The 144179-nt window shown below is 40.0% G+C and overlaps 1 protein-coding gene and 1 non-coding gene across 2 annotated transcripts; both read right to left on the minus strand.

Annotated features, from left to right (window-relative positions):
- Positions 1 to 4928: 4928 nt before the first annotated feature.
- Positions 4929 to 88577, minus strand: LOC100676088 (sodium/nucleoside cotransporter 2-like). Its single transcript, XM_003420542.2, is given in 20 exon segments — positions 4929 to 5221; positions 7386 to 7491; positions 7702 to 7800; positions 9119 to 9200; positions 10314 to 10511; positions 10704 to 10788; positions 10790 to 10885; positions 10959 to 10963; positions 11756 to 11827; positions 11829 to 11882; positions 11968 to 12093; positions 14210 to 14290; positions 14735 to 14815; positions 15264 to 15341; positions 15708 to 15821; positions 25706 to 25847; positions 37916 to 38099; positions 39065 to 39156; positions 88276 to 88364; positions 88497 to 88577. Coding segments are annotated over 20 exon segments (1983 nt in total). The 3' UTR covers positions 4929 to 5103.
- Positions 88578 to 136783: 48206 nt separating this feature from the next.
- On the minus strand, positions 136784 to 136889 carry LOC111747824 (U6 spliceosomal RNA). Its single transcript, XR_002783771.2, has one exon. It is a non-coding gene; the product is annotated as a U6 spliceosomal RNA (small nuclear RNA).
- Between the last annotated feature and the right edge of the window lie 7290 nt (positions 136890 to 144179).

Here is a 144179-nt window from a genome sequence, read left to right on the forward strand (position 1 = left end):
TACACATGGAGTAGCCACAAAGGAAAATGACTCAAATGACTACACTTGCTTTACCACTTCTTAACTATGTATCGAGAGCTGTTTTCAATTCTCTTGGATTTCAGATTTCTGGGGTCCATGGAGTTGGGGTGACTAACCCAGGACATTGCCCTGCAATCTTCTTTTGAACCTTGAGCCTTGAGAAAACGGGTTTCCTAAAGTCACCTTTAAGTCACACAACAGCCTAGGAAGCAGCTTAGTGATGACTGCTTTTGGAAGAATTATCGAAGTGCAGTCAGTTTTGACAAGCAGAAACTCAGGGGTTGGACTGGAAGCTGTGTTAGGGCAAATCATTATTATGAAAACACTGTTCTGGCCCCGTTTCCATGGCAATGTCGATAAGATGGGGTATAAGAATCTTTGGAAGTTCCCTCATCTCTGGAATACTTTGACTCTCTACTGAGAAGTGTTGCCTGCAAATTGTACATTAAATAAACTTTAAATTAATTTATATTATTGGCTTAATATGATTTTTGTTTTAATAGTATTGATAAATAAATAATAACAGCTATTTATTATGTGCTTGTTTTGTGTGTGAGGTACTACATAAGCACTAACACTTTATATGCTCACAACAATTTTATGAGACAAGTATAATTACTATGTCCTTTTTTACAGAGGAGGAAATTGAGCCTTAGAGAGATTAAGTGATTTGCTTAAGGTCACGAGTTGGTGACTTTACCATTAGGCTGTACGGCACCCTCTCCACTCCTCACCTTTGTTTGCTCCCAAGAAGCCACCAGCTCTTTCTAGAGTCCCTCCTCACCTAGCCAAAATCTTTGCTTTCTTATTTTTTAGGAATCCAGGAATCCAGTGCTTTTTCTCCTCATGTCATTTATCTCAAAAGATATACATCAGTGGAGATCACACAAAGTTTTCTGGCTATTTTCCTTCCAGTAAATGTTGCCCACAAAAAGGTCAGACTATATCGGAGACAGAGAGAGAGAGAGAGGGCAGGAAGAAGCTGCAAGCAAGAGAAGGAGCACACAAGATTTGCTGATAGATGGAACTGAAAAAATGGGAGTGTGCTACAAATTACTGTTTCTGCAGGGTGTTGTATTTGAGGTGTGTGCATTTTTTGTAGGAAAACAGAAATTTTGAAAAAAATTTTTGGGTCACATATGTCCCAGTGGACTCAGAAGAGGCTCTGGGGTAGAATTAGTGGGACACAGTGTGTCCCTATGGACTCTAAGGGTAGGCTTGTGGGAGGGGCAAGAAAAAAATCCATACTACCTACCAAAAATTCAACACTCAAAGATTCAGCATGCTTCCATTAATGAAAACACATGGTAGCAACAAAAAATTCAAGTCCATGTTCACACTATCCAAACTCATCAAGATTTTATTAAATTCAACATTGTCCCCTCTGAGTCTTCTGCAGCGCTAATGTTATAATTCATATTTGAGATGAGCTTTGAAAGCTGAATAGGATTTTTGTAGGTGGGAAATGACTAAGAGTTCTTCCATACTTAGGAAACAGCATGGACAAGAATGGAAAAATGAAGGCATTTATTGGGGCATAGCATTAACCAGCAGTCTCAGGAGGACAGACGGATGTGGTGGGAGACTGGAAACCAGTAAATGTGGAGCCTCAAATGCTTCACTGATGGAGATGTAGGGAGTCAAAAGAGTGTTTGTGTTCTGGCTGTAACACATCCTAGCTGGACAATCTTAAATAAACATCTTAACCTCCATGAGCATTGTTTTCTTCATTTTTAAAATGAGAATGCTGTGAAGACTTTAGAAAGGATAGAAAAGATCTAATTCAAATGTGCTTACTGAACTCTAGTGGGGAGAAGGCTGACAGAAGGGAAGAGGAAGAGCTGCCTGTAGTCTGAAACGATACCCCTCCCAAGCATGGAAGATGAAAGGAGAGTTGGAACTGACTCCCTAGTCAGATTGTAGTATCAAAAAATGCCCCGGGGGATGCACTGGACCAAAGCTTGGCTCTTGCTCAAACAGGTTAACTTCCTGGGAGTGGTTTCCCATGTGGACTGAGAAATACAAAATAAGGAGGACTTTTCAAGGTGTGAATTGGGATGGGGAAGACAACTCAGTGGTTCTGACCTCTTACTTGCCACAGAGATGCTTGCCTGCGAGTTGACAGCACATGTAGAGAAGCAATGTCAACAGAAAGAGCATTCACACCCATGGTGAGAACAACACATTCCATCTCAGTGAGTAACAACATAGGGCACTGAAGCACAGGAATTCCTAAGCAACTGCGTGGCTTAGTGCCCCAAGATAAATGAGGAGCCCCTTCGGCAACACAATGACATCCGAAAAACAAGAAGTTCCTGAAAAGAAGGCCGTTAATGGTCAATACTTATGTACAAGCTTTGTGTTTCTAAGCAGAGAGACTTCAGCTACAAAGAGGATCCTGGCCTCTTTCTGCTCCCTCCCTCACTCCTCCTTGGATATTTGTATTTGAGGTATCCTGTGAGGAGAGGCAGACTTTTGGGAGTGGTAAGTTTGGGAGAAAGAACAAAGATATTTAAGGCTCAGTCTCTAACTTCCTCCTCTTTGAGACCCAGCCTAATCACAGGATATGTCTTTTAGTCTGTGCAGTAAAGACACTATTCCTGCAGGGGGAGGCATTTCACATAAATGCAATCATTGAATGCGTGACAGTTTGTGCCTGGCTTTTTTCATTTAGCGTAAAATTTTGGAGATTCATGCATGCATGCATCAGTACTTCATTCCTTTTTGTGACTGAATAATATTTCATCGTATACACATACCACAGTTTCTTTATCCACTCATCCACTAGTGGACATTTGCACTCTTTCTTGTATTTATCTGGCAACTGTGAATAGTACTATTCCAACAGAATGTGGAAATTATCAAACAATATCATTAATATCACCCACAAGTAAAATTTTTCTGAAGATCATTCGAAAGCAGTTGCAGCAGTACATCGACAGGGAACTACCAGAAGTTAAAGCCAGGTTCAAAAGAAGACTTGGAACGAGGGATATCATTGCTGATGTCAGTTAGATCTTGGTTGAAAGCAGAGAATACCAGAAGGATGTTTACCTGTGTTTTATTGACTATGCAAAGGCATTTGACTGTGTGGATTAGAACAAATTATGGATAACATTGCAAAGAAAGGGAATTCCAGAACACTTAATTGTGCTCACGAGGAACCTGTACGGAGACCAAGAGGCAGCCATTCGAACAGAACAAGGGGGTATTATGTGGTTTAAAATCAGTAAAGGTGTGCATCAGGGTTGTATCCTTTCACCAAACTTATCTAATCTGACGCTGAGCAAGTAATCCGAGAAGCTGGGCTGTATGAAAAAGAATTCAGCATCAGGATTGGAGGAAGACTCATAAACAACCTGTGATATGCAGATGACACAACCTTGCTTGCTGAAAGTGAAGAGGAAGCACTTACTGATGCAGATCAAAGACTACAGCCTTCAGTATGAATTACGCCTCAACATAAAGAAAACAAAAATTCTCGAGACTGGACCAGTAAACAACATCATGATGAACAGAGAAAAGACTGAAGTTGTCAAGGATTTCATTTTACTTGGATCCGCAATCAATGTCCATGGAAGCAGCCGTCGAAAAATCAAAGGCACGTTGCATTGTGCAAATCTGCTGCAAAAGACCTCTTTAAAGTGTTAAAAAGCAGGGATGCCACTTTAAGGACTAAGGTGTGCCTGACCCAAGCCATGGTATTTTCGATCACCTCATATGCATGTGAAAGCTGGACAATGAATAAGGAAGCCCAAGGAAGGATTAATGTCTTTATGGCATTAAAAAAAAAAAAAAAATTTTTTTTTTTTTTTAGTGAAGAATATTGAATATGTCATGGACATGATATATCCCTGAAGAAGGACCAAATCTGTATTAGAAGAAGTACATCCAGAATGCTCCTTAGAAGCAAGGATGGCAAGACTTTGCCTCATGTACTTTGGACATGTTATCAAGAGGGACCAGTCCCTGGAGAAGGACATCATGTTTGGTAAAGCAGAGTCAGCGAAAAAGAGGAAGACCTTTGAGGAGACGGATTGACACAGTGGCTGCAACGACGGGCTCAAGCTTAACAACAATTGTGAGGATGGCATAGGACTGGGTAGTATTTCGTTCTTTTGTACATAGGGTCACTGTGAATCAGAACCAACTTGATGACACCTAACAATAATATAGTAAAATGATAATTCTATTTTTTACTTTTTGAGGCACCCCATATCATTTTGACACCCTTCCTTAAAACTTTGTGAATAATATTATAAATAAAACTAAACATGTAAATATTTTAATTTGGAGTTTGTCAACCTTAGCAACGTTGGCATTTTGGGCCAGGTAATTTTTTGTTGTGGGTACTGACTTGTGCATTGTAAGATACTGAGTAGCATCCCTGATCTCTGCCCACTTAATGCTAGTTGCAACAACCAATGTCTCCAGACATAGTTGCATGTGTTTTGGGAGGTGAAATTACCCCTCTTCCTGTTGAAAATCACTGTCGTAACAGATTACCTGTAAACTTAAAGCAAATATGGCACTAAAGCATTAGGAAATGAACATTCCTTAGACGTTCGTATACAAAAGTATTATCTTCTGTTTACTGTGTAATGATGCCAAGGAGTATGCAGTTTTATAAATGTGTGACAGGCAAAAAATCTACTCATTAAATAGTCACGTACCTTTCCTATGTAACTTACTAAACAAATCTCAGCTCACCCACAGATCTCTAAGAAATACAACTTTTCTCCCCTTCAGTACACATTATAGGCTAAATCACATTTATAGCGCACTGCATTACATAATTTTTAAGATGGCAATTAGGAGCAAGATTTTCAAGATTTTTTTTTGACATGGTAATATTTATCATTTCAAACCTGAGCTCAGGCAGGGCCCATGAGAAATTTCCTATTCAGTTCAAATAATGAAAAGACAAGTGCTAATTATCATTATTGAGATACCAAAAATGAAAATTTTATATTTACTGTTAAAGATATTGATGAATCAATTGTAGAGCAGGTATTCTGAGTATAAACACTTTCGTCATCAAAAAGTTGTCAGGGTCAATACTATTGTGGAAATAGACCAGCCTTAGACACACGTAGAATGGTTGTAGATTCCACAGCAGTTAGCGAGGACCATAACATTGAACTCATTGCCTTCCCAGGGACCAGAAAAAGAAGGAGCATGGGTGCCGTTCTGAGAAGTACTGAAATGAAAAGCCAGAGAGATACATAGTGGGTCAGATAAATGTAATGCAACAATACTGTATCAGTAAGTTGTACCAAAACCCAAAAACCTGTTGCCATTGAGTCGATTCCGATTCATAGTGTCCTTATAGGACAGCGAAGAACTGCCCCACAGGGTCTCCAATGAGTGGGTGGTGAATTTGAACTGCTGGCCTTTTGATTAGCACTTGTCTTAATCACTACGCCACTAGGGCTCCAAGTTGTACTAACCAGCTGAAAAAACAAAACAACCCCTATAAGTGGATCCATCAGCAATGACCAAATAAATAGGACTCAATGAAGTTTATTTTCTCTTTCATGCCCAAGATAATAATGGTAAGAAACCCTATATAATGTGTTCTGTTCCTTTGCCCAATTCCTAACCATAATCCTATTGGGAATTTCTTTTCCAGACATTGCTGAGGTGAAGTTAATGCTTTGCAAAATGATTTAGAATTGAACCTATTCAAAAAAGTGAGGTGGCATCCCAAGGCCATTTCCTTTTGAGAAAGAAAAACATCCCAAGCTTATTTAATATAAATTAATTGGACAAAAACATTTCAGATTCTGGATGCTGAAGATCTTCAGTATGGGGCTTTAGACAAAAAGGTAGTTGGAGCTTTGAAGGCATAAATGAGCAAGAAAGGGTATTTCACTAATATTTGAGTAAAGTTCAGTGATGTAAGGAGAACTCTATTAAACAAACGTTAGCCATTTTCACTTCAGTCTTTATTATAGATTATACTTACAAAGACATCCACTGAGCTGCCACAAGAACTGCCACAAGAATCAAAACTGCCAGATCAACAATCTAACCAGTTTATAATTTATTTCTAGTAGTACACCAAAAGGATTATTTTGGGGGGGGACAGTGGTTACCTTTTTTTGATGATAACTTCCAAACACAGGAAGGTAACATGTGTTAACTTGGCCTAGTAACCCATTAAGCAGCTAGCCACTGAACTATATTGTCAACAGATTGCCTACTTAATAACTTCCAGTTCCATCTCCAGCTCTGATTTCTGGTCTGAACCCCAGACTCCAGTTGGCTTATGAATCGCTTCACATGATTGTCCCACAAGTACCTCCAAGTCATCGTATCCAAAAATGAATTAAGCTATAATCTCCATCCTCACTCCCATTTTGGAACTAGTCCTCTTCCTCTCAGTGATTGAATGGCACCACTTAGACCCATTTCCCCAGGCCAGAAAGGAGACAGTCATTTAAGACTCATTTCTCTCTCTCACCCCACGCCTCCCTCATATCTAGCCAACAACCAATCCTGTTGATTCTGCTTGGTCTGATGTATCTCCATCCTCACAACCACAATCATCTCTCACTTGGGCTATTACAGAAGTGCTTTTATTCTCTTGGCATCTAAATGGCTACCAAAAATGGTTTTTTGAAAAAGCATATCTGATCATGCCAGTGTTCAGAATTCTACAGGTCAAAACCTAAATTCCTTAGCATTTTATACAAGGCTTTTTATGATCTTCCAGCCTCATCTCCCAGAACTCTCTCCACTCACCTGTACATCACCACCAATACATACAGATTTTACTTTGGCAGCACCAAACATTCTAGTGTCTGAAATCCTCCTTTTTGTGTGTTTCGTGTGTCCTAAAACTAATCTTGTAGCTTCATAATATATTCTCTTCTTCTAATATTCCATAATTTGGTAAACAAATTCACTTCCACACTATCTGAACTTATCATGATTCTTCTGTCAATTCAACTTTGTTCTCTGTCAGTCTTCTCCTTTTCTGCCTGAAGAACCCTTAACTTTCTAACCGTTTAGAACCATTGCTGAGTCTGCCTATACCCATCTATAGTTTAACCACAATAAATACAGTTCTTATCAAGGAAACCGCCCTTCCTACTTCTTTCCCTGCCCTTCTACTTCTCAGTACCCCACTGATGAGGATAAAATCTGTCAACCATCCATACTAGAGCTCATAATAGTGAGGATCACTCTACTAAGAGAAAGGAACACAGGCCTAGGCCATCACAAAGACCTATCTCCCTTCTCATGCACTCTAGTCAGCATCCACATGATTATGCTCAATATCTTATTTCTTTCCCTCCAGAAGATTCTGGAGTGGAGTCTAGAGTGTAAGAGGAGGCAGAAGGGGTCCTGGTGCTCACCTCTGAAAGAGCTCTTTGCAGCACACGTAGGTTTCATAGCTGCTGTTGGTGAAATTTGTGCTTAGGAAGGAGACACAGTCAGCTCCCCTGGGGATGTAGAGGATTCCTGGAAAATGAGACAGAGATACTAAGAGGGAGATTTTGCACATTCTCCTTAAGGTTCTTTATTTTTTCTTTGGGTGTGAATGAAATACACTATAGATTAGGTGCCTTTTCTATGCATCTGTGGAATGGATGGTTAAATCAATATTTTGGGAGAGATTCTGTCATGACCTAGGTAAATGATTTCTGCCAAGAGACAAGCTGAGGCACCTACCTGCCACACAGGCACTAATGAGGGATGTGCAGGCCCCCATAAGGAGGGCACTGATCACAATCTTGGACAAGTCACTCTTCCGGTGGGGTGCCACTGATGCTGCAGACAACAAAACAAAATAACTTGATCTCCCCCCCACCAGGCAATCAGGCAATCTCATAGTCCCCATTTAGAAGAATGCAGAGGAAGAAAACATAGCAGATGAATAGCAACCTTTACCACCAAGCCTCAAAGGCTTGCCAGTGGTACTCTCAGGAATGTATATATACATTAGTCCTGAGGGATTACTAACTCAGACATTCCCCAGGTCGAGGATTGTGTGTCTGACCCTAAGGAGGTCAGGCAACTTCAGTGGTTCTGTGAATATTCTCAAGCTGTATCTGGATCAAGCAAAGCTCTGGGTGGTTCCAGATAGGTGCAAACGTCTGAAGGTTCATCAGCTGATATCTGCACTCTTAATTCTGGACTAGAATTAGGTGGACTATTTTGCAGCAGAAGAAAAAGGAGGGCAGCATTCATCTAAGACTTAGCCACACAATCAATATCCCACTTCAGGATAAAAACCTCATAATCAGGCAATAATTGGGCAACAGAATTAGAAAGATATAGACAAGTGTTTAGCAGAAAAAGATAGGCTGAAAGGAAATAATTTCATCTTTAAATTGTTCAATCGGCTACCAAATATGGCAATATGACTGCCATAAAAAATGGGTCACTGAGCTGTATTTCTTCTTATACTCCATTCCTTCCAAGATCTAGTTCTAACTTGGATCTTGCAAACACTTAGAATCTGCTAGTCATTTTCCCGTGTCCCTGCCCTCAAGGACAATTCCTCCTTCCACAAATTATTTCTCTGACCATCGCCTACATTCGGCAACATCTCCAGTAGCCTAGATATATCTATGTATGCTTCAGATGCTCCTTCTACACCTGGTGGCTTGCAGCTTTTAATCCAAAACTTTACACCACTTAATCTTACTATCTGCCGTATGTGTCTGCTGCTTCCTTGTGCAACTCTTGTTTCTGTGAAGACAACTAGCATGCAAGTGAATTTCAAAAAGTATCTCAATACTGAATAAAAACCAAAATGTCTTTACTTACAATTTAATAGCAAAACAGAAGCAGTATCATTATATTGTCTCACATGTAGGGAAAATAAAAACAAAATTAAAAATTGGTCTTTTGGGCCTCCAATCCAAAGGAAAAAAGTAGCTGTTGAGATTGTAAACCCAGCCTGGGCTCCACGCATAGCAAGGTAGCATGATTGTCTTGGCTCCTAATTAACTGCGGTCTGAGAGGGTCCGTTTCACATCAGTTTCTCTATCTGGTCTCAGCTTGTACTGAAGCACCAGGACTATACACTATAGAAGCTGGGGTCTGGCAGGCTTTGGGGAGCTGGGGAGATGCATTAACTCACAAAAGCCTCCCAGTGTGATTCCCACGGAAATAAGATTGGAAAATCCACAGAGTGAAAACGTTGTAATGACTTCAGCTCTCTCCTAGAAAAAAAAAATTTTTAGAAAACAAAAATAAAGAAATAAGCTCAGTCCTGTGTGAGCAGCATTTTAATCACGATAGAAGTTTCAGAGCCCCTGATCTTTTCTGTAGTAAGGAATGTGTAAGTGACACTCAGGAAATAGCTACTCCTGGGTGATGGCCGGGATAATGATATGGAAACCACCATAGCCTCTTTGTCCCATACTGCTCTTGTTGAAGTCGAAGAATAAGGAAAAGACCTAGGAATGAGGATTGGGATAGAGGGAGGAACTAGAGAGACAGAGGAAGGGAGAAGGAGAGACAAGCTTATAGCAAATTAAATTTATAAGTGAAGAAAAACAAACAAATCATTTGCTGTCGAGTCAATCTCGACTCATGGAGACCCCATGTGTTGCAGAGTAGAATCGTGCTCCATAGAATTTTCAAGGCTATGACCTTTCAGAAGCAGACTGCCAAGTCTTTCTTCCAATGTGCCTCTGATTAGGTTCAAACTGGTAACCTTCCAGTTTGTAGTGGCGTGCTTAACTGTTTTTGACACCCAATGACTCCTTAAGTGAAGAAGGGGACCTTAAACCATCAAAAATAGTGTCCTTCCTGAACTGCCCCAATGGCAAAGACCCAATAATTATGTTACAGAGAGATGTTGGGTCAGCGGGTGGGGGAGAAATAGCACACAGACCTCAGGGTAGTTCAGATATGGGATATAGAGGCTGCTAAGCGTGCTTTGGAGTCCTGGTGACACAGTGCTTAAGAGCTCAGGTGCTAACCAAAAGGTCGGCAGTTTAAATCTTTGGAGTCCTGGTGACACAGTGCTTAAGAGCTCAGGTGCTAACCAAAAGGTCGGCAGTTTAAATCCACCAGCTTCTCCTTGGAAACCCTATGGGGCAGCTCTACTCTGTTCTACAGGGTCGCTATGGGTCAGAATTGACTCGATGGCAACAGGTTTGGTTTGGTGGTTTGGATGCATACTTTTATTCCTGCTTCATGGTTAGGTCTGGGGCATTGGAAAGGGACCTGTGGGTCTGCAACAGACTTTTGTCTGCAACAAACACTTTATGTCTGCCTGCATGTAGCCACAGCTGAGACTATGTATAGTTTTCTGGATTGCTACCCACCAAAATCCACTGTTTCTCATCTGCAATCCACTGTTCCACTCCAGAGAGATGTTTGTGCTTATATTGAGACAGTTGCTGATAGGCCACAAACTCTTTTATGAAGAGCTTGATCTCTACCATCTCAGCCACTATGGGACAGTCTGCCCACTCTATACCCATCATGAAGACTGTGGGCCTTAGAACGTAGGAGCAGATGACCTAAGGGAAAGAAAGAGAGGCCCCAGGAAAAGAAAGAACAAATAACAACAGTCAGGAGCCAAGGATTTTCTTGAACCTTGACTTAATCCCCTCCACCCTTCTCCAATTTATGCTTTCTCTTTGCTTCCTGTGTGTCAGAATGACATGCACAGCTCAAGGACTGTTTATCTACATCCCAGGGGACACCCCAACAATTGTGATCCTTCCCTGGAAACTGAACCCCTGTATCTCCACCAATTCCTCTATTCAGGTGAGGACAGCATTGATGAAGGCCAACAGCCAAAAAGGCAATCAGGTTGGCTGTTACCTTAGTAACAAGGCCTGTGGCATCTGTGGCTCCCCTGCTGGCAGCTTCCAAGATATTCTTCTCTTTCCTGTGGTTATCAGGCACGAGGGGAAGATTTTTGTGTCTAGAGTAGTCTCAGCCCTCAGAGAAGATAAACCCACTGTCTCTACAATATGAGGAAGGCACAAGGCCGGTCTGAGCCGCGATGGGCCTCCTCAATAACCATATTAGTGGACTTTACTTTGAAGCAGTATCTCATATAATCGCCATGAAATTGCACTGCGACCAGGGACAGAGGGTACAGGCATGCAAAAAAAAGAAAATTAACGTGATCAGCTAGAGGCAGATAGGCAAGAGAGGATGTGGAATCATATTCCCCTCGGGGAGACATGAGGCCTCTGCCACTACAGTGCCACTTGATCTGTACCTGACCTCGCCATCTCATTACATACTGGCAGTTCCCAGCTGTGAACTGATTTGCGGGCAACTCGTACTTAAGAATGGACTACCATAAAGCCATCGTATCAAAATTTTGAGTTAAATACAATGGTTCATAATAATGAATGCAAGCACTACTTTGTGACGCTGGGCTTCAGTGGTTCGTCTAAACTGCTTTAAGAACTGTTTCTTTAATATTTTGTTATAGTACTGTATACCTACACACACACACAGATTCTCTCTTCAGTATAGTACTGTATGTAGTTACTTTTACTATGACAGTATTATTGTTATTATTATGTACCGTATTATTATGTTTAAGATGGTTTAGTGGATTTGGAAGTGTTTTATACTCATAGAAAAGTAAACTATATACTATCTACTAAGACAAACATTTGAATAACTGATGCTAAATAAGAACTGTATGTGCCTGTTCCGACTTACCTACAAATTCGACTTAAAGACAGACTTAGGAATGGATTTTGTTCATAACCCGGGGACCACCTGTACCTCATTGGACAGGCAGTTTTACCCCTTCCTCATTCTTGAACTTAGACTCTTCCACTTCTGGGTATACCAGCTTTGACAAGGCAAACAGCACAAGGCGCAGCCAGCACAGAGGCAGAAATCAAGGATACTGAGGTGATCTGTAAGGCCAGACATAGAGGTCAGTGCCGCTGCAGCACACAGAACTCAGGCTCACTCAGGAGTGATCAAGCACACTATATCTACCCCAAAGAATACATAGGCTCCCAACACAGTGCTTGAAATGGTGGCAAACCCTCCAGTCATCCCTGCATGGATTTCAGAGAGTGTCATGTCTCCAAGGTATGGACAGATGAGCAGAGGTGCCTCTGACTATAAGCCAGGAGAAGCCAGTCAAATTCCAAGACAGTATGCCTCCCGCCCCAGAGTGCCCACTCCAGCTTCTGGGACTGGGTGCATTGGACACACACTCCTCTAGTGTGAGCACTGTTCTAGTGAGATTAAAGCCCCACCTAATGAGCACTGAGCTCAGTTCTCAGGCCCTCCCAGCTTCTGTCTCACTCCCTCTGGCACCTAACTATATTCTAATTGGCATTGTTCTCACCTGTTATATGTGTTTGTCTTATTTAAATTTTAAAATATTACATAATAGCTCACTGCTCGTCTGGAGCAAAAGAGAAAGAAGTAAACCTAAGACTCAGAGAAGGGACTGTTCTACAGGACTAATTGTCTGCATGAACCATGGCCTCTTCTACCCTGAAACCAGAAGAACTAGATGGTGCCTGGCTACCACTTCCATATGTTCTGATGAGGACCACAATAGATGGATCCTGATAGAAAGGGAGAAAAATGTGGAACAGAACTTCAAATTCTCAAAAAATCTAGACCCACTAGACTCACTAAGAAGGAGAAAGCCCCAAGACTACTACTCTGAGATATTCTTTGAACTTTGAACAGAAACTATCCTTTCAAGTCACTTTTTAGTTAAATAGCATGTTAGCTCATTAAGTATTGAATATCACCCATGAGTATTGCACTCTTATAAAAAATAACCTATATAAGACCAAGGAAAACCTGGTGGTGTAGTGGTTAAGTGCTACAGCTGCTAACCAAAGGGATGGCAGTTCGAATCTGCCAGGCGCTCCTTGGAAACTCTATGGGGCAGTTCTACTGTGTCTCATATGGTCGCTTTGAGTTGGAATCGACTCGACGGCACTGGGTTTGTTTTTTTTTTTGATATAAGACCAAATGGTTAATGCTTTTAACTCTAAAGCATAGATGAGAAGGATGGGGCAATGTGAGACTAGGGTAAGTGGAATAGAACAACTAAAACAGAAATGATGAGAATGTTGATACAATGTGAAGAATGTAACCAATGTCACTGAACAATATGTGCAGAAATTGTTAAAAAGGAGCCCGTTTTGCTGTGTACACTTCCACTGAAAATACAATAAAATACTGTCACAAATATTATAGAAGAGAAATGGTGAGTTTCTTTTGTATGCTCTCAAGATCTAAAACCATGTACTTTCTGAATGGACTTATGGAGTACAGTGCATTTGCTGAGTACATATAAGATGCTTAACAAGTACTCATTAAGTGAATTGCAAATAGGTGATCTAACTGCACTTTTGATGAAAGAATCAAAAGAAATAATGTTTGTGAAAATGTTATGAAATTATGAAGGTCCAATTATGTAACCTATATCTAGCATTGACCTAAGATAATGTTATTTACCATTTAACAAGTGCCAGCTATTTGCCTAGTACTGAACTAGATGCTAAGGATATTAATATAAATAAGGCAAAGTTCCTACTCTTAGGAGCTTAGAACCTAGAAGAGGAAAACTATTTTGCAAAATGTGGTAAGGTAAGTGCTAAGGTACAAGTATCCAGAAGTACTCTGAGAACATTTCAGAAGGAGGTTGTGGGCCTTGGAAGAGAAAGATCTCAATACTAACTCCTGGTTAATTTGACAAGCCATAGTTCTTAACACTGAGGTGATGGGTCAATAGCATATACTGAACACTTATTCCATACAGAAAAAGGTACCAAACAAGTATATGTGGAAGAACCTTGGTGTTAGCCATGAGCAAGGCAAGATGTTGCCTCCTTATAGACTCTAGAAAAAGAGGGCCACAGGAAGTCACAGGGAGAAACCAGAATATAAATCAAACACACTTCCTAGGCCTGAAGGGGGTAAGATATAGGCTGGGATATTCCCTTAAATCCCCGTGTAAAAAGTTGGATCTGTGGCTAAAGATGTCCAGATTAAGAATGCCCAGATAAGTATTATCAGGCATGAATGGTGAAAGCAATGAGCTGAACCCCTTTGAGCTTCTGAGGTTTTTCCCCATCAGCCATTGGCTGGCCACACAGTCTTCATTTATTTGACTTTTCTGAAGGAAAACACACTTTTCTCAACCTGTTTTCTGACAAGCTCCCAGTTTCACAGAGAAAAGAAAACCAGAAGGCCTCTGGGTACTTACCATACCCACAAAGATGTTTCCTGCCACAGCCAGGGTCTCAGTGGCAGTGGTGTCCATGGTGACTTGCAAACACCAGGCAATCTAAAGGGATACAGTGACCTAAGCCATTAGTATTAGCAGGAATCTTAGAAAATGTCCAGCAAAACCCCTCCCTTTCCATTTTATTGATAAGAAAAATGAGGCCTACAGAAGTACAGTGACAAGCCCAAAACCGCAAACCAGGTTATAAACAGAGCCTGGACCAGAACTCAGGACTCTTGGCTTTTAGAACAAATAAACTGAAACTCAGTATGAAAGACTAGTCCAGCCCATTTTTTCTTCCTGCTTTCCTCTCCACCTATATAGGCCCTGGGGCTAACCATTTGATATCAGGTGTGGTTGGAAGAATTTACCTTTTTACATTGGTTCTAACTTCCTCCAGATCTTACATATGAGCATTTTCCAAAGGAACCATCATCTTCGTGCCTCTTGACAGATCACAAAATGAAGGCCCATCTCCTGACTAGTATAGGAGAAGGGACTCACCTTCTGAACCACCCACTGCACAAGGCCCAGATAGTAGAGCATGGACATCACACATCCAAAGAAAAGGATGATGAGTAAGTCCTCTAGGGAGAATCATGGAGCAGCTGGTAGGACACTACACCGCATGTGCTCGTGTATACTTTAAGTGGACTCTGGGTCAGGCCTCCAAATTAAGCTCTCGACCTACCAAGAGTATCTGAATGGTGGAGACACTCAATGGATATTTAAGTGCAAACTAGCGTAGGAATAAATTAAAACTGTATTGGGAATCTATTATCCCATTAGTACTAAGCCACAAAGAGGTCTTACCTGAGACTTCCTAGCCTGACCCATATTTCACCCAGTTTCAGGATGGTAATGATCAAAGGGCAAGAGATTGATGTTGTTTCCTCTATTGATGGGATTAAATCCTCTCTTTATGTTCAAATTGGTATACAGGATGGCTGATCTCTTGAACACACATATTCATCATCTGCTTTACCACCCAGTGATCCTCATTCCTTTTCATAAAGCAGATAAAAAAAACAACCTGAAAAGCAAAGACATTTGTGACAAGCATATCCCCAAAGACAAAACTGGATCCAGCCACAGTGTAGTTCAGGAAAATCTGAAGGAAAGAAAGAGAACAAGAGTGAATCCGGGAAGGACATAGGAGAAAATTGGATCAGCCTCGCTCATGATTAGGTCCCAGTACTGCTCCTGAGGTTGGCCTCCCTTTGACGGTATGGAGGCAGGCTAGATCCCCATGAACTGCTCATTGAACAACAGAAGGACTTAGCAGCTCTGTTCTCTTTACTCATATTCTTAGTTATACCCCAGTATACTCTCCTTTCCCAACAGATCTCCCACAACCATCATTAACAAGACAGCTCAATCTCCTAATAAACCCAGTGCTGTCAAGTCAATGCTTCCCCACAAACTCCTTTCCCTAGTGTTCTAAAAGAGCAGAATCCTCACATTCAGTTTCTCATACCTAAATCTGGTCTCCCAGCCACTGGAATGCAATAAATCCAGGATCAGTTCTGATGACCAAGATCCCAAAGACAAATTGAAGACCCAGACCCCAAAGCACTGCCCTCCAGGATACCTGGGATCAATAAGAAATTTATTCCAATGTAAGTTTTAAATCCTACTTACCTATTACCTGCTTGTGGTTTTATATATGGGTGCCTGACATGTATATCTGGTTAGAATCAGTGTAAAACGTTAACAGTAAATCTGGGATAAAATGTAGTAAGGAGTAGTCAGTGTAGTAAAAAGGAATAGGGCAGCAATATGTAAAGAGCCAAATATGTCCATACGATTTTTTAAAAATGTGTCTAGAGTTTAGATGACACTTATACAAACACACATACATACAAATAAAAGTTTCATAAACCAATACTTTAGCATCCTATGTACAATACAAGCTTATTTATCTATTGTATTCTACTTCCTTTATTTATTTTTTTTCCATTCTGAGGGAAATTTTAATTTTAATTACACGACATTTTGTTTCCTTTTTTATGGTTATAAAAGTAATATATATTCTGTGTAAAATAACTGAAATAATGAAAGGTAGAAAATGAAAGTGAACCAACCAAAACCAAACCTGTTGCCCTGGAGTTTATTCTGACTCATAGTGACCCTATAGGACACAGTAGAACTGTCCCATATGGTTTCCAAGGAGTGGCGAGTGGGTTTGATCTGCCAATGTTTTGGTTAGCAGGTGAGCTCTTAACCACTGTGCTCCATCAGGGCTCCAGAGAAAGTGAAAGTGTGCCAAAGTCCCACCCGCCTAAGAACAGTAACATTTTTGTGCTTATTGTTCTATACTTTTTCTATACATAAACACATATGTGTATATCACAAAAACTCAATAGAATCATAGTCTATATATGGAAACTTCCTCTTTTCACTAAATAATGTATTGTAGACTTTTTCACATGCCAATTCTGTTCCATCTACCTCAGTATTTTACTTTTTTATTGTACTTTAGATGGTTTACAGAACAAACTAATTTCTCATTAAACAATTAGTACACATACTGTTTTATGACATTGGTCAATAATCCTATGACATGTCAACACTCTCCCTTCTCAACCTTGGACTCCCCATTACCAGCTTTCCTGTCCCCTCCTGCCTTCTAGTCCTTGCCCCTGGGTTGCTGTGCCCCTTTAGTCTCATTTTGTTTTATGGGCCTGTCCAATCTTTACCTGAAGGGTGAACCTCAAGATCAGTATTTTCTTCATTTTTTTTTTAATCGTACTTTAGGTGAAGGTTTACAGAACAAACTAGCTTCTCATTAAACAATTAGTACACATACTGTTTTATGACATTGGTCAATAATCCTATGACATGTCAACACTCTCCCTTCTCAACCTTGGACTCCCCATTACCAGCTTTCCTGTCCCCTCCTGCCTTCTAGTCCTTGCCCCTGGGCTGGTGTGCCCCTTTAGTCTCATTTTGTTTTATGGGCCTGTCTAATCTTTGGCTGAAGTGTGAACCTCAGGAATGACTTCATTACTGAGCTAAAAGGGTGTCCAGGGGCCATACTCTTGTGGTTTCTCCAGTCTCTGTCAGGCCAGTAAATCTGGGTTTTTTTTTTGTAAGTTAGAATTTTGTTCTACATTTTTCTCTAGCTCTGTCCGGGACCCTCTGTTGTGATGTCTGTCAGAGCAGTTGGTGGTGGAAGCCAGGCACCATCTAGTTGTACTAGACTGTTTGGTGGAGGACATGGTAGTTGTGGCCCATTAGTCCTTTGGACTAATCTTTTCCTTTTGTCTTTAGATGTCTTCATTCTCCCTTGCTCCTGAAGGGGTGAGACCAGTGAAGTATCTTAGATGGTTGCTCACAGGCTTTTAAAACCCCAGACACTACTCACCAAAGTAGAATGTCAAACATTTTCTTAATAAACTATGTTATGCCAATGGAGCTCGGTGTTCCCCAAGGCCATGGTCCCCACAATCCTCAGCCAATTAATTCAGTCCCTCAGGGAGTTTGGGTGTGTCTATGGAGCTTCCATGACCTTGCCTTGTACAAGTTGTGCTGGCTTCCTAAGTATTGTGTACTGTCTTACCCATCACCAAAGTTATCACTTACCTGTTGTCTATTTACTGTTTTTCCATCCCCACCACTCCACTCTCATAACCATCAAAGATTTGTTTCTTTTTGTGCGTGAATGTTTTCATGAGTTTTTATAGTAGTGGTCTCATACAATATTTGTACTTTCGCGATTGACTTATTTCACTGAGCATAATGCCCTCCAGATTCATCCATGTTGTGAGGTGCTTCACAGATTCATCATTGTTCTTTATTGTTGTGTAGCACTCCATTGTATGAATTACCATAGTTTGTTTATCCATTCACCTGTTGATGGGCATCTAGGTTGTTTCAACCTTTTTGCTATTGTGAACAATGCTGTAATGAACATGGGTGTACATATGTCTATTTGTGTGATGGCTGTTATTTCTCAAGATGTATTCCTAGGAGTGGGATTGCTGGATCATATTGCTTTTTTATTTCTAGCTTTCTAAGGAAGTGCCATATCATTTTGCATTCCCACCCACAGTGCATAAGAATTCCAATCTCCCTGCAGCCTCTCCAACATTGGTTATTTTCTGCTTTTTTTTTTGTGTGTGTGTCAGTAATGCCAGGGTGCCAGTAAAACCATTGTAGTTTTGATCTGCATTTCTCTAATGGCTAGTGATCGCGAGCATCTCCTCATGTGTCTGTTAGCCTTGAATGCCTTCTTTAGTGAAGTGTCTGTTCATTTCCTTTGCCCATTTTTTTAATTGGATTATTTGTCTTTTTGATGTAGAGGTGCTGGATTTCCGCATAGATTTTAGAGATTAGAGCTTTGTCGGATTTTGTAATTGCCAAAAAAATTTTTCCCAGTCTGTAGGTTCTCTTTTTACTCTGTTGGTGAAGTCTTTTTATGAGCATAAGTGTTTAATTTTTGGGAGATTCCAGTTATCCACCTTATCTTATAGAGTTTGTGTGTTGTTAGTTATGGTTTGTATTAGGCCTCGAGTGTTGATCCTATCTTTTCTTCTATGATCCTTATAGTTTTTGGTTTTATAGTTAGGTCTTTGATTCATTTTAAATTAGTTTATGTGTATGGTGTGAGATATGGGTCCTGTTTGATTTTTTTTTACAGATGCACATCCAGTTTTGCCAGCACCGTTTGTTAAAAAGACTGTCTTTTCCCATTTGATGGACCTTGGCCCTTTGTTGAAGATCAGGTGATCATAGTTAGATGATTTACACCTGCATTCTCCATTCTGTTCCATTGGTCAATGTAGCTGTCATTGTACCAGTACTAGGCTGTTTTGACTACCGTAGCTGTATAGTAGGTTCTGGGGTCAGGTGGCGCAAGTCCTCCTACTTTATTCTTCAATACTTATCCAGAGCTTCTTCCCTTTCCATATACAGTTAATGATTAGTTTTTCCATCTTGTTAGAGACTATTGTTTGTATTTGGATCAGGATTGCATTGTATTTGTAGATTGCCTTGGGTAGAATTGTTATTTTCACAATGTTTAGTCTACCTATTCATGAGCATGGTATGTTTTTCCATTTATATAGATCTCTTTTGATATCTTGCACTAGCGTTTTATAGCTTTCTTTATATAGGTCTTTTACATCCCTGGTGAGATTTATTCCTACGTATTTTGTTTTTTTAGGGGCTATTATAAATTGTATTTTTTTTTCCCGATTTCCTTTTCGCCATTCTCTTTATCGGTGTATAGGAATCCAACTGATTTTTGTTGTTTATCTTGTATCCTACTACTTTGTTGAACATTTCTGTTACTTCTAGTAGTTTTCTCATGGAGTCTTCTGGGTTTTTATGTATAGTATCATATCATCTGCAAATAGGGACAGTTTTACTTCTTCATTACTGATTTGAATGCCCCTTATTTCTTTTTCTTGTCTTGTTGCTCTAGCTAGTTCTTCCACCATGACGTTAAATAGTAGGGGTGATAAAGGGCATCCTTGTCTTATTCCTGCTCTCAAGGGGAATGTTTTCAGCCTCTCTCCTTAAGAATGATGTTGGCTGTTGATTTTCTATGGATGCCTTTTATTATGTTGAGGAATTTTTCTTCTATATATTATTGAGAGTTTTTATCAGGAACGGGTGTCGGACTTTGTCAAATGCTTTTTCTGCATTTATTGAGATGATCATGTGATTCTTTCATGTATGTGGTGGATAACATTGATTGGTTTTGGCCAATGTTGAATCATCCTTGCATACTTGATATGATTCCTACTTGGTCGTGGTGTATTATTTTTTTGATATGATGTTTAATTCTATCGGCTAGAATTTTGTTGAGAATTTTCGCATCTATATTCATGAGAGATATTGTTCTGTAATTTTATTTTTTTGTGGTGTGTTTAACTAGTTTTGGTATCAGGGTTATGCTGGCTTCATAGAATGAATTTGGAAGTATCGCTTCCTTTTCTATGTTCATGAGAGATATTGGTCTGTAATTATCTTTTCTTGTCGTGTCTTTGCCTGGTTTTGTTATCAGGGTTATGCTGGCTTTGTAGAATGAATTCAGCAGTATTGCTTCCTTTCTATGTTCTGAAATAGTTTGAGTAGTACTGGCATAAGCTCTTCTCTGAATATTTGGTAGAATTCTCCAGTGAAGCCATCTGGACCAGGGCTTTTTTTCTGTTAGGAGTTTTTTTTTTTTTTTTTTTTTTTTTACCTTTTCAATCTCTTGTTATGGGTCAGTTCAGATTTTCAGCATCATCATGTGTTAGTTTGCGTAGGTAGTGTGTTTCTAGAAATTTGTCCATTTCCTCTAGGTTTTCAAATTTGTTGGAGTATAGTTTTTCAGACTACTCTGTTACGATCCTTTTTATTTCATTTGGATCTGTTGTAACGTCCCCCATTTCATTTTCTATTTGTGTTATTTTTATCCTCCCCTGTTTTTCTTTTGTGAGTTTGGCCAGTGGTTTGTCAATTTTGTTGATCCTTTCAAGGAACCAACTTTTGCTTTTGTTGATTCTTTCTATTGTTTTTCTATTCTCTACTTCATTTATTTCTGCTCCTGTCTTTATTATTTCCTTTTTTCTGGAGGCTATGGGCTTCTTTTGCTGTTCTCTTTCTATTTATTTGAGCTGTGTAACTACTGTTTTTATTTTTTCCATTTCTTCTTTTTCGATGTGTGCATCTATTGCTATAAATCCACCTCCGAGCACTGCCTTTGCTGTGCACCATAGGTTTTGGTGTGATGTGTTTTCAGTCTCGTTTGATACTAGGAATTTTTTGATTCCATCTCTGATTTCTTCTATTAACCAGTCGTTTTTAAGCAGGTTATTATTCAGTTTCCATGATTTTTTTTCCCTTGCTCTTCCTGTTGTTAGTTTCTACTTTGATGGTGCTGTGATTAGAGAGGATACTTTGTATTATCTCAATGTTTTGGACTTTTTGAGGGTTGCTTTGTGGCCTAAGATGTGGTCTATTCTGGAGAATATTCCATGTGCACTGGAAAAGAATGCATGCTTTGCTGTTGTTGGGTGGAGTGTTCTAGATATGTCTATGAGTTCAAGTTGGCTGATTGTGGTCTTTAGATCTTCTGTATCTTTGCTGAGTTTTTTTCTAGATGTTCTGTCTTTTACCAAGAGTGATGTGTTGAAGTCTCCCACTATTATTGTGGAACTGTGAATTTCTCTTTTCTGTACTGTTAGAATTTGTTTTATGTATTTTGGAGTCCTGTCATTGGATGCACAGATATTTATTATGGTTATGTCTTCATGGCGGATCATCCCTTTAATCATTATATAATGCCCTTTTTTGTCTTTTATGGTGGATTTTGTTTTAAAGTCTATTTTATCTGATATTAGTATTGGCACTCCTGCTCTTTTTTGGTAGCTGTTTGCTTGATATATTTTTTCCATCCTTTGATTTTTTACTAAATTTACATCTGTTTCTAAGGTGTGTCTCTTGTAGACAGCATATTGATGGATCCTATTATCCATTCTGTCACTCTCTGTAACTTTATGGCTGCATTTAGGCCATTTACATTCAGTGCAATTATTGGTAAGTGTGAGTTTATTGTTCTCATTTGGTAGTGCTTTTTTTTTTTTTTTTTTTGTGGTGCTGATGTTTTCTTTGTTCCCCTTACTCTCCTGCGTGCCCTCTTTTTTTGTGTGTGTGTGGATTTTTTTCCATTTCTTCTGTTTTTGTAGACTTTGTTTTTACTGAGACTTTATGTTTTTCTTATTTATTTTGATAAGTAGGTTTGTTAATTTTCTTTGTGGTTACCTTGAAATTTACCCTTGTCTTCCTAGGTTTGAACCAGTCTTTTATTACTTGGTATCATCTTGCCTTCCTCTTCTTTAGAATGTTCTATACCTACACCATTTATTCCCTCTTTTATTGTTCTGAAGTTGTTGTCTTTTACAGATTAACCTCTCTGGTTTCCTCTTGTAAATCTTTTAGTTCTGAATAGTCTTTGAGAGTTCATTTCCTAGGTCGCTATCTGGTTGATGTAATCTTGCATCCTAGATTCAGGCTGTTGTCTGTTCTCAAACCAAAGGACTCCCTTTAATTATTCTTATAAGTTTGATTTGGTTTTTACATATTCCTTTAAATTCTGTTTATCTTGAAAGTCCTAATTTCACCATCATATTTGAACAAGATTTTTGCAGGATGTATTATTCTTGGTAGGCAATTTTTTTCTGTCAAGGTTTTATGTGTCATCCCATTGCCTTCTTTCCTGTATGGTTTCTGCCAAATCAGAGCTTAGTCTTATTGTTTCCCCTCTGTATGTGACTTTTTGTTTTTCTCGAGCTCCTCTAAGGAGTCTTTCTTTGTCTTTGGTTTTAGCAAGTGTGATTATGATATGCCTTGGTGATTTTCTTCTGATGTTTATCCTATATGGGACTTGTTGAGCTTCTCTCATGATATTAGGGAAGTTTTCTGTCAGCAATTCTTCAATGATCCTCTCTGTGTTTTCCTTTTTCTCCCCCTGTTCTGGAGCTCCTATCACTTGCAAATTTTTTGCTTTTGGTTATATTCCACATCATTTTCAGGGTTTCTTCATTCTTTTTTTTTTTTTTCCTTAAAATTGTATCCAGGTATTTGTCTTCAATTTCACTGATCCTGTCTTCCATTGTTTCAAACCTGCTCTTTGGACCTTCTATGACACTGTCCATTTCTGAAATTTCATTGTTTATCTTTTGGATTTCTAATTATTGCTTTTGTATGATTTCTAGTTGTGAATTTATTTTGGTGTTTTGTTCCAGTATTATTTTCCTGTATTCTTCCATTGGTTTGTATGTTTTTTCCATGAATTTATCTGCTTTTTCCTTGAATTTGTCTGCCTTTTCCATGAATTTGTCTTTTTTTTTTTCATTTTTGTCTGCTTTTTGCTTCAATTCTGGGGTAGTTCTGAATATTAGAGATTTGAATTCACTATCAGGTAGTTCTACTGTTTTTTCTTTTACTGGAAAGTCATCTGGTATTTCATTTTGGATGGCTACTGGAACCATCCTGTCCTGTTTTTTAATGTTTTGATATTGACTGCTGTCTTTGGGACATTCAGTAGTTATTTTCTTCATTTACTGATTGAAGATTTGTTTGTTTCATACTGTTTTTCTGTTTTATTTGGTTATGTCTGAGCAGTCACGCTGTCCATTCTTTGTTGTTTCCTTGTATGTGGGCACGATACTTTTCACCTCCTTGTCCAATAGGTAGAGTCAGTCTTTCAGCTATGGTGTAGCAGGGCAGGTCCAGCTGAAGGGGAGGGGCTAGGATGGGTTGTTTGTGGCATGTACTGGGACCAACAGGGCAGGCCACGGATAAGTGCAGGGCAGGTTCTGGTAGGCCATGCCTGTTCTGCTTGGGGTGCAATGTTCAGCACACAGTGCAGATAGGCAGGAGGGTGGAGGAGAGGTTGTGATGTGTGGATTGAAGTGGGTATGAGAAAGAAGAGAGAGATGAAAGAGAAACTGAAACTAAAAAAAATAAATAAACAAAAGCAAAAAGTGCTGAGGGAGCCTGCTGTTGGAGTGGAGAGAGGAGAAAATGAGAAATGAAGAAAAACAAAAAGGAAAAAAGAAAAAAAGAAATGCCCCCAAGGATCCCACCAGTGACCAGGGAAATGGCTTCCAGGCCTCAGGGCGTAGTCCATCTAGAAGGGGTGGAGTTGTCACACAGGGCCAGGTATTCTGGAGATAGGAAAAGATGGAAAGTGGAGAGAGATCAGAAACTGAGAAATGAAGAGAAACAAAAAGGAAAAAAAAGTAAATTAATTTTTAAAAAAAGAGAAAAGAAATGCCCCCAGGGGTCCCACCACTGACTACAGAAGTGGCTCCCAGGCCTCAAGGCACAGTCCATCTAGAAGGGGTGGAGATGGCACACAGCATGAGGTATTCAGAAGACAGGAAAAGGAGGAAAGTAAAGACAGATTAGAAACTGAGAAATGAAGAAAAACAAAAAGGAAGAAAAAAAGAGAAAAATAACAACAAAAAACATTGCCCCTAGGGATTCCACCGATGTGGCTGTGCAGAAAGGGGAAGTGGCTCCCAAGTTGCTTTGTGCAGCCTGGCCAGAGGGGGCAGAGATGGCACACAGCACCAGGTATTCAGGAGACAGGAAAAGTAGATAAATAGAGAGAGAGGAGAATCTGAGAAATGAAGAAAAACAAAAAACAAAAGCACCAGTGATTCCACCAGCATGGCTGCATGGGCTGGGGATGCCTGCTCAAGAAGCAAAGAAGATGGCACACGGAGTCAGGTGTTTGAGAAAAAGAAAGGCAAGGAGGTGAGAGAAAGGGAAGAAACAAAAAAAAGCCAAAAAAAGCAACATCGATAACAACGAAATGGCAGTGAAGGAGCCAGCTGGTGTGGGTGGGGCAAATCCAAGTGGAATGGAGCCAGCACCTCCCAGCCAAATAACTTTGGCCTGCTAGGAAGTGGTGAATACTGAACAGGGTGAAGAAGGGTGGGGGGTGGAAAGTGTGTATTGCTGGTTACTGGGTGCTCTGTCTCATGCTGGGAGCTCTGTGAAGCTGCTTTCCTGTACTCTCTGCTGATCTCTGACAGCAGTCCAAGATGGTGAATCAGTGCTGCGTTAGCTGATAAGGAAACTCTTCTCCATCGTATCTCTCCTTGCTCTCTGTTCTGTGTCAGTTTCTTATTCTAGTCTGTGCTTGGTTGAATTCTTTATCTCTTCATTTGATGCTTAGGGTTCCAGGATTGACATTTGTCTCTGTTTTACTTAGTTCTTCGAGTCTTTGGTTTGGAGGGACAATGTAGTGCTTCTGTCTATAGCTCCAGGTTGGCTCCACCCTACTTTCTTTACTTTTTGTTTCACTCTTTCTGTAATGCTGGATTCACAAAATTGATATCAAGACTTGTGAATGGATCAGAATCTACAGTTTGAAAATAACTGGTCTAGGTCCTTTAAAATTTCTCTTAGAAGCAAACATTTTCAAAGGAGTTAAATACCAGAAGTTGTTAAGAATTTAGTTGTAAGCCTTTGTGTTATGGATTAAATTGTGTTCCCTAAAATCATATATTGGAATTCTAATCTCTGTACTTGTGAATGTGACTCTGTTTAGAAATGGGGCTTTTCTTTTGTTATTTTGGTGAGGCCATACCAGAGCAAGATGGGTCCTAAATCTAATCCTTTCTGAGCAGTGTCTTATAAAAAGAGCAGAACACACACAGAGAAATATTCAGGGGGAATAGATCATGTGAAGATCCATCCACCTATCAAAGAACACCAAGGAATGCTCAGGGCTACCAACAAGGAAGAAACCTCCTCTATAGCCAATGCCCTGATTTGGACTTTTACCCTCCTAACCTGTGAGAAAACAAAACCCTCGTTTTTTAAAATTTCCCAATTTGTGGTATTTTGGTATGGCAGGCCTAGAAAACTAAGACACTTTGTAATTAATACTTGGCATATGTACGTTGCAATTAGTACCTGGCCCTTGGATATGTGTTACTATGCCCAAATTGCATACCTAAAACTCACTGCACTGTGGTGTTTGGAGCAGGCAAAGAGGATGATGACAAATATGCAGATTCCTGTGAAAGACATCAGCTGCTCTGGCCTTTGAGCTGTGTCTACAACCAGCCACAGGATAAGACCAATCAAGTAGAGTCCTCCAAACACCCTGAAAAGGGAATGCCAAAGGCTGTCATTGACTCAGTGACTGAAGGACAAATAATTAACTTTATCTCAAAAAAATAGAAGTTCACCCCAAAGATAACTGAAATAACTCAATAGTTTATTGTAGACTAAACACAGAAACATAGCTTGAGAATTGTGCATCTGGTAACTACCTAGCTACCATTCTCTCCCCCAACTTTTTTACTCAGAGAACAAAGTTGAAAGATTCCAGTCTGAGGACACAAATCACATGATTTCTGAACCTCCAGTTTCTGTATCAGTAATATGTGATATAAAGGCCAATTACTTAAGATTATTCCAATGAATATCCAAAATATTAAAAGCAAAAGGAGGAAAAGTATGTATCAGACTCCCATGGATCTCTTCCATTCAATTTTTTAACCACATCCCCAAGGGTAAGAGTAAAGACCAAACTGCAAATCAGCTACTTATGTATCTTATGTACACTTAACTACTTGTTGTTGTTAGGTGCTGTCAAGTTGATTCTGACTCATAGTGACCCTATGTACAACAGAATGAAACAGTGCCCAGTCTCGCACCATCCTGATGATCATTGTTATGCTTGAGCGCATTGATGCAGCCACTGTGTCAATCCATCTCCCCAAGGGTGTTTCTCTTTTTTGCTGGCATTCTACTTTACTAAGCATCATGTCCTTCTCGAGGGATTTGTCCCTCCCGATAACATGTCCAAAGTATGTGAGATGAAGTCTCGCCATCCTTGCTTCTCAGGAACATTCTGGCTGTGCTTCTTCCAACACAGATTTGTTAGTTCTTTTGCCAATCCATGGTATACCCAATATTCTTTGCCAACACCATAATTCAAGGGCATCAATTCTTCTTCAGTCTTCCTTATTCGTTGCCCAGCTTTCACATGCATATGAGGTGACTGAAAACACCATGGCTTGAGTCAGGCACACCTTACTCATTAAAGTGACATCTTTGCTTTTTAACACTTTCAAGAGGTCTTTTTTTCAGCAGATGTGCCCAAAGCAATGCGTGGTTTGATTTCTTGACTGCTGCTTCCATGGGTGTTGATTGTGTATCCAAGTAAAATGAAATCCTTGATGACTTTAGCCTTTTCTCTGTTTATCATGATGTTGCTTATTGGTCCAGTTGTGAAGATAATTGTTTTCTTTTTGTTGAGGTGTAATCCATACTGAAGGCTGTAGTCCTTGTTCTTCATCATTAAGTGCTTCAAGTTCTCTTCACTTTCAGCAAACGAAGTTGTGTCATCTGCATATTGCTGGTTGTTAATGAGTCTTCCTCCATTCCTGATGCCATGTTCTTCTTCATACAGTCCAGCTTCTTAGATTACTTGCTTAGCAAACAGATTGAATAAGTATGATGAAAGGATACAACCTTGACACACACCATTCCTGACTTTAAAACACACAGCATCCCCTTGTTTTGTTCAAAAGGCTGCCTCTTGATCCATGAACAGATTCCTCATAAGCACAATTAAGTATTCTGGAATTCCTATTCTTTGCATTGATATCCATAATTTGTTATGAACCACACAGTTGAATGCCTTTGCATAGTCAATAAAACGCAGGTAAGCATCTTTCTGGTTTTCTCTGCTTTCAGCCAGGATTCATCTGACATCAGCAATGATATGCCTTGTTCCACATTCTCTTCTGTATATGGCTTGAATTTCTGTCAGCTCCCTGTTGATGTACTCAAATTCATGCACCAACCACTAAGGCCAAAGATGATGAAATTGAAGATGTTTACCAATTTCTGCAGTCTGAAATTGATCAAATATGTAGTCAGGATGCATTAGTAATTACTGGTGTTTGGAATGCGAAAGTTGGAAACAAAGAAAAAGGATAGGTATTTGGAAAATATGATGGTGATAGAAATGACACTGGAGATGGCATGATAGAATTTTGCAAGACCAAAGACTTCTTCATTGCAAATGCTTTTTTACAACAACATAAATGGTGACTATTTTCTATACACGTGGACATCACTGGATAGAGTACACAGGAAGCAAATTGACTACATCTGTGGAAAGAGATGACAGAAAAGCTCGATATTATCAGTTAAAAAAAGGCCAGGTACCAAATAACAGACCATCAATTACTCATATGCAACTTCAAGTTGAAGGTGAAGAAAATTAGAACAAGTACACAAGAGCCAAAGTATGACCTTGAGTATATCCCACCTGAATTTACAGGCCATCTCAGGAATAGATTTGATACGGGGGCCAAGATTGTGGAGTAGGCAGATCCTTCGTGTGGTGCCTCTTACAATAAAGATCGCCCCAAAACAAGTGAATTGATAATATATATGACAAGCTAGAAACCCTGAACATCAAAGGCAAAGTTAAGAAATCAGACTGAGTGGCAGGGGGAGGGAGACACAGTGCAGAAGCAGTGAAGTGTTGCTGGACCTGACCTGGCAGGAACTGATACCTCTCAGCCGCAACTGCGGCAGGGCTGGTGGTAGCGTTCGGGACAGGGTTACTTCAGTGAAAAGAAGGTGGGCAAAGTGGAGCGACCCTGACCCCCTGGCACAACCATGGTGGGGCTGATATAGCCACAGAGAGCCAGGAACACAGAATCTCTGCAGGTGTCCAGAGTCAGTGGAAAAACAGCACTCTTGGCACAAGATAAGTGATTTTATCTAATTTTCTGTGTGGATCTAATAGCTCCCCTTTTGAAAGAACTCTGTCCCACCTATCTGATCCCTCCTCTCTCTGACCTGACCTGGCTTCAGTGACAGTTGATTTCCCTGGGTCTGAAAGGGGTCCTGCTGTGTACCACAAGCCATTCTTCAGGCCTTGGAAAAGGAACAAATTAAAAAAAGGGGGGAAAATAATCTGCTGGCTCCCATAAACTGGGAACTTAGGGCAGAAGTGGCTCCTGTCCAGGCACAAGTAGTCCACAGACTTTTAATGCCTTTCAGGCCTGCATGGGCCCATGTGGACCCATTTCATCAGCTAGGCTCTTGTTGTTACATTGCAAGGCTTTATGTACCTGAGGTCTGACTTTAACTGTTTCAGCTGTGTGGTGGAGAGGCAGGTTTTTGACGTTTGATACTGCTATGCCTATTAAACAGGGTTCTTACCTACCCACATTAGGGACCTGAGGACTGATAGCTCCCCATGCCACCTAGCCACCTGTGACAGGGGTCAAAGGATAAGTGGTGCCTCCCAGTCCCTATAGTTAAAAGCATTGTGTGCCTATGGTACGGCTGCAAAGCCCACCCACCTGTATGCTCTAGAGAACAGGGACATGCCTTCCTTCTCAGACACTCAGGGGTAGGCTATCAGTCTCCTGCCTTGCTCAGAGTGTGACCCCTTGCTTCAAGCAGAATCCTGAGCATACACCAATAACCACTACTCCTTTAAGATTGTAGGTGAAAGCCTGCACCACACAGTTGATAACTGACTACTTGGACACCTGAGCTGAATCCATACAAGGATAGTGAATGGACTCCTAGGCTCATATTCCTGGTAACAGCTCTAGCTATCTGATGACAAGACATTAGAACTTCAAAGGCTCCAATAATCAAGTTAGCTAACTCACTATTTGGGTATAAAAATAAAACAAAGCGAGAAGCTAGGATAGAGTAAGCAAACATAAAATAAATTAATACAGTAACTTATAGATGGCCCAGAGACAACAGTCCATATCAAGCCACATAAAGAATCAGGCCATGATTGCTTCAACAAACTCTCAAGAAAGAGAATCAAGGAATATTCCAGATGAAGAGATCTTCCTGGAAATACCAGATACAGAATACAAAAGATAAAAATACAGAACTCTTCAAGAGATTAGGAAGGAGATCAGGCAAAAGGCAGAACAAGCAGAGTAACACACAGATAAAGCAGTCAAGGAAATTAAGGTTATTCAAGAAAATAATGAAAAATTTAATAGCCTGCAAGAATCCAGAGGGAGACAGCAATCAGAAATTCAGAACATTAACAATAAAATTTTAGAATTAGAAAAATGAATAGAAAGTCAGTGGAGCAGAACTGAGGAAATGGAAGTCAGAGTTAGCGAGGTTGAAGATAAAACATCAGGCAAGAATATATTTGAAGAAAAATCAGATAAAGAATTTTTTAAAAATGAAGAAATCTCAAGAATCATGTGGGGCTCTATCAAGAGAAAACCTATGAGTTATTGGAGTACCAAAACAGGGAGGAAGAACAGAAAATACAGAGAGAATTGTTGAAGATTTGTTGGCAGAAAACTTCCCTGATATCGTGAAAGATGAGAAAATATCTATCCAAGATGCTCATCGAACCCCATACAAGGTAGGTCCCAAAAGAAAGTCACCAAGACATATCATAATCAAACATTCCAAAACCAAAAACAAAGAGAAAATTTTAAGAGTGACTAGGTATAAACGAAAGTCACCTACAAAGGAGATGAATAGGAATAAGCTCGGACTCCTCAGCTGAAACCATGCAGGCAAGAAGGCAATGGGATGACAAATATAAAGGCTTGAAGGAAAAAAATTGCCAGCCAAGAATCATATATCCAGCAAAACTGTCTCATAAATATGAAGGCAAACTTAGGATATTCCCAGATAAACAGAAGTTTAGGGAATTTACAAAGACCAAGCCAAAACTACAAGAAATATTAAAGGGAGTTCTCTGGTTAGAAAACCAATAACATCAGACAAAGCCCAAAACTAATACATAGGACAGAGAAAGCAGATAGCAGTCCTGATAGGGAAATCACAAAAATAAATCAAGATAAAAAAAAAAAAAAAAAAAAAGCTCAAAACAGGGAAATTGTGATGTCATTAGGAAACTGTGATGACAACATTAAATCAATAAAGAGGGACTAAATAATGTTTTTTTTTTAAATAATGTAGTCATAAAAAGACATAGATCATTCATATGGAGAGGAAATCACGGTGATATAGGGAGATAAAAGTTAGGTTTAAACTTCAAAAATAGGGGTAACCACAAATGAGACTAATCATCTTACATATCAAAATAAAATACAAGAAAAACATAAAGACTCAGCAAAAACAATATCAACAGCAACGAAAAAGGGGAAAACACAACTGATAAAGAAAAACTACTCAGCACAAAAAATTAAGAGGAAAAAAGAAAGTGTCAAAAACACACAAAAGAAGACATCAAAATGACAGCACTAAAATCATACCTATCCATAACTATGCTGAATGTAAATGGACTAAATGTACCAATAAAGGGATAGAGAGTTGCAGAATGGATAAATAAACACAATCCGTCTATAAGCTGCCTACAAGAGACACACCTTAGACTTAAAGACACAAACTAAAACTCAAAGGATGGAAAAAATTATATTGAGCAAACAACAATCAAAAAACAGCAGGAGTGGCAATACTAATTTCTGACAAAACAGGCTTTAAAGTTAAATCCACCACAAAGGATAAAGAAGGACGCTATGTAATGATTACAGGGACAATATACCAGGAGAATATTACCATATTAAATATTTACACACCCAATGACAGGGCTGGAAGATACATAAAACAAACGCTAACAGCATTGAAAAGTGAGATAGGCAGCTCCACAATAACAGTAGGAGACTTCAACACGCCACTTTCAGAAAGAAGCTCAATAAAGACACGGAAGAGCTAAATGCCACAATCAACCAATTCGACCTCATAGATATGTACAGAACACTCCGCCCAACAGGAGTCAAGTATACTTTCTTTTCTAGTGCACATGGAACATTGTCTAGAATAGACCACATATTATACCATAAAGCGAGCCTTAACAGACTCCAAAACATAGAGATATTACAAAGCATCTTCTCTGACCATAAAGCCATAAAACTAGAAATCAGTCATGGGGAAAATAAGTCAAACACATGGAAACCGAACAACACCTTGCTCAAAAACAATTGGATTATAGAAGAAATTAGCGACAGAATAAAGAAATTCATAGAATCATATGAGAATGAAAACACTTTGTATCAGAATGTTTTGGACATAGTTAAAAGCATTGCTCAGAGGCCAATTTATGGCAATAAATGCACACATCCAAAAAGGAAAAAGGGCTAAAATCAAAGAATTATCCCTACAACTTGAGTAAATAGAAAGAGAGCAACAAAAGAAACCCTTAGGCACCGGAAGAATGAAAATACTAAAAATTAGAGCCGAATTAAATGAAACAGAGAACAGAAAAACAACTGAAAGCATTAACAAGACCAAAAACTAGTTCTTTGAAAAGATTAACAAAATTGATAAACAATTGGCAAAGGAAAAACAGAAGACGAAGCAAAAAACCCGAATGAGAAATGAGATGGGCAATATCACAACAGACCCAACTGAAATTCAAGGAATCATAACAGAACCATAAAAGAATAGTATGAAAAATTGTATTCCAACAAATTTGAAAACCCAGAAGAAAAGGACAAATTTCTAGAAACACACTACCTACATAACTAACACAAAGAGAGGTAGAACAACTAAATAAACCCATAACAAAAAAAGAGATTGAAAAGATGATAAGAAAACTCCCAAGAAAAAAAGCCCTGGCCCTGATCACTTCACTGGAGAATTCTACCAAACTTTCAGAGAAGAGTTAACACCACTACTACTAAAGGTATTTCGGAGCATAGAAAAGGATGGAATACTCCCAAACTCATTCTATGAAGCCAGCACATCCCTGATACCAAAACCAGGTAAAGACACCACAAAAAAGAAAATTACAGACCTATACCCCTCATGAACTTAGATGCAAAAATCCTCAACAAAATTCTAGCCAATAGAATTCAACAACATATCAAAAAAAAAAAACAAAAACAATTCATCACGACCAAGTGGGATTCATACCAGGTATGCAGGGATGGTTTGACATTAGAAAAACAATCGATGTAATCCATCATATAAATAAAACAAAAGAGAAGAACCACATGAGCTTATCAATCGATGCAAAAAAGTCATTTGACAAAGTTCAGCACCCATTCATGATAAAAACTCTCTGCAAAATAGGAATAGAAGGAAAATTCCTCAACATAATAAAGGGCATTTATACAAAGCCAACAGCCAACATCATGCTAAATGGAGAGAGTCTGAAAGCATTCCCCCTGAGAACAGGAACCAGACAAGGATGCCCTTTATCACTATTCATATTCAACATTGTGTTGGATTTCCTAGCCAGGGCAGTTAAACTAGACAAAGAAATAAAGGGCATCTAGATTGGTAAGGAAGAAGTAAAAGTATCTCTGTTTGCAGATGACATGATCTGAGACACAGAAAACCCTAAAGAATCCTCAAGAAAACTACTGAAACTAATAGAAAAGTTTAGCAGAGTATCAGAATACAAGATAAACATACATAAATCAGTTGGATTCCTCTACACCAAGAAAGAGAACGTCAAAGAGGAAATCACCAAATCAATACCATTTACAACAGCCCCTGAAAGGATAAAATACTGAGGAATACATCTAATCAGAGATGTAAAAGACCTATACAAAGAAAAACTACAAGACGCTACTGCAAGGAACCAAAAGAGACCTACATAAGTGGAAAAACACCTTGCTCTTGGGATAGGAAGACTCAACAATGTAAAAAAGTTTATTCTACCCAAAGCAATCTACAGATACAATGCAATCCCGATCCAAATACCAATGACATTTTTTAATAAGATGGAGAAACAAATCACCAACTTCATATGGAAGGGAAAGAGGCACTGGATAAGTAAAGTATTATTGAAAAAGAAGAACAAAGTGGGAGGCCTCATACTGCCTGATTTTAGAACCTATTATACTACCACAGTAGTCAAAACAGCCTGGTACTGGTACAACAACAGATATATAGACCAATGGAATAGAATTGAGAATTGAGACAGAAATCCATCCACATATGAGCAGCTGGTATTTGACTAAGGCCCACAGTCCATTAAATGGGGAAAAGGTAGTCTCTTTAACAAATGGTGCTGGCAGAACTGGATATCCACCTGCAAAAAAGTGAAACAACATGCATACCTCACACCATGCACAAAAACTAACTCGAAATGCACCAAAGACCTAAACATAAAATCTAAAACAATAGAGATCATGGAAGAAAAAATAGAGATGAGGCTAGGAGCCCCAATACATGGCATAAACAGTGTATGAAACATAACTAATATTTGGAAACTCTATGGGGCAGTCCTACTCTGTCCTATAGGATTGCTATGAGTCGGAATTGACTCTACGGCACTGGGTTACCAGAAAGGAAACTAGATAACTGGGAGCTCCTAAAAATCAAACACCTATGTTTATCCAAACACTTCACCAAAAGATTAAAAAGATTACCTACAGACTGGGAAAAAGTTTTTAACTAGGAGATTTCCGATCAGTGTCTGATCTCTAAAATCTACATGATACTGCAAAAGCTCAACAACAAAAAGACAAATAACCCAATTAAAAAATGGGCAAAGGACATGAACAGGCATTTCACCAAAGAAGACATTTGGGCAACTAACAGATACATGAGGATATGGTCACGATCATTAGAGAAATGCAGATCAAAACTACAATGAGATTCCATCTCACTCCAACAAGGCTGGCATTAATCCAAAAAACAGAAAATAATAAATACTGGAGAGGTTGTGGAGAGACTGGAACACTTATACACTGCTGGTGGGAATGTAAAATGGTACTACCACTTTGGAAATCAATTTGGCACTTCCTTCAAAAGCTAGAAATAGAACTACTATAAGATCCAACAATCCCACTTCTTGGAATGTATCCTAGAGAAAAAAGAGCCTTTACACGAACAGATACATGTACACCCATGTTCATTGCAGCACTACTTACAATAGCAAAAAGATGGATCAACCAAGGTGCCCATCAAGGGATGAATGGATAAAGATTAAGAACAATGATGAATCTGTGAAACATCTCATAACATGGATGAATCTGGAAGATATTATGCTGCATGAAATTAGTCAGTTGCAAAAGGACAAATATTGTATGAGACCACTATAATAAGAACTCTAGATAAAGTTTAAACACAGAAGAAAATATTCTTTGATGGTTACGAGAGTGGGGAGGGAGGGAGACGGGTATTCACTAATTAGATTAAAAAAAAAATTAGATAGTAAAAAAAAAAATAGTAGATAGGAACTATTTTAGGTGAAGGGAAAGATAACACATGATACAGAAGAGGTCAGCACAACTGGACTAAACCAAAAGTAAGATGTTTCCTGAATACAACCAAACACTTCGAAGTCCAGAGTAGCAGGGATGGGGGTTTGGGGACCATGGTTTCAGGGGACATCTAGGTCAATTGGCATAACAAAATGTATTAAGAAACCATTCTGCATCCCACTTTGGTGAGAGGCAACTGGGGTCTTAAACTCTAGAAAGTGGCCATCTAAGATGCATCAATTGGTCTCAACCCACCTGGACCAAAAGAGAATTAAGAACACAAAAGACATATGGTGAAGATGAGCCCAAGAGACAGAAAGGGCCACATAGACCAGTGACAACATCAGCCTGAGACCAGAAAAACTAAATGATGCCTGGCTACCACTGATCACTGCCCTGACAGGTAACACAACAGAGAATCCCTGATGCAGCAGGAGAACAGTGGGATGCAGATCTCAAATTCTCATAAAAAGACCAGGCTTAATGGTCTGACTGAGACTATAGGGACCCTGGAGGTCTTGGTCCCCGGACTCTTTGTTAGCCCAAGACTGGAACCATTCCCAAAGCCAACTCTTCAGACAGGTATTGGACTGGACTATCAGACAGATAATGGTAATGGTGAGGAGTGAGCTTCTTGGCTCAGGTAGATACATGAGACTATGTGGGCAACTTCTGTCTGGTGGTGAGATGAGAAGGAAGAGGGTGACAGGAGCTGGTTGAATGGACACAGGGAATACAGGGAGGAGAGGAGGAATGTGCTGTCTCATTAGGGGGAGAGAAGCTAGGAGTACATAGCAAGGTGTGTGTAACTTTTTGTATGAGAGACTGACTTGATTTGTAAACTTTCACTTAAAGCACAATAAAAAAAAGAATAGATTTGATGCATTGAACACTAATGACCAAAGACCAGACAAGCTGTGGAATGACATCATAACTGAAGAAACCAAGAGATCATTAAAAAGACAGGAAAGAAAGAAAAGACTAAAATGAATATCAGAAGAGACTCAGACTCGCTCTTGAACATCGGGTAGCTAAACAGAAAGGAAGAAATGAGGAAGTCAAAGAGCTGAACAGAGGATTTCAAAGGGCAGCTCTAGAAGACAAAGTAAAGTATTATAATGACATGTGCAAACACCTGGAATTAGAAAAACAAAAAGGAAGAACACGTTTGGCATTTCTCAGGCTGAAAGAACTGAAGAAAAAGTTCAAGCCTCGAGTCACAATACTGAAGGATTCTATGAGCAAAATACTGAACAAGGCAGGAAGCATCAAAAGAAGATGGAAGGAATACACAGAGTCACTGTACCAAAAAGAATTGGTCGATATTCAACCACTTCAGGAGAGAGAACTTCAGGAGGTAACATATAATCAAGAAGCAATGGTATTGAAAGAAGTCCAAGCTGCACTGAAGACATTGGTGAAAAACAAGGCTCCAGGAATGGACGGAATACCAATTGAGATGCTTCAACAAACAGATGCAGTGCTGGCTGGAAGTGCTCACTTGTCCTATGCCAAGGAATATGGAAGACAGCTACCTGGCCAATCGACTGGAAAAGATCCATATTTATGCCTATTCCAAAGAAAGGTGACCGAACTGAATGTGGGAATTATCAAACAGTATCAGTAATATAACACATACATAAAATTTTGCTGAAGATCATTTAAAAGTGCTTACAGCTTAACTACTTATGTACCTTTCATGTACCAAGCACACTTGATCAATACAAAAACTGGTTTCCTTGTGTCTTGTGAGTGCTTTAAGTTTAAGGGAAAAGAATTAGAAGGGAGATCACATATGAAAACAAAACAAAAAGAGCATGTTGTCCAGTGAGATGCCTCAAGAGCAATAACGACAAAAGGCATTATAGGTCAGTGTTGAATTTTGGAGCTGTTCTCACTTGAACCTATCTCACTTAAAGTGAATAAAAACTGGCCTCCAAAATCCATATTGCTAATGAATAAAATCCTTTTACTCTACTAGACCCCCCCCCAAAAAAAAAGAATGATCCAAAATTTAGGTGATAGTCTGGTGTGGTTTCTCCAAATTATAGCTGTTGGATACACCCTTAATACTAATTTTGGGGCATCCATTGGAGAATAGCAGAAAAAAGGGACTTTACAGAGAGTCTGAAATTTATTCTCCTACCCTGGGCCTGTGATCAAAGGATTTGTGCATGCCATAGTTAGTTAGATGAGCTCTGGCTGCTGTACAATTTAGTTCAATATACATTCAATTTTATTCCTTAAATTCTAAGGAAATATAAAAAACACCAGTGGGTGCAGGAAGTCTGGAGGACTAGAGAAAAAAAAAGCATAAAAAGTATCAGGGAACTAAGCAATAATTTGCAGAAACCATGCCAGACTACCACATACAACCCTGAAGTCAGTTTGATAGCTGATACAGCTGTAAACTTCTTTGTTCTGATTACTTCACTGAAGAGAAGTATGGTTTTTCTCATTTCTGACAAGGGCCCTGATGATAAACAAACTGATCCTCTTCTCTGAAACTTAACTCTTGCTGTGCACTGTTAACGCACAAGGCTACAAAAAAGTAGATTGAAGTTCAGCACTCAGAGGCCCGTAAATATTTGCCTTTGTTCTAGAGTCTCTGTGTGGTATAAATGGTTAATGCTCTTGGCTGCTAACTGAAAGGCTGGTGGTTTGAGTCTACCCAGAGGCATCTCAGAAGAAAGGCCTGGCAATCTACTTCCAAAAAACCAGCCATTGAAAACCCTGTGGAACACATTTCTGCTCTGACACACATGGAGTCACCATGAGTTGGAGTCCATTCCAAGGTAACTGGTGGTGGTAGTGGCCTTGGTTCTGGAAAGTATGAGTGAGGACCTAAAAGCATGGGTGAGGGCCTGAAGGATATCTCAGGAACTACTGAGAAAGAAGAAGGGAAGCGGACTGTGTTTGGGACAAGTGTTGGAGCCAGGGATATTGACATTCTTGTCTTACTTACCATTTGGCCCAAAGCTTCAGGCAGGAGTTTTCAAAGGGTTTCAGACATCTTGTTAACTTTTTACCCAAGAGCCTTTTCAGTAAGGGGTAAGCCAGGATAAAGAGCACCAAACAAGTGAGGATGAACAAGGCCAGTGCCCTCTGGAAATCCAAAATGCAAGCTTCCAGGAGGTAGGCAGCATATGCTAAAAAGAGATGATGGATTATACGGATTAGCAAGGTAGAGCTTCTGAGGGGCAAATGAAACTCCAGTCATGAACATCTGGGACTTAGAGCAAGAATAACCCTCCAGAGGCGTTGCTACCCAGTCCTAATTATCAGACTGAGCTGCAATTTTCAAGGCTAGGATAGATGTCTAAATGTTCTCTTCTTGAGGCTTTCCAAGGAGAGCCCTTACTTTGGTGATTGAATATTTTCACTTGTCGTAATGATATCTCACCCCTTCTATTTTAGCTGATATTCTTTTTCTGCACCCTGGAGTGGATTTGATTAGCATCCACCATTAGACTCTTCAAAAGTCAGTCATCTTTTCTCCAAACTTTATAACCCATCATTTTAACATTTCCTTTTGAGCAAAGCCATGTGGTAAAAAATGTGGTAAACAAGGTTACCACTAAGGATGCACAGCCACATGGTTCTCACCCATGGTTCCTTGACTCCCGACAAAAATATCATTTTTGTTCTCACCACCCCAGCTGACTCTACTGTTGACATCGATTCCATACATCATTAACAGTATATTTTAAACAGAGTTTTGCTGTCTTTTTAAAATATTTCGTATCATTGATTTTACTAGGAAACTAGCAAATAAGTAATGTACAACACTGGCTTCTCTTACAAAGTCTACAAGAAAAATGCCCTGTATAAATGAAGATACTAAAAGAGATAAGCCTGTATTTGCTGAAATATTTAAGTCGATTAAATTGTTCTCTTTTGAAAAATAGCTTATCCTCATTTTACCTATTCCTGGAAGTGCAACTCAGTAAAGTATATTTTACCTTCAAGTAATTAACCATACATCAAATAGCCCTTTGGGTCAGTTTGTGAAGAAAATTATTTTCTACATGGTAATCATTTTAATCATCTTGACAGGAAGCAATATTTCTAAAATGATTGTGTTTCTCACTTGCTTACATTCTCAATATCTCACCTAAATACAACAGGCCCATCAGGATTCTCTTGAACAAGCTGGCAAGCGTCTTGCAGAAATGTCTCATCTTGATGAAAGGTTGTCGGTTCCTCCTGAGAAGAACCCAAAAGTTAAGATACAAAAATTACTCTGCACCATTTTTACCTATTCCTAGGACTTAGACTATCTGGCCCAAGGCAGAATTTGCTGTTAGCCAACAAAAAAATTATTTATCCAGGGGGAAGTTAGTTGGTGTCCCAGCAACTTCAAAAAGGCCAGACCAAACCTTAACGATGGGCAGCAGGTCTAAAAAAAACCCCACCCAGTCTGGACCAGCAGTATCCTTAGTAATCTACCACTGAAGCGAACACTGGTCATGTCAGGGAGAGACTCCTGGGTCTTACTCCTTCCCCGGTTCTCAAGGGACAGTGGTTTGCTCAGTTTTCATATTCATAAAGGAGTCTGTATTAGGCTGGGTTCTCTAGAGAAGCAAAACCAGTAACGTGTATAAATATATAGAGAGAGATTTAAATCAAGGAAACAGCTCACAGGATTGCAGAGGTTGGAATGTCCCAAGTCCGCGGATCCAATTCACTGAGCCGCAGAAGCTGGTGAACCCAAGATTGGTCAGTTGGCAAGCAGAGCTCCCACTCACAGGCTGTGAAGGTCAGGAATCCCAAGATCGTCAGGCAAGGCCACAAGGTTCCTCTTGATTCATGTCGCTGCAGCAGCAGGGGAACCCAAGATTGGTAGGTTGGGGAGCAGGACATATCATATGAAGCTTGGAGCAAGAGCACAGACTTTCAGTGTTGCTTTATGAATCAAGACATAAATGTAGGAGTGAGAAGAGAAGACCACGGACAGAACCCTGAAAAATAACAGAAAAGAAAAGAAAAAGCATCCAGAGAGACAGGAGAATGAGGAAGGTGTAGTGTCATGAAAATCAATAGATGAGCTCCAAAAAAGAAAATTGTTAAAAGCCGCATGCTGCAGAGATGCCAAATGAGATACAAATTGGAAAGTGTGTGTATATTGGACCTGATAATTAGGTTTCATTGTTCACTCTAGTGAGGGCATTTCAGTTGAGCAAAAAACACCAAAACCAAATCCATTGCTGCCGAGTCGATTCTGACTCATAGCAACCCTATTCAGTTGATCAGTGGTTGTGAAAATTAGATTGCACCGGGCTGAGGACTGAATGGGAGGTGAGACTACAGAAGTAAATCTCTCTTTTCCAAGAAACTTGGCCACAAAGGAAAAAGGTATCACAATGTAGAGGTAAAGTTGATCTCTTTTGTTTGTTTATTGTAAGAAGAAACTTCAGTATGCTTATAGACTGGGGAAGGATCTAATAGAAAAGGGATGATTAAAAATATAGAGAAAAGAAAGCCTGGTAGAAGGGGATGGAGAAGAATAGGATTAAAAAATGGGTAAAGAGGTTGATTTCAGACTCAGGGAGAGTGGATAAACGAGGGATGAGAAAGATTCATGAAGGGGCAGATATAGTTAAGTTGGAGCATATGAAAAGATAACTTAGTGTTTCAACAAAATAATAATGATAGTGTAGTGTGGAGTTTAAAATATATGTAGAAGTAAAATGTATAACCACAATAGTACAAAGTCCTGGAGAGGAGATACAGAAGTATACAGTTGTATTCTTACATGTAATTCTTATACTATACATGAAATGGCATATCACTTGAAGGTAAACTGTGATAAACTAAAGATGTGTATTCTAAGTCTTAAAGCAACCACTAATATAACAAAACAAGTTACATCTAATAAGCCAGCAAAGAAAAAACGGAATTGTTAAAAATATTCAATTAATCTAAGAGAAAGCATAAAAAAGAAGATAAAGGGAACAAAGAACAGATGAGAAAAAACAAATAGCAAAATGGTAAGTTTAACCCTAACCATATCAATAATGACATTAAGTGTAAAAGGTCTAAACACCCTAATTAAAAAGAGATTGTTAAATTGGAAAACTGCTTTTCATCTGAGAGAGAGAGAGGAAAAGAAAAAAGGATAAAGACAGAGCAAATTATAAGGTAATATTACAAGTGATATTGCTAGGATGGAAAAGGGAGTTAATGCCAAAAATACTTGATCTTCTCAGAAAGGAAGGATATTGAATAATATACCAATTAGCAGTGTAGATGGGAGAGCAGAATTGGTAAATGGAATTGGAAGCATGAGGAAAATGTTGCTGTTGTTACGCACTGTTGAGTCAGTTCCAACTCATAGTTAAGCCTCCACCCAAAAACAAGAAAAGAAAAAAAAAAAAAAAAAACCCATTGCAGTCGAGTCGATTCTGACTCATAGAGACCCTATCAGACAGAGTAGAACTGCCCCGTAGGGTTTCCAAGGAGCACCTGGTAGATTCGAACTGCCAACCTCTTGATTAGCAGCTGTAGCTATTAACCACTGTGCCACCAGGGTTTCTAGATATTGACCCTATGTATAACAAAATGAAATGCTGTCTGGTCCTATGCCATCCTCACAACAGTAAGATACATTTGAGCCCATTGTTGCAGCCACTGTGTTAATCCATCTCCTTGAGGGTCTTCCTCTTTTTCCTGACCCTCTGCGAAGCATGATATGTGTCTTAGTTGCATGATATCTATCTTAATTACCTAGTGCTGCTATAACAGAAATACCATAAATGAATGGCTTTAATAAACAGAAATTTATATTCTCACAGTATAGGAGGTTAGAAGTCTGAATTCAGGGTGCTGGCTCTAGGGGGAGGCTTTCTCTCCCTGTTGGCTCTGGAGGAAGGTCCTTGTCTCTTTGAGCTTCTGCTCCTGGGCAATCTACACGTGGCTTGGCATCTCTCTTCCCCCATCTCTGCTAACTTGCTTGTTTAATCTCTTTTATAATGAAGAGCCCTGGTGGTGCAGTGGTTAACTGAAAGGTCAGCAGTTCGAACCACCAGCCATTCTTCAGGAGAAAGATATGGCGGTCTGCTTCTGTGAAGATTACAGCTCTGCCCTAATGGGTCACTATGAGTCGGAATTGACTCAATAGCAATGGGTTCAGTTTGGTTTTATATCTCAAAATAGATTGACTCAAGACACTTCCTACACTAATCCTGCCTCATTAACATAACAAAGACAACCCTAAAATCAAACCAAACCCACAGCTGTTGAGTTGATGGAGACTCTTTAGGACAAAGTAGACCTGCCTCATTGGGTTTCCTAGGCTGTAATCTTTATGGGAGCAGATCCCCCAGGTCTTTTCTCCTGAGAAGCAGCTGGCGAGTTAGAACTGCTGACCTTTTGGTTAGCAGCTGAGCGCTTAACCATTTCGATTCTCAAATGGGATTATAATCACAGGCATAGAGGCTAAGAATTACAGCACATATTCTTGGGAGACACAATTCAATCCATAACATTCCACCCTTTGGCCCCCCAAAACTCATGTGTTTCCCACATGCAAAACACATTCACCCCATCACATCATCCCAAAAGTCTTAAATCCACTCCAAGTCCAAAGTCTCATCTTTTGAATCATCTAAATCAAATATGGGTGAGACTTTAGGCATATTCCAATCTGGGTCAAAATTCCTTTTCATCTGTGAACTTCTGAAATCTGGATTACAAATTATCTGTTTCCAAAGTACAATGGTGGAAAAGGCACAAGGTAGACATTTTTATTACAAATGGGAGAAATTGGAGGGAAAGAAGGGATAACAGGCATCAAGCAAGTCCAAAACCCAGCAGAACAATTTACATTAACTCTCAAGGCTTGAAAATAATCCTCTCTCCCCTGAAACCATCTAGGCAGTGGCCCTGTCCTCCAGACTCTGGGTGTTGGCCATGCTCTCTGGATTCTAGCCGAAGGCCATTCAGCCCTGGCTTCAGCTCTGCCTTCCAGGGCCACTGGGATGGCAACGCTGCTCCCTTGGCTTTGGGCAGCCCCATTCTCTAGTCCATCTGAGTGGCAATCCCACCCTGTCAGTCCCATTCTTCTGCCCCTTGGGCATGGCAGCACCACCGCTTCAGCTTTGGGCAACAGTCCCATCCTCTTGGCTAAACTGTATGGCAGCCCCACAGTCCAAACCCAAGGATTAGGGAAGTTGGGGAAGATCTCACTTTTTGAAACCTAGGAGCCCGTGGCTCTACCCTTTGACTCCCCAGAGACCATGGTCCCACCCTTTGAGACAGAGGCAGCTCTGCTTCCCATGCTCTTTCCAGCAGTTCAGCTGATCTCCATGCCACTCCAGGGGTGGTTCTTTTCTTTTCGGAGAACAACAGATGTAGCTCCTTTGGTATGTTTCCTGCCTATAGAATTCCAAGAGGCAGACATCATTCTCTCCTTTTGTTCTCTCTCTATCCCCTTCGGTCTAAGCTGATAGGTTTTCTACTGTGGTAGTTGGTTAGATCCATCAGCCACAGGCTTACTATCCTTAGGAGATTGTATAGCCATGTCCTCGGTGAAAATTCTAGGACACTTGTCCTTAGTTTGTACAACAGAATTTTCCAAATCTTTTTAAGTTTTGTTTTCATTTTGCACAGTTTATTTTTAAGTCCATCTCTTTTCTCTCACATTTTACTATAAGCAGCAAGGAGAAACCATGTGGCCCCTTTAAAATCACGCTTAGAAATCTTATCAGCTAGATATCCAAGTTCATCACTTACAAGTTCTACCTTCCACCAAACATTTGAACATAATTTAGACAAGTTCTTTGCCACTGCATAAAAAGCATTGCCCTTTCTCTATTGTCCAAACATATGTTCATCATTTTCTTTTAAAGCCTCACCAGCAGCACATTTTTTTACACTTCTTTTTATAATAATATTTTATTGAGTTTTTGGTGAAAGTTTACATAGCAAGTTACTTTCTCATTTTACAATTTCCATACAAATTGTTCAGTGACATTAGTTACATTTATCACGGTGTGTCAACATTCTCTTTGTGTTCTGTTTTGTTCCCTCTCCAGTACTCTAGTTTCCCAGTCCCCTTATCTTCTCATCTTTGCTTTTCAGAAGTTGTTGACCTGATTTTACATTTAATAAGCAGAAACATATTAAATGTCCACGTTTCTAGTAATGTTCTGTTGCTGGAGCCATATGTATTCTTTAAGACAATAGAGACTTTCTCTATAACTCTCCTCACTTTCTTCTGAACCCTCACTAGAATTGCCTTTGGTGTCCACAATTCTACCAACAGTCTCTTCAGGGCATTCTAGGCTTTTACTATTAGATGCCCTAAAACTCTTCCAGCCTCTACCCATTGTCCAACTCCAAAACCACTTCCCCATTTTCAGGTATCTGTTAGAGCAGCACTCCCACTTCTCAGTACCAAATTCTGTCTTAGTGATCTAGTGCTGCTATAACAGGAACGCCATAAATGGATGGTTTTAACAAACAGAAATTAATTTTCTCACAGTTGAGGAGGATAGAAGTCTGAATTCAGGATGCCAGCTCTAGGGGGAGGCTTTTTCTGTCAGCTCAGGAGGAAGGTCCTTGTCTCTTTTGAGCTCCTGCTCCTGGGCAATCTTCATGTGGCTTGGCATCTCTCTTCACTCATCTCTACTCTCTTTGTTTAGTCTTTTTTATATGTCAAAAGAGTTTGACTCAAAATACATCCTACACTAATCTTGCCTCATTAACATAACAAAGATAGCTCATTCCCAAATGGAATTATAACCACAAGCATAGAGGTTAGGATTTACAACACATATTTCTGAAGAACATAATTCAATCCATAACATCTTTTTCTTTACCTTCTGTTTCCTGGTTCCTGGGAGATCTCCATGAGGCTTGGCATCCATCTTCCCTCAACTTTGCCTTCTCTGCTGGTTTGTTTATCTCTTTTGTATCTCAAAAGAGATTGATTCAAGATATATCCTACTCTAATCCTACCTCATTAACATAACAAAGACACTCATTCCCAAAAGGAATTATAATAACAAACATAGAGGTTAGGATTTACAACACACGATGTCCTTCAGGGACTGGTCTCTCCTGATGAGTACAATGTAAGTGAGATGAAGTCTCACCATCCTCCCTTCTAAGGAGCATGCTGGCTGTACTTCTTCCAAAACAGATTTGTTTGTTATTTTGGCAGTCCATGATATATTCAATATTCTTCATCAACACCATAATTCAAATGTGACAATTCTTTGGCCTTCCTTTTTCATTATCCAGCTTTCACATGCATATGAGGCGGTTGAAAATACCTTGGCTTGGGTCAGGTGGACCTTAGTCCTCAAAGTGACGTCTTTGCTCCTGAACACTTTAAAGAGGTCTTTTGCAGCAAATTTGCCTGGTGCAATATGCCTTTTGATCTCTTGACTGCTGCTTCCATGAGCATTGACTATAAAGTGAAATCCTTGATAACTTCAATATTTTCTCCATTTATCATGATGTTGCTTGTTGGTCCTGTTGTGAGGATTTTTGTTTCCTTTATGTTAAGATGTAATCCATACTGAAGGCTGCAGTATTTGACCTTTATCAGTAAGTGCTCAAATCCTCTTCACTTTCAGCAAATAAGATTGTGTCATCTGCATATTGCAGGTGTTAATGAGTCTTCCTCCAATACTGATGTTGTGTTTTTCTTCATGTAGTCAGCTTCTCAGATTATTTGCTTATGACCAAAGACCAGACGAACTGTGGGATGACATCAAGAACATCATACGTGAAGAAAACAGAAAGTTATTAAAAGGACAGGAAGAAAGAAAAGACCAAAATGGATGTCAGAAAATACTCGGAAACTTCCTCTTGAATGTAGAGTAGTTAAAACAAATAGAAGAAACGATGAAGTAAAGAAGCTGAAAAGATCTCAAAGGGTGGCTTGAGAAGTCAAAATAAAGTATTATAATGAAACATGCAAATACCTGGAGTTAGAAAAACAAAAGGGAAGAACAAGTTCAGTATTTCTCAAACTGAACGAACCAACGAAAAACTTCAAGCCTTGAGTTGCAATATTGAAGGGTTCTATGGGCAAAATATTGAATGATGCAAGAAGCATCAAAAGAAGATGGAACGAATACACAGAGTCACTGTACCAAAAAGAACTGGTAGACATTCAGTCATTTCAGGAGGTAGCATATGATCAAGAACCAATGGTGTTGAAGGAAGAAGTCCAAGCTCAGCTGAAGGCATTGGCAAAAAAACATGGCTCCAGGAATTGACAGAATACTAACTAAAATGCTTCAACAAACATATGCAATGCTGGAAGTGCTCAATCGACTATGCCAAGAAATATGGAAGACAACCCTGGCTGTAGCAAAGGAAAATGAAGAAAACCAAAGACAGAAGGAAAAGATTAGTCCAAAGGACTAATGGACCACAACTACCACGACTTCCACCAGACTGAGTCCAGAACAAGTAGATGGTGCCTGGCTACCAACACTGACTGCTCTGGCAAGGATCACAATAGAGGTTCCTGGACAAAGTGGGAGAAAAATGTAGAACAAAATTCAAATTCACACACACACACAAAAGGCCAGACTTGCTGCTCTGACAGAGAATGAAGAAACCACAAGCGTATGGCCCCCACACACAAAGCCACTCCTGATGTTCACACTTCAGCCAAAGGTTAGACAGGTCTATAGGGCAAATAATAACACACATGAGGAATGCACTTGATAGTTCAATCATGAACATTAGACTAAATGGGTGCACCATCCCAAAACCAAAGATGAGAAGGCAGGAAGTGACAGGAAAACTGGATGAATGGAAACAATGAACCCAGGGTAGAGAAGGTGAAAGTGTTGACACATCATGGGGTTGGAACCAATGTCACAAAACAATTTGTGCATTAATTGTTTAATAAGAAACTAATTTGCTCTGAAAACTTTCGCCTAAAGCACAATTAAAAGAAAAAAAAAGAAATATGGAAGACAGCTACCTGGCCAATAGACTGGAAGAGGTTCACATTCACGCCCATTCCAAAGAAAGGTGATCCAACAGAATGTGGAAATTATCGAATGATATCATTAATATCACATGCAAGCAAAATTTTAAAATGGCTACAGCCATACATAACAGGAAACTGCCAGAAATTCAAGTCGGATTCAGAAGAGGTGGTAAAATGAAGGATATCATTGCTTATGTCAGATGGATCTTGGCTGACAACAGAAAATCCCAGACTATGCAAAGGCATTCAACTGCATATAATAACAAATTATGGATAACATTGTGAAGAATGGAAATTCCAGAACACTCATTCGTGTTCATGCAGAACCTGTACATAGAACAAGAGGCAGCCATTTGAACAAAATAAAGGGATACCGTATGGTGTAAAATCAGAAATGGTGTGCACCAGGGTTGTATCCTTTCACCATATTTATTTAATTTGTATGAGGAGAATAGAAGTTTTAAAACAACTGCCAAAAGGAAATAAGCAAGTCCACAGGTGATGCTCTGAAATGCCAACCAGTGAAGAAGGCTAAGCAGTTGAGTTTTGGGCCAAAGTTCCACTTATCGTTGAAAGTTGTGATAACTTAACTGTGATCCATGTGAAGTTTAGGCTTACCCGAACAGAATTTAGAGCAAAGTTTATAGCAAACTATATTCAACAAGGTTTATTGCAAATTTAACCTGACATGATCATTATACTCTTTCCTGGTAATTAACCTGAACAGTAAACCATTCATGTAAACGAAAATTTTAACATGACTCAACTGTTCATTTCTGGGGTCAAGAATTGGAAGCAGAGGTATTTAGAAGACAAGGTAAGAAAAGGTGTATGACTCTTTCCCACCAGGGAACAAAAGCCCCTCTTGGCTGTCTTGACCCTTCTCCATCCATATCCAACTGTGGGGCTGGATGCTTCCCTGCCAAGCCAGCTACAAGACCCTAGCACTGCTATTCAGTGAAGCACAGCTGAGGGTCTTCGGGGGGTAGAGGGAGGAAAGGAGGCTCTCAAGGAGTCTAGTCTCCTTTACTCTTAACAGATACATCCCTTATTTTACATAAAAAGTTAGCCTTTCTAGCCTTAGACCCCTTGTTTACCTTTGTTTTCACTTCAGCAATTGCTAGTCCAATATCTTCTCAGCCTACTCTCTAACATCTTGGAAAAAACTGACCTTTTCACTCAGCAAAGCACATCCTCCAACTCTCAATCTCAGTTCTAAAATCTCAGTTCTACCTCCTGATAATTCAAAAGGGCCTTGCTCAACAATTCAATTATCTCATGCATAGGAGGCGACTGAAAACACCTTGGGCTTGGGTCAGGCGCACCTTAGTCTTCAAGGTGACATCTTTGATTTTCAACACTTTAGAGAGGTCTTTTACACCAGATTTGCCCAATGCAATATGTCTTTTGATTTCTTGACTGCTGCTTCCATGGGTGTTGGTTGTGGATCCAAGTAAAATGAAATCCTTGACAACTTCAATTTTTTCTCCATTTACCATGATACAGCTTATTGGACCAGTTGTGAGGATTTTTGTTTTCTTTATGTTGAACTGTAATCCATACTGAAGGCTGTGATCTTTGATCTTCATCATAAGTGCTTCAAGCCCTCTTCATTTTCAGCAAGCAAGGTGTTAATGAGTCTTCCTCCAATCCTGATGCCCTGTTCTTCTTCATATAGTCCAGCTTCTCAGATTATTTGCTCAGCACACACATTGAATAGGTATGGTGAAAGGATACAACCCTGACACACACCTTTCCTGATTTAAAGCATTCAGTATCCCCTTGTTCTGTTCGAACAACTGCCTCTTGGTCCAGGTAAATGTTTCTCAGGAGCACAATTAAATGTTCCAGAATTTCCATCATTTGCAATGCTATTCATAATTTGTTATGATTCACACAGTTGAATGCCTTTGCATAGTCAATAAAACACAAGTAAACATCTTTCTGGTATTCTCTGCTTTCAACCATGATTCATCTGATATCAGCAATGATAACCCTGATTCCACATCCTCGTCTAAATCCAGCTTGAATTTCTGTCAGTTCCTTGTTGATATACTGCTGTAGCCATTTTTGAATGATTTTCAGCAAAATTTTACTTGCTTGTGATATTAATGATATTGTTCAATAATTTGCGCATTAGGTTGGATCACTTTTCTTGGGAATAGGGATAAATATGGATCCCTTCCAGTCAATTGACGAGGTAGCTGTCTTCCAAATTTCTTGGCATAGATCAACGAGCACTTCCAGCGCAGCATCCATTTGTTGAAACATCTCAATTGGTATTCTGTCAAATCCTGGAGTCTTGTCTTTTGCCAATGCTTTCAGTGCAGCTTGGACTTCTTCCTTCAGTGTCATTGGTTCTTGATCATATTTTACCTCCTGAAATGGTTGAATGTCAACCAATTCTTTTTGGTATAATGGATCTCTGTATTCCTTCTATCTTCTTTTGAAGCTTCCTGCATCGTTTAATATTTTCCCTGTAGAATCCTTCAGTATTGCAACTTGAGGCTTGAATTTTTATTTCAGTTCATTCAGCTTGAGAAATGCTGAATGTATTCTTTCCTTTTGCTTTTCTAACTCCAGGTCTTTGCACATTTCAGCGTAATACTTTACTTTGTCTTCTTGAGCCACTCTTTGAAATCTCCTGTTCAACTCTTTTACTTCATCGTTTTTTTCCTTTTGCTTTAGCTTGACATTCAAGAGCAAGTTTCAGAGTCTCTTCTGATATCCATTTAGGCCTTTTCTTTCTCTTCTGTCCTTTTAATGACCTTTTGCTTTCTTCATGTATGATGTCCTTCCACAATTCATCTGTCTTCAGTTATTAGTGTTCAGTGTGTCAAATCTATTCTTGAGATGGTCTCTAAATTCAGGTGGGATATACTCAAGGCTGTACTTTGGCTCTCATGGACCTGTTCTAATTTTCTTCAGTTTCAACTTGAAAACTTGCATATGAGCAATTGATGGACTGATCCACAGTTGACCCCAGCTTTGTTTTGACTGATGATACTGAGATTTTCCATTATCTCTTTTCACAGATGTAGCCGATTTGATTCCTGTGCATTCCATCTGGCGAGGTCCACATACATAGTCACCGTTCATGTTAGTGAAAAAAGGTACTTGCAATGAAGAAGTCGTTGGTCTTGCAAAATTCTATCATGTGATCTCCGGCATCATTACTGTCACCAAGGCCGTATTTTCCAATTACTGATCTTTCTTCTTTGTTTCCAACTTCTGCGTTCCAATCACCAGTAATTATCAATGAATTCTGGTTGCATGTTTGATCAATTTCAGACTGCAGAAGTTGGTAAGACGCATCTACCACAGCTTCCACCAGACTGAGTCTGGTACAAGGAGATGGTGCCTGGCTACCACCACTGACTGTTCTGACAGGGATCACAATAGAGGGTCCTGGAGAGAGCTAGAGAAAAGTGTAGAACAAAATTCTAACTCAAAAAGAAAGACCAGACTTGCTGGCCAGACAGAGACTGGAGAAACCCTGAGAGTATGGCCCCTGGACAATCTTTCGGCTCAGTAATGAGGTCACTCCTGAGATTCACTCTTCAGCCAAAGATTGAACAGGTCCAAAACAAGACTAAAGAGGTGTACCAGCCCTGGGGCGGAGACTGGAAGGCAGGAGGGAACAGATAAGTTGACAATAGGGAACCCAGGGTTGATAAGGGAGAGTGTTGGCAGGTTATGGGATTGTTAACCAATGTCATAGAACAATGTGTGTACTAGTTGTTTGATGAGAAACTAGTTTGTTCTGTAAACCTTCATCTAAAGTTCAATTAAAAAAAGAGAGAAGTTGGTAAAAATCTTCAGTTTCTTCATCTTTGGCCTTAGTGGTTGGTGTGTAAATTTGAATAATAGTCATATCAACTGGTCTTCCTTGTAGGTATATGGATATTATTCTATCACTGACAGTGTCTGTCAGTTTGTTGTGCTGTGGGGGCTTGTGTGTTGCTGTGATGCTGGAAGCTATGCCACCGGTATTCAAATATCAGCAAGGTCAGCCACGGTGGACAGGTTTCAGCTGAGCTTCCAGACTAAGACAGAGTAGGAAGAAGGATCTGGTGGTCTACTTCTGAAAAGAATTAGCCAGTGAAAACCTTGTGGATAGTAGTGGAACATTGTCTGATATAGTGCCGGAGGATGGGCCCCTCAGGTTGGAAGGCACTCAAAATCCAACTGGGGAAGAGCTGCCTCCTCAAAGTAGAGTTGACCTTAATGACATGGATGGAGTCAAGCTTTTGGGACCTTCATTTGCTGATGTGGCATGACTTAAAAAGAGAAGAAACAGCTGCAAACATCCATTAATAATCAGAACCTGGAATGTTCCAAGCATGAATCTAGGAAAATTGGAAATTATCAGAAGTGAAATGGGATGCATAAACATATCCTAAGCATTAGTGAGCTGAAAAGGACTGGTATTGGTCCTTTTGAATTGGACAATCATGTGGTCTACTATTCTGGGAATGACAGCTTGGAGAGGAATGGCCTTGCATTCATTGTTAAAAAGAAGATTTCAAGATCTATCCTGAAGTACAATGCTGTCAGTGATAGGGATAAAACTACGAATCAATAATAGAAGAAAAACTGGCAATTCCACTAAGATGTGGAAATTAAACAATATACAGTTAAGCAACCAATAAGGCAAGGAAGAAATCATAAGGGAAATCAGAAAATAATTACAGACAAATTAAAACAAAAGAACAATATACCAAAAATCAGTGGAATACAGCAAAAGTCATCTTCAAAGGGAAATTTATAGCTATAAATGTCTACATTAAAAAAAAAAAAGAAAGAGCCCAGCTCTTTTACACCTTGAGAAACTAGAAAAGGAAGAGCAAAGCCAAAAGCAACCAGAAGGAAAAGAAGTAGAGCAGAGATAAACAAAACAGAGGATAAAAAAGTCAACAAAAATAGAAGTTGCTTTTTTTTTTAAAGAGCAGCAAAATTGACAAACCTCTAACTATACTAACAAAGGAAAAAAAGATGTTAGTAACTAAAATAAAAAATACAAGCAGCAGCATTACCACTGACCTTGCAGAAATTAGAAGAATTGGAAAAGAATACTATGAACAACTGTATTCCAACAAATTAAACAACCCAGAAGAAATGGATAAATTTTTAGAAACATACAAACAACCTAAACTGACTCAGAAGAAATAGAAAATCTTAACAGACCTATAACAAAGGAAGAGATTGAAACAGTAATCAAAAGACTTCCAACAAAGAAAACTTGGGGACCAAATAACTTATCTGACAAATTCTACCAAATATTTAAAGAATTAGTACCTATGCTTCTCAAACTCTTCCAAAAAATAGAGGAGAATGGAACACTGCCTAATTCATTTTATGAGACCAGTATTACTCAGATACCAAAGCTAAACGGACACTGTAAGAAAATTACAAACCAATATCCCTTATGAATATAGACACAAAAATCCTCAAAAAATCCTCAGACTGATCCTAGCAACATATTAAAAGGATTATACACCATGACCAAGTGAGTTTTATTCAGGAATGCAAGGGTGAGTCAGTATAAGAAAATCAACTGAGTTGGAAAAAATGTTTGGTAGACTCTATTAAAGCTATGCATACCCTATAAATCCTATGACACTATGATACAACAGTTCCTCTCTAAGGCATATACCCAATAGAAAGGTATACTTACATTTATGAAAAGACATGTATGTACAAGAATGCTCATAGCAACACTATTCATAATGGTCAAAAAGTGGAAATTAATTAAATTTCCAGCCATAGTAGAATAGATAAGGAAATTTGGGTACATTCTTACGATGAAATACTATACAGCAATTAAGAATTTAAAAGCTACAACACATGCCACGATACAGAAAAATCTCCTAAACATAATGTTAAGCAAACTAAGCCAGACACAAAAGAGCATATATGTTATGTTTCCATTTCTAGAACATTCAAAACTAGAAAAAATTAATCTATGATGCTAAAAGTCAGGATAGTAATTACCCTTGTGGAGGTTGTGACTGAAAAGGAACATAAAACAGTTTTTGGATACTGGTGATGTTCTGGTTCTTAATCTGGGTGATGGGCATATGGGTGTGTCATGGATTGAATTTTGTCCCCCCAAAATATGTGTCAACTTGTATTGTGAGATTGCCCTCCATTTTATGATCTGATGTGATTATCCTATGTGTTGTAAATCCTAACTTCTATGATGTTAATGAGGCAGGAGTAGAGGCAGTTTTGTTAATGAGGCAGGACTCAATCTACATGATTAAGTTGTATCTTGAGTCAATCTCTTTTGAGATATAAAAAAGAGAAGTGAGCAGAGAGCAGGAGGGACCTCGGTACCACCAAGTAAGAGAAGCCAGGAGTGGAGCAAGTCCTCTGAACCTGGGGTCCCTGCACTGAGAAGCTCCTAGTCCCTGGGGAAGTTTGGTAACTATGACCTTCCCCCAAAAGCCCACAGAGAGAGAAATCCTTCCCTGGAGCTTGTGCCCTGAATTCAGGCTTCTAGCCTTCTAAACTGTGAGAGAATAAATTTCTGTTTGTTAAAGTCATCAACTTGAGGTATTTCTGTTACAGCAGCACTAGATAATTGAGACAGGGTATATTTACTTTGTGAAAATTCATTCAGGGGCACACTTATGCTTATTTTTCTGTATATATGGTGTGTTTCATTTAAAAAGTACACTAATAAGGCAAAAAAATGGTGCCAATTAATTGTGAAATGCAATCAATTATAAGACATATCCCAAATTAACTGATACAAACATTAGAAAAATTGCATGTTAGAACCAAAGAAATATAAGTCAAGACAAAGAAATTATTTTATAGAATTACATAATTTTATAAAATAACCTTATTTTATAAAATTATATAATTTTATAATGTATAGGAGATAAAAGGATAAAATAATTGCGGATATAAAGAAGACATAAATAAACAGAGTTACAACATTCTCCTGATTGGAAAGACCAAAAAGATTAAAGATGACAATACTCTATAAATTAATACATACTCTTAATGCACTAAGAATTTCAGTCCCCATAGGAATATTTTCAGAATTTGGTAAGCTAATGAGACAGTTTATTTGAAGAATAAACCAACAACAACTCCAAAGAATGTTTTTGAAGAGACAACTAATGGAAATACTTGGCCTACCAAATCTTTAAGTGCATTGTAAACAATTAAGATATTTGTGCTAAATTCTGTATTTCTTCACAAATAACACGGCCACACATATAGCGCACAGAAATGATGAAATTAAGTAAAAGAGTTCTGGATAGCATACCCATACATACACCGTGCATTTCTCTTGACATTTCCATAATTGAATTTACCCATCCTCCCATATTACAGGTTAAGTCATCGTTCTGCTCATTTTCTTTCATTCTGTTCATTTTCTTTAATCTCTTGCTTATGTATATAAAAATAGTTTGGAAGTGTTACTTTTGTGGTTCGTCATGCATTCATATTCTTTAGTTTCAACATTGCCTCCTGTTGCTCCATTCACAAGAATGACAATGATATTTCAACAGGAAATTACAAAAGTTAAATTTTGTATATCACTTTTGATCTACCAGTAAACACTTTTGGCTTAAATTTCAAATAATATAAAATCAGTACCTATCGTAAGTGCAGTTTCCATGTGATTAGAAAAAGAAACTGAGTTCAGCGACATGTAAAAACAAATTGGCATAGTATGCTTACTTATGGGGGGGTTGTGTGGTTGGCAAAAAATGAGAATTATTTGTGAAAAAAGTGGTACACAGAACTGTGTCACTGAAATAAAAGATTCAAAAGTAGATTCAAACTATCACATTAACTTAATGAGTGCTAAACTTGAAGTAACATGACTGCGGAGAAAGCACTCACGATTTAATAACTATTGTTGGGAAATTAGGTAAGCATATGGAAAAGAATCATCTTAAAGCCACCCTTCATATTGCATCTATAAAGAATCCCAGATCATCAGAGTTAATCAAGCAAAAGAACAAGGAAAAAAAAAAAAAAAGAAAGAAATAGCATATTTAAAAACCAATACAGAACTAAAAAATATACACATGAAAAATTACTGATCTAATGTACTGTCAAATTATATAAGAATTTATTAACAACAAATATTTGTTGAATTTTGAATATTAATGGAATTTTTGAGCACATACTATGGGTAAAGCATTGTATCAGGCATTACAGGAGATAAAAGGATAAAATAGACAGAGATCCTGTCCTCAATGTGTTTACAGTCCAATATAGGGGATACAAAGTCTATAACACACTGCTGTCAAAATTTTAAGTGCTATAAGAGAAGATCACATAAAATAGTATAAAAGTTTGGAAGAAGGGACCTCTTAGGACTGGGGCTAGTGAGGTTGGAGAGGAGGAGCATTGGGAACAGTATCATGGGTGGGATTGCTCTTGAGTTGGAACTTAAAGTATATGTTGGATTTCAGCAGAAATACAGGGAATGACAAAAGACATTTCACTCAGAAGGAATGGTGTAAACTATGACATGTGGGCAGGAAATTAAAAGAGTTATATATATGGAAATCGACCAAAAAAAGTTGCTGCTGAGGTTGCTATGTACTACAAAACGCCTCATAGGATTTGGTTCTTTGGTTGGAGGTTTGGGGTCATGGTTTCATGGGACATCCAGGTTAACTTAGCCTAATAATGTGTTTAGTGCTTCTGTTCTATCTCCTAGTTCATTGTGTGGTGCCTAGAGTCTTAAAAGCTTTCAAGTGGCCGTCTAAGCACAGCAATTGGTCTCTCTTTGCCTGGAGCAACAGAGGAAGAAGGATAGTTAGGACTAGGAGAAGGAAATAGTATATGTGGCTAAGTGCCTCCCTGAACAACTGCCTCCTTTGTCATGAGACCAGAACTGGATGGTGTCTCATCATTACTGAACATTTTAATCAAAGATTCCATAGAAGACTCCTGATCAAAAGGGGTAAAATGCAGAACAGAATTTCAAATTCTCATGGACTTCAGCCTTTCTGGAGCCTTGAAGTTTGGATGAACCCCTGAAACTATTGCTCTGAGATAATCTTTAAACTTTAAACCAGTAATATCCGCTGAAAACCCAGTGCCGTCGAGTCGATTCTGACTCATAGTGACCCTATAGGACAGAGTAGAACTGCCCCATAGAGTTTCCAAGCAGTGCCCGGTCGATTCAAACTGCCGACCCTTTGGTTAGCAGCTGTAGTGCTTAGCCCATAGGGTTTCCAAATCCCCTGAAGTCTTCTTAAAACCAAACAATAGTTGAGCTTAACTAGAAAAAAATGTCTGTCTTGAGCATTATGTTCTTTTAAGATCCATCTATATGGGATCTGAGCCCTGGTGGTGCAGTGGTTAAGAGCTAGGCTGCTAACCAAAAGCTTGGCAGTTCGGATCTACCAGCCACTCCTTGGAAATCCTATGGGGCAGTTCTACTCTACCCTATAGGGTCACAATGAGTTGAAATTGAATCGATGGCAATGAGTTTATATGGGATCAAATTGACAACAGCAACCAGAAATATTGGATAAGCACCTTAGGGGGTAGTGAATTTATGTTAATGGGGGAGGAACACTCAGAAAAGGAGGGTGAGAATGGCTGCACAACTCAAAAAATGTAATCAATGCCACTGAATTGTACATGTACAATTGAATTGGTATATGTTTTGCTGTGTACATTCTCAACAACAAAATAAACCAAAATAAAAAGTCCTATATATTAGATAATGATATAGAATTCTTTTTAATTATCTTGGGTGTGATAATGACTTTGCAGCTTTTTAAGATAAATGTACTTGTTCTCAGAAAATGCAAACTAAAATATATAGAAGTGAAGTGTCATGTTGGCTGCTACTTACTTTGAAATGGTCCAGCTTAAAAAAAAAGTACAGCTAGATTAAATAAATGTAGCAAAATGTTAATAATTAGTTAATATAGGGAAAGGGAATACAGTTTTTCAGATACTATTCATACAACATTTCTGCAGATTTGAATTTTTTCTAAATAAAAAGAGAAAAAATGTCAGAAAAAAAGAATTATATATAAGGAACGATTGAGAGTTGACTCTGACTAGAGCATATGGTGGCATTATAAAGAGAATTGTAAGGGTTAATGTTGGAAAGTCAACTTGGGTACTAACTATGATGGTGGAGTGGGGAGAGGGGGCTGGGGGAAACATTTGAATGCCAGGCTATAGAGTTGGGCTTCATTCAGGAGCCAGTGTGGACCCATAGAGGCTTTCAAACAAGGAACTTCAGTCTCCTTTAGGCAGAAACTATATAGGACAGGCTAGCAGAATGTGGGGAGTATTAAAGATGGAAATTTATATGCGAGCTATTTTAGTAATCCAGAATAAAATAAAGGAAATGAGGTTCAAAATCCAGATTCTACTGTAGCTGGCAAAGAAGAAAAGTAAATCATACACAAATGAAGAAAGTAAATCAAATAGGGGGAAATGTGTAGTTTTATTAGAATTTAAAGAAATATGTTATAACTCTAAGTAATGATTTCACATCTATATAGCCAGTTACATTTTTTTCATATGGGAAAACGTTGCTGGTGAGATTTTTTGAGAACTGGACACAATTATACATCAGAGTTGTTAAGGTGCCAACAATTTGACAAAATATGCAAAGATCCTTTCAAGTGTTTGTTGGCTGCCGTCAAGTCTGTTCCAACTCATAGCAACCCTATAGGACAGAGTGGAACTGCCCCATAGAGTTTCCAAGGAGTGACTAGTGGATTTGAACTGCTGATCTTTTGGTTAGCAGCTGAGCTCTTAGCCACTACACTACCAGGGCTCCTTTCAAGTAAGTACTAGTATTTTTCCTGGTTTACAGGGTGAAAACTGAAGCTTATAGTAGTAACTTACCCAATAACTGGTAAGTGGTAGAGTCAGTGGTGCACAGAAGCCAGTTTGCACCAACTTGCAAGACCTGAATGTTGTTTTCGAAAATCGTGAGAGCCATTATTAAAAATTAAATTGCATAAACTTACAATTAAATAAATTGCATTAAAAACAAATGTAATAAATGCTCAAAACTCATAATTTTCTAATTATTTTACTATTATCTAGGCTCTTAAGGTTATTTACACCTCTTTATGTATATGGTAGAAATCTTATATAATGGTGTGCTATTGTGCATTTCTTCCCAACTCCTTGTTCAATGACATCCCATTGGTAACTTGAAATCAGCCACATTGGCCCAGGTTGTAGAGTGGTGAGCCACAAGGTGTTAGAGTTTCTGAGCAAAAGTACTTCATGTGCTCAAAGAGTTCAAGCCTGTGTAGGACCTGGGCAGTGAGTGTGCAAAGCCAACATTGACTGCTGCGTCACTACATATGTGGGGTTCGCTGACTTTTGGTGGCATACAAGACTGGAAAGCTGCCCTTGCAGGGGTGCCCTCTCAGCTTCTAGTGGTGATTTATAAATTTCACCCCAGTCTCCAAACCCTGGTTCAAGAACAGTAAGATGCTGGCTCTACCACTGGAGACATGCCTCCACCTTTCTGGGCCACAGAGCAAGGGGTCTAGATTAAGCCTTCCCTGACTACTTCTCTAACACTTCAGAATTTACACACATTGGTACGAATGAGCAGACATACCCTCTAGACTCAAGACAAATTTCTTCTGTTATATGTCTTTTATTTCACACAAATGAACACAACACTGGTTTTTCCCACACTGTATTACTCCTTTGTCACCTTTCAGATATTGTATCATAAATGACACAGACTATGGGACAAGACAGGTTGGAAGATTAAGGTGCACCATAAAGACCTGGTGGTACAAAAGAATCTTTTTTCCTGATCTGTCTTTGCCTCAGGGTCTCACCATAAAAGATGTTGGCTAGAGGCGTCTCCTATTAAAAAGACCATGTTACTTTGGGGTGGGCGAATATTTTAAAAATATTTCAACAAATTAGCAGTTCAACTGTCTTCCTCTGAGGGGAATTGGACACACATATATGTATATATTATTGTGCTGTAGGTGAAAGTTTTTAGCTCAGATTAATTTCTCATACAAAAATTTATACTCACATTGTTCTGTGACATTAGTTGCAACCCCTACAATGTGACAGCACACCAGCCTTGTTGGGGTGAAATGCTATCTCACGGTAGCTTTGATTTGCATTTCTCTATGTCATTTTTTTTTAATGGCTAATGATTTTGAGCATTTCCTCATGTATCTGTTAGCCACCTGAATGTCTTCTTTGATGAAGTGTCTATTCATATCCTTTGCCCATTTTTTAATTGGGTTACTTGTCTTTTTGTTGTTGAGGTGTTTCAGTATCTTGTAGATTTGAGAGATTAGACCCTTATCAGATATGTCATAGCCAAAAATTATTTCACAGTCTGTAGGTCGTCTTTTTATTCTTTTGGTAAGCGTAAGTGTTTGATATTTAGGAGCTCCCAGTTTTCTAGTTTCTCTTCTGGTGTTTGTGCATTGTTAGTTATAGTTCGTATTCTGTTTAAAAAAAAAATTATGTCAGAATAATGGGCTCCTACTATTGTCCCTATTTTTTCTTCCACGGTCTTTATCATTTTAGTTTTATATTAAGGTCTTTGTTCCATTTTGAGTTAGTTTTTGTACATGGTGTGAGGTATGGGCCTTGTTTCATTTTTTTGCAGGTGGATATCCAGTTACGCCAGCACTGTTTGTTAAAGAGACTGTCTTTTCCCCATTTAATGGAATTTGGACCTTTGTCAAATGTCAGCTGCTCATAGGCAGATGGACTTAGTCTGGATTCTCAATTTTGTTCCGTTGGTCTATGGACCTGTTGTTGCACCAGTATCAGGCTGTTTTTTTTTTTTATTGTGCTTTAAGTGAAAGCTTACAAATCAAGTCAGTCTCTCACACAAAAACCCATATACACCTTGCTACACACACCCAATTACTCTCCCCCTAATGAGACAGTCTGCCCTTTCCCTCCACTCTCTCTTCGTGTCCTTTTCGCCAGCTTCTAACCCCCTCTGCCCTCTCATCTCCCCTCCAGGCAGGAGATGCCAACATATGTCAAGTGCCTACCTGATCCAAGAAACTCACTCCTCACCAGCATCCCTCTCCAACCCATTGTCCAGTCCAATCCATGTCAGAAGAGTTGGCTTCGGGAATGGCTCCTGTCCTGGGCCAACAGAAGGTCTGGGGGCCATGACCACTGGGATCCTTCCAGTCTCAGTCAGACCATTAAGTCTTGTCTTATAAGAATTTGGGGTCTGCATCCCACTGCTCTCCTGCCCCCTCAGGGGTTCTCTGTTGTGTTCCCTGTCAGGGCAGTCATCGGTTGTAGCCAGGCACTATCTAGTTCTTCTGGTCTCAGGATGATGTAGTCACTGGTTCATGTGGCCCTTTCTGCCTCTTGGGCTTGTAATCACCTTGTGTCCTTGGTGTTCTTCATTCTCCTTTGCTCCAGGTGGGTTGAGACCACTTGATGCATCTTAGATGGCTGCTTGCTAGCGTTTAAGACCCCAAACGCCACTCTTCAAAGTGGGATGCAGAATGTTTTCTTAATAGATTTTATTATGCCAGTTGACACAGATGTCCCCTGAAAGAGCCTTTACATGAACAGATATATACACACCCAGACCCCTGCCTCTGCTACACTGGCCTTCGAAGCATTGAGTTTATTCAGGAAACTTCTTTGCTTTTGGTTTAGTACAATTGTGCTGACCTCCCCTGTATTGTGTGCTGTCTTTCCCTTCACCTAAAGTAGTTCTTATCTACTATCTAATTAGTGAATACCCCTTTCCCACCCTCCCTCCCTCCCCGCTCTCGTAACCACAAAAGAATGTTTTCTTCTCGGTTTAAACTATTTCTCAAGTTCTTATAATAGTGGTCTTATACAATATTTGTCCTTTTGCAACTGACTAATTTCACTCAGCATAATGCCTTCCAGGTTCCTCCATGTTATGAAATGTTTCACAGATTCCTCACTGTTCTTTATCGATGTGTAATATTCCATTGTGAGAATACACCATAATTTATCCATTCATCCATTGATGGGCACCTTGGTTGCTTCCATGTTTTTGCTATTGTAAACAGTACTGCAATAAACATGGGTGTGCATATATCTGTTCATGTAAAGGCTCTTATTTCTCTAGGATATATTTGAAGGAGTGGGATTGCTGGATTGTATGGTAGTTCTATTTCTAACTTTTTTAGGAAGCGCCAAATTGATTTCCAAAGTGGTTGAACCATTTTACATTCCCACCAGCAGTGTAGAAGTGTTCCAATCTCTCCACAGCCTCTCCAGCATTTATTATTTTGTGTTTTTTGGATTAATGCCAGCCTTGTTGGAGTGAGATGGAATCTCATTGTAGTTTTGATCTGCATTTCTCTAATGGCTAATGATCGTGAACATTTCCTTATATATCTGTTAGCTACCTGAATGTCTTCTTTAGTGAAGTGTCTATTCATATCTTTTGCCCATTTTTTAATTGGGTTATTTGGCTTTTTGCAGTTGAGTTTTTGCAGTATCTCATAGATTTTAGAGATCAGGCGCTGATCAGAAATGGCATAGCTAAAAACTTTTTCCCAGTCTATAGGTAGTCTTTTTACTCTTTTGGTGAAGTCTTTGGATGAGCATAAGTGTTTGATTTTTAGGAGCTCCCAGTTATCTAGTTTTTCTTCTACATTCTTTATAATGTTTTCTACACTGTTTATGCCACGTATTAGGGCTTCTAACGTTGTCCCTATTTTTTCTTCCATGATCTTTATTGTTTTAGATTTTATATTTAGGTCTTGGATCTACTTTGAGTTAGTTTTTGTGCATGGAGTGAGGTATGGGTCTTGTTTCATTTTTTTGCAGATGGATATCCAGTTATGCCAGCACCATTTGTTAAAAAGACGGTCTTTTCCCCATTTAGCTGTTTTGGGGTCTTTGTCAAATATCAACTGCTCGTATGTGGATGGATTTATGTCTGGATGCTCAATTCTCTTCCATTGGTCCATGTATCTGTTGTTGTACCAATACCAGGCTGTTTTGACTACTGTGGTGGTATAATAGGTTCTAAAATCAGGTAAAGTAAGGCCTCCAACTTTGTTCTTCTTTTTCAGTAATGCCTTAATTTATCTGGGGCCTCTTTCCCTTCCATATGAAATTGGTGATTTATTTCTCCATCTCATTAAAGAATGTCCTTGGGATTTGGATTGGAATTGCATTAAATGTATAGATCACTTTTGGTAGAGTAGACATTTTTATAATGTTAAGTGCTCCTATCCATGAGCAAGGTATGTTCTTCCACTTATGTAAGTCTCTTTTGGTTTCTTGCAGAAGCGTACTGTAGTTTTCTTTGTATAAGCCTTTTACATCTCTGGTAAGATTTATTCTTAAGTATTTTATCTTCTTGGGGGCTACTATAAATGGCATTGATTTGGTGATTTCCTCTTCGATATTCTTTTTGTTGGTGTAGAGGAATCCAACTGATTTTTGTATGTTTATCTTGTATCCCGATACTCTGCTGAACTCTTCTATTAGTTTCAGTAGTTTTCTGGAGGATTCCTTAGGATTTTCTGTGATCATGTGATCTGCAAATAGAGATACTTTTACTTCTTTCTTGCCAGTCTGGATGCCCTTTATTTCTTTATCTAGCCTAATTGCTCTGGCTAGGACTTCCAGCACAATGTTGAATAAGAGTGGTGATAAAGAGCATCCTTGTCTGGTTCTCGATCTCATTGGGAATGTTTTCAGGCTCTCTTCATTTGGGGTGATGTTGGGTGTTGGCTTTGTATAAATGTCCTTCATTATGTTGAGAAATTTTCCTTCTATTCCTATTTTGCTGAGAGTTTTTATCATGAATGAGTGTTCAAGTTTGTCAAATGCCTTTACTGTATCAATTGATAAAATCATGCGATTCTTGTCTTTGGTTTTCTTTATGTGGTGGATTACATGAATTGTTTTTCTAGTTTTGAACCATCTCTGCCTACCTGGTATGAATTCCACTTGGTCATGGTGAATTATTTTTTTGATATGTTGTTGAATTCTATTAGCTAGAATTTTGTTGAGGATTTTTGCATCTGCATTCATGAGGGGTATAGGTCTATAATTTTGTTTTCTTGTGGTGTCTTCACCTGGTTTTGGTATCAGAGATATGCTGGCTTCATAGAATGAGTTCGGTAGTATTCCATCCTTTTGTATGCTCTGAGATACCTTTAGTAGTAGTGGTGTTAACTCTTCTCTGAAAGTTTGGTAAAACTCTGCAGTGAAGCTGTCCAGACCAGGGCTTTTTTTTGTTGGTAGTTTTTTGATTACCTTTTCAATCTCTTCTTTTGTTATGGGTCTATTTAGTTGTTCTACCTCTGTTTGTGTTAGTTTAGGTAGGTAGAGTGTTTATAGGAATCCATCCATCTCTTCTAGGTTTTCAAATTTGTTTGAGTATAGTTTTTCATAGTAATCTGATATGATTCTTTTAATTTCAGTTGGGTCTGTTGTAATATTGCCCATCTCATTTCTTATTCGGGTTATTTGCTTCCTCTCCTGTTTTTCATTTGTCAGTTTGGCCAATGGTTTATCAATTTTGTTGAGTTTTTCAAAAAGCCGGCTTTTGGTCTTGTTAATTCTTTCAATTGTTTTTCTGTTTTCTATTTCATTTAGTTCACCTCTAATTTTTATTATTTTCTTTCTTCTGGTGTCTGTGGGTCTCTTTTGGTGCTCTCTTTCTATTTTTTCAAGTTGTAGGGATAGTTCTTTGATTTTGGCCCTTTCTTCTTTTTGAATGTGTGCATTGATTGATATAAATTAGCCTCTGAGCACTGCGTTTGCTGTGCCTCAAAGGTTCTGAAAGGAAGTGTTTTCATTCTCATTGGATTCTATGAATTTCTTTATTCCATCCTTAATATCTTCTATAATCCAGCCTTTTTTGAGCAGGGTATTGTTCAGTTTCCAAGTGTTTGATTTCTTTTCCCTGATTTTGCTGTTACCGATTTCCACTTTTATGGCCTATGGTCAGAGAAGATGCTTTGTAATATTTCAATGTTTTGGATTCTGCTAAGGCTTGCTTTATGACCTAATATGTGGTCTATTCTAGAGAATGTTCCATGTGCACTAGAAAAGAAAGTTTACTTGGTTGCTGTTGGGTGGAGTGTTCTGTATATGTCTACGAGGTCAAGTTGGTTGATTGTGGCATTTAGATCTTCCGTGTCTTTATTGAGCTTCTTTCTGGATGTCCTGTCCTTCACTGAAAGTGGTGTGTTGAAGTCTCCTACTATTTTTGTGGAGCTGTCTATCTCACTTTCCAATGCTGATAGAGTTTGTTTCATGTATCTTGCAGCCCTGTCATTGGGTGCATAAATATTTAATATGGTTATATCTTCTTGGTGTTTTGTCCCTTTAATCATTATATAGTGTCCTTCCTTATCCTTTATGATAGATTTAACTTTAAAGTCTATTTTGTCAGAAATTAATATTACCACTCCTGCTCTTTTTTGATGGTTGTTTGCTTGATATATTTTTCACATCCTTTGAGTTTTAGTTTGTTTGTGTCTCTAAGTCTAAGGTGTGTCTTTTGTAGGCAGCATATAGACAGATCTTGTTTTTTAATCCATTCTGCCACTCTCTGTCTCTTTATTTGTGCATTTAGTCCATTTACATTCAGGGTAATTATGGATAGGTATGCATTTAGTGCTATCATTTTGATGTCTTTTTTTGTGTGTTGACAGCTACTTTTTCCCACTTGATTTTATGTGCTGAGTAGATTTTCTTTATATATTGTCCTTTCCTCATATTTGTTGTTGTTGGTTTTGTTTTTGCTGAGTCTGTATTTTTCCCTTGTATTTTATTTTGATGAGTAGGATAGTTTGTCTCCTTTGTGGTTACCTTATTATTTACCCCTATTTTTCTAAATTTATAACTAACTTTTATTTCTTTGTATCACCTTATGTTCCTCTCCATATGGAAGGTGTATGATTACATTTCTTAGTCCCTCTTTAGTATTTTAATGTTGTTTTATATAATAACATCGCTGTTACCCAGTGTTGGGCTTTTTTTTTTTTTTTAAATCTTGCTTTGTTTTTTTTGGATTTCCCTGTCTGGGTTGACTTCTGGTTGCTCTGCCTAGTGTTCTAGTCTTGGGTCGATACCTGATGTTATTGATTTTCTAACCAAAGAACTCCCTTTAGTATTTCTTGTAGTTTTGGTTTGGTTTTTACAAATTCCGTCAACTTGTGTTTATCTGGAAATGTCTTAATTTCACCTTCATATTTAAGAGACAGTTTTGATGGATATATGATTCTTGGCAGACAATTTTTTTCCTTTAATTTTTTAAATATGTCATCCCATTGCCTTCTTGCCGGCATGGTTTCTGCCAAGTAATCTGAGCTTATTCTTATTGGCTCTCCCTTGTAGGTGACTTTTCTTTTATCCCTCGCTGCTCTTATAATTGTCTTTATCTTTGGTTTTGGCAAGGTTGATTATAGTATGTCTTGGTGACTTTCTTTTAAGATCTACCTTATGTGGAGTTCGATGAGGATCTTGGATAGATATCTTCTCATCTTTCACAATATCAGGAAAGTTTTCTGCCAACAAATCCTCAACAATTTTCTCTGTATTTTCTGTTATCCCTCCCTGTTCTGGTACGCCAATCACTCGTAGGTTATTTCTCTTGATAGAGTCCCACATGATTCTTAAGGTTTCTTCACTTTTTAAAATTCTTTTATCTGAGTTTTCTTCAAATACATTAGTGCCAAGTGATTTATCTTCGAGTTCAGAAATTCTAGCTTCTACTTGCTCAGTTCTGCTCCTCTGACTTTCTATTATCTAATTCTGTAATTTTATTGTTAATCTTCTGAATTTCTGATTGCTGTCTGTCTATGGATTTTTCCAGCTTATTCAACTTTTCATTATGTTCCTGAATAATCTTTCTGATTTCTTCAGTTGCTTTATCTGTGTGTTCCTTGGCTTGTTCTGAGTATTGCCTCATTTCCTTCCTGATGTCTTGAAGGGTTCTGTATATTAAACTTTTGTATTCTGCATCTGGTAATTCCAGGAATGCACTTTCATCTAAAAGATCCTTGGATTCTTTGTTTTGAGATCCTTTTGAGGTGATCATGGCCTTTTTCTTTATGTGACTTGATATTGACTGTTGTCTCTGAGCCAGCTATAAGTTTTTGTATTAGTTTATGCTTGCTTACTGTGTTGTGGCTGCTTGCTTTGTTTTGTTTTGGTATACCCCTATGGGTTGCTTGAGTGAGCTAGCTTGATTATTTTCGCCTTTGGAGCTCTGGTGTCCTGTCCCCAGCTGGCTAGAGCTGTTATCAGGTGTATCAGTCTAGGAGTCCATTCAGTTTTCTTATATGAATTCAGCTCAGGTTTCCAGGTAGCTGATATGAAGTGTGTGGTACAGGCTCTGTCCTACAGTCTTAGAGAGGCAGGGGTGATTGGCGTATGTACCCGTATCTGATTGCAGCAGGGGATCATGCCCTGAACAAGGCAGGGGGCTGAGAACCAACCCCCAAGTGTCTCTGAGAAAACGTGTCTCTGTTCCCTAGAGTGTGCTGGTGGGTGGGCTCTGCAGAGGGACCATGGGCACCCAAAGTTTTTGTTGTAAGGACTGGGAGGTACCAGTTATCCCTGGACCCCTGTCACGGGTGGCTTGGTGACCCAAGTGGAGCCAACAGTCCTTAGGTTCCTGTTGTGGGTAGGTGAGGACCTTGTTTAATAGGCAAAGCAATGTCAAACATCAAACACCCACCTCTCCACCGCACAGCTGAAATTGTTGGAGTTTGCCAACAAGGGCCTATTCTTCCGAAACAGGCCCACACAGGTCCATGCAGAAGGGAAAGGTGCTCAAGGTCCACGGACAGTTTATGCCTGGACAGGAGCCGCTTCTGGACTGAGCCCCCCCCAGTTAATGGAGCTAGCAAATTATCTTTTCCCCCCAGTTGCAAATTTTTTTTCCCCCAAGGCCAAGAGGATGGCTCCAGGAGCTCACCAGGGTCTATCTCAGGCCTAGGGATTCAGCCGATGAAGCTGGCTTCTGGGTGGGGGGGGGGTAGGGTGTGGTAAAATATACGCAAGTACTTAGCTTTTGCCGAGAGCACTCTTCTCCTCAGGTTCTGGAGGTGTGAGTGGGCTGTGTGGCTGGCTGTTCTCCCTGAGCACACTGCGACCGAATGCTAGTACTAGCTCACCACCACCACTGCCGCTGCCGCCACTCTGGGAACGGTGCCTGAGGGCTCCCTGCGATTCAGGTCCGGCAACTCCTCTCCGCTTCTGAACGGTCTCTTCTTTCCCCTGCCCCTCAATTTGTTGTCTTAGCTTGCCTTTGATGCTCAGGGCTCCCAGCTTGTCACAAATATACTCGTTTCACTTGTTTTTTCAGGTCTTTGTTGTAAAGAGGGCTCGAAGGAAGCAACTGCCTGTTCAGCCATCTTGGCTCTGCCTCATCAGGCTGTTTTCACTACCTGCCAGTATGTTGTTGTTATTGTTAGGTGCCAGGGCTTTTTTATGTTGGGAATTTTTTTTTTCAATTACCTCTTCAATCCAGGGAGATATATTTGATGAAAAGAAAGAAGGTTCAAGAGCCCTGAGTGGTGGGAAAGGGGGAGAGTGCTGACACATTGCAGGGATTACAACTAATGTCATAAAACAATTTGTGCATAAATTTTTGAATGAGAGACTAATTTGCACTGTAAACTTTCACCTAAAACACAATTAAAAAAAAAAAAGAAAGAAACCTTGGTTGGCAAGCTTTGAAACTAGACTTGCTGACTTGTATGTCTTTCCCATATCTCCCAGAAGATAGTTGTGGTGCAGTGAATTACTTAATATTGCCCTTCTAACCGTAGTTTTTGTTTCTCCCAAACAACTATGGGTGGGACTATGCAAGTCACATGCTTGTGGACCACTAAGGGGAATGGACAGCTTGCTGCTAATGCAAATAAGGTGTGTGGAAACTGTGATGGTCAAGATTATGTGTCATCTTCCCTGGGCCATGATTTTCAGTCATTTGGCAATTAGGTAACAGTGTAGTCATCTTCCATTTTTTGATCTGATGTAATTGTCCTCCATTTTATGATCTGATGTAATATATATTTTGTGATGTGTTATAAATCCTAGTCTCTATGCCTGTGGTTATGGTCCCATTTGAAAATGAGTTGTCCATATGTTAATGAGGCAGGTTTAGAGTGGCATGTATCTTGAGTCACCACCTTACTAGAGGGTATGTCTCAAGTCACCACCCTTACCACACTTATTCAAGTCACACCTTTGCACTGCCTTGCTCACATAAGGGGAGTTTCCTTGAGGGTATGGTCTGCCTCTGATGTATACATAGGAATGCTCTGGCAAAGTTCCCTCTCTTGCCCTGGATCTTGCATCTGGCTCATCATCATCTGACCTCCAGTTCTTGGAACGTGAACCAGCAACCTATAGTCTGATCTGATTTGCCACCTTTGACAGCCTTGAGAGTCAGTAGCCTGTCATTTGACCTGCCAATTTGGTTTTGTCAGCCCCTGCAACCAGAAGGATCAAGAGAAGCCTCCAACCTGATACCTGACCCATGGATTTTGGACTTGGCTGCTTCCACAACTGCATGAGCAATTTCCATGATGGTTTGTGAGTTCTGTGAGACATTACAGTGAATTACATAACATAGAGAAAGGAAGGAGAATCCTGAGGGGAGGAAGAGTAGTAGATGTTATAGATGATGGAGTGGTACAGCAGTTTGGAAAAGTTGGACATCTGGAACATCTTTAATCATCTCATAGGAACGAGCTTTGTGCTGATCCTTCTAAAAGAAATTATTCATTCAGTTGGTATCACTGCAACAGCCCAGATTCACTGGAATATGTGGTTTTAGAAAAAAAGAATAAATGGGAGAATGAGAAACCTTTGGTTTCTGGATAGGATAAAAAACACTCACGGATAAAAGCAGCTGTTATGTACCATCAGTTACCCAAGGCAAAAGGTACTCATGGAAGTAGGAGTGGTGACTCTAACCCCTGAGGAATTCACTAGTTGGATGTATAAGGAAATACAGAGTGATAAGGAAAGGGTGAGGCACACAATTCCTTGATTGCTCTTATCAGCAATGGCAGGGAAAAAGAATGTAGGCGTGGATTGTAGCACTAAATCAAATCCAGGTCTTGTCTGGTTGGAGATAGGATCAGTAGTCTCAGGGCCAACCCAGAAATGAAAAATCACTTTGGAACAACAGGAAAACCCCTATGACTGCTGGTAACCAAGAAGGTAGTCTGGGGGAGGGGGAAATGGGCAAAACCAAGGAGTTGCTCCAATTTGTAGATCAGTATTATCATTTTCCTGAGGAACTGTAAGGGGGAGGGGGAGAGCTTACACTCGAGAAGAGGAACAGACAAGGGATGGTGACATTCCTCAATAAGATGGTCCCTATATAGTTAAACCTTAAGCCAAAGAAATAACCTCTGGAGGCAGTCCTGTCCTGGATTTTAAATGTTAACAGAGACAGATAAGAGACAAGAAGGGTATAAAACCCTAAGAAAAAGACTATTGGGGCTCTCAGATTCTCTCTATATCTGAGTAGCCTTCTTGACACTCCCTAGTCAAGTGTACTTTTACTACTAACGCTTTGCTTGCTAATAAACCTCTGCTCACTTGACACTATTTGTCTCAGTGTTTGGATTCTTTCCTACACTGAACACAAGAACCAAGGCCATTCTCTGGTAACATATTCTGGTGCCTGAGTCGGATCACAAGCTTCCTCCTCCTTCATCCAGAAAGTGGTGAGTCCACCTCAGAGCCCAGGGTCTCTTTCTTTCCAGCCCAGTGCTGAGGTATCCCTACCTCTACGTGTGTGTATGTTTTGTTTCTTCTTGAGAGAGAGGTCTGAGAGGTGCTAGAAAGATTTGTCTATACTTGGTCTGACTACTAACAAGAATACGGTAATAACGAGTGTCTGATTCTTTCAGACTCCAAAGAAAAGAGGTGCTTCCTCCCTCCGCTTTGCGGAGGTGTCTGGGTCAAACCCTAGACAGGCAGAGGCCCCACAAGAAGTTCCAACTTCACTTAATTGACCATCAGGCTTGTCCGGAGAGCACACATAAGGATAGGTCATCCAGTGCTCTGAGCCCCCTGACTGTCTTAGACAACCAGGAGAGAAACCAAGACACATAACAGAAGCGCTGGCCAACTAGAGGGGTCACACCCTGTAGGAGTACCGCTCACATAACAGCACATTTTCGACCCAGAACACCTGACCCCTGCTAACCTCAGCAATAATCATGCCAAGTCGGCCAGTCTCTTTAAGAGCCCAGTCACCCATTTACCTTTTGCACCTCTCAGCCCCATCCAACTTCTGGCTAACCTGCTTACACCTATATCCTCAGTGTGTGCTTTACAAAAGGGATCAGTGTCGTATTTGTGATAGGCTAAGGGATAATTGTTCCAGAGAAGGACTTCTCTCCCATTCCTGTTTAAACCGCCATTGTGAAGCTAAACATAGGTGGCCTTTCCTTGATCAGCTCCTCCTGCTCTCATGTTATAAAAGAATGAATAGGGACACTCTGGTCTGCCTCATCGAATCAAGAATCTTAAGGTTATTCATTAGACTAACTAAACTTATATCTGTTACCCCCCTTACAAAGAATCTGAATGTCTGAGAGTATACAAAGAAGTGGGCTACAGGAGTCTACTTTATGACAGCCCTCTGTGCCCTGATTCCCTCTTTCAGTGTACAGAGACAATTCATAAAGTATATAGAGAGGGGCAGACATGAGGAACAGGTTTACTGGTTCTGCAGAGAAAAGCAAGGGAGGGGCCCAGAAAATAATAAGATTACCCCCCCTTGGGTATGGGCAGAAGAGGGGCTCCCACAAATGCTAAATCATCTCCTATGCCCAATTCCAAGGGACCCCCAAGATTATGTGGTGTGTCGGGGGAGAGGCAATCAAGCTGTCCGCTTCAATGGATAATAAAGTTTGCCAAAAAAATGAAGACTTCCCAGACAGAGATACAAAGGACCCCTACCCTACAATTGCTAGCGGGGTATGCGATAATTAATTTCTTGACAGAACAAAGACATCAACAAATACATAGGTTCATGTTCCGCCAAGACCACGGACATGGACAAGAACAAGGATCCCTGAGACAAAGGCAGTAGGGAGTTTCTAGGCAAGAAACTTCAGGATGGGCTTAAAGACTAGTTAATTCTGGAAGCCCACTGTAAGCAAGGACCCCTAGGACAGAGGCAGTAGGAAGTTTCTAGGCGAGAAACTTCAGGTGTGGGCTACACACTAAAAAATTCTGGAAGCCCAAGCCTGAGAAGGGACGCCTTCTCCAGGCAGTGATTTAACATAGGGGGCACAGGAGACATCCTACCCCCTATGACTTATTCTGTTCCTTTCCAGATGAGAAACCAAAACTCAGTACCACTGGCCTCGCCTCTGGGATGTATCCTCAAAAACTGGGACAGGTTTGACCCTCAAACCCTGAAGAGAAAGAGGTTAGTCTTCTTTTGTAACACCACGTGGCCTCAATATAAATTGGGAAATAGGCAAATTTGGCCACAACAGGAAAGTTTGAATTACCATACCAGCCTTCTGCTAGACCTGTCTTGCCAGACACAATGCAAACGGACAGAGGTCCCTTATGTCCAGGTTTTTATGGCCTTAAGGGAAAATCCAGAACTGTGTAAAAAGTGTAAGATAGACCCCGCAGTTCTCGCCATCGTTACGAACCAAACAATAGACACCTTAGACCCAAACCCTACCAATCCTACAGTCCCACTCTTAAATACCAAAGAAATGTCTGTTCCTCCTACTCCTCCCTACTCCAATTCTTCACCCACAACACCTTCACTACCTTACCTGTGCCCCCTTCAAGAAGTGGCTGGCCCTAATGGACCAGTCAGGGTACAGGTTCCTTTTTCAATGAGGACTTAGGGAAACTAAAAACAGAGCTAAGAAGCTTCTCTGATGACCCTAACAACCATATAGAAAAATTTAAGAATTTAACACTCACCTTTGATTTGGTTTGGAAAGACATAATGATAACCGATAACCAAACACTCACCCAGGGAGAAAGATTAAATCTCACCAAGACAGCCAGACAATTTGCAGATGGGCAATATATATACAAAACCAATAGGCCTACCCCATGGGCAGGGACGGGAATATAATACCCAAAGAGACAGACAAGCGAGAGACCACATCTTAGTGTGCCTGGTGGAGAGAATGAAAGCTTGCAGGATAAAACCTACCAATTTTAATAAACTGGCTGCTATTGGTCAAGGGCCCCAAGAAACACCATTCCTCGGCCCTTTAATGTCTTTGATTCTTCTTTTACTATTTGGGCCCTGCCACTTTTTTTTTTTTTTGGCTGAAGACAGGAATTTATTGGCTCATGTGATGAAGAAGCCCAGCAATATCTCTGATTATAGGGAAGCCTGGATTCAGAGGTTCAGAGGGTGTCCTCAGGTGTCTGTCTCTCTCCATCTTTTGGCTCTTCTTCTCTCTGTGATGCTTTCTTTCATGGTCGAGATCTCTAGATGACGGCTAGCTGCTCCAGGATTTCATCCTTCCAGTAGAGTGAATATCTGTTAGCAGTTCCTGCAGAAGTCCTGGGGCTGCTGCTTATTGGTCCTGCTTGGTCACGTGCCAATCTCTGGGTCTATGCATATTTCTTTTTTATTTTATTTTTTTCATTGTCTTATTTTTTTTAATAATTTTTATTGAGCTTTAAGTGAATGTTTACAAATCAAGTCAGTATGTCACATATAAGCTTATATACACCTTACTCCATACTCCCACTTACTCTCCCCCTAATGAGCCAGCCCTTCCAGTCTCTCCTTTCGTGACAATTTTGCCAGTTTCTAACTCTCTCTACCCTCCTATCTCCCCTTCAGACAGGAGATGCCAACATGGTCTCAAGTGTCCACCTGATACAAGTAGCTCACTCTTCATCAGCATCTCTCTCCTACCCGTTGTCCAGTCCCTTCCATGTCTGATGAGTTGTCTTCGGGAATGGTTCCTGTCCTGGGCCAACAGAAGGTTTGGGGACCATGACCACAGGGATTCCTCTAGTCTCAGTCAGACCATTAAGTCTGGTCTTTTTATGAGAATTTGGGGTCTGCATCCCACTGATCTCCTGCTCCCTCAGGGGTTCTCTGTTGAGCTCCCTGTCAGGGCAGTCCTCGGTTGTGGCCGAGCACCATCTAGTTCTTCTGGTTTCAGGATGATGTAAGTCTCTGGTTCATGTGGCCCTCTCTGTCTCTTGGGCTCATAGTTATCGTGTGTCCTTGGTGTTCTTCATTCTCCTTTGATCCAGGTGGGTTGAGACCAATTGATGCATCTTAGATGGTCGCTTGTTAGCATTTAAGACCCCAGATGCCACATTTCAAAGTGGGATGCAGAATGTTTTCATAATAGAATTATTTCGCCAATTGAATTAGAAGTCCCCTTAAGCCATAGTCCTCAGACCCCCGCCCTTGCTCCGCTGACCTTTGAAACATTCAGTTTATCCCAGAAACATCTTTGCTTTTTGGTCCAGTCCAGTTGAGCTGACCTTCCGTGTATTGAGTATTGTCCTTCCCTTCACTTAAAGTAGTTCTTATCTACTAACTAATCAATAAAAAACCCTTTCCCACCCTCCGTCCCTCCCCCTCTCGTAACCACAAAAGTATGTGTTCTTCTCAGTTTATACTATTTCTCAAGATCTTATAATAGTGGTCTTATACAATATTTGTCCTTTTGCCTCTGACTGATTTCGCTCAGCATAATGCCTTCCAGGTTCCTCCATGTTATGAAATGTTTCACAGATTCCTCACTGTTCTTTATCGATGCATAGTATTCCATTGTGTGAATATACCACAATTTATTTACCCATTCATCCGTTGATGGACACCTTGGTTGCTTCCAGCTTTTTGCTATTGTAAACAGAGCTGCAATAAACATGGGTGTGCATATATCCGTTCGTGTGAAGGCTCTTATTTCTCTAGGGTATATTCCGAGGAGTGCGATTTCTGGGGTGCATGGTAGTTCTATTTCTAACTTTTTAAGAAAATGCCAGATAGATTTCCAAAGTGGTTGTACCGTTTTACATTCCCACCAGCAGTGTATAAGAGTTCCAATCTCTCTGCAGCCTCTCCAACATTTATTATTTTGTGTTTTTTGGATTAAAGCCAGCCTGCTGGGAGTGAGATGGAATCTCGTTGTAGTTTTAATTTGCATTTCTCTAATGGCTAATGATCGAGAGCATTTTCTCATGTATCTGTTAGCTGCCTGAATATCTTCTTTAGTGAAGTGCCTGTTCATATCCTTTGCCCACTTCTTGATTGGGTTGTTTGTCTTTTTGTGGTTGAGTTTTAACAGAATCCTATAGATTTTAGAGATCAGGTGCTGGTCGGAGATGTCATAGCTGAAAATTCTTTCCCAATCTGTAGGTGGTTTTTTTACTCTTTTGGTGAAGTCTTTAGATGAGCATAGGTGTTTGATTTTTAGGAGCTCCCAGTTATCTGGTTTCTCTTTGTCATTTTTGGTAATGTTTTGTATTCTGTTCATGCCTTGTATTAGGGCTTCTAGGGTTGTCCCTATTTTTTCTTCCATGATCTTTATCGTTTCAGTCTTTATGTTTAGGTCTTTGATCCACTTGGAGTTAGTTTTTGTGCTTGGTGTGAGGTATGGGTCCTGTTTCATTTTTTTGCAAATGGATATCCAGTTATGCCAGCACCATTTGTTAAAAAGACTATCTTTTCCCCAATTAACTGACACTGGGCCTTTGTCAAATATCAGCTGCTCATATGTGGATGGATTTATATCTGGGTTCTCAATTCTGTTCCATTGGTCTATGTGCCTGTTGTTGTACCAGTACCAGGCTGTTTTGACTACTGTGGCTGTATAATAGGTTCTAAAATCAGGTAGAGTGAGGCCTCCCACTTTCTTCTTTTTCAGTAATGCTTTGCTTATCTGAGGCTTCTTTCCCTTCCATATGAAGTTGGTGATGTGTTTCTCCATCACATTAAAAAATGTCATTGGAATTTGGATCGGAAGTGCATTGTATGTATAGATGGCTTTTGGTGGAATAGACATTTTTACTATGTTAAGTCTTCCTATCCATGAGCAAGGTATGTTTTTCCACTTGAGTAGGTCCTTTTTAGTTTCTTGTAGTAGTACTTTGTAGTTTTCTTTATATAGGTCTTTTACATCTTTGGTAAGATTTATTCCTAAGTATTTTATCTTCTTGGGGGCTACTGTGAATGGTATTGATTTGGTTATTTCCTCTTTGATGTTCTTTTTGTTGATGTAGAGGAATCCAAGTGATTTTTGTATGTTGAACTTATCACCTGAGACTCTGCCAAACTCTTTAGTTTCAGTAGTTTTCTGGAGGATTCCTTAGGGTTTTCTGTGTATAAGATCATGTCATCTGCAAAAAAAGATAATTTTACTACCTCCTTGCCAATCTGGATGCCCTTTATTTCTTTGTCTAGCCTAATTGCTCTGGCTAGGACCTCTAGCACAATGTTGAATAAGAGCGGTAACAAAGGGCATCCTTGTCTGGTTCCCGTTCTTAAGGGAAATGCTTTCAGGCTCTCTCCATTTAGAATGATGTTGGCTGTTGGCTTTGTATAAAATAGATGCCCTTTATTATGTTGAGGAATTTTCCTTCAATTCCTATTTTGGTGAGAGTTTTTATCATAAATGGGTGTTGGACTTTGTCAAATGCCTTTTCTGCATCAATTGATAACATTATGTGGTTTTTGTCTTTTGTTTTATTTATATGGTGGATTACATTAATGGTTTTTCTAATATTAAACCAGCCTTGCATACCTGGTAGAAATCCCACTTGGTCATGGTGAATTATTTTTTTGATAAGTTGTTGAATTCTATTGGCTAGAATTTTGTTGAGGATTTTTGCATCTATGTTCATGAGGGATATAGGTCTGTAATTTTCTTTTTTTGTGATGTCTTTACCTGGTTTTGGTATCAGGGAGATGGTGGCTTCATAGAATGAGTTAGGCAGTATTCCGTCATTTTCTATGCTTTGAAATACCTTTAGTAGTAGTGGTGTTCACTCTTCTCTGAAAGTTTTGTAGAACTCTGCAATAAAGCCATCCGGGCCAGGGCTTTTTTTTGTTGGGAGTTTTTTGATTACCGTTTTAATCTCTTTTTTTGTTATGGGTCTATTTAGTTGTTCTACTTCTGATTGTGTTAGTTTAGTTAGGTAGTGTTTTTCTAGGAATTCATCCATTTCTTCTAGGTTTGCGAATTTGTTAGAGTACAATTTTTCGTAATAATCTGATATGATTCTTTTAATTTCAGTTGGGTCTGTGGTGATGTGGCCCATCTCGTTTCTTATTCGGGTTATTTGTTTCCTTTCCTGTATTTCTTTAGTCAGTCTGGCCAATGGTTTATCAATTTTGTTAATTTTTTCAAAGAACCAGCTTTTAGCTTTGTTAATTCTTTCAATTGTTTTTCTGTTCTCAATTCATTTAGTTCAGCTCTAATTTTTATTATTTGTTTTCTTCTGGTGCCTGATGGATTCTTTTGTTGCTCACTTTCTATTTGTTCAAGTTGTAGGGACAGTTCTCTGATTTTGGCTCTTTCTTCTTTTTGTATATGTGCATTTATCAATATAAATTGGCCTCTGAGCACTGCTTTTGCTGTGTCCCAGAAGTTTTGATAGGAAGTATTTTCATTCTCGTTGCATTCTATGAATTTCTTTATTCCCTCCTTAATGTCTTCTATAGCCCAGTCTTTTTTCAGGAGGGTATTGTTCAGTTTCCAAGTATTGGATTTCTTTTCCCTAGTTTTTCTGTTATTGATTTCCACTTTTATGGCCTTGTGGTCTGAGAAGATGCTTTGTAATATTTCGATGTTTTGGATTCTGCAAAGGTTTGTTTTATGACCTAATATGTGGTCTATTCTAGAGAATGTTCCATGTGCGCTAGAAAAAAAAGTATACTTTGCAGCAGTTGGGTGGAGAGTTCTGTATAAGTCAATGAGGTCAAGTTGGTTGATTGTTGTAATTAGGTCTTCCGTGTCTCTATTGAGCTTCTTACTGGATGTTCTGTCCTTCTCCGAAAGTGGTGTGTTGAAGTCTCCTACTATAATTGTGGAGGTGTCTATCTCACCTTTCAGTTCTGTTAAAATTTGATTTATGTATCTTGCAGCCCTGTCATTGGGTGCATAAATATTTAATATGGTTATGTCTTCCTGATCAATTGTCCCTTTTATCATTATGTAGTGTCCTTCTTTATCCTTTGTGGTGGATTTAACTTTAAAGTCTATTTTGTCAGAAATTAATATTGCTACTCCTCTTCTTTTTTGCTTATTGTTTGCTTGATATGTTTTTCCCATCCTTTGAGTTTTAGTTTGTTTGTGTCTCTAAGTCTAAGGTGTGTCTTTTGTAGGCAGCATATAGACGGATCATGTTTCTTTATCCTGTCCGAGACTCTCTGTCTCTTTATTGGTGCATTTAGTCCATTTACATTCAGCGTAATTATAGATAAATAAGTGTTTAGTGTTGTCATTTTGATGCCTTTTTATGTGTGTTGTTGACAATTTCATTTTTCCACATACTTTTTTGTGCTGAGACATTTTTCTCAGTAAATTGTGAGATCCTCATTTTCGTAGTGTTTGACTTTATGTTTGTTGAGTCGTTACGTTTTTCTTGGCTTTTATCTTGAGTTATGGAGTTGTTATACCTCTTTGTGGTTACCTTAATATTTACCCCTATTTTTCTAAGTAAAAACCTAACTTGCATTGTTCTATATCGCCTCTCCATATGGCAGTTCTACGCCCCTGTATTTAGTCCCTCTTTTTGATTATTGTGATCTTTTACATATTGACTTCAGTGATTCCCTGTTATGAGCATTTTTTTTTTTAATTAATCTTAATTTGTTCTTGTGATTTCCCTATTTGAGTTGATATCAGGATGCTCTGTTCTGTGACCTTGTGTTGTGCTGGTATCTGATATTATTGGTTTTCTGACCAAATGATTTCCCTTAGTATTTCTTGTAGCTTTGGCTTGGTTTTTGCAAATTCTCTAAGCTTTTGTTTATCTGTAAATGTCTTAATTTCACCTTCATATTTCAGAGAGAGTTTTGCTGGATATATGATCCTTGGCTGGCAGTTTTTCTCCTTCAGTGCTCTGTATATGTCATCCCATTGCCTTCTTGACTGCATGGTTTCTGCTGAGTAGTCTGAACTTAATCCTATTGATTCTCCTTTGTAGGAGACCTTTCTTTTATCCCTGGCTGCTTTTAAAATTTTCTCTTTATCTTTGGTTTTGGCAAGTTTGATGATGATATGTCTTGGTGATTTTCTTTTTGGATCAATCTTAAATGGGGTTCGATGAGCATCTTGGATAGATATCCTTTTGTCTTTCATGATGTCAGACAAGTTTTCTGTCAACAGATCTTCAACAATTCTCTCTGTGTTTTGTGTTATCCCTCCCTGTTCTGGGACTCCAATCACACGCAAGTTATTCTTCTTGATAGAGTCCCACATGATTCTTAGGGCTTCTTCATTTTTTTTTAATTCTTTTATCTGATTTTTTTCGGGTATATTGGTGTTAATTCCCTGGTCCTCCAGATCTCCCAGTCTGCATTCTAATTGCTCGATGTCTGCTCCTCTGACTTCCTATTGCATTGTCTAATTCTGTAATTTTATTGTTAATCTTTTGGATTTCTGAATGCTGTCTCTCTATGGATTCTTGCAACTTATTAATTTTTCCACTATGTTCTTGAATAATCTTTTTGAGTTCTTCAACTCCTTTATCAGTGTGTTCCTTGGTTTTTTCTGTAGATTGCCTTATTTCATTTCTGAGGTCATCCCTGATGTCTTGAAGCATTCTGTAAATTAGTTTTTTATATTCTGTATCTGATAATTCCAGGATTGTACCTTCATTTGGGAAAGATTTTGATTCTTTTGTTTGGGGAGTTGTAGAAGCAGTCATGGTCTGCTTCTTTATGTGGTTTGATATCAACTGCTGTCTCCGAGCCATCACTAAGATATTGTAGTGATTTATTCTATATTTGCTCACTGAGTCTTATCTTGTTTTGTTTCCTTTCAATATACATAGATGGGCTACTGGATTGTGCTGTCTTGATTGTTGTAGCCCTTGATTCACTTATGTCCTATTACCAGCTGGTTTGGTCTGTTACCAGATATATAAGCCTCAGTCCATTCACTATTCTTGAGTAGAATCCGATTTTGGGTCATCAAGTGTGTGGTGCAGACTGTCACCTATCCACCTAGAGAAGTAGTGGTGATAGTTGTGTGCACCAGATTCTAGTAGCAGCAGGGGTTCACACTCCAGGGGGGGCAGGATGCTGACAGGCTTCCCCCAAGTGTCAGTGTGGTAGGTGTGTCTCTATTCCTAAAGCACCTTGGTGGGTGGGCTCTGCAGCTGTACCTTAGGCCCCCAGTGCAAGTACCTCTACAGATTGGTAGGTGTCACCTTCCTTAGACCCCTAAGGCAGGAGGCTAGGTGGTCTGGGGGGAGCTTCAGCCCTCAGTTCCCTGTTGTGGGTCAGTGAGGGCTCTGTTAAATACCCAGAGATATCAGACCTGGGAAACTTGTCTTTCCAGTAAATCTGCTAAAACAATCACAGTCAGATCCCTACCAGAAATGCCTTTGCATTATAATAGCCACCTTGTTCCCTGTAGGGATGAAAGCCCAAGACTGTGGATCACATATGCTTGGTTGGAGCTGGTTCTGTGTTTTTAGTCCAATTAGGGAAGGATTTTTGGTCCCTGGGTTTTTTGTAGCTGCTTCTCTCAGGCCAGGAGAATGGGTTAGGAAAAGACCAAAAAAAAAAAGAAAGAAAAACCACAGAGCAGTTTACTCTCTGCCTTAGGAAATTCCAATGTTAATGAAGCCGCCTGGGAAGGGGAGGGGAGGGTTCAGATAAACAGAAGAGAGTAGCACCCCGGCATATAGACAAAGTTACTTATCTTGCTTGGGATGACTGTTTTATCTGAGATTCCCGAGTGGGGCACGTCCACTGTGTGCGCTGGCTGGGTAGAGATTGCCCTCGATGGTCAGGCCCGCGTCCTGTGCTTGCGCTGTCTCAGAAGCCGCGGTTAGTTCCTCCGCTCCCAGTCCAAAGCCCAGTGCCAAGGTTCCCCGGCTGGGACGCCGCACTCCCAGCTTCAAAACCAGTGGCTGCCTCCCAGTGAGTTCTCCTCCTGTCAGCCGTGTCGCTGCGCTGCCTGCGTGCACTGGCTGGGCTTCCCCCGAGGTCAGTTCAGGGGGCTAGGGCTGCGCCCCGTGTTTGCACCATCACATATTGCCCTGCTCAGCTACCCTGCACCCAGCCCAAAGCCCGGTGCCAAGGTTTCCTGACTGAGACGCTGGCTCCAGGCTCCAGAAACAGTTGCTGCTTCCCCGTGGTTGTTAGTTCTCAGTCTCTGCCACTCAGGTCAACTCTTTAGATCTGTGTTTGACGGTCAGGGTTCGTAGATTTTCATGTATGTGATCGATTCACTTGTTTTTCTGAGTCTTTGTTGTAAGAGGGATCCGAGGTAGCGTCTACCTGGTCAGCCATCTTGGCCCCGCCTCAGACCCTGCCTCTTTAAAATACTAACTCATTTTGTATCTTCCAGGTTACAAAAGTTTCACTTACAAATGGCTGTAATTCAGACTTTGTGAAATAATATAAGTCCTGAAAACCCTTTAGATCAAGCTGCCCAGCGCTTCCATCCTCGGCTCCCAAAGTCAAGCTAACCCGTGCCCCCCCATTAGGGAACAAGTGCCTCCCCTAGGGCCAGCTCTACACCCCAATGACAACAAAAAGTAGCTACAGAAGACAGACCACCCCCCTTCAACAGCCCCAAAGATTTGGGGGAATGGCACTTGAGGAAGGAAAGATGCAAGGGGGAAGGGACAGCTTACACTCGAGAAGAGGAAGAGACAGGGGTTGGTGACATTCCTCAATAAGATGGTCCCTACATAGTTAAACCTTAAGCCAAAGGAATAACCTCCGTAGGCAGTCCTGTTCTGGCTTTTAAATGTTAACAGAGACAGATAAGAGACAAGAAGGTTATCAAACCCCAAGAAAAAGACTATTGGGGCTCTCACATTCTCTCAATATCTGACTAGCCTGCTTGACACTCCCTAGACAAGTGCACTTTTACTACTAACCCTCTGCTTGCAAATAAACATCTGCTCACTTGACACTATTTGTCTCAGTGTTTGAATTATTTCCTACACCAAAGACAAGAACTGAGGCCATTCTCCGGTAACAGAACCATTACTAAAATGGATTGTGAGAGCAACTAATTTAGGAGCAGTGTCTTTAGTTTTGAATGCTGAAGAATGGAAGAGTATGTTTGGATTGAATCAAGACCCACAACTCATTATGGAACAGTCACGAATGATGACTACAAGATCCAGTTACACAGGAGGTTAACTCAGAGGGAATGGCCAGCCTGGTGGGCTGGATAAAATTTGTATTGAGATTTGTTTACCCAGAGAAGGAAAACTGCCCATCTCCCTCTCCAAACACCCAGTGGAATACTCTAGAGGAAACAGTTGATGTGCTGTTTACACAGCCATTCTGGAATAGCTTTATGATGATCAGAAAATTCATCCAATGAGTATGCTCCTTACACAGGTCATGGCAGATACAGTAATCAAGGGAGCCCCTTCTACATGGGCACTCCATGTAACCTTGCTACTATGAAACAAAGGAACAACCTGAAAAGCTTTGTTGGACCTGTTGGCACAGCTTCCCCCCATGGGTCTTACAGATGCAAGAAACAGAAGTGTGATTCATAGGAGAACAGGAAGAGGCAATGGGGAAAGAACTTACCCCATCAGGGCAGAGATTTTTAAATGGTTACTAAGAAACAGGATGAATATAGTGGACGTTGATGGAATTGAGACAAAGATCCTAATGCATCACTATAGGAGCTTGGGTGGAACAATGGAAACTTCTGCTGGTCCCCCAACATTAAAGAGACCTAGTGAGGTCCGTTCCATTCACTCTAGTTGGGAGGAATTTAATGATGGGAAGTCCCACCTGGGACCATTTGAGCAGAGGCTCAGCTACCCGATCAAGATAAGGATTGATGAGGGGGCCAGGGTCTTCTGGTCCGTCTCTCAGCAGAGGACCGAAGGCCATATGCACATGTGTGGGTGAAATGGCTTGGGAGTGGGGAAGAGACCTTCTTGGGGTTTCTGGCCAGAGGAGCCCAATGTACTCTTACCCCAAAACTTGTTAATAAAACCTTGAAGGGGCCTAAAGTTAGCCTGGGGGGATATGGGGATGCAATTGTTGATGGGACTAAGGTGAAAGTTTGGATGAGAATTGGAAGATTTAAACAGATTTTGTATGAAGTAGTTGCATCTTTCTTACCTGAATGTATTATTGCTATGGATAAAAAAAAAAAAAAATGTGTAATTGGAAAACACTCCTTCTACAGGATATTGTAAAACTGAAGGTGTGTAAGCCTGCCCTTAGGTCAGTATTGATACATGCTAAATAGGAACCATTAGAATTGCCTGGAACCCCTCTGGTTGTTAATTTGTAACAGTATATAATATTTGGTGGACAAAAGGAGGTTACTGCTTTGATCAAAGACATGCTAAAGGCTGGAGTGTTGGTGCCAACAAGTTCTCTGTATAACAGCCCTTTTTGGCTTGTGAAAAAGGGAGATGGCTCATGGAGGCTGACAGTAAACTATGGAGGCCTAAGTAAAGTAGTGCTACCTGTGGCTTCAGCTGTTTCAGACATGGTATCAAAGGTGCAGAAAATACAACAGGCTAAAGGAGACTGATACTCAGTGATTGATCTTGCAAATGCCTTTTTCTTGATCCCAATCTTGGAAAAGAGCCAGCTGCAGTTTGCTTTCACATGGGAAGGATTCCAATTTACTTTCACTGTTTTGTCACAAAGTTACTTGAATTCATCAGTTTATTGTCATAGTTTGGTTAGAAGAGACTTGGACTTGGTGCATATCTCAAGTGTAATGATACATTACATTGATGATATTATGTTAATATCAAACACCAAAGAACAGGCTAAGGCTGGTTTGAAAACAGTGGTGGCCCACATGACCAACAGAGGCTGGATAAGAAATCCAGAAAAAATTTAGGTCCCTACTGGTGAAAATCTTGTGTATAACTTAGATAGGAGCCACCCATGACATTCCACAGAAAACCAAGAATAAGTTGCTGTCACTACTTTTCCCCAAGACTAGCAGGAGGCCTGACATTTGGTTGGCCTATTTGAATTTTTGGAAAGTGCATATTCCACATCTGGGGATATTGCTGGCTCCCATTCATAAAACCACTAGGAAGAAAACTGCATTTGAATGGGGGCCAGAGCAACAGCAGGCTTGTCTGAATTACAGAAAGTGGTCTCATTCTCCCTGCCTTTAGGCCCTTATTATTCACTTTCAGATATGATTTTGGAGGTGTCTTCCACACAAGCTTATCAAACTGGAGTTTAAGGCAAAAACCTGAGAATGCCGCTGTATGGTGACTGCTGGAATTCTGGACTAGAAAGTTTCCAGATGCTGCAGCATGATACACACCGTTTAAAAGGCAATTGACTGAGACTGCCTCAATGACAGAAGGATGTAAAATCATCATGAGACCTGAAATACCCATAATGTCTTGGATGATGTCAGAGAAACACCCTAATAATGAAGGTAGTACCCAAAAGAGTTCCATAATAAAATGGAAATGGTTCATACAAGAAAAAGCTACTGGAGGAATGCAGAGACACACCCACCATATCCCCAAACAGGTAGCTTCTTTTCCCATAGATACTACCCTGGAACCACCTGAGAAGCTGCCAGAGCCCATTGCCACATGGACAGTGCCCTATGAATAACTTTCATAGAAGGCTACTTGGCTCACAGATCGCAGTTCCAGGGTACATGGACCATATATGATGTGGAAATCTGTTGTATTAAGACCAACAGATGGAAAGGCCCTGATTGAAGAAGGTAAGAAAAAGTTAGCTCAATGGACTGAACTGCATGTTGCCTTCATAGCTGTGATTGAAGAATTGGGCAATGGTGAGAGCCCATATGTTTAGATTTTTACCAATTCATGGGCAGTGGCAAATGGTCTGGCTGTATGGTCAGGCAAATGAGGAATGGAAAATTGGACTGTTAAGGGGGCACCCTTGTGGTGCATGGGCCTATGAACCCTGAGAATTTAGAGGGTGCATTACAGCAGGACAAGTCAATGCACATCAGAAAAAACCCCTTCCTGGATTGGAAGCCACTGGAATCAACAAGTGGATCTGTTGGTGCACTCACTTGAGGTGGCCAATTGATTCCACAAAATGAGAAGACATGGGGGTGCTGTAGTGATGCAGAGATGGGCTCAACCTAGAAACATCCCTCTTGCACCCTCTGAGGCACAAAATGACAGTAAGGACTGCAATGTCTGCCAGTGAGAAAGAAAAGAAGTTTCAGATGGCTATGAGGTGGGGCGGGTGGGTGGGAAGGTTACCCAGGCGGAAGGCCCTGCACATAGCTAGCAAGTTGATTACATTGAACAGTGACACTGGTGGCACCCAGTAACTACAAATGGGTCCTCACAGGAATAGATACTTACTCTGGACTGGGCTTTGCATATCCTGTGACAGAGGCAAATGTCAAAAACACCATTAAGGGATTGGAACAAAAGATACTGTACCAATTTGTGTCACCAGGTTATATTTCATCAGACAAAGGAATACACTCTACAGCCCACAGGGTGCAGCAATAGGCCAAAGAATATCATATTAAGTGGACATACCATGTTGCATACAGCCCTCAGAGTAATGGCCTAATAGAGAATTAGAACGTGCAATCAAAACATTTGTTATCTAAATCAGGGGTAGATAAAGGTTGAAGGGCTGGCTCACACACCTTCACGAGTGTGTGCTCACACTCAACATGAGGGGGACAAAGTAAGGATCACCACTGGACACATTCCTACACTTCTTAAATGAATAACTGATTATCTTGGAAATTAGACAAGGCTCCAAGGCTTAGTTAAATAAATTATCTATGTGTAAGGTGGGGCCAGGTTGGGGAGAGTTGCATGAGGAGGGAGTAGCAGAGGGTGCCATGTTCAAATCTGTTGGGGGGTGGGGCAGTGAGTGGCCAGGGAAAAGACTGACACCTCTTGTATGTATATGGTGGAAATCTTATATAATGATGTATTGCCATTCTCTTTTCAACTCCTTGTTCAATAACTTCCCATTGGTAACTTGAAATCAGCCATGTTGGGAGTATTTATGCTACAACTAAATGGGAGTATTTACACTACGACAACTGTTTTGTCTAGAACAAGGATCAGCAAATTATGGTCTGAGGGCCAAGGCCATTTTGCTCTCTGTTTTTATAAATGAAGTTTTACTGTAAACACAGCCATACCTATTTGCTTAGTATCATCTGGGGATGCTTTCCTGCTAAAATGGCAGAGTTGAGTACGTGCAAAGAGACTATATGTCCTGAACAGCTAAAATATTTACTATATTTACAAAGTTTGTCCACCCCTGGTCTTACTCATTAAGTTAAACAAAAATATCAACCAACATTCATGGCAAAACTACAGTTGGAGCGACGATTTTTTAAATATTTACCAGCCCACCACTGGGTAGAGCTCAGATGTAGGCCCAAACAGTCTGACTCTAGATGTCATGTTATTAAGCACTATGATGTTAAGCAAATATGATACACTACATAAGCATGAAAAATTTACATTTTACTGTCAATTCATAGAAACGTGACATATAAAATGATAAAATGGAAGAACAGAAATATAAAGTAGTAATATACACATTAATTATAACCATGTTAATATATGTTTATGTTGTTTGTGTCATCAAGTCAATTTCAACTCATAGCGACCCTATAGGGTAGAACTGCCCCATATGGTTTCCTAGGCTATAATCTTTATGGGAGCAGATCACCAGGTCTTTTCTCCCATGGAGCTGCTGCTGGGTTCAAACTGATGACCGTTCAGTTAGCAGCCAAGCTTTTAACCATTGCACCAGGACTCCTATCGTATGTATGTGTATGTATACGTATATATAAATATACACATATACATACATTTGTGTATGTATATGTGTATATTTATATAACTCGCTACTATCAAGTTGATTCCAACTCCTGGTGACCCTGTAGGACAGAGTAGAACTGCTTCATAGAGTTTCCAAGGAGCACCTGGTGGATTCAAACTGCCAACCTTTTGGTTAGCAGCCATAGCACTTAACCACTACACCACCAGGGTTTCTGTATATTTATATATATGAGTGTATACATATGCCAAGCCAAAACCAACTGGTTGCCACGGAGTCGATTCTGACTCATAGCAACCCTATAGGACAGAGTAGAACTGCCCCATAGGGTTTCCAAGGAGTGGTTGTTGGATTTGAACTGCCAACCTTTTGGTTAGCAGCCAAACTCTTAATGTATGTATACATACATCAAAAAAAATGTATATAATGCACATATATATACATACATACATATATACATTCATATATATTTTTTATATATATTCACATAAGCCAAACCAAATGTGTTGCCGTTGAGTCAATAGCGACTCATAGTTGACTCATAGTGACTCTTTAGGACAGAGTAGACCTGCCTCATTGGGTTTCCAAGGAGTGGCTGGAGGATTCTAACTGCTGACCTTTTGGTTAACAGCTGAGCTCTTAACCACTGTGCCACCAGGGCTCCATACATCATATATATATATATATATATATATATATATATATATATATATATATATATATATATATATATAAAATATATTTACACACACGCATACACACACACACACACACACATACACGCACACACATACATATACATATGCATATATATGGAGCCCTGCTGGCACATGTGGCAGTCTGCTTCCGTAAAGATTTACAGCCTTGGAAACTCTATGAGGCAGTTCTACTCTGTCCTATAGGGTCACTATGAGTCAGAATCCACTCAATGGCAACAGGTTTGGTTTTTTTGATTTTATGTGCAATGTAATGTATATAAATTTATGCAATAAATAAATTTTTAAGGAGGAAAATAGAATTGAGCAGTGAGTTTATGTTAACGTGGGAGGAACAATTTGGAAAAGTCGGGTGAGAGTGGTTGTACAACTTGAAGAATGTAATCACTGTCGATGAATTGTACATGTAGAAATTGTTGAATTGGTATATGTTCTGCTGTGTATATTTCCAACAATAACAAAAATAAGATAAACTATTTTTTTAAAATAGAATTAAAACTTTTAGGCTCATTCTCTTTGTGAAGTCACCGAGCTAATTCTTTAAAATAAAGAGAAGAAAACAAACAAAAATGATCTTTTGTTTGGGAGATGCTCTGGGTTATATCCACATTATCCAATATTCTCTTCTTATCTTGTCAATATATGACTTCTGTAGCAATCTTAAATACACAGACCCTTTTCCATACTATGGAAAATGGCTTCAGTCGGAACTATTTTACCCAAATAACTTTCTAAGATGCTACTTCTGATACCATATTCATGATTAGGTTCAAAGATTTTTCTCACTCCTCTTTCCTTGACCCCTTGTACACATGACACCTGGACTGTACCTTCATTTTTGAAGCTTCATTTTCTTTTGATTTCCAAGACACTGTACTTTTTGACTTTCCTTATTATCTCTCAAAGTGAGTCCTTCTCTGTCTTTTTTCCCCTGGTTTCCCTGTCTCCTCACCCATCTGAGTATTCTCCAAGAGATTTTTTTTTTTAATGATATAGGTAAATTAATTTTTAAGCCTGAAGAGAGGAATTAAAAATAGTATCTACCTATTGTGAAAACTAAATGAATAATCTGCATAAAGCACTCTTCACAATAATAAGTACTCAATAAATATTAGCCATTATTCTTATTAACGCTTTTATTTTTGTTGCCAGTCTAACCAACACTGATATCCCCTGAATCTCTGAATCTCTGAACTCCCACTGTTTATGTCCCCATTAATTACAGCAAGTTGTTGTTGTTAGGTGCCGTTGAGTTGGTTCTGACTCATCACAACCCTACGTACAACAGAATGAAACACTGCTGCTCCTGCACCATCCTCACATTCATTATTGCAAGAGGCCCAGGGTTCATATCCTGGACAAGCCCTTGCCTGTTCACAGAAGTACACAAAGTTAAATATGGACAAATGGTAACATCAGGTGACTATGAGTCATCTCCACAATGAGATCTGAAGCTTCCTAAGAATAGGGCAGGTTTAACCTCTTCTGATTTCACTGATCACACTTAGCCCGCCCTAGGCCCTAAGGTCCTAAATAAGCTGGATTCCAAACACCTTTACTTTCTGTGGGAAACCCGTGGCTTAGTAAAGAGCTACAGCTGCTAACCAAAAGGTCGACAGTTCGAATCCACCAGCTGCTCCTTGGAAACTCTATGGGGCAGTTCTACTGTGTCCTATAGGGTTGCTATACGGCAATGGTTTTTTTTTTTTTTTTTTTTGTACCTCTGACTAGTGGGAGGCCCCAGCCCGTTCCCCAGGCTGTGTCCTTGCTCCTCAGTCCTGTTGGTTCCCTCAGGATTCAGCCCTTCTTCCTGTAAGCAAGGTAGAGTTGAGCTCAGTCAGAGAGCCCTGCTGAGGTGATGGGGATTGAGCACTGTCAGTGGGCCTGTCTGAGGCCCTGTGGCAGCACATGAAGCTGTACAGAAAATAAGATGGCGAGTTACCGTGAGCTCCAGCCCTAGGTTCTCTCTGCCAGCATTCACTGTAGACAGAGTAATGGACTCCTTTCCATTTGTTCGCTCCATCTCCTGTACCCGTCAACTGAAAAACAAATCCAGGGCCAAAGGCCGAAAGATTGGTCATTCTGTACTGTGGGGCTCAGGAGAATTTTTAGGGCCAGCTACCCACAGAAAAAACAAAACCAAAATCTTTAGGGGTTTAGTTGATTTAAGAACAGAGAATAGGTAAAATTGGATTATAATTTTAATTTGATAAATAAGGAAATATAGAAGCTAAGGAATGGGCAATAAGATTGAAAAAAAGTTGCCATCGAGTTAACTCTGACTCATGGCAACCCCATGTGTGTCAGAGTAGAACTGTGCTCCATAAGGTTTTTAATGACTGATATTTTGGACGTAGATCTCCAGGGCTTTCTTCCAAGGCACCTCTGGGTGGACTTGAACCTCCAAAATTTTGGCTAGCAGCCTGGAGCGAGTTAACCACTTGCACTACCCAGGGCAATAAGATAGGAGAAGACAAGTGAAGGACAGAGGGGATACAGATTGAAAGGAACCAGTGGTTCACCCAGTGCCCTGGGACCTAGGCTAAAAAGAACCCTGCTCAATTACTCAAAAGAAAGGTCAAAGGGCCACTACTCCTTTTAGCCTGGGTGCTTAGGAGGAGACCCCACTAAGCTGTGCTGAGTGAGAAGGAAACAGAAAGAAAAGCAGAGAGCTGGGAAGGCTCCAGACCCCAAAATATTGCTGAGAATACAGAGATTAATAGGCCTTCAAGTGCCTGACTACAATGTAGCACAAGAATTGTTCTGGAGCATCCACGAAAACTCCTCCCCAGTTAAATACAGGAAACGTACATGTAGAATAATCAGTATGAATGTTAGTGATCCCAAATAAAGTTCTAAAACAAAATGAGAGAATCAAGAAAATAAAGCAGCCCTGGAGTCTCAACTCAGTGGCTGTGGCTGGACAGAGCCTGGTTAGAAGTTGCATGGGTCCTGGAGCAGGTGGGTGCTGAAGGCCCAGTTGTGCTGGGGAAGCTGAGGCCTCCATGCTGGAGCTTTCCACCACCTCCTGCCACAGCTCCCAGCTGGGCCCCTGGGACTGACATTGTTCCTTGACGAAGGAGAAGGTAGGCACCCAAAAGTGACTACAGTGCTTTTCTCTAAAATTTGAAGCAAATCTGTATTCATGAAGACTGACTGCATAAAAACCATAATATGCCAAGCAAGAAATAAGATACAATGGAAATGTTTTTGCTCTAAACAGCTGGTCTGTGCCCCAAAGTTTCAATTTTCAAAGTTGGCTTTTAGAACACTAGTAAGAAAATACAGTTGTGATCTGTGTCATACACCAGTGATAGTTGCTGCTGATTTTGTCTGATCTAAAGAGGCAGAGACAGTGAATTTACCACCAACCAAGGTGATTGATCATTGATTGTTCAGTTTGCTGCTAATGATGCAGGACTTTTATTTGATGTGAATGGAAGAGACATTAATTGTGGTTACCCTCAGGAGTAAAGCTCAAAGAAATTAGAAGAATTTTCAAGAAGATTAGGAAAAAAATCTATGTAAGCATGGTAAATTATATTTTTAGTTTTCCAGAAATTGAAAAGTTAGGGGAAAAAAGAGTTAAAGCACCAGGGCTTTAAGGAATAAACATGTAAAGAAAAATTATTTAGGAATATAACTGCAAAAATCTTTTCTGACGGTTGAACCAATGCATATGGGCTTGACAAGGGTTTTGTCTCACCTCACCACTAGAATTTTTATGTGTAGATCTACCTTGAACTTCATACAGAAGTATTTATGTGAGAATCTAATAGTCCCTTAAATGTATTTTTATTGTCATTTTGAAACAGGCTCCTCAGCCATATCTTGAACAGTACCTGAGCTAATTTTTTTTTTCCTTCTTCTTTCTTCTTTCTCTCCTTTCCCTCCCCTAGCCCATCCCTGCCTCCAAGTAAGATCCTGATGTTAGCTCCCCAAATGGTTAAGTGTTAACCAATGTTTCCTCTAAGACTGTGGAAAACAAGTGGTATTGATCTAAGCCTGTCAAATAAGACAAAGGATGGCACCAGCTACCCCCTGAGCTCATGGGATAATGGCAGGAAAAGATCAACATGTTTGAGATATGACCACCAAAACCAAACAGAAGAAAGAGAGCGCACATTCTACAAGTCCCTAAAACTTATGGCCCCTTTCCCCTTAAAAACCCGAACCCATCGGTAGTCTGGTGAGACAGACGACTTTAGGAGGAGATCATTCCCCTCTGTCTCCATATACTGGTATATCTAATAAAGTTCTTGCTACCCATCTCACCCCTGTCTCAAGAATTGGCTATTTGCTGCAGGTGGCTTTAACTCACAAAATTGCGGTAACAATTTCAGACATTCCTGCTCTAAAAACCATGATTCTATGATTTGAGAGATTGCGTGTTTTCCCCTAATTAATTTTCCTCATAAAAATACCTTTCCTTTCTATGCGACAGTTATTTGGTTGGGTTTAAGTAACTTGGTGTTGACATAATGTACTTAATTTGAAAATAATAGTCCTACCTTATTGACACTGGACTTGGTTACCTGTCAAGAACTGAAAATGTTTCTAAAGAATAAAAGCAAGATTTTAAGCACAACATAATTCATATCATATTAGATTTATTTGTTAGGAGAGTTAAATAAATTGCAAGCCAAAAATATCTTTCTGTTGTTGAGACTAATAAAACCTCTTGTTATGTACAATAGGCATCAAATTTGGACTTAAAAAAGAAAACATTTGAACTTAAGCAAACCTAATAAATGAGCATTCAAATTTATAATATAATTTTATTCTGAGGTGTTTCTTTACTATGCAAAAAATTTCCTTTCCTGTGGAATTGTTTTTAAAAGCATAGCCTCTTCCTTCAAGCATTTAATATATAATTTCATTATTTTCACAAATTTTATTGTGCATATTAGGGCCTTCCTATGTAGGCACAGAACTACCTGAATTTAGCCTAAACATGATTAATCAAGAAATTTGGAAAATCAGGCTCTTGCCTTTCCCATGACCCTTGCTTACCCCAGCAAGTGGGATTCTTTTGGGTTCCTTAGTGAAGGACAGAAAGAAAAACTCAGCTTCAAGTGAGCCAGAGTCTTGAAGGCTGGGGAGGAGGGTGGTGACTGCTTTTGATTGGCTCACTTCTCCTGTGTATTTTCCTCTAGGGGTCAAGTAGAGAAAGTGTGCAAATCTTGAGCTAAATATTTTTTAAGATTATTTCTCAGGGTAAGGTCTAAAAAGTCTTCTGGAAAGTATCCTTACACTCAGGTCCTAACAGACACATCAGTAGAAGCATTGCCCAGCACTGAACTAGGTACTGGGGAAGGTATAAAAGTAAGAAAATAATTATAAGTTTTCTGCACTCAGAAAACATATAACTGTTTTTTGCTGGAAAGATAGTTCTTGGAATACAATAGGAAACAGTAGAAAGCAATACTCTGCTAGATTTGATGTCAAGCAACTGTTGGGTATTCATTTATTAATTCATTCAACAAATATTTATCAAATACCCACTATTACCCAGGCATTGTTTTAGGTGCTGAGGACACAAAGATGAATGAGATCATGTCTCTGCCATCAAGAACTTTGCAAACCGGTGATGAAAGACAGGTGTGTCAAGAAAGGCTTCACAGAGTTGTTAACATTTGACTTGAGCTTGGAAAATCTTGAAAGGTAAGAAGGGGATCGCTGAGGGGGAAAGGTATGCCAGCATGGGGAGAAGTCTGAACAAAGACACAGAAGTGTGACCCTCCCTGCATGCTAGGGAGGCTGCAAAAATTAAAGAATGGAGGGGAAAAAAAGAGAACTTAAAGTATGGGACAAAATAAAGTACGAAATTAAAGAATGTAGGGAAAAAATATGAGCAGGGTGGGGTTGTCTGCCAGATGCAGTCAGATACCAGATCAATGTGGGCTCTGTAAGCCAGGAAAAAAATTTAGGGCTTATACTGAACAATGGGGAGGCATTTTACTCAGGACAAGGCAAAGAGGGTGGAATTATATTGGTCTGTTCTGCATTAGGGATATTTTTCAGTTGCCCCAATGGACAGCGAGGAGGGTGGAGTGGAAGAATGCGTATTAGAGACAGGGAGACCAGCCGGGAGACAAAAGTAATAGCCCAGGTTAGGAACAGTGAGGCTCTAGCCAAAGCAGTGGAAGAGAACGGACAGAAGGAAATAAGCCTGTAGAACTTGGTGACTAACCGTGGAGAAGAAGAATGAAAGAGGGATGATAACTCCTCCAAATTGTTCCAAGCGATCTGGTTCCCACCTACTCCTACTCCTGCGTGATGTGGCCTAAATACACAAAGTTCCCTTGTGCCTGTGTGCCTTTGTGAATGCTGTTCCTTCTGCCTCTGCCTTCCTGCCCCTGCTTACCTACCTAGCAAACTCTATACCTTCTTCAAGTGTCTGTTTCAAGCCCACACTCTTCAGCGAAGCTGTCTGCAACTCTCTCCAGACAAGACATAGACCCTTTCCCCGGGATTCTAGTGCACCATGTTGTTACAGACCCCTACAGAATGCACTCTGCTCTGTGCATCATTGTCTCCCCACTAGACTGAGATGTCCTCATGCCCAGCTCTTTCCTGTTCACCACGGTACCCCTACTGAAGGCCTGCTATAAATTAGGCACTCAGCAAATGTTTGTAAAATAATCTGAGGAAAAAAAAACAGGATTCTGGCTTAGATTATTCTAATCACCAAGAAAAGAACACTTATTTATATTTCCCCAGCTACACACATGCGTGCATGTGCACACACACACACATCTAGAAGAGTAAATGTGTGGCCTAGAGCAACTCACTTTACCTTCGGGACCTCACTGTCATTCTTGCCCTGCCCACATCTCTACTGCTATCTCACAAGATTATCATGAAGATTAAAGCACTGAGTATAGAAGAAAGTATTTGGAAAACAGTAATGGCCTTCCAATTATAGGTTACTATTTTAGTCTTATGTTGTTAGGTGTCTTCGAGTCAGTTCCGACTCATAGCGACCCTATGCACAACAGAATGAAACACTGCCCGGTCCTGAGCCATCCTTACAATCATTGTTATGCTTGAGCTCATTGTTGCAGCCACTGTGTCAATCCACCTCGTTGAGGGTCTTCCTCTTTTCTGCTGATCCTGTACTCTGCCAAGCATGATGTCCTTCTCCAGGGACTGATCCCTCCTGAAAACATGTCCAAAGTATGTAAGACGCAGTCTCATCATCCTTGCTTCTAAGGAGCATTCTGGTTGTATTTCTTCTAAGACGGATTTGTTCATTCTTCACCAACACCACAATTCAAAGGCATCAATTCTTCTTTGGTCTTCCTTATTTGTTGTCCAGCTTTCACATGCAATTTTAGTCTTACAGTAATCAGGAAAAGAAAAATTTAGTGTTGAAAGTCAACTGCTCATAGACATTTCCAGGCTGATGTCTGCCTACCATCTCAACGTGACTGTGAAGTTTCTTTTGCTCATTCTCACACTTTTTCTCTTTCTCTGTTTTAACCTTAGGTAATAGCCAGTTCTGATGCCAGGTCCAGGCATAATGATAGGCACAGATCCTAGTGTCCAGTCCAGGTGAATAATGCCAGAGATTGCATCTCTTTCTTCTCTCACCCTTCCTACTTTCCTCTTTCTTTTCCTGTAGAAGATGTAAAAATCCATGTCTTCATCTTCTAAGTGCAGGCTATAGCACTCATCTTGCTTTTCCAAGGGATCCAGGTTTCCTTTAAACACAAGTATTGACATAACCCAACTGCCAAGAGGAAGAAAATTAACTTGGCAAGTACCTCCCTCAATTAGCTCTTGGCTCACAAACAAATTTGGGTCACTATGAGTGGGAATCGAGTCCACCCACGGTAATGGGTTTGGTTCTTTTTTTATTATTATTGTTTCATTGTTTTCTTTTTGTCTTATCACATGTAAGTTGATTAATAAACACTCTCGAATCACAGATCAGGAAGAATAAAGTGATTTACCCAGAGTCAAAAGCTAGTTAGTGAATCAGCCAAGTCCATATCCTGGGGTCCTCACTTCCAGTCCTGCGCTATTTCTATTGGGCCTTGGGGATATAGGTAAGTAAAAGGTAGCTCGTTTTGGCAGCATTTTATACTCTTTCCAAAGATTTTCCTGTACTTTCACTGTTCATCCTCACAGCATTCCCGTAAGGTAATCAAATAAGTTAATAGTCCTATTTTAGGTACAAAGAAAAATAGGCTCAAAGAAGATAAGCAATTTCTCTGAAGTCATAGAGCTAATTAGGGGTAGAGTCAGGATTAGAGGCTACCTCTGGTCATTTCTGTAGAAGCTTGGCCTTATAACTGTTCCAAAGCTTTGGCGTTATTGCTGGAAAACTAGGTGACCTGCCATAAAACTTCTGAGAAATAAACAGGGTATAAATAATATATTCTTTTATCCTCCCTGCTTTTACCTCTCCCTTGATTACTGATGGAGTCTCTGGGCAGTACACTTAATGCACTCAGCTGTTAACTGAAAGATTGGAGGTTCAAGTCCACCCAGAGTCACCTCAGAAGAAAGGCCTGGTGATCTCCTTCCAAAAAATTAGCCATTGAAAACCCTATGAAGCACAACTGGTCTCTGTCACACACAGGCTGACATGAGTCAGAGGCAACTCATCAACAAATAGTAACTGGTAATTACTGGTAGAAGCAGGCAGTACTAGAGAGAATACAAGAACTTCCAATTCTGGTCTTGATGGAGTAGCTTGTATTTAACCAGCCCTCCTGCTAAGAACAACTATAAAAACTAGACAAAATGTATAAAACAACAGCTAATAGACACTGCTGATCAACTAATGAGCCAGGACTTCAGAGAAGGGAAGCACAAGAGTTGAGATCCACTTTCATCCTAGCTTTTTTCTGAGGGCATTTTTTTCCCCCAAAAAAACACGATGCAGGGAGAGAATACTCATGCAGTCTCACAAGGTTGCAGAGATGGAGGTTGGAGCTTGGAGCAGCCAAATGTTTGCAATCAGGGGGCAAAATCATAAAAAGAAGGCTACCATGAAGGAGCCCAAAAACCTGCAACCAAATTTCCAAGTCATTGGTCAACTCATTTTGTCCTGTAGGGTCGCTGTGAGTCGGCATCGACTCAAAGGCAGTGGGTGGTGGGGTCAACTCCTAAGTTCTGTATGTTCAAGACAAGACACCAAGAAACTCAATTAAAAAAAATAAACAAACAAACAAAAAAAACAGTAGCTGGAATGCTAAAGACCTGAGCAGAGATTTCAGCAGCTGTGTGGAGATGGAGGGAGAAAGGTGAGTTTCAAGCTTCACTGAAGTATGTGGACCTTGATGACTACCTAAAGGCCATAACCTAAAAATAAGGAACATACCATAGGTGTAAAAGCTAAGCCCTAGGAGAAAGTCAAAGCTAAAATAATGAGCCCCATCAAGCCTAAAACAAAGCCTCACTGGGGTCAAGATCATATCTACCTCTCTTTTAGTCCTGTGAAAACCCTGGTGGTATAGTGGTTAAGAGCTACGGCTGCTAAACAAAAGGTCAGCAGTTTGAATCCACCAGGCACTCCTCAGAAGCCCTATGCGGCAGTTCTACCCTGACCTATAGGGTCGCTGTGAGTTGGAATCGACTCAATGGCAAAAGGTTTGTTTTTTTTTTTTTGGTTTTTATTCTTAATGTTGGTAATTTGTTTCTTCTCTCTTTCTCTTTTTCTTCTTGATCATTCTAGCTACAGGTTTATCAATGGCATTGACCTTTTCAAAGAATCAGCTTTTCGTTTCATTGATTTTCTTTGTTTTTCTGTTCTCAGTTTTATTGATTTCTTGCCTTATCTTTTTTCCTTCATCTTGTATGGGTTTAATTTGTTCTTCTATTTCTAATTTCTTAAAATAGAAGTTTGGATAATTAACTTTAGACCTTTTTTATTTTCTAATATAAGCACTGCTTCAGTGCATCCCACAGATTTTGATATGTTTTTGTTTCCATTCAATTAAAACATTTTCAAAATTTCCTCTGTGATTTCTTTGACTTGTGGATTATTTACAGGTATCTTGTTTAATTTACAGATATTTGAGGACTTTGAAGATGTCTTTTTGTTCATAATTTCTAGCTTAATTCTATTATTGACTTAAAACATATTTTGTATGTTTCAATTCTTTTAAATATGTTCAGGTTTGTTTTATGTTGTACTTCTGGGGCCCTGGTGGCACAGTGATTAAGAGCTCAGGCTGCTAACCAAAAAGGTCGACAGCTCGAATCCACCCACCAAGTGCTCCTTGGAAACCCTATGGGGCAATTCCACTCTGCCCTAAAGGGTCACTGTGAGTCAAATCGACTCGACAGCAACAGGTTTGGTGAATGTTCTGGAAACTGAAACTAAAACAAAAAAAGTACCATTTATAAAAGCATCAAAAAGCATGGAATACTTTGATTAAATGTAACAAGACATATGTAGAATCCGTATGCTAAAAACTAAAACACTGGTGAAAGAAATCTATCTAGCTCTTTTCCTTTAGATTAAAGCATGATCTCTCCTTCACTATTCATTTTCCAACAAATATTTATTAATTGTTTATCGCTAGGTAGCTTTGGGCATCAAGATCTTTCTGGCACTCCTGAAACTTCCCCTTCAGCTATAAGGTTAGTTAACACTTGATTTAGTTAAGGTTAACAATGCTAGTGTTAATGCAGTGCTAATGTCTTTTAGCGAGCTTTGGAGAAAATGCAGAAAAGTATATTTAGACAAAAAGTAGAGAATTAACAAACTGAAAATTCCAACCTTCTAATTGATGGCTGAGCCAATGCTAAGTGTATGTATTATATACCCTTGTTTCCAGCTAAGGAAGAGAACACATTTGGAAATGATCCTGCTTCTATGACGATAACTGAAGAAATCAAACCCCCAAGGAGGGGTGCTGTGGTACCCACCTAACCTTCCCTTGCTCTGTTCCATCTGCCCCTGGTGCCAGACAGTGTCATAAAATAGCTATTATCTGGGGCTGTGGAGCAGATTATCTCAGAGTCTATAGATTTTTAGAGCAAAATGGACCTTTAAGATGTTCCGTTAACCACACCTGTCATTGACTGTGGGTAAGGCAGCCATCAAGGCCTCAGGCAGCTGCCTGGTGGGTATGTCATAAGGACCCTCTGTTCTGCTGGCCTTGCACTCAGGCCCTCAGTGAACCTGACAGCCTATCACATACCTCCCACTTCATGAAAACATTGCACAGACCTTCTCTCCAATCCTGACCTTTCACTCACGTTCTTGTCTTTCCAAAAATCTGGAGGTCATTTCCCCTTAGGCAATCGGTTGATGATTCTGAGTCAATGTGCTCTAAACAGAACTTGCTATTATCTTCTCATAGCCTGCTCCTCCCGAACTCCTCCTCTTAGCCCCTCGCCCCCCACCCCAAAAAAAACCCAAAAAACCTTTTGCCGCTGAGTCAATTCTGACTCATAGTGTGACCCTATAGGACAGAGTGGAACTGCCCCACAGGGTTTCCAAGGTGCCCCTGGTGGATTCAAACTGCCAGCCTTTTGGTCAGTAGCTGAACTCTTGGCCAGTATACCACCAGTGTTCCCCTTAGCTCCGCATAGAGTAAAGCATTCCTTATACTTTCTTCTCTGGTGGTGCAGGGTTAAGAGCTTGGCTGCTAACCAAAAGGTCAGCAGTTTAAATCCACCAGACTCTCCTTGGAAACCTTATGGAGCAGCTCTACTCTGTCCTATACAGTTGCTATGAGTTGGAATCGACTCGACAGCAATGGGTAGGAGCAGTTTAGCTTTAAGGAGCCCTGCTGGCATGGTGGTTAAGGGCTGGGCTGCTAAGCAAAAGGTCTGTGGCTTGAACCCATCAGTTGTCCAGTGGGAGAAAGATGTGCAGTCTGCCTCTGTAAAGATTACAGCCTTGGAAACCAAGTGGGGCAGTTCTACTCGGTCCTATAGGATCGCTATGAGTCGGAATCGAGTGGACAGCAACAAGTTGATTTGGTTTTTGGTTTTAGTTTAGCTTTGTATTAGAGTTAAGCTTGGGGCCTTCAGACTTCCCACTAGAGAGGGAGTTCCTTGAGGGAAGGGTTTGTACAGGGATGACCCTGTATAGCAGGCCAATTTGAATTACTGGGGGAAGTTAAAATGACAGGTTTAAAGAGGTGGTGATGACAAACGTTTTCCAAAACATTTTCCAAATGTTTTTACCATGGTATTATAATGTCTGCATATACTTTATGATGTCCTATGTATCAAATTGTAGTAATTTTTTGGAAATGTTTGCCATGTCTCTTGGAATTCTGATGCTGTTTAAATTTTGCCGGAAAGAAATTTAAGGTCTTTTTCTCTCTAGCTTTGTCGTGCATAGCAGGTTCCATTTAGAGTAGTGATACACTGAGTGTGTGCAGGGTGTGGAAGTTAAAGAGTGAAACTATGAATATTCGTCCATACTGCAGCACCTACCAGTCTTGGCCAATTTGATGATCAAGTACTGGATAACCTGCTTTTTAAATAAAGTTTTTCTGAAAATACCTCATTGAAAGGTCAACCAAAGACTATCTGACCACAAAAAGCAGAGTGAGAATACAAAGTCCCAAAGAGCCGTAAAAGGAATCCTGGTGGTGCAATGATTAAAAGATTGGCTGCTAACTGAAAGGTTGGTGGTTCAAACCCATCAGCTGCTCTGAGGGAGCAACGAACTGACAATCTGCTCCCATAAAAATTACAGCCTAGAATGCCCTATGAGGCTGTTCTAGTCTGTCCTAGAGGGTCACTATGAGTGGGAACAATGGCACACAACAACAGCAAAGAGCTGTAACCTCTCTTCCCTGAACAGTCTCACTGTGTGACAGTGAACCATCAGGTCACGAGTACCTCAAGGGCTGGGGCCAAATCTCATTCATCCCAGGCTCCCCGACAAGGCATGGTCCTTTGCCTAACATGCAGGAGATGGCCAGTGAAACTGGATGAATGAGAGGGCACCTCAGAAGCAGGATGTCAGAGGTAAATTCCCCTTGGGTGGTTCTGGGAAGGGAAGTAGTTGATTGTCAGAGATTGAATTACATCCTCCCAAAAATGTGTGTATCAATTTGCCTGGGTTATGATTCCCTGTATTGTGTGATTTTCCTATATGTTGTAAAGCCTGCCTCTATGATGTTAATGAGGTAGGATGGGTGACAGTTGTGTTAGTGAGGCAGGACTCAATCTATAAGATTGGACTGTGTCTTGAGGCAATCTGTTGAGATATAAAAGAAAGAGGCAAGCAGAGGGACAGGGGGGCCTCATGCCACCAAGAAAGAAGCACCAGGAGCACAGTGCATCCTTTATGCCCTGGGTTCCTGAGCAGAGGAGCTCCCAGTCCAGGGGAAGATTGATGAGAAAGACCTTCCTCCAGAGTTGACAGAGAGCTGACACCCTGAATTTGGACTTTTAGCATACTTTACTGTGAGAAAATAAACATCCCTTTGTTAAAGACATCCACTTGTGGTATTCCTGTTATAGCAGCACTAGATAACTAAGACAGTGATATTATGGATTTCTGTCTTCTTTTCTGTCCTCTGCTTTTATATTTTTTCTAATTTTCTATCTCTCTAATTCTATCTCCCTTTCTTTACCTTGTTCCCTCTCTCTTCTCTGTCTCTCCCTCAAACCCCTTCCTTTCTTTCCATTTCCTATCTCTCCTTCTGCTTATCTTTTGCAGGATCTCCCTGAAAAAGCTGTGACAGAGAGAGCTCTGAGGGAAAATCTATGGGATCACTTCTTTCCTAGCAGAACTGAGCTGGCAACCTAGGCAGAGAGTACTAAGGGCAGGAGGCACTGAATGTATGTGTGTCAGGGAACCAGTGGATGGGCAGTCTTGGCTTTGTGGTGGGAATGCGCGAGGCTTTTGGAGAACCTAGTGAGGCCCTGCATGCTCAATCTACAGATTTAGTATCGACAACAACCTCCCACAATTACAGCTTTACAGTACTGTGGATTACAATCTATTCTATTTGTTAAACTTCTTGGGACACTTTTGGGTTAGATTCTTATTAGAAAAGTCTGACCTCAGATATTCCTTATTGATGCATAGTTGGCTAATTATTTTCCAAGGCTGAATTTTGAGATGGACAAAGTCTAAGAAAGTCCATGTTGGTCGCCCATTCTGCTCTTGTTTGGAAAACAAGTTACAAAAATAATCTTTGGCTAAACTATTTGTTATTAAGCATTTCAGGGCTCCCTTTCGGAGTTTTGTACTTTTAAGGCAGGAATGGAAAAATATTAGAGGTTTTGTGGCAAACTAGCCTTATGAATTTGGGGAAAGTACTTAACTTCCTTGAGCCTTGATCTCATTCTGCAAAAGAGAGGTGATGATAATCATCAAGATTGCTTACAAGTTTGGTGGAAAGGTTAAATTATAACAAAAGTGAAAGGAAAAGGCCGTTTGTATAAATGATAAGGTGTTCTAAAATTTTAAGAGCTAGGTGAGGTATAAATACCCTAATGTAGATCCTTTGCTTTTTTTTTTTTTTTTTAAGCCAAATTGTACATTATGTCTCAGGCATTGCTATAGAAGTTTTACGTGCATTTTCCCATTTAGTCTTGACCACAAACCTTTAAAGAGGGTAAGTAATATTGTTATCCTAGTCTCCCGGATGGGGAAACTAAGGCTTAGTGGGATCAAGTAATTTGCCTTAAGTCCCAAAGTTAGCAAATGGCTTAGCTGGGGTTTGAGCCCAGAGTCCTTGCTCTTGCCACCACTCTCCACTGCTCATCCCATCCCAGGCTTTCCTCTTCCCTCCCCTCTTTGTGGTCCCATACTACTCATCCTTCAAGGTCCAACTCAAAGTCCCTTCTTCCCGAAAGCAGCTGGACAACAGCTCAGCCACCATTGAGCTCAGTGTGCTCTTTTATGGTCTGAGTGGCTCATGTGTCAATGATGTGGTGCCTTTTGTACTCTTCTGTAATACTACTTTTGTCATAATTTTGTCTCAAATTGTAGCCTGGAGGAAAAAAAAAAAAAGGTTTGCATAACTTCAGCAATAGAATTCCTTATAGAGAAATGTCTTTTACTTAGCAAATTAGCATGATTGACTGCTTTGGTTATGAAACTTTATGAGAGCAGAGACCCCAGGACCTAACACAAAGAGGTTGTGCAAAAATTATTTGTTGAAAAGGTAGAAGCTCCTAAGATGTGTGCCTGCATAGCCTGGAGCAAAGGAAAGTGAGAATGTCTGTTATTTGAAAAGTGTAAAGCTCTTAGTATAGTGCCTGGTACAAAATATGCTAGGTGGTGGTTATATTGTCCTACATAAGTATTACAGCAGGAATTATTGGAGCACCTTGGGAGTAGCAAGTAGAAGAGGGCAAAAAAAAAAAAAAAAAAGACAGAAACAGGGCAATATGGTTGTTGTCTGGGGCTCTATGTGAAGAGGCCAGTGAGATCTTCTCAGATGTAGAAATGGCCAAGGGGCAAATAAGGAAAGCAACATTTAACATTTGCTGTGGTTTTTTTTTTTTTGGTGTTAAGCTACAGCTTCACTCTCTTTCCCTCAAATTTTCTCATTCTGCTTTTTGTGGTCAGATAGTCTTTGGTTGACCTTTCAATGAGGTATCTTCAGAAACGCTGTCAAAAAAGCAGGTTATCCAGCACTTGATTATCCAATTGGCCAAGACTGGTACTGCAGTATAGAGGCATATTCATGGTCTCCCTCTTCTACTTCCACACCCTGCACACACTCAGTGTATTACCACTCTGCATGGAACCTGCTATGCAGGACAAAGCTAGAGAAAAAAAGACCTTAAACTTGCAAGGAAAATTCAAAGACCATCAGAATTCCATGAGACATGGGAGACATTTCAAAAAAAAAAAACTATAATTGGATACATAGGACATCATAAAGTGTATGCAGACATTATACTGCCATGGTAAAAACAACTTCAATGCTCCAGTGAGATTTTGTCAAGCTCTAGGTCAAAGCACTGAATGGGTTCAGTGGAACTTGAAAAAGGACCAAGGGAAGGGGGAGAAAACATTCTCAGAAACCATGTCTTCATATGATCACAAAAAAAAAAAAAAAAAAACCCTAAGCCTCAATTATTTTTCATAATAACAGTTTTATGGCTTTTTTAAACCCTTATTTTACAAAAACAGAGGTTTAAAGAGGTTAAGCAACTTGCCCAGCTGCTGTTAAGTAGAAATCTTAGCTTTGAATCTAGACAGTATTTTCTCAGTTACAGCCACAAATTCAAGCCTGTAGGTTCCAAACAACCTCTGGCACCTCTAAAACCTCAGAGGAGGAGAACATTGATAAGGGCTACACAACTGGGGGCAGATTCAGCTCCTCACTTCACATCTTCTCAGGAAGCTGTCCCAGTCCTTGAAAAAGCTTTTGGTAAGCAGCTTTACTAGGAAAATAAATCTAATTCGGTATTCTCCTGAAATGAATTAAGATAACTCTTATAGTAGGGAAGGGCTGCCAGGTTGATGCCAGCTTTGAAGTCTGCACACTCCGCCTATGATTCAGTCCATGGGCTGAGTTCTCAAGAACTTTTCCAGGCTGCAGATCTGCTGACTTTTGGAGGCATTAAAAAAAAAAAAACCAAAAAACCAAACCCCATGCCATCAAGTCAATTCCAACTCATAGTGACCCTATTGGACACAGTGGAACTACCCTATAGCGTTTCCAAGGAGTGGCTGGTGGATTTGAACTGCCAACCTTTTGGTTAGCAGCCATAGCTCTTAACCACTATGCCATCAGGGGTCCTTTTGTGGCATACAATATTGGAAAGCAGACCTTGCTTCATTCTCCTCCCCTTTGCTTCACCAAGCAGCCCCAATCCTATTCATTCCAAGAAAAATCACTGTCTGTGTCACATTTCTGAGAGTGGGAGAGGGAAATGGGGTTAAATCTGGGTAAGATGGGGGTGTAGAGAGAAGGGGTCAAGGCTGAGGCAGGAACTATACTGAGGAATAACATCACCAATAACTGGGAAGCCAGCAAACAGAGTTTCTAGAGCTAATACCCCCACTGTCTTTTCCCCAATTTTCTGTCTTCCTCTCCCCAGCCTGATCAACACCTGTCTTCAGGAAAGGGTCTGAGATTGGCTGCCTCACTAGGACACAAAGGCAAAAAGTAGCCCACGTGGCTTCTCATAGCCCACGTGGTTTCTACGGCAGGTTAAAGGAGGTTTAAGAACCAGTAAGCAAGTGGGGGAGGTAGACTTTGTCTGTCTTGTTCAGGAAGGTCTCTCCAGTGCCTAGATCAGTACCTGGCTCCTTAAAATTTGTTGCATAAATGAGTTTTGGAGGCCAGGAAATAGCCTTCTCAGGACCCCAAAACAGTACCACCTACTGGCCCAGGCTATGGACTGGTGGGCCACAACGTGTTGGACAGAGATTCTGAGCAAAAAGACTTCTTGTGCTGAAACTGTTTAGGCTTTTTAGGCCCTCGTCAGTAGAGTGTGTTTAGCCAACACTGAACTACCTGTTTCCAGGGGTGCCATCCCAGTTCCTAGCAGTGATTTATAAGCCTCACCCCAGACTCAACCCTGATTCCAGAACAGTAAGATGCTGACTCTACCATGGGAAGACATGTCCCCACCTTTGTGAACCACAGAATGAGGGGTCTGGATTAAGCTTTCCCTGATAGGGTCCCTATGAGTCAGAATCAACTCCACAGCAACGGGTTTGGTTTTTTGGTTTGGTGGCACAGTGCTTAAAAGTTCAGCTATGAACCAAAAGGTCAGCAGTTTGAATCCACTAGCCACTCCTTGGAAACCCTATGGGGCAGTTCTACTCTGTCCTGTAGGGTTGCTATGAGTCGGAATCGACGCTATGGCAATGGGTTTGGTTTGGTTTGACTGTCTCTCTAATCCTTCAAGGTTTATATTCAGAGAGGCTCAAATGAGCAGTCACACCTTCCAGGTCCACTTTTATCCAAGACAAATTTCTTCCTGTTATACATCTTTTATTCCACACAAAAGTGGATAAAACAGCTTGGAAGATTAAAGTGCACCATAAGGCCCTGGTGGTATGAGAGAATCTTCTTTCTTGATCTGTCTTTGCCTGAGGCTCTTACCATTGAAGATGTTGACTTGAGGCTTCTTCTATTAAAATGACCATGTTACCTTGGGATGGGAGGATATTATTTTTTGTCGTTGGTTGCATGTATCAATAGTTTGTCCCTTTTTATTGTTGAATAATATTCCATTGTAGGACCAATGTCTTTTTATATATTAGAAATTTATTTATGCATTGATATGTGTTGGGACTTATTATTATTATTGTACTTTAAATGAAGGTTTACAGAACAAACTAGCTTCTCATTAAACAGTGCACATATTGTTTTATGGCATTGGTTACCCACTCCATGACATGTCAACGCTCTCTCCCTTCTTGACCTTGGGTTTCCTATTACCAGCTTTCCTGTCCCCTCTTGCCCTCCAGTCCTTGCCCCTTTAGTCTCATTTTGTTTTATGGGCTTGTCTAATCTTTGGCCAAAGGCTGGCCCTCAAGAGTGACTTCATTACTGAGCTAAAAGGCTGTCCAGAGGTCTACTCTCAGGGTTTCTCTAGTCTCTGTCAGGTCAGTAAATCTGGTCTTTTTTTCTGAGTTAGAATTCTGTTGTATATTTTTCTCCAGCTCTGTCTGGGACCCTCTATTGTGATCCCTGTCAGAGCAGTGAGTGGTGGTAGCCAGGTACCATCTAGTTGTGCCGGACTCAGTCTGGTGGAGGCTGTGGTAGTTGTGGTCAATTAGTCCTTTGGACTAATCTTTCCCTTGTGTCTTTAGTCTTCTTCATTCTCCCTTGCTCCTGAACGGGTGAGACCAGTGGAGTATCTTAGATGACCACTCACAAGCTTTTAAGACCCCAGATGCTACTCACCAAGGTAGAATGTAAAACATTTTCTTTATAAGCCATGTTATGCCAATTGAGCTAGAAGTTCCCTAAGATCAACAAGAGTGGGAAGATATTTTAACACCCCTTAACAAATTAGCAGATCGGTTCTCTTCCTCAGAGGGGAATTGGATAAAGAGATATATTTGATAGGGAGAAAGAAGGCTTAAAAATCTTGGGTGGACAAGCTTAGGAACCAGGGTTGGTGTTTAGTAGAGTACAAAGCTGAGGTCAGCAAACCCATATCTCCCAGAAGATAGAAAACAATAAAACACTCAATGCTGGCACAGTATAAATCTTAGCAAAACTTAATAAACAAAAAGCATTTAAGATAGGATCTTAAATGAATAACTGATTATCTTGGAAATTAGGGCCCCAGGGTTGTAGGGCCTGGTTAGATAAATTTTCCATGTGTAAGGTGGGGCGAGGGTGGGGAGAGCTGCATGAAGAAGGAATAGCTGTGTTGAAATCTGTTAGGGGGTGAGGCAGTGAGTGGCCAAGGACAAGAGGCTAGAGAACTCTGTTGACTGATGACTGCACCAACTTCACAGCTATGATGCTGGTAATTAATCATAAAGACTATTTAAAATAGTACCCAACCAACTGATTGGGAGAGGGATCTAGAAAAAGAACTTTGGAAACATAAGAGTTTTTCTAGAACTGTGTTACCAGATTTATTTTCTGCCTACTTGTTCAATCCTAATCTTCTGCCTCATTATAATGTTGAGCCTTTGCATCACATTGGAAATGTTTTAGGGGTGGTCACCATCTGTTTTATAGAATTTTATGATGGCTCTTGTCTAGCAGCTGAGCTTTTGTTGCCTTAGTGGCTTCCAGGAAAGCAGGCTCTTACATCACTCGGGATAGACTCAACAACATTATCCTGAGAGTCCATTGAAAATTGCTGGGGTCTCCCCTGCCAAAATAAAATAAAATAAACCAACCCATTGCTGTTGTGTCGATTCTGATTCATAGCGACCCTACAGGACAGAGTAGAACTGCCCCATAGGATTTCCAAGGAGCACCTGGTGGATTCAAACTGCTGACCTTTTGGTTAGCAGCCAAGCTCTTAACCCCTGTGCTACCAGGGTTCCTAGTGCCAGACTGTGTACTAGTAACTCAGTGTCTTAGTCTGGGTTCTCTAGAGAAGCAAAACCAGTGAAGTGAAGATATATAATAGAGAGAGGGAGAGAAAGAGACAGGGAGAAACAGAGAGAGACAAAGAGAGATTTATCTCAAACAAATGACTCATGTGGTTGTAGAGGCTAGTAAGTCCCAAGTTCATTGGTCAGCCATCAGGCTGGAGGATTGTCCTGACTCATGTAGCTGCAGGGGCTGACAAATTCAAGATTGGCAGGTCAGATGGCAAGCTGCTGGCTCACAGGCTATGAAGGCTGATGAATTCAAAGATTGGCAGGCAATATGGGAGGCCACTGGCTCAAGTCCCAAGAACCAGAGGTCAGATGATGATGAGTCAGATGCAGGATCCAGAGGAGCAAAAGCCAGCGAGCTTTGCCAGTATGCGCATATATATTGGATGAAGGCCACTCCACCAAGGAAAGTCCTCTTATAACTAATTGGCTGGTAATATCAGATCACATCATGGAGGTGATTACATTATATCAAAAAATGGAAATAACTACATTACATAACTGCCAAATTACATCATTACAAAACTGCCAAACTATATCATTACATAGCTGCCAAAACACTGAGAATCACGGCCCAGCCAAGTTGACACACAACCTTAACCATCACAGTTCAGCCTTTGTCAACTTGGCATCTGTACACATCTCCTTAAACCACATGCAATCTCTAAATAAAGACAACTACAAAGTCATACTTGCATCTAACATGATACAACTAATATGCATACAACAGAAAACAGACTAGCTCTATTTACATCTTATACAGTGAAAAAAAATTTTTGATGCACACATAACAATTACAGTCCCCATTTCTGCAACTGGTCACGTGGTTGTAACTGGTACTTAGAACTACCTTCTTCCACCACACATTCTGTATTCACTTTGCCCTCAGCAAGCACCTTAGTTGGTTGCGGTTCTTTGCCTGGTGGGGTGACCCAAACCTTCATTCCTGAAGGGTCTGGTCCATTAGTAGTCATGTTGGAATTGAGTTGCTGTAGTTTTCCATTGACTTTAATTAGAGGGTATGGTAAAACTAAGAGACTCCCTAAGGAATCTTCTGTATTCCAGACATACTCTTCTTTACCTCCATTGTATAACACCAATCCAGTTTCTCATTACTAGTCAGGATCACTCACACCAGCAAATATGGTTACTCCCTTCTTTGCCTGTTGATTCAGAAGCATGAGAAGCCCAAAGTGGTCAGGTGGCATCCTTAACTTCCAGTTCATTTAAATTGGACCCACCATGGGGTTCAATCAGCCCATTGTAGTTAGTTGTCTTAATTCAGCTAGGGCAGCTCCCACTGTCAATCTGTCTTACATAAAATAGCAATCACAGCAGTCTTCAAAGATGCTGGGGCTCCCTTCACAAATTTGTTCCTCACTGTTGTGGTAAAAGGTGTGTCCTCTGGGCACTCCATGTATGGGTCTGTGGGTCTAACCTGATAAATTCACTCGAACATGCCAATTTCCCTAAGCATTTGGATATCTTCTACAGTATACCAAGGCAAGTACTTCAACTTGATTTAGTGTAGGCAGCTGTGTAATCCGTGCTTCGATGAACCAACCAAGTAAACTATTAAATCTTCTCCTAACCTCTCAAGCTGAAACGCTGAAAGAATCTGTGTTTAGTGAGTCCATATCAATAAACTCAGTCTGATCCAACTTTATGTTCCTTGCACCATTATCACACACCCTTGATAGCCATTCCCACACATATTCCCCAGGTTTCTGTTAGTACATATTCGAAAAGTCAAGCAGTTCTTTTAGAGTGCAGCATACCTCCTCCTGGGTCACACTTTGTACTTCACCTTTTGGGGCTCACTGGGACTTGTCTATTTGGGTGGTGGGGATGTGTTCTGAGAACATTCAACAATATCTTGTAGGGCATCTGCCTCAAATTATGCTCCAGGCAATGAACCAGACACCTCCCCAGATGGTGGCTCAGATGTTGCCTCAGGTGATATCTCACACAAGGCTCTTCAGACACAGCTGGATTAATCTCATCAGATGGGGGTGGAGAAGCTAAAGGTTTTATTGGGGAAAGTGGCTTCGCAGACAAAGATGGAGTTACCTCTTCAGATGGGAGTGAGAGGGCTGGACGTGTTGGCAGGAGAGTTCAACAGAATTTAGGGGCTCAGTGTCCCCCCCCAAAAAAAACCCATTGCTGTAGAGTCAATTCTGACTCACAGCAACCCCATGGGACACAGTAGAACTGCCGCATAAGGTTTCCAAGGAGCATCTGGTGGATTTGAACTGCTGACTTTTTTTGCAGCCCTAGCTCTTAACCACTATGCCACCAGGGTTTCCTCAGTGTCCCCAGCTTCCAGATTATCTGCCTATATATCCCCATCCCAAGTTTCACGATTCCATTTCTTCCCAATTAATGATCTCACTTTAACTTCAGACAGCATCCAAAGTTGGGAATTCATTTGCATTGTAATTCAGCCACTCTTATGATAAGACCCTGGGTTTGGTTTTTGGCAATATCAACTCTGTTACTACTACAAGAAATAAGACCTTTGGGGGTGGGGTCAAGATGGCAGAGTAGTCATATGTTTCTAGAGAACCCTCTTCCAACAAAGACCTGAAAAAACAAGTGAAAAGATTACATTTACGACAAGCTAGAAGCCCTGAGGAAACCCTGGTGGCATAGTGGTTAAGTGCTATGGCTGCTAACCAAAGGTCAGCAGTTCGAATCCGCCAAGCGCTCCTTGGAAACTCTATGGGGCAGTTCTACTCTGTCCTATACGGTCACTATGAGTCGGAACCGACTTGATGGCACTGGGTTTGGGTTTTTGGTTAGGAGCCCTGAACAACAAAGGCAAAATTAGAAAATGGACTGAGAGGCAGGGAGAGGGAGAGATGGTTCAGAAGCAGGGAGGAGTTGCCAGACCTGAATCGCCAGGATCCCTCAGGCGCCATTCCTGGGAGCGGCTCTGGTGGGCTGGTGGTAGCGTCAGGCAGCAGTTTCCTCAGGGAGCAACAGCCAGCCACACACCTCCGGAACGAGAGACAAATGGTGCTCTCGGCAAAAGCTAAGTACTTGAGTTTATTTTACCACATCTCCCACCCTGAAGCAGGCTTCGGTGGTTGTTGATTTCCCTGGGCCTGAGATAGCACCCATTGCTCTCTCTGAGCCATTTTCCTGGCCTTGGAGAAGGAATAAATTCACAATTGGGGAAAAGATAATCTGCCAGCTCCACTAAACTGGGGAGCTCAGGACAGAAGCAGCTCCTGTCCAGGCATAGACGGTCCGTGGACTTTGAGTACCTTTCCTCCCTGCACGGACCTCTGTGGGCTTATTTCAGGAGAATAGGCCCTTGTTGGGAGACTGCAACTGTTTCAGCTGTGCGGTGGAGAGGTGGGTGTTTGATGTTTGACACCGCTTTGCCTATTAAACAGGGTCCTCACCTATCCACATCATGGGCCTAAGGACTGGTGGCTCCACTCAGCTCACCCTGCCACCCACAACAGGTGTCCAAGGATAGCTGGTACCTCCCAGTCCTTACAACCAAAAGCATTGGGTACCCAAGGTCTGTCTGCACAACCCACCCACCTGTGTGCTCTAGGAAAAAGGGATGCGCTTTCCTCACAGACTCTCAGGGGATGGTTGTCAGCCCACTGCCTTGTTCAGAGCATGACCCCCTGCTGCAACCAGATACCAGTACCTACACCAATCACACCTACCCCTAAGACTGTAGGACAGAGCCTGTACCACACACTTGATGACCAACTACATGGACATCTGAGCTGAATCCACACAAGAGAAGTGAATGGGCTCCTAGGCTCATATACTGGTAACAGCTCTAGCCATCTGGTGACAGGACTTTTGAGGTTCACAGACAAAAATAATCAAGCTAGCTTACTCAACCAACCTATCTGGGCATATCAAAACAAAACAAAGCAAGAAGCTAGGATACAGCAAACAAACAAAATAAACTAATACAATAACTTATAGATGGCTCGGACACAACAGTCAACACCAAATCAAATAAACAAGCAGACTGTGATCACTTCAACAAGCTCTCAAAACAAAGAATTGAGGGATCTTCTGGAAGAAGGAGCTTCCTGGAATTACTGGATGCAATATACAAAAGATTAATATACAGAACTCTTCAAGACACCAGGAAGGAGATCAGGCAATATGCACAACAAGCCAGGGAACACACAAATAAAGCAGTCGAAGAAATTAAAAAGGTTATTCAAGAACATAATGAAAAATTTAATAAGCTGCAAGAATACATAGAGAGACAGCAATCAGAAATTCAGAAGATTAACAATAAAATTACAGAATTAGACAACTCAGCAGAAAAAGGAGCAGAATTGAAGAAGTGGAAGGCAGAATTTGTGAGGTTGAAGATAAAGCACTTGCCACCAATATACTTCAAAAAAAATCAGATAAAAGAATTTAAAAAAAAATGAAGAAACCCTAAGAATCGTGTGGGACTCTATCAAGCGAAATAACCTATGAGTGATTGGAGTACCAGAACAGGGAGGGATAACAGAAAATACAGAGAGAGTGCTTGAAGATTTGTTGGCAGAAAAATTTCCTGATATCGTGAGAGAAGATATCTATCCAAGATGCTCATTAAACTCCACATAAGGTAGATCTTAAAAGAAAGTCACCATGACATATTATAGTCAAACTTGCCAAAACCAAAGATAAAGAGAGAATATTAAGAGCAGCTAAGGATAAAGGAAAAGTCACTTACAAAGAAGAGTCAATAAGAATAAGCTCGAACTACTCAGCAGAAACCATGCAGGCAAGAAGGCTGTGGAATGAGTTATATAAGACACTGATGGAAAAAAATTGCCAGCCAAGAATCACATATCCAGCAAAACAGTTTCTCAAATAGGAAGGTGAAATTAGGACATTTCCAGACAAACAGAATTTTAGGGAATTTGTAAAAACCAAACCAAAACTACAAGAAATACTAAAGGGAGTTCTCTGGTTAGAAAATCAATAACATCAGGAATCAACACAAGGCTAGAACACTGGACAGAGCAACCAGATGTCAACCCAGATGGAGAAATCATAAAAATAAATCAAGATAAATAAACGCTCAAAACAGGGAAACAGAGATGTTATTACGTAAAAGAAGACAACATTAAAATAATAAAGAGGGACTAAGAAATGTAGCCATGGGTTTTTCATATGGAGAGGAAGACAAGGTGATATAAAGAAATAAAAGTTAGGTTTAAACTTAGAAAAACAGGGGTAAATATAAAGGTAAGTACAAACGAGACTAACAATACTACTCATCAAAATAAAATACAAGAAAAAATAGAGACTCAGCAGAAACAAAATCAACTACAATGAAACAGAGGAAAAGACAATATATAAAGATAAGTTACTCAGCACAAAAAAATAAGTGGGAAAAAGAAACTGCCAACAACACACAAAAAAAGACATCAAAATGATAGCACTAAATGCATACCTATCCATAATTATGTGAATGTAAATGGACTAAATGCACCAATAAAGAGACAGAGAGTGGCAGAAGGGATAAAAAAAAAAAAAACAATCTGCCTATATGCTGCCTACAGGAGACACACCTTAGACTTTGAGACACCAACTAAAACTCAAAGGATCTAAAAAAGTATATTAAGCAAATAACAATCAAAAAAGAGCAGGAGCGACAATATTAATTTCTGGCAAAATAGACTTGAAACTTAAATCCACCACAAAGGATAAGGAAGGACACTAAATAATGATAAAAGAGACAATATACCAGGAGGATATAACCATATTGAATATTTCTGAACCCAATGACAGGGCAAGATACATAAGACAAATTCAGACAGCACTGAAAAGTGAGATAGATAGTGCCACAATACTAGTAGGAGACTGCAACACACCACTTTCGGTGAAGGACAGGACAACCACAAAGAAGCTCAATAAAGACAAGGAAGATCTAAATGCCACAATCAACCAACTTGACCTCATAGAGATATACAAAACACTCCACCCAACAGCAGCCAAGTATACTTTTTTTTTTCCAATGCACATGGAACATTCTCCAGAATAGACCACATATTAGGTCATAAAGCAAGCCTCAGCAGAATCCAAAACATTGAAATTTTACAAAGCATCTTCTCAGACCATAAGGCCATAAAAGTGGAAATCAGTAACAGAAAAAGCAGGGAAAATAAATCACACAATTGGAAACTGAGCAATACCCTGGCCAAAAACGACTGGGTTATAGAAGACATCAAGGATGGAATAAAGAAATTCATAGACTCCAATGAGAATGAAAACACCTCCTATCAGAACCTTTGGGACACAGTTAAAGCAGTGCTCAGAGGTCAGTTTACATCGATAAATGCACACATACAAAAAGAAGAAAGAGCCAAAATCAAAGAATTATCCCTACAACTTGAACAAATAGAAAGAGAGCAATAAAAGAAACCCTCAGGCACCAGAAGAAAGAAAATAATAAAAATTAGAGTAGAATTAAATGAAAAAGAGAAGAGAAAAACAATTGAAAGAGTTAACAAGACCAAAAGCTGGTTCTTTGAAAAATTTAACAAAACTAATAAACCAATGGCCAAACTGACAAAAGAAAAACAGGAAAGGAAGCAAATAACTCAAATAAGAAATGAGATGGGTGATATTACAACAAACTCAACAGAAATTAAAAGAATCATATCAGATTACTAGAAAAATTGTGCTCTAACAAATTTGAAACCTTAGAAGAAATGGATGAATTTCTACAAACCCACTACCTACCTAAACTAACACAAACAGAGGTAGAACAACTAAATAAATCCAGAAAAAAAAGAAGAGATTGAAAAGGTAATCAAAAAACTCCCAACAAAAGAAAGCTCTGGCCTGGACCACTTCACTGCAGAGTTCTACCAAACTTTCAGAGAAGAGTTCACACCACTACTAGTAAAGGTATTTCAGAGCACAGAAAAGGACGGAATGCTCTCGAACTCATTCTATGAAGCCAGCATATCCCTGATACCAAAACCAGGTAAAAACACCATAAAAAAAGAAAATTACAGACCTATATCCCTCATAAACTTAGATACAAAAATCCTCAACAAAATTCTAGCCAAAAGAATTCAATGACATATAATAATTCCCCATGACCAAGTGGGATTCGAACCAGTTATGCAGCAATGGTTCAACATTAGAAAAACAAATAATGTAATCCTTCATATAAATAAAACAAAAGACAAGAACCACATGAGCTTATCAGTTAACCTGGAAAAGGCATTCGACAAAGTTCAACACCCATTCCTGATTAAAAAAACTCTCAGCAAAATAGAAATAGAAGGAAAGTTCCTCAACATAGTAAAGGGAATTTATACAAAGCCAACAGCCAACATTGCCCTAAATGGAGAGTCTTAAAGCATTATCCTTGAGATCGGGAACCAGACAGGGATGCCCTTTATCACCATTCTTATTCGACATTGTGCTAGAGGTCCTAGCCAGAGCAATTAGGCTAGATAAAGAAATAAAGGGCATCCAGATTGGTAAGGAAGAAGTAGAAGTATTTCTATTTGCAGGTGACATAATCTTATACACAGAATACCCTAAAGAATCCTCAAGAAAATTACTGAAAGTAATAGAAGAGTTCAGCAGAGTATCATGATACAAGATAAACATACAACTATCAGTTGGATTCCTCTACACCAACAAAAAGAACATCAAAGAGGAAATCACCAAAACAATGCCATTTACAGTAGTCTCCAAGAAGATAAAATACATAGGAATAAATCTTACCAGAGATGTAAAAGACTTACACAAAGAAAACTACACTATACTTCTGCAAGAAACCAAAAGAGACTTACATAAGTGGAAGAACATACATTCTTGTGGATAGGAAGACTTAACTTTGTAAAAATGTCTATTCTACCAAAAGCGATCTATAGATTTAATGCAATTCCGATCCAAATCCCAACTACATTCTTTATTAAGATGGAGAAACAAATCACCAACTTCATATGGAAGGGAAAGAGGCCCCAGATAAATAAGGCATTACTGAAAAAGAAGAACAAAGTGGGAGGCCTCACTCTACCTGATTTTAGAACCTATTATACTGCCAGACTGGTCAAAAGAGCCTGGTACTGGTATAACAACAGATACATAGACCAACAGAACAGAATTGAGAATCCAGACATAAATCCATCCACATACGAGCAGCTCATACTTGACAAAGGCCTAAAGACAGTTAAATGCGGAAAACATAGTCTGTTTAACAAATGGTGTTGGCATAACTCGATACCCATCTGCAAAAAAATGAAGCAAGATCCATACCTTGCATCATGCACAAAAACTAATTCAAAATGGATCAAAGACCTAAACATAAAATCTAAAACAGTGAGCATCATGGAAGAAAAAATAGGGATAATGTTAGGAGCCCTAATACATGGCATAAACAGTATACAAAACATTACTAACAATGCAGAAGAGAAACTAGATAACTGGGGGCTCCTAAAAATCAAACACCTATGCTCATCCAAAGACTTCACCAAAAGAGTAAAAAGATTACCTACAGACTGGGAAAAAGTTTTTAGCTATGGCATTTCCAATCAGCACCTGATCTCTAAAATCTACGTGATACTGCAAAAACTCAACTGCAAAAAGACAAATAACCCTATTAAAAAATGGACAAAGGATATGAACAGGCACTTCATTAAAGAAGACATTCAGGTAGCTAACAGATACATGAGGAAATGCTCACAATCATTAGCCATTAGAGAAATGCAAGGCAAAACTACAAGGAGATTTCATCTCACTCCAACAAGGCTGGCATTAATCCAAAACACACAAAATAATAAATGTTGGAGAGGTTGTGGAGAGACTGGAACACTTCTACACTGCTGGTGGGAATGTAAAATGGTACAACCACTTTGGAAATTGATTTGGCACTTCCTTAAAAAGCTAGAAATAGAACTATCATACGATCTAGCAATCCCACTCCTTGGAATATATCCTAGAGACATAAGAGCCTTACACTAACAGATATATGCACACCCATGTTCATTGCAGCATTGCTTACAATAGCAAAAAGATGGAAGCAACCAAGATGCCCATCAATGGATGAATGGATAAAGAAATTATGGTATATTCACACGATGGAATACTATGCATCGATAAAGAACAATGATGAATCTGTGAAACATTTCATAACACAGAGGAATCTGGAAGGCATTACACGGAGTGAAATTAGTCAGTTGCAAAAGGACAAATATTGTATGAGACCACTATCATAAGAACTCGAAAAATAAACAGAGAAGAAAATATTCTTTGATGGTTACAAGAGCAAGGAGGGAGAGAGGGAAAGGGGTTCTCACTAATTAGATAGTAGATAAGAACTATTTTAGGTGAAGGGAAAGACAACACACAATACAGGAGAGGTCAGCACAACTGGACTAAACCAAAAGCAGTTTCCTGAACAAACTGATCGTTTTGAAGGCCAGCATAGCATGGGCGGGGGTTTGGGAACCATGGTTTCAGCGGACATCTAAGTCAATTGGCATAATAAAACCTATTAAGAAATCGTTCTGCATCCCACTTTGGAGAGTGGCGTCTGGGGTCTTAAATGCTAGCAAGCAGCCATCTAAGATGCATCAATTGGTTTCAACCCACCTGGAACAAAGGAGAATGAACACCAAAGACACAAGGTAATTATGAGCCCAAGTGACAGAAATGGACACATAAACCAGAGACTACATCATCCTGAGATCAGAAGAACTAGACGGTGCCTGGGTACAACTGATGACTGCCCTGACAGGCAACACAGCAGAGAACCCCTGAGGGAGCAGGAGAGCATTGGGATGCAGACCTCAAATTGTCATAAAAAGACCAGATTTAATGGTCTGGCTGAGACTAGAAGGACCCCAGACCTTCTGTTAGCTGAAGACAGGAACCATTCCCAAAGCCAGCTCTTCAGACAGGGATTGGACTGGACTATGGGATAGAAAATAATACTGGTGAAGAGTGAGCTCCTTGGATCAAGCAGACACATGAGACTATGGGGCAGCTCCTGTCTGGAGAAGAGATGAGAGGACAGAGAGGGGCAGATGCTGGCTGAATGGACACGAAAATAGAGAATGGAGGGAAAGATTGTGCTGTCTCATTAGAGGGAGAGCAACTAGGAGTGTATAAACACCACTGCCGGAGTATATAGCACGGTGTATATAAGTTTTTGTATGAGAGACCGACTTGGTTTGTAAGCTTTCACTTAAAGCACAATAAAGATTAAAAAAGAAATAAGGCTTTCTTTCAGGGCACAAGTGGCAATGTTGAGTTTGTTTATGCAGCACGTGAGCTGTGACTCTGAAGTCCTGAGCTCATCTATTTCTTTCACCACTTTGTCTAGAGAAAGTAGGATCAACTTCCTTGTAATTTTCATTCTAACAAAATTGTAGAAAAGTATCAAACATGAGATCACCCAGAGCCTCACTTCTCACCAGTACTTGGTCTATTGGTGGTGATATTTTGCATATATCTATTGCCACCTCATGTTATGGGTTAGCACTGCCCTCTTCGCTACTGGAAGCAGAGTCATCAACATCTTTAATACTAACCAGACTTAAGAACAAATTTAGAAAACTCATCCTTACAATTTTGTTTCTCTAGATGGAAACCCTGGTGGCGTAGTTGTTAAGTGCTACAGCTGCTAACCAAAGGGTCGGCAGTTTGAATCCGCCAGGCGCTCCTTGGAAACTCTGTGGGGCAGCTCTACTCTGTCCTATAGGGTCGCTATGAGTCGGAATCTACTCGACGGCACTGGGTTTGTTTTTTTTTTTTTTGGTTTATAATTCATCCCGAGACAATAGTAGGGGCACAGTGCTAGAGTTATCTTCTCTGACTACCCCTTTTCTGTTTCCATTTCTGAGTAACTCCTTTCCTCCGTTGTGACTAATACATGCCTTAATGCATTTAGTTTGGTTTCTGCCTAGGTGTAGCCTGAGATACATTCTGTTTCTCTATGATGACTTTGTATAGAATGCTCTGTCCAGTTTGTTTTTATTTTCACATTTAATTTCTTGGTGGCAACTTTCTCTTCCTATTTCCAAGTTCTTGGGGGTAAGATGAAAAGAGTTAGAAAATATGGAGCTCACAACTTGGCTCCAGCCTGTCTGTCCAACTACTCTTTCCTACATGTCTTATGTTGTAGGTATGCCTTACTTTTCCCTTATTAATTTTTTAAGGGGGGTAATAGCTTCTATATGTTGCCCAACTCTCCCTCCTCTCAGGTCAAGGGGAAGGATGACATTTGATTTTTAGATTTGACACTGTATTTGTTATCTCTTGCTACATAACAAATTACCTCCCCAAATTAAAAGTTTAAAACAACAAACATTTATTGTCTCATAGTTTCTGTAGGTCAGGAATTCATAAGCAGCTTAGCTGGGTGATTCTGCCTTAGAAAGTTGTAGTCAAGATGCTGGCTTGACTGGGGCTGTATGATCTGCTTCCAAGTTGGCCAGAGACATCATTTCCTTGCTGGTTGTTGGCTGGAGACCTTATTTCCTTGCTGGTTGTTGGCAGGAGGCCTCAGTTCCTTGCTACATGTGTCTCTCCATTGAGTGTCCTTGTGACATGGCAGCTGGCATCCTCCAGAGCCAATGATCCAAGAGAAAGCTGCAATGCCCTTTATGATCTTGCCTCAGAAGTTGTCCACCATCCCTTCCACCTTATTCTGTTCATTAGAAGCAGTCACTAGGGGGACCATGGAGGGAAATTAAGCTTTACCTCTTGAAGAGAGGACTATCAAAGAATTTGTGGGCATATTTTAAAACCACCATAAATTTTAACATGCAATTACCATACGATCCAGCAGTTGCACTCTTGGACATTTATTTATCCCAGAGAAATAAAGACTAGATTCATGGGGGAAAAAAAAAAAAAACTATACACAGATGTTTATAGCAGGCTTATCCTTAATAGCAAAAAATTGGAAACAACCCAGATGTCCTTCAAGGAATGAATGCTTAAACCAACTTTGGTACATCCATATCATGGAATAATACTCAGCAATAAAAAAGAAGTGAACTTTTATACATGCAACAACTTAGATGGATCTCAAGGGTATTATGATGAGTGAAAAAAGCCAAGCCTAAAAGATTACATACTATATCATTCTATTCATATAACATTGTTGAAATAACAAAATTATACAGATGGCATACAGACTAGTGGTTGCCAGGAATTAAGAAGGGGGTTTGGGGAGGAGGGAAGAAGGTTTGACAATAAAAGGGCAACATGAGAGATTTTTGTGGTGAAGTAAATGTTATGTATCTTGAATGTATAAATGCCAGTATCCTGGTGAGGTATGTACTATAGTTTTGCAAGACGTTACCTTGGGGAAAATAGGTTAAGGATATAAGTGATCTCTCCGTATTATTTCTTAAAACTGCATGTGAATCTACAATCATCTAAAATAAAGTGTTTGCCTTAAAAAAACAAAAACCACAAATTCTCTTATAGCATTGGACCTAAAGAAAATTGAGGGCAAAAGGAGTTCTTAGCAGTTTTGATGAGGCAGTAAAAAAGGAAGTCATCTACACCCAGGGTGAGACCAATGAACCATATGACCAGAAATTCTTTGATACTCCTCCCTTAAAGAGGTAGAGGCTAATTTCTTGCCTTGGACTCTCTAGTGACTCCTTCTAATGAATAGAATGAGGTAGAGCTGGTGGCAGTCACTTCTGAGACTGGTAGTTCAGAGTAGAAACAGAAATAGTTTCACTCTGAAATTTAGGAGAGAGTTGGGAAAAGTAAAAAAGCCAAGTCAGTTTGTTGCAGTCTTTGTATTTGTCTCTGCTTGTTAACTTAATTGGGGCCTTGGTGGCTGAGTGTTTAAGTGCTCCGCCACTAACTAAAAGATCGGCAGTTAAACCCACCAGCCACTCCTTAGGAAAGCTATGCGGTGGTTCTACTCTGTCCAGTAGGATCGCTATGCGCCAGAATCCACTCGACGGCAATGGGTTTGGTTAATTTAAAATTACTTTTAAAATTTGCTTATTCTGTCATCATGTCAGAGTCTCAGTCCTAACAGTGATACCAGGAAAACACAACATGATACATCTGTTTTCATGATGTTCTGACCACTGTGGCTCTAGATTACATTAAACCAAAAAAAGAAAAAAAAACCCAAACTTGTTGACATCGAGCTGATTCTGACTTGTAGTGACCCTATAGGACAGAGTAGAACTGCCCCATAGGGTTTCCAAGGAGCGGCTGGTGGGTCTGAACTGCTGACCTTTTGGTTAGCAACCAAGCTCTTAACTACTATGCCACCAGGGCTCCAGAATACATTACACCCTTGATATTAGAGCTTCTTCTCAGGTCTCACATCCATTTCCTCCATCTAACATGCCCATGCCCCCTTTTACCTTTGAGCTAAAGGTGAAATACTCTGGGTTTGATCTGAGGGAAGATTTCCTCCCTCCACTCTCAGATTAATCCCTAAACTCAACGACCAGATTAAGGGCTTGCAATTCTCTTTTACTTCTCCTTTGAATTAAGACCCTGGAGGCTTTTGTCAATACCTGGAGGATTTATACATACCATATACAAAATGGAAACCCTGGTGGAGGAGTGGTTAAGAGCTACAGCTGCTAACCAAAGGGTGCTCCTTGGAAACTCTATGGGGCAGTTCTACTCTGTCCTATAGGGTTGCTATGATTCGGAATTGACTTGACAACAACAGGTTTGGTTTTTTTGGTTTTTATGTACATGATATATAATTCCCTAGTGGCACAGTGGTTAAGCATTTGGCTGCTAATCAAAAGGTTGGCAGTTGGAGTCCACCCGCCACTCCTTGGAAATCTTATGGGGGAGCCCTGGTGGCATAGTGGTTAAGAGTGCAGGCTGCTAATAAAAAGGTCAATAGTTTGAATCCACTGGCTGCTCCCTGGAAACCCTATGGGGCAGTTCTACTCTGTCATACAGGGTGGCTATTAGTTGGAATCAACTTGCCGGCAACAGGTTTATGTACATACTATACATTTACACATAATTACCTGTTCACACCTCACCTTTCTAAAACACATATTTGATTGTGTCCCTCCACTGCTTAAAAATGAAAGATTTAAATGGTCTCCAATGCCTATAACAGAGCCCATGGATTGCTTTCAGGAAATCTGTGAATTACAGAAATTTTATGCAGAAGAATGCATACATGCATTATTTTGGAGAGCAAGCCTATAACTTTCAATGGATCCCCAAAGCAGTTAGTTGTTGCAAGATGTAAAGAACCACCAGCCTCCAAGAAAAGACCTGTCTCAATAAGGGGCAAGAGATTCATTACAAATTGGTTGCAACCTCTCTCTCCATTCACTCTCCCCTCCACATGTCATGCCGTAGTTATGACTTGTCTTTCCCTGTGCTATCTGTAGGTTCATGCTTCCTTGCCTTTGCTTTTGCCATTCCCTCTGCCTAGAATACCCTTTCTCTGCCAGGAAAATTACTATGTATGCCTTGGTACCCAACTCAAATGTCACATCCTGTTAAAATGAATGATCTGCCCTCCAATATATCTTATATATGCTTTTAGCCTAATTGTGATTATTTCTTCACTCATCTAATTAACCCTGGACTGAGATTATCTCAGGGTAAGAACAGGCCTTATTTAAACTTTTAATCTCTGTGGCCTAGCACAGATCATGCTAGGGGCTACTGTTTAGTGGACGGGTGTCAGCTTGGACCAGACACAACAGGGACACCTTTCCTCTAAGCAGTCCTCTGCAGACCCCTACTCACCAAGCACCATTTCTCCTCAGCCTGATGCTCTTCTCCAGGCTCTGTAGTAGGCTCTTTTGTACTTTCAGATTTCACTGGCCAGTAACATTTCAAAAATAATTTTAGGGACCAACATAGGACTGTCAATTTTTGATGTTTCCAAGCAAAAACATTTTTCAAAATTATCATCTACTTTCTCCATCATTTTACAAAAGAAAGGTTCTTTTAAAACCCCCAGAGCAGGAAAGACATAATCTCAGCCTAGGGACCAGTCCTTTAAACTGAATACATTCAATATTTTGAAAAACTTACCACATGGCCCTTATTTTTTCTCTGTCCATGATGAATAATTCATCCTAGTTTACTGATTCTGGAATAATGTCCAGAAGCTACTGATGCTGACCTATGCCTCTGAGAGGGGCTCCTGCCTTCTTTGACTCAGGAACGAGTCTCATGTCTCGGGACAAAAACTACAGTCCTCAAAGAGACATGCCCAGAAACAGGGGTTAAACTAATGCTTCTTGAGCACTTAACCACAAGCCAGCTTCCCTGCTAATTGCTTTAAGCTTGCATTTGGTTCACATCTCTGTTGAGTCAAGACTGCAAGAAATACAACTTTATTTTTCTCACTGAATTTATTTGCCATTTTGAACACCGATTTTACTGGGTGACCTGACTCTTTGTCAGGTCAATTCAGGGTCTCCCATATTCTTTTCTTAGAGATTGCATCTGTGATCCAGTGGATTTATTTTGTATATTGCCAGGGTGGGATTAAACCTCTCAAGGCCCTAAGCACTGAAAAGATTACATGCACATTTGTAATTGAAAAAAAATTTAACATTTATTTTATAGATACTTATTTCCAACAAAGTTCTGGGTTTGTTTTTTGTTTGTTTGTTTCTGAAAATTACTACCCAAGTGTTTTATATTCTTTCAATTTTTTTGTGTGTGTGTGGGGGGATGCTTTGTTTTCCTAGTGTCTTTGCCAAGTTCTTGGCCTACCTATGGGATCATATGGCCCTGCCCATCAGCCCGTAGCATCCACCTGTGGGCACTGAGTTCTCCTCATCCTGCCCACAAGAGACCTCCTCAGATCTGCAGGCTCGTTATGCTCACTCTGGGCCACTCTGGGTTAGAGTTTATCTCTTTAGTACAAAGCTTTGATCCTTATCATAAAGCAACACTATTATCACCATCATACCTTTTTGCAGATGAAGTTGCTGAGTATATTGAGTGGGCAACAGGCAGAAAACAGGACACTCTATCACATCATTTTTCATTGACTCCAATTTTTCTTAGTTTTTGTTCAACTGTTTATTTTCTGATGCCTGCACTAGGATACGAGGTCCATGAGGGAGGACATCTGTCTTACTCATTACTGTATCTCCAGAACCTAGAACAGTGCCAGGCACATCTTAGGTATTGAGTGAATGAGAATGTATGAGATAAGGAAAACACAAAGAGTTCGGTGTCAGAATGAGGGGAAAGGAAGTGTTGAAAAGAAATTTCAATCACTTTACATTTCTTCTGGAAGCGTGTTTATATCAGCTCCTCCTTAGAGAGTTTCTGTCCACTGCAGCAAGAGATGCCCCTTCCTTCTATTCTTGTCTGTACTATTCTGGTTTGTATTGTTTTCTGATTGTTGCCTGTGGGCTAGTATTCTCTTCCAGCTAGAAAATAAATTGTTTTGGACAAGAAGTATCTTAAAGTGTACAGCACTTTAAGAGCTAAAAGATGCTAGTTTACTGAATGCATGACTGCACAAATGAAAATATGGAACTTGAATCCTGAACACCCAGAGAGTCCCTGTGAAATGAGCTCGGTGTTAGAAAGGGTTAAATTTGAGGTGTTGTCTTCTGGACTGTCATTCTCAGCATCAGCGTTCCCTGACCACTTCCTGGGGTGCAGCACCTCTAGTGGAAATCCAGGTTTGCTAACTCTCACCCCAATACCTTCAAACGTGAGTCCCTTGATGAAGTCCTTTCCAGCTCACCATCCTCTCGCCCCTCAAACCTCAGTCTCACTCCTACTGATGAGGCCCAGTAGACCTGGACAGGCCCCTACTAGTAACCCTGAGTCCTCCCAAGGTGGACAAAGAGGGGATCCTTGAGAGCCAGGTAGTTCCTCAAGCCTAGAGCAGCACTCCTCGAACATCAATGTACAGATGAATTACGTGGGGAGCATCTTGTTAAAATAAAGATTCTGATCCAGCAGTTCTGGAATGTTGGCCAAGAATCTGAATTTCAAACAAGCTTCCAAGTGATATTGGTGCTGCTGGTCCAGTCTGTATGGCACCCTTGTGGTGACCTGCAGCTGCAGCAGCTCCCAGATAAGCTATGCATGACCAGAAAGCCACGGGCTGATTAAGCAAATATCACTCCAAAGCTTATATATTCAAATGACTGTCGGCTCCATCATGGCTTGCTCCTTAGAAAGAAGTCTATACACTTGGATTTTTTAAATGCACATAAAACACACTAAGAAATAAAATTGGCTTTAAACCTGTGGTAGTTTAGGAAGAACCCTCCAGTAGAAAACATGCTCTCACCTATGAGGCTGTGGAGATAGAGGCCACAAGTCCCTCATAGTTGTTGTTGTTGTTAGGTGCCATCAAGTTGGTTCTGACTCATAGCAACTCTAATGTACAACAAAATGAAACACTGCCCGGTCGTGCTCCACCCTCACAATTGTTTCTGTTTGAGCTCATTGTTGCAGCCACTGTGTCAATCCATCTCCTTGAAAGTCTTCCTTTTTTTCACTGACCCTCTACTTTACCAAGCATGATGTCCTTCTCCAGGGACTGGTCCATCCTGATAACAGGTCCAAAGCACGTACGACAAAGTCTTGCTATCCTGCCTTCAAAGGAGCACTCTGGCTGTACTTCTTCCAAGAAAGACTTGTTCATTCTTCTGGCAGTCCATGGTATATTCAATATTCTTCATCAACACCATAATTCAAAGGCATCAATTCCTCTTTGATCTTACCTATTCATTCTCCAGCTTTCACATTCATATGAGGCGATTGAAAATACCATGGCTTGGGTCAGACGCACAGTGACATCTTTGCTTTTGAGCACTTGAAAGAGGTCTTTTGCAGCAAATTTGCTCAAATGCAATACGTCGTTTGATTTCTTGACTGCTACTTCCATGGGCATTGATTGTGGATTTAAGTAAAATAAAATCCATGACAACTTTTTTGCCCACTTATGATGTTGCTTATTGGTCTAGCTGTGAGGATTTTTGTTTTCTTTTAAGTTATGGTGTAATCCATACTGAAGGCTGTGGTCTTTGATATTCATTGGTAAGTGTCTGAAGTCCTCTTCACTTTCAGTAAGCAAGGTTGTGTCATCTACATATTGCACTCAGGTTGTTTATTAGTCTTCCTCCAATCCTGATGGCTTGTTCTTCTTCATATAGTCCAGCTTCTCAGGTTATTTGCTCAGCATACAGACTGCATAAATATAGTGAAAGGATACAATCCTGATGCACACATTTCCTGATTTTAACCCACACAGTATCCCCTTGTTATGTTCAAACACTGCCTGTTGGTCTATGTACAGGTTCCACATAAGCACAATTAAGTGTTCTGGAATTCCAGTCTCCACAATGTTATGCATAATTTGTCATGATCCACACTTTCCAATGCCTTTTCATAGTCAATAAAACACAGGTAAATATCTTAGGTCTTGGCTGAAAGCAGAGAATACCAGAAAGATATTTACCGTGTTTTATTGACTGTGCAAAGGTATTTAACTGTGTGGCACTTCCTAGCTGTGGTATTTTAAACAAGTCTCTTGACCTCCCTGGGTCTCAGTGCTAACAAAGATAGCCAAGATGACTGTCTTCAAGTGTTAGATGGCTGTTGAGTGATGTGAGCAGTTTGGGTTTCAAAGAAAAGACAAAAGACAGTAGAAAAAGGATTGAGTGGAGTTCCTTCCAGGCATGCAAGTCTAAGAAGCCAATCCACAAATATAAATTTAGCTCTCTTGTTGTTAGTTGCCCTCAAGTTGATTCTAACTCATGGTGACCCCACATGTGCAGAATAGAGCTGCTCCAAGGACTTTCAAGACTGTGTGAACCTTTTAGAAGCAGATCCCCAGGCCTGTTTTCTGAGGTGCCTCTGGGTGTGTTCCAACCGTCAACCTTTAAGCTTGTAGTCAAGTGCTTAACTGTTCGTGTTACCCAGGGACTCAAATTCAGCTATAGTCTTATTTTAAGTGACTCCATTTCCTGTGCTATTGTATGATTTATAATTTTGTAATTCATTTTTGGAAAGCCTTAAAAATTTGCGATTCACCCTTTGTTATTCCTTAAGCAGGGTGGCATTAGGAACCCAGTGGAAGCAGTGCCTGGGGCTCCTTCCTGATGCCCCAGACAGGGTGTGGGGGCAGGGCAAAACCATTGCCATCTAGTGGATTCAGCGACCCTATTGGACAGAGGGAAACCCTGGTGGCATAGTGGTTAAGTGCTATGGCTGCTAACCAAAAGGTCGGCAGCTTGAATCCACCAGGCACTCCTTGGAAACTCTGTGGGGCAGTTCTACTCTGTTCTATAGGGTCACTATGAGTCGGAATTGACTCGACAGCAATGGGTTTTGGTTTTATTGGACAGAGTAGAAGTGCCCCAAAGAGTTTCCAAGGAGCGCCTGGTGGATTCAAGCTGCCGACGTTTTGGTTAGCAGCCGTAGCACTTAACCACTACGCCACCAAGGTTTTCTCCTCATTTATGTGCCCCTAAAAATGACATCTCCCTATAGCAATTATACATCAGGTAACGGCTTCCTCACCTGCAGCTTCTGTCTCCTGGCTGTCTCATGGTTTCACCTCCCTCTTTTCAACCTCACTTCCTTTTCGTCCCGGGTTTTGCTGAACAGGATGATCACATGATGCCACCTACTGGCTAAAGTGTATATAACTAAAAGAGCTGTGGTCTGTTACACATAAAAAAAAAAAAAAAAAAAATTTTTTTTTTTTTTTTAAGGTCTCCATGAGCCAGAACGCTCTGAAAAAACAAGGTTTCTAAGAAAAGTTACTGCGTGCTGTGTTACAAGTTAACTGGGGAGCCGCTTTTCGCATAATTTTGTTAGCAACTTATAAAGCAAAGAAACGGCACACAACTGTATTTTCAGAGAAAAATGAATCTGGACGTAGGTGTTTAAATCAAAGCACATAATGTGTCCATATTTTAAACCTTTTACGTTGAAATGATTTTAGACTTACAGAAAAGGTTGCACAAATATTACAGACAGTTCCGTGTACTCTTTACCCAGCTTCCCCTCCTGTGAACATCTTACATAACCCAAGTGCAATTACGGAAACACGGAAATTAGCATTGATAGGGTACTCTTAACTACTACACAGACCTAACTTGAATTTGTCAGTTTTCCCACTATTGTCCTTTTTTCTGGGAAGCCCTTTTTTCTTTTAATGCATTATCTTATTTTATTTTTAAGACATTGTTGCAGTTTTGTAAAGTTTTTCTTGTATTTTTCCTTAAAAAAAAAAAAGCCAAACCTACTTTAAAAAAAAAAAATGTCACCAGGGCTACCACCTTGTTTGAGCTACATCAGCTCTTACCTGGTTTACAGTAGTCTCCTAATAAGGGTGACCATATAGTTTATCATCAAATTGGAACACTTCTGAGAGTAAACAGGGACTCTTAAAATATACTAACTAATTATGCTGCAGCAACAGCTGTAACCCGGGACGTCCCAGGGTGGAACGCACAGCCATTCCCGTTTACTGGTCTCCCGGATTCTCTGATTCTGCCCTAACCGCCCGCTCATCCCCCCCGCCCCGCCCCCGCGTCTATTCGCAGCACAGCAGCTGGAGTGATTTTTTTTAAAACATAGGTCAAGTCAATTCTCTGATCAAAACAATACTATGGCTCCCCATTTCACTCAGAGTAAAATCCAAAGCCCTCTTGGGACCACCAAGGCCTTACATGATCTAGCCTCCTCTGTAACCTTTCTGGCCTCATCTCTTACTGCTCTCCCGACTGCTCACACCACTCCAGCCACACTGACTTCCTTGCTGTGTCTTGAGATGCCAGGCGTGCTCCAACCTCAGGACCTTTGCACCACCTGTTCTCATTGTCTGGAACATTTTTTCCCTCAGATAGTAATATGACTCGTTCCCTCACCTCCTTCAAATCTAAACTCAAATGTTACCTTCTCAACAAAGGCTGCCTGACCACTCTATTGAGAATTTCAACCCTCTCCTTCTCCATGTCTGACCTCTTTACTCTGCACTATGATTTTCTCCCACAGCATTTATCACCTTTTAACATACTACATCATTTATTTATTTGTCTGTATTGTTGACTGTTCCTCTCCTCTCTCCTGAAATGTAGCAGACATTTTAGTCACTGCACTATCCCAGAGCCCAGAATAGTGCCTGGCACATAATTGGCAGATACTAAATACTTGTCGACTGAATAGATGGATGTTTGTTACATTACTCTGTATTTTCTTTTTTCTTTGCTTTTTTAAAAATAGTGGTAAATATATATAACAAAACATTTGCCATTTCAACATTTTTTACATGTACAATTCAGTGACATTAATTACATTTATCATGTTGTGTAACTATCAGCACTATCTCTTTCCAAATTTCTCCATCACTCTTAACATAAACTTAGTACCTCTTAAGCAATACCTCCTCCTTTTCCCCTGCATACCTCGCCTGAACAACTAATAAATGTTGATCTTTATACAGTTGCCAATTCTAAATATTTCCAATGAGTGGAATCATACAATATTTATTCTTTTGTAACTGACTGATTTCACTCAGCATAATGTTTTCAAGGTTCACCATGTCTTAGTATGTGTCAGAACTTCATTTATCTTTATGGCTGGGGAATATTCTATTGTACGTATACGCCACATTTTGTTTATCCACTCGTCTGTTGATGACACGTAGGTTGGCTATTGTGAATAGTACTGCAGTGAATACTGATGTTCCGATATCTGCTAGCATCCCTGCTCTCAAGTCTTTTGGTATAAACCTAGGAGTGGAATTGCTGGGCCATATGACAATTCTGTGTTTAACTTTTTAAGAAACCACCAAAGTGTTCTCCACGGTGGCTGAACCATTTTACAATCCCACCAACAATGGATGATGGTTCCAATTTCTCCACATCCTTACGAACACTTGTAATTTTCTGGAGTGCCCTTTGGCAAAGAGCTGTGTCTATGTTGATGACCTTTGAAAAGCAGTCGCAAGATCTCCTGGGCCCAATATTTTGGGTTGGGTTATCATCCCATGGGCATCTCGCTGGTCACTCATGGACATTCCTACCTTCCAATCCAGATTCTTCTCTATATACCAATCCATTCATATACCTTCTCATCCATCAATTCATCCATGTATTAAAATATTAATGGCACTCTTAATAGGGTACTCTTAAATTCTATTCTGACTCTGCTTCTCAGCTTTAGTTTCTGCATTGTCACAATGAGTACAAAAAAAATATTTGCTTTACGTTTGTGAGAATCAAATGGCATAATGGAAGGAATTTCAGATCTTATTCTCTGACTTTACAGAAGAAGCTGAGGCTCAGAAAGGTTAAGACATCAACCATTCAAAGTATGATCCATGGGCCAGAATCATGGCATCCCCTGGGAGCTTGTGAGAAATGCAGAATGTCAGGCCCCAACCCAGACACATTGAATCAGGATGTGCATTTTAACAAGATTCCCAGGTAATCTGTGAGCATATGAAAGCTGAGAAGCATGGGTTAAGAGACTTACTGAGGATCACACGGACAGCAAAGCCAGAACTAGGACCCACATCTCCTGACTCCTATCTATCTTGTGTATGTGTGTTGTTTGTGGGTAGCTGTTGTGGAATCAACTCTGTCCTCCAACAATATGTGTTGTAAATCCTAATCCCATAGTTGCGGTTATAATCTCATTTGGGAATGGGTTTTCTTTGTTATGTCAATGAAACAATATTAGTGCAGGGTGTGTCTTGAGTCAATCTATTTAAGATATAAAAGAAGCAGATTAAGCAAGGAATTGATGAAGCAGAGATGGGGGAAGATAGTTCCCACACCACACAAAGATCACCAAGGAACCAAGGAACAAGGATCTTCTCCCAGAGCTGACAGAGAGAAAACCTTTCCCTAGAGCTGGAGCCCTGAATTCAGCATTTTTTTTTCCTTCAAGGATTTATATATGTCATCTCATTGTCTTCTTTCCTGTATGGTTTATGCTGAGTAGTCAGGGTTTAGTCTTATTTTTTCTCCTCTGTAGGTGACTTTTTATTTATCTCTAGCCACTCTCAAGGTTCCAATTTTGGTTTTGGTTTTGACAAGTTTGATTATGAAATATCTTAGTGACTTTCTTTTAAGGTCTACCCTGTATGGGCTTCATTGGTTTCCTTGGATAGATATCTTCTTGTCTTTCACGATACCAGGGAAGTTTTCTGCCAGCAAATCTTTAGCAGTTCTCTCAGTGTTTTCTGTTATCCCCTCTACCCTGGTACTCCAAACACTCGAAGGTTTTTCCTCTTGATAGTATCCCACGTAATTCTTAGGCTTTCTTCATATTTTTTTTTTTTTTTTGCGATTTTTCCTCAAACAAATTGGCATCAAGTTATTCACCTTCAACCTCACTAATTCTGACTTCTATCGCCTCAATTCTGCTCTTATGACCTCTTGAGTTGTCTAATTCTGAACTTTTATGGTTAGTCTTTTGGATTTCTAGTTGCTGTCTCTGTGTGATTTCTAACAGCCTGTTTATTCTGTCATTTTGTTCTTGTATTGTTTTCCTGAATTCTTCTATTGCTTTATCTGTGTTCCTTGGCTTGGCCTGAGCTCTGCCTGATCTCCTTCCTGATCTCTTGAAGAGCTCTGCATATTAGTCTTTTGAATTCTTTCTCAGGTAATTCCATTGTCTTATCTTCCTCTGGAAAGTTTTCTGGTTCTTTATTTTGGTCATTTGCTAGAGCTATCTTGACCTGCTTCTTTATGTGATTTGATAATTGACTCTTGTCTCTGAGGAATAAAAAAAAAAAAATTTTTTTTTTTTTAATTTTTGTTTATTGCATACTGTATTTTTGTTTTGTTTTGATATGCCCAAGTAGGCTAGGCATGTGAGCTACTTTGGTTGTTAGCATCTTTGAAGCTCTCACGTTCTGTCTTCAGGTGCTCAGAGCAGCTACTCGGTGTGTGAGCCCAGGAGCCTGTTCACTATTCTTGCTGGGGTGTGGTTATTCAAGGCAGAGGTGTACAGGTCTTCATTCACCAAGTGTGTGGCACAGAGTCTGACCTAGAGTCCCAGGCAGGCAAGGCTGCATGGGGGTGTTTGCAGCAGGCACAGGTCTTTGGTTGAAATGGAGCAAGGCAGGGAGCTGATGCTTCCCCTGGGGTGCCCGAAAGGAGGGCATGTCCCTGTCCCCTAGAGCTTGTAGTGGGGGAGGGGTAGTGCAACCAGTCCATGGGTACCTGCTGCTGTTAGCTGGAGGGACTGGGAGGTGCCACTAATTCTCAGACCCCTGTCATGGGTGGTAGATGGAGTGAGTGGTACCACTGGCCCTCTGGACCCAGGTGTGGTTAGGTGAGGCCCCTGCTTAGGGGCGAGGGTGTGTCAAATGTCACAAATCTACAGCTCCCTCTTGGCTGCTACAGGTGAAAATGAATTTTGAGTCTTTTCTCCCTCCACCTGCCATTCAGTCTGATTCTTCAGCTTTGTCTTTGATGATTACAGCTCCTAGATTATCATATATATTCAATTCACTTGTTTTTTCAGGTCTTTGTTACAAGAGGGATGACAGGAAGTGTCTGACTATTCCACCATCTTGGCCCCATTTCTGACTTTATGAGTATTATGTGTATGCTGCTAAACCTGATGTAGTCCCACAGGTCTCCAAGGCACAGTTCATTTTTATTCATTTTTTTTTTCTTTCTTTCCTTTCCTCAGACTGAATAACTTCAATTGACCAATCTTTAAATTCATGGGGTTTTTTCTTCCGCCATCTCAAATCTGCTTTTGAGCCCTGTTTTAGTTACCTAGTGCTGCTATAACAAAAAATACCACAAATGGGTGGCTTTAAAAAACAGGAGTTAATTTTCTCACAGTTCTGGAGGCTAAAAGTCCAAACGAGGGTGTCTTGATTCCTTCTGCGAACCTCTCTCCTAGTTTCTGGTGTTTGCTAGCAATCGTTGGTGTTCTTTAGCTTGTAGAAATATCCTCACATGGCCTCTGTCTTCTCCTGTTTGTGCATGTCCATGTCTAGTCTGCTTTTTTTATAAGACACCAGTTAGAAGTGATTAGGTTTAGGCCCACCCTACTCTGGTATAACCTCATTAACAAGAAAACCCCCAGTCCCAAATAGGGTCAATTCTCTGAGAATGGTGTTTTGGGAGAGCTCCAGACCTGCTCTGCCCCCTCTGTGACCACTAGATTGTTAGTTTTCACCAGGCATGTTGGAAAAAAGCAGACAAATGAACAATTACAAATTTTAAAAAGTGTTGTGGAAAACCAAAAGCTAAAGAGTTTCCTGAATACAACCAAATACTTGGAGGGACAGAGTAGCAGGAGTGGGGTTCTGGGGACCATGGTTTCAGGGAACATCTAGGTCAATTGACATAACAAAGTTTTGTTTTTTTTTTTTAATTTATTGTCCTTTAAGTGAAAGTTTAGAACTCAAGTCAGTCTCTCATACAAAAACTTAGGTACACCTTGCTGCTCTTCCCCTAACAAGACAGCATGCACCTCCTCTCTACCCTGTATTCCCTGTGTCCACTCAACCAGCTCCTGTCCCACTTTGTCTTCTCATCTCACCTCCAGACAGGAGCTGCCCACATAGTCTCACATGTCTACTTGAGCCAAGAAAGCTCACTCCTCACCAGTATCATTTTCTGTCTTACAGTCCAATCCAATCCCTGTCTGAAGAGTTGGCTTTGGGAATGGTTCCAGTTTTGGGCTAACAGAAGGTCTGGGTACTATGACCTCCGGGGTCCCTCTAGTCTCAGTTAGACCATTAAGTATGGTCATTTTTACAAGAGTTTGAAGTCTGCATCCCACTGTTCTCCTGCTCCATCAGGGATTCTCTGTTGTGTTCCCTGCCAGGGCAGTCATTGGTTGTAGCCAGGCATCATCTAGTTCTTCCAGTCTCAGGCTGGTATAATCTCTGGTTTATGTGGCCCTTCCTGTCTCTTGGGCTCATATTTACCTTGTGTCTTTGGTGCTTTTCATTCTCCTCCGGTCCAGGTGGGTTGAGGCCCATTGATGCATCTTAGATGACCGCTTGCTAGCGTTTAAGACCCCAGACGCCCCTCACCAAGGTCAGATGCAGGATGTTTTCTTAATACATTTTGTTATGTCAATTGACCTAGATGTCCCCTGAAACCACGGTCACCAGACCCCCATCCCTGCTACTCTGGTCTTCGAGGTGTTTGGTTGTATTCAGGAAACTTATATGCTTTTGGTTTAGTCCAGTTGTACTGATCTCTCCTATATTGTGTGTTGTCTATCCCTTCACCTAAAATAGTTCTTATCTAGTATCTAATTAGCGATACCCCTCTCCTTCCTTCCCCACTCTCATAACCGTCAAAGAATATTTTCTTCTCTATTTAAACTATTTCATGAGTTCTCTAATTTCACTCAGCATAATGTCTTCCAGATTATTCCATGTTGTGAGATGTTTCACAGATTCATCATTGTTTTTAATTGTTGCCTAGTATTCCATTATGTGAATATACCATAATATATTTATCCATTTATCTGTTGATGGGCACCTTGGTTCCTTCCATCTTTTTTCCTATTGTAAACAGTGCTAAAATGAACATGGGTGTGCATATATCTGTTAGTGTAAGGCTCTTATTTCTCTAGGATATATTCCAAGGAGTGGGATTGCTGGATCGTATGGTAGTTCTATTTCTAGCTTTTGAAGGAAGTGCCAAATTGATTTCCAACTTGTTCCAGTCTCTCCACAACCTTTTCAACATTTATTATTTTCCGTTTTTTTAAATTAATGCCAGGCTTGTTGGGGAGAAGGAATCTCATTGTAGTTTTGATTTGCATTTCTCTAAATTTTTTTTTTTAATGGCTGATGATTGTGAGCATTTCCTCATGTATCTGTTAGCTACCTGAATGTTTTCTTTGGTGAAGTGTCTGTTCATATCCTTTGCCCATTTTTTAATTGGGTTATTTGTCTTTTTGTTGTTGAGTTTGCAGTATCAAGTAGATTTTAGAGATCAGACACTGATCAGATTTGTAATAGCCAAAAACTTTTTCCCAGTCTGTAGGTAATCTTTTTACTCTTTTGATGAAGTCTTTGGATGAACATAGGTGTTTGATTTTTAGAAGCTCCCAGTTATTTAGTTTCTCTTCTGCATTGTTAGTAACATTTTGTATACTGTTTATGCCATGTATTAAGGCTCCTAGCATTGTCCCTATTTTTTCATCCATGATCTTTATTGTTTTAGATTTTATATTTAGGTCTTTGATCTACTTTGAGTTAGCTTCTGTGCGTGGTGTGAGGTATGGGTCTTGTTTCATTTTTTTTTGCAGGTAGATATGCAGTTATGCCAGCACCATTTGTTAAAGAGACTGTCTTTTCCCCATTTAACAGACTTCGGAGTCAAACATCAGCTGCTCATATGTGGATGGATTTATGTCTAGACTCTCAATTCTGTTCCATCGGTCTATATATCAGTTGTACCAGTACCAGCCTCTTTGACTACTATGGCTGTATAATGTGTTCTAAAACCAGGTAGTGTGAGGCCTCCCACTTTGGTCTTCTTTTTCAGTAATGCTTTACTTATCTGGGGCCTCTTTCCCTTCCAAATGAAGTTGATGATTTGTTTCTCTGTCTCATTAAAAAAAAATGTCCTTGGAATTTGGATTGGGATTGCATTGTGTCTACAGATTGCTTTGAGTAAAAAAAAAAAATAATGAGTAGGATAGACATTTTCACAATGTTGAGTCTTCCTATCCATGAGCAAGGCATGTTTTTCCACTTATGTAGGTCTCTTTTGGTTTCTTGCAGTAGTGTCTTGTAGTTTTCTTTGTATAGGTCTTTTACATCTCTGGTTAGATTTACTCGTAAGGATTTTATCTTCTTGGAGCCTACTGTAAATGGTATTGATTTGGTGATTTCCTCTTTGATGTTGTCTTTGTTAGTGTAGAGGAATCCAAATGATTTTTGTATGTTTATCTTGTATTCCAATACTCTGCTGAACTCTTCTATTCTTTTCGGTAGTTTTCTTGAGGATTCTTTAGGGTTTTCTGCTTATAAGATCATGTGATCTGCAAATAGAGGTACTTTTACTTCTTCCTTCCCAGTTTGGGTGCCCTTTATTTCTCTGTCTAGCCTAATTGCTCTGTTTAGGACCTCCAGCACAATGTTGAATAAGAGTGGTGATAAAAGGCACCATTGTTTGGTTCCTTTTCTCAAGGGGAATGCTTTCATACTCTCTGCATTTATTGTGGAGCTGTCTATCTCTCTTTTCAATGCTGTTAGAGTTTGTTTTATGTTTTAGGATGATGTTGGCTATTGGCTTTGTATAAATGCCCTTTATTATGCTGAGGAATTTTCCTTCTATTCCTATTTTGCTGAAAGTTGTTATCATGAATGGGTGTTGGACTTTGTCAAATGCCTTTTCTGTATCAATTGATAAGATCATGTGGATCTTGTCTTTTGTTTTATTTATGTGATGGATTACATTGGTTATTTTTCTAATGTTGAATGATCCCTGCATACCTGGTATGAATCCCACTTGGTCATGGTGAATTATTTTTTTGATATGTTGTTGAATTCTATTGGCTAGAATTTTGTTGAGGATTTTTGCATCTAAGTTCGTGAGGGATATAGACCAGCAACGTTCTTTTCTTGTGGTTTTGGTATCAGAGATACGCTGGCTTCGTAGAATGAGTTTGGGAGTATTCCATCCTTTTCTATGCTCTGAAATACTTTTAGTAGTAGTGGGGTTATCTCTTCTCTGAAAGTTTGGTAGAATTCTCCAGTGAAGCCCTCAGGGCCAGGGCTTTCTTCTGTTGGGAGTTTTTTAATTACCTTTTCAATCTCTTCTTTTGTTATGGTTTTATTTAATTTTCTACCTGTGTTTGTGTTAATTTAGGTAGATAGTGTGTTTCTAGAAATTCATCCATTTCTTCTAGGTTTTCAAATTTGTTAGAGTACAATTTTTCATAGTAATCCGTTATGATTCTTTTAATTTCAGTTCAGTCTGTTGTGATATCACCCATCTCATTTCTTATTCAGCTTGTTTGCTTACTCTCCTGTTTTTCTTTTGTCAGTTTGGCCAGTGGTTTATCAATTTTTTTGATTTTTTCAAGGGGCCAGCTTTTGGTCTTGTTCATTCTTTCAATTGTTTTTCTCTTTGCAATTTCATTTAGTCCTGCTCTAATTTTTATTATTTGCTTTCTTCCAGTGCCTGAGGGTTTCTTTTGTTGCTCTCTATTTGTTCAAGTTGTAGGGAAAATTCTTTGATTTGGGCCCTTTCTTCTTTTTGTATGTGTGCATTTATTGCTATAAATTGACCTCTGAGCACTGCTTTAGCTGTGTCCCAAAGGTTCTGGTTTTCGTTCTCACAGTATTCTATGAATTTCTTTATTCTACCCTTAATTTCTTCTATAACCTAGTAGTTTTTGAGCAAGGTGTTGTTCGGTTTCCAAGTGTTTGATTTCTTTTCCTTGCTTTTTCTGTTATTGATTTCTACTTTTATGGGCTTTATGGTCAGAGAAGGTGCTTTGCAATATTTTGATGTTTTGGATTCTGTTAAGGCTTGCTTCATGACCTAATGTGAGGTCTATTTTAGAGAATGTTCCTTGTGCATTGGAAAAGAAAGTATACTTGGCTGCTGTTGGGTGGAGTGTTCTGTATATGTCTATGAGGTCAAGCTGGTTGATTGTGGCATTTAGCTCTTCCATGTCTTTATTGCACCAGGTGCTCCTTGGAAACTCTATGGAACAGTTCTACCCTTTATTGAGCTTCTTTCTGGGTGTTCTGTCTTTCACTAAAAGTGGTGTGTTGAAGCCTCCTACTATTATTGTGGAGCCATCTATCTCTCTTTTCAATGCTGTTAGAGTTTGTTTTATGTATCTTGAAGCCCTGTCATTGGGTGCAGAAATATTCAATATGGTTATATCCTCCTGGTATATTGTCCCTTTAATCATTTTATAGTGTCCTTCCTTATCCTTTGTGGTGGATTTAACTTTAAAGTCTATTTTGTCAGAAATTGATATTCCCACTCCTGCTCTTTTTGATTGTTTGCTTGATATTTTCTTTTCCATCCTTTGAGTTTTAGTTTGTTTGTGTTTTTAAGTCTAAGGTGTGTCTCTTGTAGGCAGCATAGAGACAAATCATATTTTTTTAATGCATTCTGCCACTGTCTCTCTCTTTTTTTTTTTTTTTGGTGTATTTAGTCCATTTACGTTCAGTGTAATTATGGATAGGTATGAGTTTAGTGCTGTCATTTTGATGTCTTTTTTTGTGTGTTGTTGACAGTTTCTTTTTTTCCACTTAATTTTTGTGCTGAGTAGTTTTTCTTTATATACTGTGTTTTCATCTTTTTCATTGTCATAAAAATATGGAACACTTCATGAATTTGCATGTCATCCTTGCACAAGGGCCATGCTAATCTTCTCTGTATCATTCCAATTTCAGTATATGTGCTGCCGAAGGAGCATGACATAACAAATTTTCTTAAGAAAATGTTTTCCATCCCACTTTGCTGAGTGGTGTCTGAAGTCTTAAAAGCTGCAAGCGGCCATCTAAGATGCATCAATTGGTCTCAACCCACCTGGAGCAAAGGAGAATGAAGAATACCAAAAACACAAGGAAAATGTTAGCCCAAGAGACAGAAAGGGCCACATAAACTAGAGACTCCATCAGCCTGAGACCAGAAGAACTAGATGGTGCCTGGCTACCACCAATAACCACCTGACAGGGAACACAACAGGGGGTCCCTGGAGGAGCAGGAGAAAAGTCGGGAGCAGAACTCAAATTCTAGTAAAAAGACCAGACTTAATGGTCTGACTGAGACTGGAGGAGCCCCAGAAGACATGGTCCCCGGACTCTCTGCTAATCCAGTACTAATCCAGACCGGAGTATAAGACATAAAATGATAGTTGTTAAAAGTGTGCTTCTTAGTTTAAGCAGACACATGAGAGTAAATGGGCTGCTCCTGTCTGGAGGTGAGATGAGAAGGCAGAAACGGTCAGGAGCTGGTTGGATGGATACAGGAAATCCAGGGTCGAAAGGAGGAGTGTGCTGTCACATTATAAGGAGAGTGACTAGAGTCACATAAAAATGTGTGTTTAAATTTTTGTATGAGAAACTAACTTGAGCTGTAAACTTTCACTTAAAGCACGATAAAAAAAAAAGTGGAGATGCGAGGCAGAAGGTTGTGCTAGAGAGTCACAGGGAGGGGGCTAACTATTTAAAGTGGTCAGGCAGGAGGAGGAACTATTTAAGGAGTCTTAAAGAATGAGGAGCCAAGTGTGTGAAGATCTGTGGGAAGATTGCAGGGTGAAGAGAGGACAGCATTGTAGGCAGAAGGAACAGCCTTCAAGGGCTAAGGTAGGTTGAAGCCTGGAGAACAGGCATGGGCAAGGGTGGCATGGCATTGAGGAGGTCAGTAAGGGGCCAGCTCATGCAAGGCCTTATTTGATCATGTGTTCTGGTTTACCCAGCATATGATTTAGATGATAAATTTTACAGCCACCCTACTTAAAGGCCATCTTAAGGAATATAAACATAAGGAATATGAATTTTATTGTAAGTGCAATGGAGAACCATGTGTTTGCAGGGAATAGAAAGACCTTTACTGTAAAGTCTGATTAGGACATAAAGAGAAGGATGTTTATATTGAACTAGATTTCATCCAGACTGTTCTAGGGAGCTCATGGTATTGGCCACTTTGAGTTGAATTCTGATCCAGTTGAATCACTTATTGCAGGTTTTTATCTTTCTCCAGATCAATGGAGTCTGTATTATTGGAGTCTCTGCAGGTGATTCCAATGAAGTGAGCCCACAGTCCAGCATATGGGAATTAATTGCTGAAGCACTTGACTTTCAGAAAACTCTCTTCATGTACAATAAATAGCTAGCAGTCGGTTCACACTTTCTGAACATGTTGGAATGTACTTCTAGAACTTTAATGTGTAAGAATCTCTTGGGGGTCTTTTTAAAATGCAGATTCTGGTTCAGTAGGTCTAGGATGGGGCCTGAGAATCGCTGCTAGTCAGAGGACTACATGTTGAGTAGCAACATAGGAGAATGACTTAAATGACTACATTTGCTTTGCCACTTATTAACTACGTATTGAGAACAGTTTTTAATTTTCTTGGATTCCAGATTTATGGGGTCCATGGAGTTGGGGTGACTAACCCAGGACATTGCCCTGCAATCTTCTTTTGAACCTTGAGCCTTGAGAAAATACATATCCTAAAGTCACCTTTAAGTCACACAACAGCTTAGGAAGCAGCTTAGTGAAGACTGCTTTGCCTTAGGTATTGTGCTCTTTGGAAGAATTATCGATGTGCAGTCAGTTTTGAGAAACAGAAACTCTGGGGTTGGACTGGAAGCTGTGTTTTAGGCCAAATCCTTATTATTGAAAACACTGTTCTGGCCCCGTTTCCATGGCAATTTCAGGTAAGATGGGGTATAAGAATCTTTGGAAGTTCTGTCATCTCTGGAACACTTTGACTCTTTGGTGAGAAGTGTTGCCTGATTTGCAAATCGTATATTAAATAAACTTCAAATTAACTTATATTATTAGCTTCATATGGTTTTTGTTTTAACAGTATTAATAAATAAACAATAACAGCTATTTATTATGTGCTTACTCTGTGTGTGAGGCACTACATAAGCACTAACACTTTATATCTTCACAACAATTTATGAAACAAGTACAATTACTATGTGCTTCTTTACAGAGGAGGAAATTGAGTCTGAGAGAGATTAAATGATTCACTTAAGGTCGCAAGTTGGTGACTTTACCATTAAGCTGTGTGGCACCCTCTCCACTCCTCACCCTTATTGGCTCCCATGAAGCCACCAGCTCTTTCTAGAGTCCTTCCTCACCTAGCCAAGATCTTTGCTTCCTTCTTACTTTTTAAGAATCCAGTGCTTTTTCTCCTCATGTCATCTATCTCAAAAGATATACATCAGTGGAGATCACATAAAGTCTTCTGGCTATTTTCCTTCCACTAAATGTTGCCCACAAAAAGGTCAGACTATATCGGAGGCAGAGAGAGAGAGGCCAAGAAGAAACTGCAAGCAGGAGAAGGAGCACACAAGGTTTGCTGATAGAAAAACAGAGATAAAGTTGACACACTGATGATAATCTGTAGGTGACTATTTTCTGCCAACTTATTACCAGGGTGTCAGTTTTCAGCACCTTTTTTTTCAGACTGCTGTTTAAGAAGAGACGCCATATTCTACGAAATTCTTTGTTTTGGAGACGTGGCTTTCAAGACCCAACTCTCTCACCCCAAAACAAAAGCAAAAAACCTTGAAGATGAAGCCAAATGCATAGATACTTCTGTTTAGCGTTACTAAGGAATTGGTTGTGTAGTCCTGAGCAGCCAACTTGACTGAAATTCAAGCAAAGGTCAGTGTTTGACCTGGGGCAGTTGTAGAGGCTTTTAATGGTAACACGCTGAAGGCTTGGAGGTAGGAAAAGAGAAGGAGATGAATTCTTTCCCATCACCTCCTTCTTGCTCACAAGTACATCTATTGACATTCTCAATGAATGTAGATGGAGCCCTGGTGGCTCAACAGTTAAGCACTTGGCTGCTAACCAAAAGTTTGGTAGTGCGAACCCACCTAGTGGCTCCATGGGAAAAAGACCTGGCAATCTGCTTCCATCTGCTTCCATAAAGATTACAGCCTAGGAAACCCTATGCAGGCAGTTCTACTTACTCTATCACATAGGGTCACTATGAGTCGAAAATCAACTCTAGGGCACCTAATAACAACAATGAAACTTGAATGCAGTCACTGGATGCTATGGGAAAACTGCTTAGGAAGGAATTGCAGCCAATTAAATTTTAATGATATTTATTTGCCATCTGCAGTCAGTACTTAATATACTACTTTCAGTGCTTTAAAGAAATAGAAAGGAAATACTAACTCCATCTGGAAGGCTACCATTTTTCTCCCAGCTTCCCTATCCCTGGGGTTTTAATTTATAATGTCCTTCCCATGTAGCCCTGCACTCTTGTGTTTTCCCTGGGAAGATTTCCAAGTCTACCCAAATTAGCTCAGGAGACTGTGTTCAAGGTGTCTCCAGGAGTTTCTTTCCCCTTCCTAATGTTCAAAGTCAACCTGCCTGGCCCTCAAAATCTTCCATACAGACCATTGTTTTTTCCTTTGTGGTGTCCCAGTGCTTAAACAGTAAACTGGGACCACTACAAGGTCACCTGAACCACTTGAGAGAGTCCCATCCACATTTCATTCTACAGCAGTGGTATCCTTTGGAAAATATAATGCAATTACTGGAACTGCGTCAAAAAAGAAGTCCTTCTCTAGTATTTTAGAAATGAAAACCTGATTTGGAAACAAATTTTTTTATTGGGAAAATCTGCATGATAATAATAAAAGTAGCTAATATTTATTGAGGACTTATGTTCTAGACACTATGCTAAGCTTTGTTGTTGTTAGGTTGCTGTCAAGATGCTTCCACCTCTGAGTGACCCTATGTACAATAGAACAAAGCAATGTACAGTCCTTCGCCATCCCCATGATCGTTGCTATGCTTGAGCCCATTGTTGCAACCGCTGTGTCAATCCATCTCATTGAGGGTCTTCCTCTTTTTTGCTGACCTTCCACTTTACCAAGCATGATGTCCTTCTCCTTGGTATGGTCCCTCCTGATAACATGTACAAAGTATGTGAGCTGAAGTCTTGTCTTCTTTGTTTTTAAGGAGCATTCTGGCTGTACTTCTTCCAAGACAGATTTGTTCATTCTTTTGGCAGTCCATGGTATATTCAATATTCTTTGTCGACACCACAACTGAAAGGCATCAATTCTTATTTGGTCTTCCTTATTTAGTTGTCCAGCTTTCTCATGTATATGCAGCTATAGAAAACACCAAGGCTTGGGTCAGGCCCACCTTAGTCCTCAAAATGACATCTTTGCCTTTCAACACTTTAAAGAGGTCTTCTGCAGCTAATTTGCCCCAATGAAATGTGTCATCTGATTTCTTGACTGCTGCTTCCATGGCTGTTGATTGTGGATCCAAGTACAATGAAATCCTTGACCACTTCAACCTTTTCTCCATTTATCATGCTGCTGCTTATTGGTCTAGTTGTGAGGATTTTTGTTTCATGTTGAAGTGTAAACCATACTGAAGGCTGTAGTCTTTGATCTTCATCATCCAGTCCTCTTCATTTTCAGCAAGCAAGGTTGTGCCATCTGTATAACACAGATTGTTAATGAGTCTTCCTCCAATCTTGATGCCCCATTCTTCTTCATATAGTCCAGCTTCTCAGATTATTTGCTCAGCACACAGATGGAATAAATATTGTGAGAGGATACAACACTGACGCATAACTTTCCTGACTTTAAACCACGCAGTATCCTCTTGTTCTGTTAGAACAGCTGCCTCTTGGTCTAAGTACAGGTTCCTCATGAGCACAACTAAGTGTTCTGGAATTCCCATTCTTTGCAATGTTGTCCATAATTTGTTATGATCCACACAGTCGAATGCCTTTGCATAGTCAATAAAACACAGGTAAAAATCTTTCTGGTATTCTCTGCTTTCAGCCAGGATTCATCTAACATCAGCAATGATATCCCCGGTTCCATGTCCTCTTCTGAATCCAGCTTGAGTTTCTGGCAGTTCCCTGTTGATGTACTGCTGCAACTGCTTTTGAATGATCTTCAGAAAAATTTTACTTGAGTGTAATATTAATGATATTGTTCAATAATTTTCACATTCTGTTGGAGCACCTTTCTCTGGAATAAGCATAAATATGGATCTCTTCCAGTCAGTTGGCCAGGTAGCTGTCTTCCAAATTTCTTGGCATAAACTAGTGAGCACTTGCAGGTCTGCATCCATTTGTTGAAACATGTCATTCCATCAATTCCTGGGGCCTTGTTTTTCACCAGTGTCTTCAGTGCAGCTTGGACTTCTTCCTTCAGTACCATTGGCTCCTGGTCATACGCTATGTCCTGAAATGTTTGAATATTGACAAATTCTTTTTTATACAGTTACTCTGTATATTCCTTCCATCTTCATTTAATGCTTCCTGTGTCATGCAGTATTTTGCCCATAGAATCCTTCACTATTGCAACTCGAGGCCTGAATTTTTTCTTCAGTTCTTTCAGCTTGAGAAATGCCAAAAGCATGTTCTTCAGTTTCGGTTTTCTAACTCCAGGTCTTGGCACATATCATTTTACTACTTTTTTTTGTCTTCTTGAGCCACCCTTTGAAATCTTCTGTTCAGCTCTTTGACGTCATCATTTTTTCTGTTCACTTTAGCTATTTGATGTTTCAAGACCAACTTTCAGGGTCTCTTCTGACATGAATTTTAGTCTTTTCTTTCTTTCCTTTCCTGTCTTTTTAATGACCCCTTGCTTTGTTCATCAATGATGTCTTTGATGTCATTCCACAACTCATCTGGTCTTTGGTCATTAGGGTTCAATGCAGCAAATCTATGCTTGAGATGGTCTCTAAATTCAGGTGGGATATACTCAAGGTTGTACTTTGGCTGTCATGGACTTGTTCTAATTTTCTTCAGCTTCAATTTGAACTTGCATATGAGCAATTGATGGTCCTTTCCAAAGTTTGGCCATGGCCTTTTTCTAACTGATGATATTGAGCTTTTTCATTGTCTTTTTCCGCAATTTGATTCCTGTGTATTCCATCTGATAAGGTCCATGTGTATAGTCGCCATTTATGTTGTTGAAAAAAGGTATTTTCAATGAAGAAGTCATTGGTCTTGCAAAACTCTATCATGTGATCTCTGCCATTGCTTCTATCACCAAGGCCATATTTTCCAACTACTGTTCTTTGTTTCCAGCTTTCCCATTCCAATTACCAGTAATTATCGATGCATCTTGACTGCGTGTTTGATCAATTTCAGACCACAGAAATTGGTAAAAAATCTTCAGTTTCACCATCTTTGGCCTTAGTGGTTGGTGTGTAAATTTGAATAATTGTCGTATTAACTGGTTTTCCTTGTAGGCTTGTGGATATTATCCTATCACTGACAGTATTGTACTTCATGTGTCTGTCAGTTTGTTGTTCTGTGGGGGCTTTTGTGTTGCTGTGATGCTGGAAGCTATGCCACTAGTATTCAAATACCAGCTGGGTCACGCATGGAAAACAGGTTTCAGCTGAGCTTCCAGATTAGAACAGACTAGGAAGAAGGACCTGGCAGTCTACTTCTGAAAATAATTAGCCAGTGAATAGCAGCGGAACATTGTCTGATATAGTGCCAGAAGATGAGCTCCTCAGGCACTCAAAAGATAACTGGGGAAGAGCTGCCTCCTCAAAGTAGAGTTGACCTTAATGACGTGGATGGAGTCAAGTTTTTGAGACCTTCATTTCTGATGTGGCACGACTTAAAATGAGAAGAAACAGCTACAAACATCTATTAATAATCAGAATGTGGAATGTACGAAGTATGAATCTAGGAAAATTGGAAATCGTGAAAAATGAAATGGAATGCATAAACATCGATATCTTAGGCATTAGTAAGCTGAAACGGATGGGTTTCGGCCATTTTGAATTGGACATTTTTATGGTTTACTATGCTGGGAATGACAAATTGAAGAGGAATGGCGTTGCATTCATCATCAAAAAGAACATTTCAAGATCTATGCTAAGCTTTGCTTACTTCTAATTTTTAACTCTCAAGATGACCCTGTAGATATTCAACCCCATTTTACAGATGAGGAAACTGAGATTTGCCCAAGGCCACACAGATAATAATCAGCATAGCAGGAATGACAAACCTAGTTCACCT

This window comes from Loxodonta africana, chromosome 12 (genome assembly GCF_030014295.1).
Source record: "Loxodonta africana isolate mLoxAfr1 chromosome 12, mLoxAfr1.hap2, whole genome shotgun sequence".
NCBI classification, from domain to species: domain Eukaryota; kingdom Metazoa; phylum Chordata; class Mammalia; order Proboscidea; family Elephantidae; genus Loxodonta; species Loxodonta africana.